This window comes from Mustelus asterias, chromosome 9 (genome assembly GCF_964213995.1).
Source record: "Mustelus asterias chromosome 9, sMusAst1.hap1.1, whole genome shotgun sequence".
In the NCBI taxonomy this organism is placed as follows: domain Eukaryota; kingdom Metazoa; phylum Chordata; class Chondrichthyes; order Carcharhiniformes; family Triakidae; genus Mustelus; species Mustelus asterias.
This window is the reverse complement of record NC_135809.1, coordinates 19,339,544-19,483,722: the sequence shown is the minus strand read 5'-3', so window position 1 is coordinate 19,483,722 and position 144,179 is coordinate 19,339,544. Positions and strand designations below refer to the sequence as shown.

Sequence of the window (144,179 nt, the reverse complement as noted above, 5' to 3'; positions counted from 1 at the left end):
CCAACGTGTATGTTGACTTTATTACATTAATGACTGAACTGTGTGAAGTCTGAGTTTGGTGTGTGCCAGGATTGCGCCTTTGTCATGACTAAATCACACCATTGTCATGTTCATGTAATTTACACATATGAAATACAGATATGCACTTTCGAAGTAAACTCATCAAAATCATCAAGACGATAGAATCCCCACAATGCAGAAGCAGGTCATTTGGCCCATTGAGTCCTCCCTGACTCTCTCCAAGACAGCATCTTACTCAGACCATATCCCCACAATCCCATATATTTACCCTATTAATCCCCCTAACCTACATATCCTGGGGCACTAAGAGGGAATTTAACATGGAAAATCAACCTACTTTGTAGTGTGGAAGGAGACCGGAGCACCCAGAGGAAACCCACCCAGACACGGGGAGAGTGTGCAGACTCCGCACAGAGAGTGACCCGAGGTTGGAATCGAGCGCGTGTCCCTGGCACTGTGAGGCAGCAGTGCTAATCACTGTGCTACCGTGCCACCCCATCTATCTCTGGCAGTTCTCAGGAAGGAACTGGAGGCAAATACATTGAGCGTGGAAGCCGCAGGTAATGCATGTTTGCAACTGCTCAGCTGGTTGTAGATCTTTTAAGAGGGTACAGATACCTGGCACCTCCTGGCATGACAACTCAGTCTGAGGAATCTTTGCTCTTCGAGAGGCCAAGGATGCTACACCTCTGTCAGTCAGCCTTGTGAAGTGAGTAGTACCTCTCATGAGATTACCTCCTCTCCTGTGCTCCTCCCTCCTGGGCACACATTGATCCCACCATAGCTTGCCATTGCTGTTGTGGATGGTCTTCTGCTTCTGATGTACTGTCAAACACATCCAATTTTCATCTTATCAGTTTGAACACTTCCAAATTTTAGGAAAGTCTGCACCCCCAACGCAAGAACTCTTTTCTAAATGTGCACCAGAGGAAACTGAGACACCAGCTATAATAAATGAACTTTTCTTCACACGGAGCACGCCAAATTTGGCATGTCCACTACGACTCTCACCAACTTTTACAGATGCACCATAGAAAGCATTCTTTCTGGTTGTATCACAGCTTGGTATGGCTCCTGCTCTGCCCAAGACCGCAAAAACTACAAAGAGTCACGAACAATGAAGCCCAGTCCATCATGCAAACCAGCTTCTCATCCATTGACATTGTCTACACATCCCGCTGCCTCGGACTTACAGCCGGCATAATCAAGGACCCCATGCACCCTGGACACCCTCGCTTCCACCTTCTTCCGTTGGGGAAAAGTCTGAGGTCTCGTACCAACCGACTCAAGAACGGCTTCTTCCCTGCTGCCATCAAACTTTTGGATGGACCTCCCTTGCATTAAGTTGATCTTTCTCTACACCCCAGCTATGACTGTAACATTACACTCTGCACCCTCTCCTTTCCTTCTCTATGAACGGTACGCTTTGTCTGTCTAGCACGTGAGAAACAATACTTTTCACTTTATTCTAATACATGTGACAATAATAAATCAAATCAAATCAAATCAAATGTATAAACACACTCCTGGACTATGGCTTGATTTTTTGTCCGGTTCACTCAAAATTATCCCAAGTCCCAGGAAACCGATACAGAAGATGTTAAATTTAAAGCTAAATGGAATTCAAATTGAGAAAACCTCATTAACATCTCATTGGAATATTAATTGCTGTTGTAAGTGCCTGCCCGCCTCCACTAATTAAAGCCCTGGCTTTGACAAGTAGGATACTCGCAGACAACCAAATATTCTTCTGTTTAAAACCCAAAACAAACTCAGTGGAGCCAGTTTAAAATCAGTGTCAAATTTAATTATTCAGGGTCATATGGACTCGAAACTCTGTTCCTCTCTCCACAGATGCTTCCAGACCTGCTGAGTTTTCCAAGCTTTTTCTATTTTTATTTCAACTATTTTAACTGTCCTCCACCATCACCACCTCACAATCGAAATATTCTTCAGAAATAAAATTCCCCCTCAAGGTTTTCAACAGATGCAAAACCTCATGATATTGTCTCTAAAAGGAATTATTTGGATGCCACAGATAAAGTTGCAGAACACCATGGCCGGAACTTTACAGCCCCACCCGCCACAGAAATTGGAGCAGGCGAGGGATGGACAACGGGAAAGTCCGCTGACCTTGGGCAGGATTTTACAGTTTTGGGACGAGCGAAGCCGTAAAATACCACCCCACATGCGATTAAAAATTATTTGTAATGAGGTCAAACAACAGAGATTTTATTTTTTAAGTTTAGCAACTAAATTAATCAGACAATCAGGATCTAACAGAAGGGCCTAGATTCTGTATTAGGATTGATGGTACAGCTGGCCATGCTTACAGTCATTATGGAGGAAAGCAGAGTGCAACATCCAGCAGTTAAATGTGGAGAGTTGCTGTCTGATTTTTCCCTGATGCTCCAAATGATGCACTCAACTAACAGATTTGTCATTGAAATCAATGTAAGGGGGTAAAGTACGTCACCCACTGGCTACCCATTAAACACGCCAGAAAAATCTAGGGCTGTTGCATCCCAATATAAGTGATTATTTAAGGGTGCGATAAATCTTAATTACTGCCAAACAGTCTCCCTGGCCCCGAATATTTCATTCTACAAGTGTGGAGTATCATTCCTTCAGAATTTAATTAGTGTTGGAAGACAGGGATTTGAAACTCTCTGAGAAGAAAAACTGCAATGCCAGTGAGGCAATAGTTTACCAAATAATCAGGTATGGGATTTAGTAAAGTTATGGGTTTTGCGGAGGTGCTACTGCAAGACTGTCTTTAAGGAACTGATTTGTACGCTCTGCAGTTGAAGAAACAGTGAGCTCCGAATGCAGTTTTTGGTGTCTCATGTATGTGTTGTGTGAGAAGTATCAAGTGAATGCTCAGAAATTCCAATTGATATATCTGACTATAAGGGGAGGTGATGGCTTAATGGTATTATCACCAGACTATTAATCCAGAAATGTTCTGGGGACCCGGGTTCGAATCCCGCCACGGCAGATGGTGAAATTTGAATTCAATTAAAAAGAATCTGGAATTAAGATGATCATGAAACCATTGTCAATTATTGGAAAAACCTATCTGGTTCACTAATGTCTTTTAGGGAAGGAAATCTGCTGTCCTTATCTGATCTGGCCTACATGTGACTCCTGAGCCATAGCAACGTGGTTGACTCACAACTGCCCTCGGGCAACCAGGGATGGGCAATAAATGCGTGACGGCTACGACTCTCACCAACTTTGTAGATGCACCATAGAAAGCATTCTTTCTGGTTGTACCACAGCCTGGTATGGCTCCTGCTCTGCCAAGACCGCAAGAAACTACAAAGATTGTGAATGAAGCCCAGTCCATCACGCAAATCAGCCTCTCATCCATTAACTCTGTCTACACTTCCCGCTGCCTCGGAAGAGCAGCCAGCATAACTAAGACCCTACGCACCCCGGGCATAGTCTCGTCCACCTTCTTGCATCGGGAAAAAGATACAAAAGTCTGAGGTCACGTACCAACCGGCTCAAGAACAGCTTCTTCCCTGCTGCCATCAGACTTTTGAATGGACTTATCTCTTTCTAAGTTGTTCTTTCTCTACACCCTAGCTATGACTGTAACACTACATTCTGCACTCTCTCTTTTCTTTCTCTGTGAACGGTATGATTGTTATGTTGTATTATTATGTTGTATTATATTGTATATTGCATGCAAGAAACAATACTTTTCACTGTATACTAATACATGTGACAATAATAAATCAAATCAAATTTCTCTGTTCATACACATCAAAAGATTCCCCTGCAGAGGCACTGAACTAAACTCTATCAGAAGTTGCCACTCAGAACTTCACAAAATGTTCTTGGGTAGCTGTAAATATCGTTTATTTACTGCTGACTCAAAAAACCCAAAAAGTAGTTAATCATCACCCTTGAAATGCGACAAGTTCTGTTATCTGAGAAATTAGATGCTTAGCTGGTTTAGTTAATTAAAATTCCTGTTAAAATTTATCTTATCATACGCTCTTGATATCTATGTCAAATTTCAGCAAATTCAAATATATTTAAAAATGCAAAGTCTTAATTACTGAATTCTAAAACTCTACAAAATCTCAGAGTACAAACTTAGAATGATAACATTGTGGCTCGATTGCTATTGGTTCAACTCTATCGTTAATGGTTACGATAAACATCTCTGATCCAAACTTGACCAGTACGTAATAAATAGCGAGGGTGATTTTAGTCAGTGCCCTCTGGTGGACTGGCAGAATCAAATGATATTGTGCAATCAAAAATAGTCATCCAAAAAGAAGTTACTTCAAATTTAGAATAAATTAATTTTCTTGAGAATATCTCATGCTTTAAAATTGAATTTTACATCTCGTCATTAAAATTAATGCACCTTGAAAAGACTCTCCCCTTTTTCTCAAGTTATTTTCTAATTTTCTCACCTCCTGTTCAATATATCATTTCCAAGTAGAGAGGCTGAGCATGCAAACAGTTTATGTTGACTGATCTTCTCATTTCCAATGGATAAATACAATTATATTCACTAGGAATTTAGCCACGTTTCAGCATTTTTTAAAAAGAGGTTTTCATAGAAATCATAGAAACCCTACAGAACAGAAAGAGGCCATTCGGCCCATCGAGTCTGCACCGACCACAATCCCACCCAGGTCCTACCCCCATATCCCTACATATTTACCCGCTAATCCCTCTAACCTATGCATCTCAGGACACTAAGGGCAATTTAATCATGGCCAATCAACCTAACCCGCACATCTTTGGAATGTGGGAGGAAACCAGAGCACCCGGAGGAAACCCACGCAAACACGAGGAGAATGTGCAAACTCCACACAGACAGTGACCTAAGCCGGGAATCGAACCCAGGTCCCTGGAGCTGTGAAGCAGCAGTGCTAACCACTGTGCTACCGTGCCTTCTTTTTGGCCAACAGCATTTCATAATAATCTCCATCAGCATGTGCCAGCATTTGTTGTCCATCCCTAATTGCCCTTGAACTAAGTGGCTTGCTAGGCAATTTCAGAGGCCAGTTAAGAGTCAATGACTTTGCTGTGGATCTGGAGTCACACGTAGGCCAGTTTAGGTAAAGACAGGGCGGCACCGTGGCACTATGGTTAGCACTGCTACCTCACAGCGCCAGGGACCCAGTTTCAATTGCAGACTTGGGTGACTGTGTTGAGTCTGCACATTCTCCCCATGTCTGCATGGGTTTCCTCCAGGTGCTCCGGTTTCCTCCCACAGTCTAAAGATGAGCAGATTAGGTGGATTGGCCAAGCTAAAATACTCCTTAGTATCCCAATATGTCTACGTTAGGCGGGGTTAGCAGGGTAAAGACGTGGGGTTACCAGGATAGGGCCTGAGTGGGATGCTCTGTCGGCGAGTCGGTGCAGACTCGCTGAGTCGAATGGCCTGCTTCTGCACTGCAGGGATTTTATGACAGCAGACTTCCTTCTCGACAGAACATGTAGTGAACCAGATGGATTTTTGAACAATCGACAATGGTTTCATGGTCATCACGAGACTCTTAATTCCAGATATTTATTGAATTCAAATTCCACCATCTGTTGTGGTGGGATTCAAACCCAGGTCCCCAGAATATGAATCCTGGGTCTTTGGATTACTAATCCATGATGACACCACCTCCCCATTTCAATATTACTTAAGTAAGGTTTCAAGGAAATTGGGAGTCCAGATAGTTTATATTACTGTCATGAATGTGTATTGTGAAATTACAGATTTTAGGGACAACTGTTTTAAATGTACAATTCTGTTTCCAAGCTTTTATGTTGAGTTTCATAGCATTTTTCAAAATAGAAGTATGGACCGATAATATGGCACCTTCCGATGTTTATTCAAAGCCTGTCAGACTCCTATCCGAAGAGCTGGCTGGGAAGAGTCATTAAAAATGAAAAGATTCCTCTAGGGCAGTGGTGTACTGTGAAATTTTAAGGTACATGAGCACTTAGAAAATGTGTTGGCCATATCATTCTAAATCTACTATTATGTTATTTTCCAATGCATTAATCATTTTGGTCCCCACATGTCAGTAAGACGATGCTTTTTAAGCTAAAAGTATTGGTACTAGTTGGCATTTTGTTTTGTACCATATGGTATTTAGCATAGCTAGAATTTCATTCTGCGACAGTTTGATTATTTAATTTGTTCCTATTGAAAATTTAACTTACAGAAGACTTTACTTGCTTCTGACTGGGGGATGGTATATGGACGGATCACTGCTTCTCTTGCTTTGCATTTACAACATACACCTGGGTGTACAGGGCACAATTTCAAAGTTTGAAGATGACGCAAGACTTGGAAGTATTGTGAACATGATGTGGAGTTGCCGGCATTGGACTGAGGTGGGCACAGTAAGAAGTCTCACAACACCAGGTTAAAGTCCAACAGGTTTATTTGGTAGCACGAGCTTTCAGAGCACTGCTCCTTCATCAGATGAGTGCAGAATTTGTTTCACAAACGGGGCATATATAGTCACAGATAGGGTTCCCTTCCTGACAGGGAACACTTCAGCAGTCACGGGCATTCAGCCTCTGATCTTTGGGTAAGCATTCTCCAAGGCGGCCTTCACGACACACGACAATGCAGAATCACCGAGCAGAAACTGATAACCAAAGTTCTACATGCATGAGGACAGCCTTAACCGGGATCCTGGGTTCAAGTCACACCATCTGTAACCCCCACGACTTACCTGGGTTTGCAAAATCTCGCTAACTGTCCTGGCTGGATACAATTCACACCTCCTTAATCTGTGCTTAACCCTCCCTCCACTCACATTGTCTGCACCTGTAAAGACTTGATTACCTGTTAGGACTCGCATTCCAACCATTATCTTGGAATTGAATTGTGTCTAAAAATGCCCTGTTTGTGAACCGAACTCTTCACTTACCTGAAGAAGGAGCAGTGCTCCAAAAGCTCGTGATAACAAATAAACCTGTTGGACTTCAATCTGGTGTTGTGAGTATTGTGAACTGTGAGGAGGATAGTGATAGACATCAAAAGTATATGGGCAGTGTTGGTGGAATTGGCAGAATGTGGCAGATGAAATTTAGATTCGCCCATTCCGACTCGCTAATTTTTTGGCGGGTTCGGTCAGGAGATGCACGTGTGCGCCGATTCACATACATTTCCAAGGCAGGCGCGTCTCCCACCTTCGGAAATCAGGCGCAGTTGGGACCACGCAGGAAACCGGTGGGAAGACCAGATAATTACTTTAAATCTAGTTTTAATGTTATTTGCATGTGATTATCGGGCCCGGGACTGAATTCCCCGGGCCTGGTAGCATTTTCCACCCCGTCAGTGCAAATTCACTCCGGCGGGGTTTAGAGTAGCTCCACACTTTTGGGGAACTAACAGGAGACCCCGCTGGAGTGAAGAGGGTGGCAATCGGGACTCCCCAGGGGGTCAGGCAATGGGGGGTGGTGCCCCCTAAGCATGGGCACCTGGGCAGTGCCAGCTTGTGCCCTCTGGCACTGCCCATGGGGCAAAGTTCCCAGACCCAGGGGGCACCTTGGCACTGCCCACTGGGCATGGGACAATGTCAAGGGGGCAGGGCCTAGAGGGGCTTAGGGGCTATCGGTGGGGGTGGGGAGTCCCACTGCCAGTCTGCCATTTGGATCTGGTTGGGACTGGAGGGAGGCCAGCAATCAGGATGGCCTGCCTCCCGTGGGGGGGGGGGGGGGGGGGTGGGGGGGACGGGGGGGCGGTGGGGGAGGAGGAGGGTGGGCTCTGCCTGGGTGGGGAGTGGGATGGGTCGTCACTGCTTGTGGGGGGAGGGCTGGAGATCGGGGCGCTCTGGGACGGGGGCGTGGGAGCTGGCCCACGAATGCTCGTGGGGGCCACGATCGGGCCGTGGGGGGGGATGGAGTGGCGACACGGCGAGGGTCCCCAACTGGCCAGTTGGAGCCATTGCGCTGGTGCAGAGTTCCGGAGCTATCAGTCTCAGGCATGAATAGGTCCCACCCGCCGAACTTTTAATGATATTCACAATTGTGACCTCTGCATTGCCCAGAGTGTGGAAGATTCGAGTCTGAAGTTGCACTTTAAAAACAATCATGATTCACACTATTTTTACCGCGAATTCAGCACTTCGAATTTTTTTGGGAGAACCGCCCCCTTAATGCAGAGAAGTGTGAAATGATACATTTTGGTCAGAAGAATTAGGAGAGGTGCTATAAAGTGAAGGGTACAATTTGAAAGGAAATGCAGGAGTAGGGGAACTTGCTCAGAACACATTGAAGGTAGAGAAAGCAGATAAGACATTATACCAAATCTGCGTTTTATACATAGGGGCACAGGGTACAAAGTAAAGTTTATTTATTTATTAGTCACAAGTAAGACTTACATTAACATTGCAATGAAATTCCCTTAGTCGCCACAATCCGGCATCTGTTCAGGTCAATGCACCTAACCAGCTTGTCTTTCACAATGTGGGAGGAAACCCTCACAGACACAGGGAAGACGTGCAGACTCCACACAAACAGTGACCCAAGCTGGGAATTGAACCCGGGTCTCTGGCACTGTGAGGCAGCAGTGCCAACCACTGTGCTGCCATGCCGCCCAAGTTATGAGCCTTCATAAAATGTTGTGAACCTCAAAGGGAAGTACGTAAAGGTTTTAGAAAGGGTATGGAAAAATTTGACGAGAACAGTTCCGAGGATCAGACACTTCGGAGGTGTGGATAGATTGACAAAGTGGGGGCTGCTCTCCTGGGAGAAGGGAAGTTTGAGTGGAGATTTCATTAGACATGTTCAAAATCATGAGGGTTCTGAACAACATAAATGGGGAGAAACTATTCCCAGTGACAGAAGGTCAAGAATGCTGAGGTGATTAACAAAAGAACCAGAGATGACATAAGGAAATCTTCAAATGCAACAAGTCGTTTGGATTTGGAATGCACTGTCTGAGTGTGTGGTGGAGACAGATTCACTTGCGGTTTTCAAAAGGGGACTAGATAATTAACTGAAGAGGAAAGATTTTACAGGGCAACAGGAAAAAGATCGAGGAGTGGGACTAGCTGCGTTGCTGTTGCAGGGAACCTACACAAAGACAATGCACTGAGTGGCTTCATTCTGTGCTGTAACCATACTATGATTGTATTATAGATGCATTCAAGGATGTTGAAAAACATGTGAGGAAGAAAAAAGCTTATGGTTACCTTGACAGATGATCAGGAAGAGTGGGAGGAGGCTTGTGTGGAACATAAACACCAACCTAGATGGGGTCAGAAAATGGCCTGTTTCTGTGCTGTAAATTTTATGTAAAGCTGCTAGCAAGAAGTACAAACAGTATGCTGTATCTCACATCCTCACGCCGTCACAGCCAAGTAATTAACATGAATCATTCTGTCTCCCCACCCAATCTCCAGCCCACACAATCTACCTCCCATTTACTCCCACACTCTCCCCCCGCACATCCTCTCTTCCCCCACATTCTCTCTCCCCTCCCCCACACTCTGCCTCCCTGCACAATCTCTCTCCCCGCACATTCACCCGCCCCACGCCACGCTCCCTCTCCAGGACTCCCTGACACTCTCTCTTCCTCACCCCCTCACACTATATGAGTCAATAATTGCATCACTTATAACTAAGCAATTTTCAGCAGTCGTTTTGTAATAAACTAATCTTTATCTCGTTTAAGACTAAAACTTGTGCAGGGTGTTTTTTAAGTTTAACTACTCATAAATTAAACGGGGGCAACATAGCCACACACAAATTCTTAGCTCACAGACCACTTTAAAGAAACATCTTTTACATGGCAGTGACAATATGAATAGATGGTACTTTTTTGCCCAGTTACTTCTTCTGTGATTGCTTTGATTTTATATTTGTTTCTTGGATATAGGTTGACTGAAAATCTTACATCTGATAATCGTCTTTGCTGATTTGACTTTAGTAGGTATAGTCCATGCAGGAGTTACTATATTACCAGTGTCTGAAATTTCTGTCAAATGTTCATAGGGAAAAGATCATCATTGTTTGATGATGTTTGCGAATGAACACATCGGGTGAAATTGGTGTTAAGTCATATTGAATTGTGAAATTTTCCTTTTAGTCAAATTTAATGGAAAACACAACAGTGGGTGCAAAATGGCCACTCATATGTGATCAACCCATTTCGTGTTACTCAAAGGCAAATTTCCCTCCTGCATTGACAACTGATAAAGCATAATTGTTACTTCATCAGACCAAGCTTAAAACCTTATTAACTCATGGAGCCATATAGCAACTGATTTGATTTGATTTGATTTATTATTGTCACATGCATTAGTATACAGGCAAAGTATTGTTTTTTGCAATGCTTCACAGACAAAGCATACCGTTCATAAAGAAGGAAATGAGAAAGTGCAAAATGTAGAGTTACAGTTATAGCTAGGATGTAGAGAAACATCACCTTAATATAAGGTCCATTTAAAAGTCTGATGGCAGCAAGGAAGAAACTGTTCTTGAGTTGGTTGGTACATGACCTCAGACTTTTGCATCCTTTTCCCGATCGAAGAAGGTGGAAGAGAGTATGCCCGGAGTGTGTGGGGTTCTTGATTATGCTGGCTGCTTTTCCGAGGCAGCGGGAAGAGTAGATGGAGTCAATGAGTGGGAGGCTGGTTTGCGCGATGGACTGGGCTTCGTTCATGATACTTTGTAGTTTCTTGTGGACTTGGACAGGGCAGGAACCAGACCAAGATGTGATACAACCAGAAAAAGTTCTTTCTCTGATGCATCTGTAAAAGTTGGTGAGTCGCAGCGGACATGCCAAATTTCGTTAGCCTCCTGTCGGAGAGGAATGCTTAGCTGGTTCAGTGCACATATACCTCCCAATTAGAGAGAAAGAGACTCCTTGATGGCTAAAACATTGAATCTAATTTTACCATCTCCTACTGAGAAATTCAAAAGGATTAATCAATTTTTGCAATCATTAATTCCTTAATTTGGCTACCTACTATATTTGTTAATGTTGAAATACCAGATGGCTATTGTTATGATCCCAATTGATTTTAACACTGGACAAGTAAGATCCCAGAGTGAAATCTGCCTTGAAAGCCCCTAATTTCTTTTTTTTTCAAACAGTCGAGCAAAGTTACTGAACACATTCACAAGAGTCTGCTGATGATTTTTAGTGCAAAGAATACAATATTTATCAAAGCAAGAAAAGTGAACTGTATTACATAGAAAATAGTTGCAGGGTTAGGCCATTTGGCCTCACCAGATAAATAGATTGGAAAGATCTTAGTGCAAACATAATAAGATGATTCAAATCTACACTATTTTTTTACCCCAGTGATATATTTACAGACACATAAACCAGTGAAGAATTGTTACCACCAGCTTGGCACAAGGGCTTCTCACTCGAAACCAGCATAGTTGGAAATGGTTTTCTTCTGGTCAATTTCTGAGCATTCACTTGATGCTTCTTACCCAACGCACATGTGAGACACCCAGAAACTGCACTATAACCTCACTGTTTCTTCAGCTGCAAAGCGTACAAATCAGTTCCTTGAAGACAGTCTTCCAGTAGCACCTCCACAAAACCCATAACTTTACTGAATCCCATACCTGATTATTTGGTTAACTACTGCCCCACTGGCATTGCAGTTTTTCTTCTCAGAGAATTTCAAATCCCTGTCTTCTCTCTCTGGCACAAACTCTGACCTCCCCCTCTCAACTCCTGTCTTTTCTGTGAAACTGAATCACCCTCACCAGACAACAGTAAAGCTTTTCTACTCTATGGATCCGATTTTACCATCGCGTTGTGTCGATTTTCGGGCCCAAAAACTTGGTAAAGTCGGCCGTGAGGTGAGTAGCGTGATCCGTGCCTGCCTCCATGTCGGTTCCTCCTTTGCCAAGGGCCAAAAATGGCCGTGATCAGGACCATGCCCAAAATGGGAGCCACGGCCATTTAAATGCATTTGCATGCATTTAAATTGACTTAATGGGCTGCACACCCAACTTTACCGCGCTTCCCCCTTTACCACCGCATTTGCCCATCCAGAATCGGTGCAAAACAGATATGCTCCATATAAGTCCGATTCGGGCACTCCATCAGTGAGGGTTAGTGAGGAGGTAAGTGCCGAGTGTCTGGCAGCTCTCTGCTTGAGATCGGTGGGGGTTGGGGGGGTGGGGTGGGGGTGGGGGGGGGTGGGGGGGGAAGGTGGGTCCGCTGCCACTCAGCCTGTGATCAGTGGGGGGGAAGGGGGGGTCCGCTGCCACTCAGCCTGTGACCAGTGGGGGAAAGTGGGGGGGGGGCTGTTGCCACTCTGCCTGAGATTGGTGGGGAGGAGGGGCCCTCAATCAGTCTGGATGGCAGAAGTGTGGGGGGGATAAGGGGGTCAGTAATGTTATGGGGGGGGTGGGGCAATGTCTGCGGTGGCCAGGGGGAGGCATTATCTGGCCCGGGAGCGATGTGGCAGGGGAGCGTTATTCTATCATTTTTTTTCTGTGCATGTGCAGTTGGAGGCGCCGATCGGAGCTGCAAGGTTTCGGCCGCATTAAGCCGAATGGCTTGTGCAGCGCGATTCGGACCCGCTGATATTTTTGCAGGCTGAGTGCGTATGTGGGCACCTGAGAACGGGTCTAAAAGTCGGATCTGAAACACTCCCAGTTTCAAGTCCACCCAGCACTTAGAATCAAAATGGTAAAATAGGGCCCTATGTTTTGTTTCTAGAATCACTGAACTGTAAACCACTTTTAACCCATCTCTTTTACTTTAGCAGGTTGTAAGACCTCATTAAAAATGTATATTATCCAGGCAAACCCAAATGACCCGACTATCCAGACTTCCAGTCACCAAGGTTCATACAGAAAATCGAATTGAAACTATTTTTATCTTTCTTAACACAAATATATATATAAAAATTCAAATTAAAATTATAAATTGTTCATAACACTGTCAGAAAGTTTAATTCAATTAGTTAAAGTTAGTATACACAAACTAGGGAACTCAAAAGAAACCTAAATTTGTTATTGAAGGGACTATGCTCCTTTGTTATTCATGAGTGTCGCTGGTTAGTTCAGCATTTATTTCCTTTTTCTCATTGCCCTTGAAAGGTGTTGCTGAGTTGCCTTCTTGAATTGCTGCAGTCCACATATTGTTGATACACACACAGTACTGTTATGAAGGAGGTTCCAAGATTTTGACCCAGTGACAGTGAAGGACATATAGTTCCAAGTAAGAATGATGGATGACTTGGAGGGGAACTTGCAGATGCTGTTGTTCCCATACATCTGCTGCCCTTGTCCTTTCAGGTGGTAGAGGGCACATGGGTTTAGAAGGTGCTGTCAAATAAACTTTAGTGAGTTGCTGCGTTGTATCTTGAAGATCTTACACACTGCAGCCACTGTGCATCGGTGGTGGAGAAGTGAATGTTTAAGTTGGTGGATAGGGGCCGGAATTCTCCCATCTCGCCTGCCACTGGAATTTTATTGGGTGAGGGGGGATCCATGTAAAGGACCATTAAAGTCGGGCAGGAACCTCTGGTTTTCAGGTGAATGCGGCCGGAGAATCCCGCCCAGGGTGCTTGTCAAGCGGGCTGCTTTGTCCTAAATGGTGTTGAGCTTCTTGAGTGTTGTTTGAGCTGCACTCATCCAGGCATTCCATCCTACTCTTGATTTGTGCTTTGTAGATGGTAGACAGGCTTTGGGGAGTCAGGACGTGAGTCATTTTCTGCAGGATTCCTAATCTCTGACCTGGCATTGTATTTATATAGCTGGTCCCATTCAGTTTTAGTCAATGGTAATGCCTAGGATTCTGATGGTCTGGAATTCAGCAATGGTAATGCCATTGAATATCAAAGGGAAATGGTTAGATTCTCTCTTTTGGAGATGGTCAGTGCCTGGCACTTGTGTGACACACATTTTATTTGCCACTTATCAGCCCAAACCTGAATATTGTCCAGGCCTTGCTGCATATATGAACATGGACTGCTTCACTGTTCATTCTTGTACCATTTTCAGTTCCTACCTGATCCATGACAATTGAAAAGAAAATTAAAATATTTAATGAGCCAATTCACAGCAAAAATGAGCCTTCAGGGTGTGAATCGTGGTATTAAACTGCAATGTCTCAAATTTGCAGTTAACATTTCATTGATTGGAAAGACTGCTTGTGAAAATGAGCAGAGGAACCTTTTGGAGATTGTTTCACCAAGAAGACTCTCCTCTGATTCAGAGGCCTCCTTTCATTGATGTTCCTGTCCACCACCCAGAGATGTAAAGTCAATGAAATGGATGGGAATTGTAGTCTCAGTTGAAGATATAACTATCAGTGAGGAGGAGAGAAGGATCAGAGGAAGAGGAGTAGGGTGGAAGGATGAGGGGGCACAAGGAGGCTGTGATTTTGCAGGAAGAGAGCAGGGCAGCACCAGACCTCGAGAGTCAGGAGAAACCCAGGGACCCTACTAATCCCCCTAACCTAAACATCTTGGGACACTAAGGGTCAACTTAGCACGGCCAATCAACCTAACCCGCACATCTTTGGACTGTGGGAAGACACAGGGGTGGCACGGTGGCACAATGATTAACACTGCTGCCTCACAGCACCAGGGACCTGGGTTCAATTCCGGCCTCGGGTCACTGTCTGTGTGGAGTTTGCACTTTCTCCCCGTGTCTGCGTGGGTTTCCTCCGGGTGCTTCCTCCCACCATCCGAAAAACATGCTGGCTAGGTTGACTGGCCATGTGAAATTGACCCTCGTGTCAGGGGGATTAGCAGGGTAAATAGGTGGCGTTACAGGAATAGGGCCTGGGTGGAATTGTGGTTGGTGCAGACTCAATGGGCCGAATGGCCTCCTTCTGCACTGTCCGGATTCTATGAAACCGGAGCACCCGCAGGAAACCTATACAGACACGGGGAGAATGTGCAAACTCCACACAGACAGAGAGTAAGTCAATTGAGAACTAATTCTGATTTCCAGTAACGACCTGACCAAGGGGCCAGTGCCATAGCAACAGAAATTACATAACAATACAATTCATTGAAACAATAAAATAGAAATTAGCAATGAAAGAGGATTGACAGTTTAGCCAGTGCAAGTATTTGTTAACAGAGCCTGAATCCTTCGGTGAAAGGCATACACCATAATAAAACTGGTTCACTCCTCTTTAGCTCCAGCTCATTCCAGTTACTGAAAGCCACAAACTGAAATGAATTACGATCAAAGACTGTGCTCACTCTTGGAGCGATCACTTTGATCAAGACACATGACCTCGGATTGTAGGAAGGGACAGTAAAATGCAACAAAGCTTTCAAATAGGCAAGTGTTCTCCCGAGCAAAGGTCGATAAATTAACAGAAGCCAGTGGAGTTGGTGTCCTGAGTGTAATGAGGGCCAGTTAGTCAGGAAGTGCAGGTCACAGTGATGGGTCTGAAATAGGGTGCCAGTCATAAATCCAACTGCACAAGTCTTCTCTCTATAAATCTACTAGATTGCCCATCTGATGAGTCACCCGACATTGTCCCATGCCAGGGGACCCTTTAAAATGTTGGCCATGACCTTGTTCCAGGTCACACGCTGTAGCTATTGAGACCAGATATCTGCTGCCCAATATTGCAAACAATCCACACTTAACAAAGAACAAAGAACAGTACAGCACAGGAAACAGGCCCTTCGGCCCTCCAAGCCTGTGCCAAAGATGAACAAGATGGGCGGCACGGTGGTTAGCACTGCTGCCTCACAGCGCCAGGGACCTGGGTTCAATTCCAGCCTCGGGTCACTGTGTGGGATTTGTACATTCTCCCCGTGTCCGCTCCGGTTTCCTCCCACACTCCAAAGATGTGCGGGGTAGCTTGATTGGCCACGCTAAATTGCCCCTTAGTATCCCAAGATGTGTAGGTTAGGGGGACTAGCAGGGTAAATACGTGGGGTTACGGGGATAGGGGCTGGGTGGGATTGTGGTCGGTGCAGACTCGATGGGCTGAATGGCCTCCTCCTGCATTGTAGGGATTCCATGGTTCTATGATTCCGCTCTCATCTTGAGGTTTGTGCTGAAAGAGACAATGAGAACTTTTGAGTTTTTTTCCTTTGCAAACTTCAGTCCGCCCCTTGAGGATAGCTGGATTGTAACAAGAAACTTCAGAGGACTAAGGAAAAACATATGGATTTATTAAGCTCCCCAGGGGCCTTCTGGTGTCGGAGAGAGGTACATTCATTAGAGACTTGATCGAAGCGTTTGTAAATAATACATCAATGCAGAGATGGTCTTCACAGGAACAGATCATTCGTGCACAGTGACACAAAACTGCATATCCTTGCGAGGAAACCAATAATACATTAACAGTGGACTGTTGGTGACACAGGGCGGAAAATGTAATCATGGGCGCCTTTTAAAAATAATAATAGGTTAAAAGGGGGGGTGGGGGGATTCTGCAAATGCTGCGTTTCTTTACAAAATTAGAAATGATGGAAGTTGAGAGATGCACTGGCAGCGTTAACAAGACATAGCATCACTGGGAAGAGCGTGTTAATCCCACACCTTGGAATCAAGTCAGGGGGATAGCGTTCTTTTGACGTCAAGGCAGACTGGAGATATTAAAGAAGTCAGCTCCTGCCTCCTTGTGTACAGAGAGCGAGCGAAAACCCCAGAGAGAAGTAAGACATTCTTGCTCCCAGCTTCGCCCCCTTTCCTTTAACTTTCATGGACTCTGTAGCAAAGTGAGGTTTGGCACAATGAGGATCCAAATGATGTGGTTGCTGCTGTTCCTCAGTTGCTATGCCGTGTGTTCAGGTAAGTGGAAACATTTAATTAAAAATAAAATATTATTACATTAGAAAGTGAGATGGGAAATCAGGACATTTGTGAGCGAATGGTAAGTTTGTAGCTCATTACACATCTCTAAACAAAACAAAAAACTAACCTGTTTTTTTTTACATTTAGAGTGGCAGAATTGTCATCCTCCTTTTTAACCTAAACGAATTTCAAAACATGAAGCATTTGGAATGTCTGCAGGATCAGATTTAACTTTAGAATTATTCCTGGATTGATTCCAGTTCTGAAGGCGAATCTGTTGACCCATGCAAAAACTTTTAAAAACAAGACAACTAATTTTTATGTGAAGTAATTTAGCTGCGCCAGAAAATTGGAACATGCTTCCTCTGGTCAGTTCCAGTCATTGAAGCGGCGCACCTGACGAGAGATCTATCAAGCTTGTACCAAAAACACAAAAAGTATCGTTTTAACGATTATTTTTCGATCGGTCAACTTTGGCCAGAAGCTCAAAAGTAACTGAAGTTTGATAAAGATTCCCTCTTCGACTCATGACGAGGGCATTTCATTTCTGATAGGCACCGAACGTCTCAAGATGACATTCCTGATTTTGAGTGGCGTTTATCTCTTTTGACTTTTGGCTTGCACGGACAATAAATTATCTGCAGTCCTGGAGTTTATTATTTTAAGCCCACACCATATTTTTCAATAATTGGGCTGGGAAAAGATGCAAGTGAGTTGAAACCGCAAGAATCCAAAGCTAGGAAGACTGTTAGATTTTTAAAAATAAGAACAGAACATGTGTATGGGTTAATGGAAAATTAGCTAATTGCCTACATGCTGTGCTGGCTTACCCGAGGGAAAGCTCATATTTTGCTAAGATACCAATTATTTATTAAATGATTAATCTTAATTTCCATGTATGAAATATGGGCTGCCAAACTATCTTGTACTGTAAATGTAAAGAAATACAAAACTGAATTTATTTAAATTACATTCAATCAGCATAACATAAAAAAGATGCACCCTTACATTCCGCAAGCTGGAGCCTACGTTGTGGAAAGCAAGTGAAGTCTCAACACAATCCATCTCAAATATTAGAAAAGCCTATATGATATGTGGATCACAATATGTTCGCTTGGCTCTGGACCTTAGACAGTCGAAATCTCAAAGTGGCAGAGAAACACAACGGTTAATAAAAGGTTGGATTGAAAGTGATTCTCAGATGCTATTTTTTTTCTGATCCTGTGGGTGAATTCTGTGAATTTAGTTTGGAACGGTTGTTTTTAGTTTCCACAGCTTACACTGAAACAATACCAACGAAAGGCGAACTCCTGGATCATCTTTATGCCTTACAGGTAGGAACCGCTATGATGCAACAAAAGATAGTGCAGAAGAGCTTCTTGCACTGAAGCAGATATGTATTATTAGTGTGCACAGTAAGAAGTTTAACAACACCAGGTTAAAGTCCAACAGGTTTATTTGGTAGCAAAAGCCACACAAGCTTTCGAGGCTCTGAGCCCCTTCTTCAGGTGAGTGGGAATTCTGTTCACAAACAGAACTTATAAGACACAGACTCAATTTACATGAATAATGGTTGGAATGCGAATACTTACAACTAATCCAGTCTTTAAGAAACAAAACAATGGGAGTGGAGAGAGCATCAAGACAGGCTAAAAAGATGTGTATTGTCTCCAGACAAGACAGCCAGTGAAACTCTGCAGGTCCACGCAACTGTGGGAGTTACAAATAGTGTGACATAAATTCTGATTCTAGGATCGCATGAGTCTTTATCATGCGATCCTAGAATCAGAATTTATGTCACACTATTTGTAACTCCCACAGTTGCGTGGACCTGCAGAGTTTCACTGGCTGTCTTGTCTGGAGACAATACACATCTTTTTAGCCTGTCTTGATGCTCTCTCCACTCCCATTGTTTTGTTTCTTAAAGACTGGATTAGTTGTAAGTATTCGCATTCCAACCATTATTCATGTAAATTGAGTCTGTGTCTTATAAGTTCTGTTTGTGAACAGAATTCCCACTCACCTGAAGAAGGGGCTCAGAGCCTCGAAAGCTTGTGTGGCTTTTGCTACCAAATAAACCTGTTGGACTTTAACCTGGTGTTGTTAAACTTCTTACTGTGTTTACCCCAGTCCAACGCCGGCATCTCCACATCATTATTAGTGTGCGACAGGTTAGATTTGAATATCGTCAGTATTTAAGAGAGATCAAGTCTCTTGGGCGAGACGGTGGCACAGTGGTTGGCACTGCTGCCTCACAGCGCAAGGGATCCGGGTTCGTATTCCAGCCTCGGGTGATTGCCTGTGTGGAGTTTGCACATTCTCCCCGTGTCTGCATGGGTTTCCTCCGGGTGTTCCATTCGGGTTAGGTTGATTGGCCATGCTAAATTGCCCCTCAGTGTCAGGGGATTGTCAGTGTACATACATGGGGTCACAAGGATAGGGCCTGGGTGGGAATGTTGTCATTGCAGACTCGATGGGCCAAATGGCCTCCATCTGCACTGTAGGGATTATATTCTAAGTCTCAGCTTTTCTGCAATTGTTCTCGTTCCCTAAGCTTCACCAAAGGCAGAATCATAGAGACATAATATAGCACAGATGGAAGCTATTTATTCCATCAGCTATGTGCTCGCTCTCTGAAAGAGTTATCAATTACTCCCACAACTTTACTCTTTCCTCATAATCCTGGATGGATTTTTTATTTCCTCTTTTCGGAGTAGGTCCAGTTATTCTTCATGAGTTAATATCGAATGCCTGTGTTTCCTTCACACTAGCAGATATTTCAGATCATAGCAATTTGCTGAGTAAATAAAAATCTCATCTCCCCCTGACGGCTTGTTAATTATTAAATCTATCAACTTTGGTTACCATCCCACCTACCAGTGAGAACAGTGTCTCTCTGCCTATCCTATCATTGGAAATTATGATTACATTAATATATTTGTGGTCATATCACGAAGAGGGATGAATTTAGTAAATGCATCTAGTTTGAAGTTTATTTATTAGTGTCACAAGCGGGCTTATATTAACACTGCAATGAAGTTACTGTGAAAACCCCCCACTCGCCACACTCTGGCACCTGTACTGAGGGAGAATTTAGCATGACCACTGCACCTAACCAGCACGTCTTTCAAACTGTGGGAGGAAACTGGAGCACCCAGAGGAAACCCATGGAGACACAGGGAGAACGTGCAGACTTCACACAGACAGTGACTCAAGCCGAGAATCGAACCTGGGTCCCTGGTGCTGTGGGGCAGCAGTGCTAACTATTGTGCCACTGTGTCCGCAGTAGATTTTTCAGTATACATTGATATGATTCATTTTGCTTGGTACATATTTCAATATCGAACTATATTGATGGATATTTATGACTTATTTACATAATGTCCTTGTGATATTATTAACTTAACAGTGATAATATATTGTCTTCAATCTTTTTCCACATTTGTACTTAAACATCAGTATCACATGGCCAAGTAACAAAATGTATGACATAAATGTCCCATTATTTTAATTAACTTATAAAATAATGAGGGACATAGATCAGCGATATTTTCCCAAAGGTAGGGGAGTCAATATATTTTCCCAAAGGTAGGGGAGTCTAAAACTAGAGGGCATAGGTTTAAGGTGAGACGAGAGAGATACAAAAGTGTCCAGAGGGCCAATTTTTTCACACAGAGGGTGGTGAGTGTCTGGAACAAGCTGCCATAGGTAGTAGTAGAGGCGGGTACAATTTTGTCTTTTAAAAAGCATTTAGACAGTTACATGGGTAAGATGGGTATAGAGGGATATGGGCCAAATGCGGGCAATTGGGACCAGCTTAGGGGTTTAAAAAAAAGGGCGGCATGGACAAGTTGGGCCGAAGGGCCTGTTTCCATGCTGTAAACCTCTATGACTCTATAACTTACAATCAAAACCATGGTCCCCGTGCAATAGTACTGTTATCTAAGATATATTCCCCTTTGGATGACAACAATGTAATTTTACAGGCTTCTAAAAGTGTCAACTTTAGTGGGGACCGACAGAACCCCCAGACAAATGTTGTAAATGGACACTTTAAGCTGATCTTTCTCTTCACCCCACCTGTAGCTGCAATACTATATTCTGCATTCTATCCTTTTCCTTTCCCCCTGTGTACTTCATGAACGGTATGTTTAGTCTGTATAGCGCACAAGAAACAATACTTTTCACTGTATTCCAGTACATATGACAATAAATCAAATCAAATTTATGTCTCCCCATTTGGGATTCTCTGACTGGAGATAAGGCAGGAACACTGTTAGAAACACCATGAACCATCAGGGACAAAATATTTAACAACCTCCATTTGATTGCCTGCTTTACTGTAAGTAAAGTAATCTGCGGTTGTTCACAATGGAAAGAAGCCTGCAAGCTAAAGGTGAGAATGGGGAAAGAAGGCTTAGGAGATCAATGAAACATTGCGTCGAAAATGTAGGTTTTAAGTCAACTTTTGAAGGGGCAGAGAGGTGTTTAGGAAGGAAAATCTCAACATCAGCAACGATGTTACAGGTTAGGTTGATTGGCCATGCTAAATTGTCCCTTAGTGTCAGGAGGATTGTGGGTAAAATGCTTGGGGTTGCGGGAATGGTGTCTGGGTGGGATTGTTGTTGGTGCAAGCTCGATGGGCTGAATGGCCTTCTCCTGCAGTGTAGGGATTCTATGAATCTATTCGATGATTATATGACTGAAAAACTCCCTAGCCGTTGAATATGGTGGAAAATGATGGCGGTGGTGAGGTCTGGCAGCATATGTTGTCAAGGCCGACTGTGTGAGACATAGGCCAAGAATCTCCGCTCCCATTTTCACCAGGTGTGTTCAGCCATGGAAGCAAAAAAAGTCTCAGGAGATGTCCAATTGTGTCTCAGTCTGATGGAAAAGTGTGATGAGATTGCCCCCTCCCCCACCAGTGACATGAATGTTGAAAACGTACATGCATTTCCATACATCAGCATATTATTCCACCCTGCCCCAATAAGAAAGTCCGTTCGGGATAGCTTGAGACAGACCAGCATGAATCACAACTGGTCACCCAAAGCATTCACCTGGTGAGCAGACCTCCCAGAGAAGCTCAGGTAAGTGCATCGCTCAGCACGGGAGAGATTCATGCCCCAACACTACTCAGGAGATGCCCAGGCAGTGTGGGGGGGGGGGTGCAGTTTGTGACTGTGGGTGGAGATCATAGAGTCATGGTGTTTTACAGCACAAGAAGAGGCCGTTCAGCCCATCATATCTACGCCAGCCTCAAGCACCTTTCTATTCTAATCCCATTTTCCACAACTTGGTCCATATCATGCACGCTATGGTGTTTCAGATGCTTATCTAAATGCTTCTTAAATGTTGTGAGGGTTCCCGCATCTACCACCTTTTCCGGCAGCAAGTTTCAGAATCCCCCCTCCCTCTGGGTGAAGAGGCTTTTTCTCAAACCTCCTATAAATCTCCTGATCCTTACCTTAAATTTATGTGCCCTGGTCATTAACACCTCTACTAAGGGGAAAAGTATCTTCCTATCTACCCTACCTATGTCCCTCATAATTTTGTACACCTGAACCAGGTCCCCTCTTAGCCTTCTTTGTTCTAAGGAAAAAAAAACCCAGCCTACCCAGCCTCACTTGGTAACTAAAACGCTCCAGCCCAGGCAACATTCTGGTGAATCTCTTCTGCATCTTGTTCAGTACAATCACGGCTTTCCTGTAGTGTGTGACCAAAACTACACACAATGCTCTAGCTGTGGCCTAATGAGCATTCTACACAGCTCCATCATAACCTCCCACTCTTGTATTCTATGCCTCGACTGATAAAGGCAAGGATCTCACATGCCTTTTTAACCACCTTATCTACCTGGTTGTACACTGGAGCAGCCTTTAAAAATGGGGCCTTCAAAATACAAAGGCCAGAACTCTTATCACCTCGCCCACCACGGAATTGGCATGGCGAGCGCCTGACAACAGAAATTTCCATTTACTTTGGGCGGAGACTTCTGGTCTCGTTCAAGCGCAGCCATAAAATCCCGCCCGAAGTTTTTGGTCAGCGTGACATGTTGAGATTCATTCCAAGCTTTTTTTCCCCTCTTGTATCCCAAACGATGTGGCAGAGAGTGCCGTCTTCCGTGGTGCTAATTTTCCTGCCCACTATTGACCTGATATTTGGGAAAATTCTGCCCTCAGAGTAGGATAGCATACAGGAAATTTAGAATTTATGGAGGGTGAAGAATATGAGCAAAATTAGAAATAAGGCTTTGAAAACTAAGGTAAGGATAGAAGCAAATAAAGTTGTAAGAAATAGAAAAGTTTTACTGATGGAGAGGACATGACAATTAATCCCAAGTTTGGATTGACCAGATTTCTTCCAAATGGCAAAATGTTTTTGAAGTAATAAAATCAATATTAAGTTTTTAAAAAAACATGCAGGCTGGGATTTAGTGCTAGCCCTGGATTGTTTTCTCTTGGGGAAGTACCAATGCAATTTTAATACCCTCAGGCACTTGACCGGTCAGCTATGAGCCTTCCACACAATCAAGCCCCAGTGGGGTGGAAATCCCGCCCTTGCCGATAGCACCACTGGGAGTGGTGGCTGCTGCTGGTAATGCTCCAAGGCCCAGCCTGAGGATTGCCACTGGCTCTCTGGACATGGGTGAGTGGATGGGTTAGGGGCCAAGAGGAAGCTGTTATTGGAGAAGGGGGAACATTGTGGGGTAAGGGAAGTGCGTGGTTTTCAGCAGCCCTTCCATTCTGAATTCTGGGTCCCTCAATCGGGCACTGAGTGTCTACAAATGGGAACCTCCCCTAAGACATAAGGCTGCAGGTAAACCCGATAGGCCCTAGATGCGTGGGAGAGCAGTGCGGGTTCCATTAAATCCCCGAGCTACTATTTTGTTCTGGTGGGCTCAGATTAATTGCTTCTCTGCGACTCATTAAGGGAGACTGTTTGGAATCCCACCATTAGTGGTTGTGATTCTGAGGTGGTCATCCAACCCTGATTGTCCCTATAAAGTGGCTACATTCGTGGCTGGGTGTCCCAGAGAGGGGCATGTGATGTCTACCAGCACCGCTGATGCCTTCCGTGCCCGGTGGGCACCGTGGGGACTGGGGTGCCCTACTGACCCTCATAATGATGTTTTGGTTTAATGTTTTAAGTTCTGTTTGTGATTTTGCTTTTTATTTAAGCCAGTGTCTCTTTAACAGGCTTTGATATGTCCCTCAGTTTATTTGATTTAGTTTAATTGGTTATTTGATTTATTCAAAAATAGGAATAGGCATGATTCCCGCATCTGGCTCTTCTCACTCCCAACTTAACTGGGAACTGTTTCCTGGCGACGGAAATCCAATATGAATACTCTTACCCAATTCCCCTAACACGCCTGTCATCATGCCCGCTCACCAAACTCCATTAAATTCCACCCATAGGTTTCAAAGGAAATAAAAGAATAATTCACTCAATTCTAAAAAAGTTCTGTGATGTTTTATATCACCATCTTGCTTGATAAATATTTCACACAAAATTAAGGATAAAAATAGAGTTATGTATACAAATGACTTAGAGGAGGGGGCTGAAGGGTGGATCAGTAAATTTGCTGATGACACCAAGATTGGTGGAGTAGTGGATGAGGTGGAGGGCTGTTGTCGACTGCAAAGAGACATAGATAGGATGCAAAGCTGGGCTGAAAAATGGCAGATGGAGTTTAACCCTGATAAATGTGAGGTGATTCATTTTGGTAGGACAAATTTAAATGTGGATTACAGGGTCAAAGGTAGGATTCTGAAGACTGTGGAGGAACAGAGAGATCTTGGGGTCCATATCCACAGATCTCTGAAGGTTGCCACTCAAGTGGATAGAGCTGTGTTAGTGTGTTAGCTTTTATTAACAGGGGGTTGGAGTTTAAGAGCCATGGGGTTATGCTGCAACTGTACAGGACCTTGGTGAGACCACATTTGGAATATTGTGTGCAGTTCTGGTCACCTCACTATAAGAAGGATGTGGAAGTGCTGGAAAGAGTGCAAAGGAGATTTACCAGAATGCTGCCTGGTTTGGAGGGTAGGTCTTATGAGGAAAGGTTGAGGGAGCTAGGGGTGTTCTCTCTGGAGCGGAGGAAGCTGAGGGGAGACTTAATAGAGGTTTATAAAATGATGAAGGGGATAGATAGAGTGAACGTTCAAAGATTATTTCCTCGGGTGGATGGAGCTATTACAAGGGGGCATAACTATAGGGTTCATGGTGGGAGATATAGGAAGGATGTCCGAGGTAGGTTCTTTACTCAGAGAGTGGTTGGGGTGTGGAATGGACTGCCTGCAGTGATAGTGGAGTCAGACACTTTAGGAACATTTAAGCGGTTATTGGATAGGCACATGGAGCACACCAGGATGATAGAGAATGGGATAGCTTGATCTTGGTTTCAGATAAAGCTCGGCACAACATCGTGGGCTGAAGGGCATGTTCTGTGCTGTACTGTTCTATGTTCTATATGTAAGTCTACAAGATCATGAGAGGCATAGACAGAGTGGATAGTCAAAAGCTTTTTTCCAGGGTGGAAGAGTCAATCACAAGGGGGCATAGGTTTAAGGTGTGAGGGGCAAGATTTAAAGGAAATGTACGAGGCAAGTTTTTTACACAGAGGGTGGTGGGTGCCTGGAACTCGCTGCCGGGGGAGATAGTGGAAGCGGATATGATAGTGACTTTTTAGGGCCATTTTGACAAATACATGAATAGGATGGGAATAGAGGGATATGGTCCCCAGAAGGTAGGGGGCTTTAGTTAAGTCGGGCAGCATGGTCAGTGCAGGCTTGGAGGGCCTCAGGGCCTGTTCCTGTGCTGTAAATTTCTTTGTTCTTTGTATACCTTCCATGTTGGTTCTTACTCGAGTATTGCAGAGTGGATTCCTGCAAAATTCTGGAACATTTTGCCAGTATTTTATAATAATAGTAGTTTTTTCACACTTTTCATTTTACTGCACATATTAGGCTGATCTTTCTCTATGCCCTAGCTATGACTCTAACACTACATTCTGCACCTTCTCCTTTCCTTCTCCCCTATGTCTTCTATCAACGGTATGCTTTGTCTGTACAGCGCAAAAAACAATACTTTTCACTATCCCAATACATGTCACAATAATAAATTAAATCAAAACATAATCCACAGTTTCATGTGAAATTAGTTTGCACTGTGATTTATTTACTTTCATCAAATCCATCGGGAAAAAGTTACAAAAGTCTGAGGTCACTTACCAACTGATTCAAGAACAGCTTCTTCCCAGCTGCCATCAGACTTTTGAATGGACCTACCTCGCACTAAGTTGATCTTTCTCTGTACCCTAGCTATGACTGTAACACTATATTCTGCACTCTCTCCTTTCCTTCTCTATGAATGGTATGTATAGCGTGGAAGAAATAATACTTTATACTGTATACCAATACATGTGATGATAATAAATCAAATCAAATCACAAGCTCCTAAAGAGCTACTTGAATAATCATCAAGTAAAACAAAGCATCCTGGAATAGGATTATCTTTATTGTAGGAATTCATATCGTTTGATCTGATTTGATTTGTTATTGTCACATGTATTGGGATACAGTGAAAAGTATTGTTTCTTGTGCGCTATACAGACAAAGCACATTGTTCATAGAGTACATAGGGGAGAAAGAAAGGAGAGGATGCAGAATATAGTGTTACAGTCATAGCTAGGGTGTAGATAAAGGTCAACTTAATATGAGGTAGGTCCATTCAAAGGTTTGATGGCAGCAGGGAAGAAGCTGTTCTTCAGTCGGTTGATATGTAAGGTTCATACAAGATTTTATTGGTAGTTTAGTGAACATTGCAGTTCGTGATAAAGTTTAAAGATTACAGTTTATTTATTAGTGTCACAAGTAGGCTTACATTAACACTTCAGTGAAGTTACTGTGAAAATCACCTAATCGCCACACTCCGACGCCTGTTCGGGTACACTGAGGGAGAATTTAGCATGGCCAATGCACCTAATCAGCACGTCTTTCAGATTGTGGGAGGAAACCGGAGCACCCGGAGGAAACCCACGCAGACACGAGGAGAACGTGCAGACTCCGCACAGATCGTGACCCTAGCTGGGAATTGAACTTGGCTGCCTGACGCTGTGGGGCAGCAGAAGTGTGAACCACTGCGCCACCATCACCAATCGTGAAACAGTTGCAGGTGTATGGTTTGTAGTTGACTGCACACCCGGGCTGTGCCTGGTTGATGGAGAGGCTTTGAGGGCTCAAAGGTGAGCAGATTATTGCAGAAAGTCCAGACTCTGGTCTGTTCTCCACCTTCTAAGCCCATCCATGAGCTTGAATTTAACATTTGAGTATTGGCTTTATTATCTGCAAACAGATTTTGCAGTCAGAGCGGTTGCAGTTCAAACAGTGGGACAGTAGCAATTGCTCAGTAGAATTGCGCAGAGTTCTGTTAGCTTTCAGCAGCAGCTGCCTGTTCATTTCCAAATAAATTGAAGAAAAGCGAGGCAATACATTCCATACTCCAGTAAAGTTTACTTTGAACAGGGTCAAAAAATCCGTGACTCTTCTATTGCACCATTAACTTAAGAGTAGCACTAAAAACCAGGCCAGGAAGAGAAATCCTGGAATAGGATTATCTTTATTGTAGGAATTCATATCGTTTGATCTGATTTGATTTGTTATTGTCACATGTATTGGGATACAGTGAAAAGTATTGTTTCTTGTGCGCTATACAGACAAAGCACATTGTTCATAGAGTACATAGGGGAGAAAGAAAGGAGAGGATGCAGAATATAGTGTTACAGTCATAGCTAGGGTGTAGATAAAGGTCAACTTAATATGAGGTACGTCCATTCAAAGGTTTGATGGCAGCAGGGAAGAAGCTGTTCTTCAGTCGGTTGATACGTGACCGCAGACCTTTGTATCTTTTCCCCGATGGAAGAAGGGGGAAGAGATTATGTCCGGGGTGCCTGGGGTCGTTGATTATGCTGGCTGTTTTTCCGATGCAGCGGGAAGTGGAGACAGAATCAATGGGTGGGAGGCTGGTTTGTGTGATGGACTGGGCTACGTTCACAACCCTTTGTAGTTTCGTGTGATCTTGGTCAGAGCAGGAGCCAAACCAAGCTGTGATACATCCCTCAGACTGCGACAAAAACCTGGACTTGAATTTGATGGGTTGTGATCTCCTCTCATTGGCAGGCTGCCTGTGGAATCCATGGAAGTTTGTTGTTAACTTGCTGGACTTCTTTATCAGTGTATGAAGTTTAGGTAGAGTAATGCTGGTTTTCTGCTGTGATGAGAAAGATTGCTGCGAATTAAGAAAGCCCATCAATTTTTGATAAGGAGGCAGCTCAAAAGAAGATGTTTGAAAGAGCAGCCATCCTGAGGGGCAGATGATGTGGGAGAGAGGTGGAGAGGGAAGGTCAATAATGGGAAGCTCTAAACTGATTCTCCAGAGCTATATCTGGAACTGTTACAGGTTGAACTGAGAGGCAGAATGCTGGAGACGGAGGCCAAGAACTCTCAAAGGAACCTAAATGGAAATGAAGATTGGTTAATCCTCTTATGGTTGCCAATTGGCAACTTAAGCTCTTTGCCCAGGTGTTAATGCTCAAAATTCTACTGCCATATTAGAATAGCTTGACAATAAAATGTCTCAACCTCAAATACCATGAGTAAATAATTGATTGATATAAGAACATTCCATGGTCAGTAAGTGTTTAGCTAGAATTAAAAATATACAGAATGATATTCCTTATCATATTCTATAATAAAGTCGTAGATAAAGAGCAGCTAAGTGAGGATTCTCTCAGAGGGTCATGAGAATCTGGAACTCTCTTTCTCCAAAGACAGTGGAAGAAGAGCGAGATAGATTCTTAATTAATGAGGGGGATGAAAGGTTACCAGGGATTGGCAAGAATGTGGGCTTGATCAGCCCTGATCCTATTGAATGGCAGCATAGTTAGAGGGGCTGAGTGGCCTATTCTTGATCCTAATTTGTATGTTTGGATGTTCATTGTTATGAGTTTAAGCTTTGAACCAATAGCTCCAGGAGGAAACTTAGCTGAAGGTGAATAGAAAACCGTGAAGTTGAATAAACCTGTGTTAGTAAAATTGCCATTTGACATTCATCCCCAGGTTTTAACTAAGCTGTGTGCAGTGATACAATCCTAATCACATATTTATGGAGAATTTTCAAAACATTTCCACGACCATTCCTTTCATCTCCAATTTTTTGCCTTCCTGCTTAGTGCATGTTGCAATATACCTTTAAGGGGTAGCAGCATGACATCACTGGAAAGGAAGTGTGTCATGTCATCAAGCCTTCGTTTCACTTTTGCTTCTGAGCAGAGCACACACAAACACAGTTCTGCTGCTGACGTCTTAGAGCTTACTATCCATGTATAACAGTTCCCATGTGCCTAGTCTAAATAAATGAACCCACAATCTGTTTACATGATCCCTTATGAGCGATTAGTGCTTATAGATTGTCGTCGACTTCAGGAAGCGTAAAGGAGAACATGCCCCTGTTTATATCAATGTAGAAAGGGTCAAGAGCTTAAGGTTTTTAGGTGTCCAGATCACCAACAACCTTCCTGGTCCCCCCCCCATGCCGACATTATAGTTAAGAAAGCCCACCAATGCCTCTACTTTCTCAGAAGACCAAGGAAATTTGACATGTCAGCTACGAGTCACCAACTTATACAGATACACCATAGAAAGCATTCTTTCTAGTTGTATCACAGCTTGGTATGGCTCCTGCTCTGCCCAAGACCGCAAGGAACTACAAAAGGTCGTGAATGTAGCCCAATCCATCATGCAAACCAGCCCCCCATCCATTGACCCTGTCTACACTTCCCGTTGCCTTGGCAAAGCAGCCAGCATAATTAAGGACCCCACGCACCCCGGGCATTCTCTCTTCCACCTTCTTCCTTTGGGAAATAGATACAAAAGTCTGAGGTCACGTACCAACCGACTCAAGAACAGCTTCTTCCCTGCTGCTGTCAGATTTTTGAATGGACTTACCTTGCATTAAGTTGATCTTTCTGTACACCCTAGCTATGACTGTAACATTACATTCTGCACTCTCTCGTTTCTTTCTCTATGAACGCTATGCTTTGTCTGTATAACGTGCACAAGAAATAATACTTTTCACTGTATGCTAATACATGTGACAATAATAAATCAAATCAAATCAATGTCAAAACACGACATTGTGCTTAGCAGTGGTCAAACAGTGTGGCGGCAAGATTAGGTTCAGGTACGACATTGTGAACAGCCTTAGATCGTACTGCATGGCAGGAGATGACACTTGACATTCTGGTCAGACTGTAATGGAGTCCAGCATCAGAAAGTGTTAAATCACAGCATGGTGACTGTACAGAAAAGCTCTTAAAACATAATGCCAGGATAGTGTGCAAATAAAGGGCTGGGAAGCACACCTTGTGATGAGATTGCAGCACTAAGCTTGCCCATAAGGCCATAAGATAAGGAACAGAAGTAGGCCATTTGGCCCATTGAGTCTGATCCACTATTCAGTGAGATCTTGGCTGAATCGATGTGATAATCCTCACTTCTACTTTCCCACCGTGTCCCCATAACCTTTGATTCTCTTACTGATTAAAAATCTATTTATCTCAGCCTTGACATACTTAACGACCCGGCCATCATGCTCTCTGCAGTAAATAATTCCACAGATTCCCTACCCTCTGAGTGAAAACATTTCTCTGCACCTCTATTTTAAATGGGTGACCCTGTAATCTGAGGTGATGCCCTCTGGTCCTCGACTCTCCCATAAGAAGAAACGTCCTCCCAGTATCAGGTCCATGAAACTGACTTCATTGTCATCATCAACTACTTTACTAAGAACCACATTATTCTACAATTACATCAAGCACAACTGTTGTGCAGACTCTAAGTGCTGTTTTCAGTTTATTTAGTGTGTTTATAGAGATCATTACGAATAAGGGACCACAATTTATTGAGAAGCCATTTCAAGATATGTGTGAGAAGTGAAATATTGATTACATTACTTCTCTTCCTTATTGACCTAGCTGAACGAGTGATTCACACAGTGAAATCCCTAATTCTGAAACATAGCCAGACTAAGCAAGATCTGCACATTGCAATGCTACATCTGAGAGTGACAGCTTTAAGTGCACCTATTCCATCACCGGCAGAGCTCATGTTTTGTTAGACCAGTGTATACCAACTCTTATCCATTCTACTCTCTCAGAAACTAGAGATCAACTTTTAAAACTACAGGAGAAGATAACCAATGTTTATGATGAAAATACAGCTAAAGAATTGCCGTATTTATAGTTGGGACAACAAGCCCACATCCAGGATTCCACAGAAGATACTTGACTATCAGCTAAGGTGACGAGAATTAGTTCAGAACCAAGTTCCTATGAAGTCGTTACACACAAATGTACAATGGTGAATCGTGACTGAGGGCAAATCAGATTTATTCCAGCTCCTTAACCATGGTAGAGTCCTTTTGCATCAAGAAGAAGATGTTGGATGCAATGAGGGGCAATATCCGAGAATGGCAATCTCACAGAGCAATTAAAGAACCCTCCAGACAAAGTTACCATTGCAAGATCTGGGCATACCAGCAGATTACTATTACACTTTAGAAACTCATAGATTAATCAGTTCTATACACTTATGTAATGATAACTAAACATGAAAGGGTAAATAGCCATTATTTGGAAGGGAGAAATATGCCTTTAAAAAGGGGCATGTTATAATATGCCTTTAACGGCCAGCAGCATGACATCACTGGAAGGGAAGTGTGTCAGGTAAGCCAGTCTTGGTTTCACTTTTGCTTCTGAGTAGAGCCTGCGTACACAGTTCTGCTGCTTATGTCTTCAAGCTTTCTACCCACGTATATCTGTTCACATGTGCCTAGTCTAAATAAATGAACCCACAACGTGTTTAAACAATCGCTTAGGAGTGATCGGTGCTTTTATCGTTAAAACAGCACTGCAGTGCTCATCTGTCTCCTTGTAATGTTCTGATACACTGCTGGAGTAAGTATCATATAATTCCTCGTTGTTGTTGACTAGATTTTGGACACCAACAAATGGCGCGTTTTTTGAAAATTGTTTTCCGTCGCCTTCCTCTTAGTACTGTTTCCTGAAAGTATGTCTGATTTGTGACTGTGATTTCCATATGTTTTGTAGTTGTTTCAGACACACCAAGACTACGGTGGCTATGAAGATTCAGAATATAAGAAGGAGAAACAAGGAAAAAGAAGATATCCTTATATTCTGAAAAGACAAGTGCGCATTGGAAAATCCCGTCGACCTTATATACTTAAACGGAATTCTGTCTTCTTCATGAATTAATATTTGATACAGGTATAAATTTTCAGGCAAACATGTGATCTTCACTGGTTACCCGGACGCATATTATTATCGTGAATAATTTCATTTCCTGTTTAACTGATTTGATACTTCCTCTCATTATTATTAAGAGCATGAAAGATCCACAAATCTAAAAGCACCTTATTTAATTGAGACCAGAATTTGTCAACGTTTCGAAAGATGATTTGTACGTTTTGATGAATCCTATTTGTCTTAAGGGAGGAGACAGAAACTTTGCTTGGCTGGGGGAGATTCTGTGTTTCAGCACCCCCCAGGGCGCATGTTGGATAATTGAGCTTTCCCAGCACGCAGTCTTTAACCTTTGGAATGAAAAATGTGTAAAAGAACAGGCTGTGGGTGTCCAATTTGTCAACATGCGCTCCCAGCATTGGGACCTCAGAAGCAGGACATTGCGGCTCTACGCCTTCCTTAAACTTGTGAAAGTGTAGTTGGCTTGAACTCGGTACATTTGATCGTGAGTAAACCTTGTGTAATTAAAGGTGTAAATCTCTTTTGATTAAAGGTCACATGTTTAAATTGAATATTGAAATTTTCTGCATGACATTCCTCTCAGTTCACATTTGCCATTCTTTATGATTAATATGTCTTGGATTTATGATTATTTTGTCATAGATTTGTTGTCATCAAATTGTACACAACAGATCCTCCTTTAACTGTGTCAGATGCATTGTCTGCAGATATTAATAAACTTCCATTAAAATGCTGTGTGCATTGAAAGTTCCTCATTTGTTTTGCAGTTGTTACAGATGTTTGTGTTCTGCAGATATCTTCTCAACGCTCAACTTGCACTTCCCAGAGTTTTTACCCTGAAAAATCTGCAATACATGTTGCTTATGTCGGTAGTGTAATATTATTTGCAGAATAGGTAGAGTGCAAGTCAAGCGCCTGAGGCTGGATAACATCACATCAAACTTGCTTGATCATAAACTACAGCCATTAGCAGATATTTCAGAAGAAAATGTTTTACATTCAGTAAAGTTTATTATATATAAAGCCCAGTCTGCAGGTACAACAGGTGATCAAGAAGGCAAATGGGATGTTGGCCTATATTGCGAGGGGGATAGAATATAAAAGCAGGGATGTCTTGATGCACCTGGACAGGGCATTGGTGAGGCCGCAGCTGGAATACTGTATGCAGTATTGGTCCCCTTATATGAGGAAGGATATATTGGCATTGGAGGGAGTGCAGAGAAGGTTCACCAGGTTGATACCGGAGATGAGGGGTTTGGATTATGAGGAGAGGCTGAGGAGATTGGGTTTGTACTCGTTGGAGTTTAGAAGGATGAGGGGGGATCTTATGGAGACTTATAAGATAATGCGGGGGCTGGATAGGGTGGAGGCGGAGAGATTCTTTCCACTTAGTAAGGAAGTTAAAACTAGAGGACACAGCCTCAAAATAAAGGGGGGTCGGTTTAAGACAGAGTTGAGGAGGAACTTCTTCTCCCAGAGGGTGGTGAATCTCTGGAATTCTCTGCCCACTGAGGTGGTGGATTCCTGATCGGTAAGGGAATTAAGGGTTATGGGGATCAGGCGGGTAAGTGGTACTGATCCACGTCAGATCAGCCATGATCTTATTGAATGGCGGGGCAGGCTCGAGAGGCTAGATGGCCTACTCCTGCTCCTATTTCTTATGTTCTTATGTTCTTATTTATTATTAGTCACAAGTAGGTTTACATTTACACCGCAATGAAGCTACTGTGAAAATCCCCCAGTCGCTGCATTCCGGCACCTGTTCTGGCACACTGAGGGAGAATTTAGCATGACCAATTCACCTAACTCGCGCATCTTTGGATTGTGGGAGGAAACCAGAGCACGCAGAGAAAACCCACGCTGACACGGACAAACTCCACACAGACAGTGACCCAAGCCAAGAACTGAACCTGGGTCCCTGGCACTGTAAGGCGGCCTCCAGGCCGATGAACATGCCGGTTTTGTGTTTTATTGCTGAAAGTTAAGAAGTTTGAATACATTTTCAGATTGCTACTTTCACTCATATGGTAACATAAATATTTATGGGGCGACAGGGTGGCTCAGTGCAGGCAACGGGAGAATGTGCAAACTGCACACAGTCATCCGAGGCCAGAATTGAACCTGGGTCCCTGGCGCTGTGAGGCAGCAGTGCTAACCACTATCCCACCGTGCCGCCCCAAATTATTAATTATTATTATTTTTAATAATTAAATTATTTTATTAATAAGTCATGGTTTGGAGTGTTTTGTGGCAACATTACATTAATTTAGAGTTCTGTATTAGGGCACTAGGAGTTTTTGTTTTGTAATAAAAACATTTGTGATTGAACCCCAAACCCAGTGCTTGTGTAAGGTTGCCCTTCATAAAATCCTAAAGGCAAGAGCTAATAGTCTAAGGAAACGAGAGCCTGCACCTCTTTCAAGGTGGTTCAATTTGTTTGACACTCAAACCATCTAAAGAGAGCCTGCAATGATTAAAGCCAGGATGTATTTTTCTTAAAGGGGAGATCCATTCTGTCTGGGATAACTGTTGTAATTTGGGAAGAGTTCTGACCTACAAGAGGAAAGACAATGGTACCACAGGGGAGAGAGCAGGGTCCAAGGTTACCTGGACTGGACATTGTAGCATAGGAGATCATAGAATCCCTACAGTGCAGAAGGAGGCCATTTGGCCCGTCGAGCCTGCACCAAAAACAATCCCTCCCAGGCCCTATCCCTGTAGCCCCATATATTTACTCTCCTAATCCCCCTGACACTAATGGACAATTTATCATGGTCAATCCACCTAACTCGCACATCTTTCTACTGTGGGAGGAAACCGGAGCACCCAGAGGAAACTCATGCTGTAGAGGAGGGATGTCTTCTGAGTACAGGGGGCCAGAGGCCCTCTAGAGAGATTGAAAAAGGAAATGGGATCAGGAAGCAGTTGCAGTCAATGTCAGAAGTTTAGCCCCAGGACCCCGATGCAATGCCACAAGGAGTTCAATACCTAACACAAATGGTCAAAGTCAGTGAATGCATCTTCAAATATCATATCCTACCAACTGAAGCACTCGCCTCAGACATTGCTCAATTCACCAAATGTCCATCACACACCTACCAAACGATCACGAGTCATGACTGCAACTCACTGCTTCACCTAACCCTCACAATGCAAGCCTCACAACCACATTTTACACATTAAGAGCTGTTCAGCCATGACTGCCATATCCTCCATACATGTTATGTTCCACAGTCACTGACAAGCGTCCATTTCTCTTGCTGATTAAGGTGGAGCACAGCTGCAGGCAGCAGCACACATCTGGTGGGAGTTAGATACTGGTTGCATGTCATTACTTGCAGAGAGGGGGTAAAACGGTGCTCACCATCATTGGAGTGGTCCTGACTGAAGCCATTGTAAGTGGTGGGGCTGAAACCATTGAAGATGATGGCATGTTCATACCATGTGCTCTTCTTCATATCCCACATCCTGCTTATCCCACAATCTCCTCCGATTTACAAGCATCAGTTGGTGTAAGTGCCTATCCCTCATTGCTCCCCAACTCCTGAACCTCTCTTCGCCACAGCCCTACCCTTGTGCCTTTGTCCTTTCAGTAATTCAAGAACTGCCATCTAGTCGGGCAGTGGTGGAAGAGTAAGAGGTGGCAGAGTGGGATGGCACTGATGAAGAAGGGATACTGAGTCTCAGATTTGCTGCTGCTGGCTCAGGTATTGATGCTATGTGTACAATAGAGGTGGGAGCCACATCTGGTGAGACACTGGATATGAGTGACCTGCAGCTATGAGAGAGACAATGTAGCTCATTGCAGGGTGAGATCACTCACAAGATCTGCTGCAGAGGAGTCAGCTGAGGACTTTGATGGGCTGATATACAGAAATGACTGATTGGAAAGTCTACTGAAATATTTGGTGCATTGGCAGCACTGCCAGACTGTTGTGGTCAATTTCAAGTGTATGACACTAACTGCTGGCAGGGGCGAAACCATGATTAGGCAGGGGATGGCTAGCCCATTACCCTGGGGGTGTGCTGACACCTGCGATCGTGGTTTCCCCAAGCTAGAGCAAAGGATCAGGGTAGCCGATGAGGTTAAACTGAGGCTTTACCTGATGCAATTTTTTAAAGCCACCTCTACCTTTTGGTTAACAGGGCGGCACAGTGACGCAATGGTTAGCACTGCTGTCTCACAGCGTCAGGGACCCGGGTTCGATTCCCGGCTTGGGTCACTGTCTGTGCGGAGTCTGCACATTCTCCCCGTGTCTGCGTGGGTTTCTCCGGGTGATCCGGTTTCCTCCCACGCACCAAAGATGTGCGGGTGAGGTGGATTGGCCATGCTAAATTGCCCCTTAGTGCCAGGGGGACTAGCTAGGGTAAATGTATGGTGATATGGGGATAGGGCCTGGGTGGGACTGTGGTCAGTGTAGATTCGATGGGCCGAATGGTCTCCTTCTGCACTGTAGGATTGTATGAACATGAAGCATTAGGTAAAATGCGGGGGTGGGGTGGGGGTGGCGGGATAGTGGTGTGTAATACCTCATCCTGTCAGCTTGGATCTTGTTTATCCTTTATGTGGGGACCATGATTGGACTTAATTTGAATTGATTTTTTTGATCAGAAATAAAGTACCAAAAGGTACCAATAAAAAAACCTTTGCAGTAACCATTAACTATGTGCCTATACCGAAGTAAGAGGACAAGTTAAAACAATTTTCCTCAATGAACTCCATTGTGTAATATTTTTAATTGATATGCTTTAGATAAAGGCAAACTTGAAAAAAAAGAGGACATGTGGCAGTGTGTCTGTGCATTCATAGCTGAAAAGGTTAATTCATGTATATAGATCATAGCATGTGTTTAATATCTCATCTGTTCCTCATTTTTATTTATGTATGTCATTAATCACCCCTTTTATGTTTCATTAACAAATATTGTAAAACTACTTGAAGTGAGGATGTATAACATTCTAGTTTGCAAACACTCCTATTATAATAAAGTCATAATTTATAATGGAAATTTGAAGGGTCTTTCATTGTTTAGTCCAGAAGGACTCTGGCACATCATTGAAAGCTGATTCCTTTGGTCGTGAAATGCTTAATCTCCCTCTGGGGACTGATAGACCCTTATAATTAAAATGTCAATTAGAGTTCAGTAATTGCAGACATTCTCAAGATGTTTCATTTGGTTGGAGGCCAGATCTGTAATCTAGCAGGGAACTTTCCGCATTTTCCTTTGCTTGTGAATCTATATCATTAATGATGAATCTGTGACTATCTATCTAAAGTACCACATGACTTCCATCCCATTAAAGTGCTGTAATAAACTCTTGTTAGCAGCAAACCCACAAATATCATTCCAGCATTTACTTATCCAAAACAAAAATCATTGCATTTTCAAACCTGTGCTGCAATTTCTCTCATCATGTCAGGAAAACGATGCATAAGGAGATCCTATGACTATGATTAATCCAGCATGGTAGCACAGGGATTAGCACTGCTGCCTCACAGCGCCAAGGACCCGGGTTCAATTCCCGACTTGGGTCATTGTCTGTGTGGAGCCTGCACGTTCACCCCATGTCTGCATGGGTTTCTTCCAGGTGCTCCGGTTTCCCCCCACAGTCTGAAAGAGCAGCTGCTTAGGTGCATTGGCCATATATTCATAGAATCCCACAGTGCAGAAGAAGACCATTCGGCCCATCGAGTCTGCACCGATCACAATCCCACCCAGGCCCTATCCCCATAACCCCATGCATTTACCCTAGTTAGTCCCCGACACTAAGGGGCAATTTATCATGGCCAAACCACACATCTTTGGACTGTGGAAGAAAACCAGAGCAGCTGGAGGAAACCCACGCAGATATGGGGAGACTGTGCAAACTCCACACAATGACCCAAGCTGGGAATCAAACGCTGGTTAAGTGTGCCGCCCAATGTTAAATTCTCCCTCAGTGTACCCGAACAGACGCCGGAGTGTGGTGACTTCATTGCAGTGTTAATGTAAACCTACTTGTGACACTAATAAATAAAAATGGTGTTCAGCAGTCAGAATTGGATATTTGCTGTTGTGTGGTAACTGCTGTATTTAATGAAAGTGTAATTAGGGCCCTCTGGGAAACATAAGTGGTTAAGAGCACTTTCTAGGATAAATTTTATTTTCTTCTGTAGAGTTAATATTTGTGTGGCATTCTGATCATTAAAATTATGTGAATAATTTCAGTGATAAAGTGTTGAAGTGAGAAAATCAGGAAACTAATATAAATACTGAGGAAAATTTGAGGTGAAAGGCTATAATGGGATCAATTGTTGATACACTCGTAATGTTTAGAGGATGAATGCCATTGTTTTAGATTAAAATGAATTCAGCCAGGCAAATAATCACTCAGATTTATTAAAGTGCAGGAGATTCTATGATTAAAATCAGCATGGGGTATTTTTAACAGACTTCAAATAAGGGCACTCAATTCCAAATGAGAAAGAAAATAACAGTTGTGGAAAGTATAAACTGAAGATTGACCTCCGAGAAAAATCTTAGACTTTTGAGAAATGAGCCAGTGGAGGACTGTTTATGGTCATGTCTGTAAATACTAATGAATGAGTCAACACAATGGTTCAGTCAACAAATGCGCATCATGCAGTGCCAATATGTCAAAATGACCAGAAGAGGTCCAATCCCTTATCTGTCACTGATATCAGCCAGGGAATCATAGAATCCCTGCAGTGCAGAAGGAGGCCATTCAGTCCATTGAGCCTATATCGAGAACAATCCCACCCAGGTCCTCCCCACCGTAACAGCATTTACTTATCCAAAACAAAAATCATTGCATTTTCAAACCTGTGCTGCAATTTCTCTAATCACATCAGGGAAGCGATGCATAAGGAGATCCTATAACTATGACTAATCCAGCATGGGAGCACAGGGATTAGCACTGCTGCCTCACAGTACCAAGGACCCGGGTTCAATTCCCGACTTGGGTCATTGTCTGTGCGGAGTCTGCACGTTCAGGAGGGGGTGGAGTGGCACTGCTGATCAGGGATAGTGTCACAGCTGTAGATAAGGTGTATGCTGTGGAGGGATTGTCTACAGAGTCTCTGTGGGTGGAAGTTCGGAGTGGGAAGGGGTCGATCACTTTGCTGGGAGTTTTCTATAGGCCGCCCAATAGTAACAGGGAGGTGGAGGAGCAGATAGGGAAGCAGATCCTGGAGAGATGCAGTAATCACAGTAAGAAGTTTAACAACACCAGGTTAAAGTCCAACAGGTTTATTTGGTAGCAAAAGCCACAGTAATAGCAGAGTTGTTGTGATGGGAGACTTTAATTTCCCAAACATAGATTGGAATATCCCGAGGGTAAGGGGATTGGATGGGGAGGAGTTCATTAGGTGTGTTCAGGAGGGTTTCCTGACACAGCACGTGGACAAGCCTACAAGAGGAGAGGCTGTACCTGATCTGATACTGACCAATGAACCTGGACAGGTGTCAGATCTCTCAGTGGGAGAGCATCTTGGGGATAGCGATCATAACTCTATCTCCTTTATGCTTGCATTTGAAAAAGAGAGGATCAGGCAAGCTAGGAAAGCGTTTATATGGAGTAAGGGGAAATATGAAGACATAAGGCAGCAAATTAGAAGAGTAAATTGGAAGGAGGTATTCTTGGGGAAATGTACTGAAGAGAGGTGGCAGTTTTTCAAGGAATGTCTGTCCAGAGTTCTACAGGACAACGTTCCGAGCAGACAGGGAGGAGTTGGTAGGTTAAAGGAACCGTGGTGCACGAAAGCTGTGCGGGACCTAGTCGAGAAGGAAAGGAAAGCATACAAAAGGTTCAGAGAACTTGGCAAAGATAGGGATCTAGATGAGTATACGGCTTGTAGGAAGGGACTAAAGAAGGAAATTAGGAGAGCCAGAAGGGGTCACGAGGAGGCCTTGGCAGGTAGGATTAAGGAAAACCCTAAGGCGTTCTATAAATATGTGAAGAGTAAAAGGATGAGACGTGAAGGAATAGGGCCTATAAAAGGTGAAGGCGGGAAAATCTGTACGGAACCAGTAGAAATGGCAGAGGTGCTTACTGAGTATTTTGCCTCGGTTTTCACAGAGGAGAAGGACCTGGGTGGATGTACTGCGGGCTTGCGGTGGACTGAAAAGATTGAGTATGTGGACTTTAACAAAGATGTTGTGCTGGAATCTTTGAATGGCATCAAGATAGATAAGTCGCCGGGTCCGGATGGGATGTACCCCAGGTTACTGTGGGAGGCGAGGGAAGAGATTGCAGAGCCTCTGGCGATGATCTTTGCGTCGTCAATGGAGACAGGAGAGGTGCCGGAGGATTGGAGGATTGCACATGTGGTTCCTATTATCAAGAAGGGGAATAGGGATAGCCCAGGAAATTATCGACCGGTGAATCTAACCTCAGTGGTTGGTAAGCTGATGGAGAAGATCCTGAGGGACAAGATTTATGAGCATTTAGAGAGGTTTAGTATGCTCAAGAATACTCAGCATGGCTTTGTCAAAGGCAGATCGTGCCTTACGAGCCTGGTGGAGTTCTTCGAAAATGTGACTAAACACATTGACGAAGTGAAAGCGGTAGATGTGGTTTATATGGATTTTAGCAAGGCGTTCGATAAGGTCCCCCTGCAAGGCTTCTAGAAAAAGTGAGAGGGCATGGGATCCAAGGGGCTGCTGCCCTGTGGATCCAGAACTGGCTTGTCCAAAGGAGGCAGAGAGTGGGTATAGATGGGTCTTTTTCTAAATGGAGGTCGGTCACCAGTGATGTGCCCCAGGGATCTGTTCTGGGACCCTTGCTGTTTGTCATTTTCATAAATGACTTGGATGAGGAAGTGGAGGGATGGGTTGGTAAGTTTGCCGACGACACGAAGGTTGGTGGGGTTGTGGATAGTCTGGAGGGATGTCAGAAGTTACAGAGGGACATAGATAGGATGCAAGACTGGGCGGAGAAGTGGCAGATGGACTTCAACCCAGGTAAATGCATAGTGGTCCATTTTGGCAGGTCAAATGGGATGAAGGAGTACAATATAAAGGGAAAGACTCTTAGTACTGTAGAGGATCAGAAGGACCTTGGGGTCCGGGTCCATAGGACTCTAAAATCGGCCCCGCAGGTGGAGGAAGTGGTTAAGAAGGCATATGGTGTGCTGGCCTTTATCAACCGAGGGATTGAGTTTAGGAATCCGGGGACAATGATGCAGCTATATAAGACCCTCGTCAGACCCCTCTTGGAGTACTGTGCTCAGTTCTGGTCGCCTCATTACAGGAAGGATGTGGAAAAGATTGAAAGGGTGCAGAGGAGATTTACAAGGATGTTGCCCGGATTGAGTGGCATGCCTTATGAGGATGGGCTGAGGGAGTTCGGTCTTTTCTCTTTGGAGAGACGTAGGATGAGAGGAGACCTAATAGAGGTATATAAGATGTTGAGAGGCATAGATTGGGTGGACACTCAGAGGCTTTTTCCCAGGGTGGAAATGGCTGCTACGAGAGGACACAGGTTTAAGGTGCTGGGAGGTAGGTACAGGGAAATGTTAGGGGGAAGTTTTTCACACAGTGGGTGGTGGGCGAGTGGAATCGAATGCCGTCAGTGGTGGTGGAGGCAAACTCAATAGGGTCTTTTAAGAGACTCCTGGATGAGTACATGAGACTTAATAGGATGGAGGGTTATAGGTAGGCCTAAAAGGTAGGGATATGTTCAGCACAACTTGTGGGGCTGAAGGGCCTATTTTGTGCTGTAGTTTTTCTATGTTCTATGTTTCTTGCCCTGCTAATCTCCCTGACACTAAGAGCAAATTTAGTATGGCTAATCAACCTAACCTGCACATTATTGGACTGTGGGAGGAAACTGGAGCACCTGGAGGAAATCACGCAGGGATGGGGAGAACGTGCAAACTCCACACAGTCAGTCACCTGAGGCTGGAATTGAACTGGCGTCCCTGGTGCTGTGAGGCAGTGGTGCTCATAACTGTTGCCACCATGCCACCCTTTTGAAGAGCAACTTAACCAGGCCCAACCATGTCCCACCTTATCCCCCGCCCTAACCCCGTAACCTCACGTATTTACCATAGCTAATCTGCTCATCTTTGGACCCACTCACCTGATGAAGGAGCAGCACTCCGAAACCTCATGACTCCAAATAAACCTGTTGGACTTTAACCTGGTGTTATGAGACACCTTTGGACTGTGGGAGGAAATCGGAGCACCTGGAGGAAACCCATGCAGACACGTGGAGAATGTGCAAACTCCACACAGTCACCGAAGGCCGGAATTGAACCCGGGTCCCTGATGCTGTGAGGCAGAACTGTGCCACCATAACACCATACACGAGTCATTATTGGAACTCAGCTATGACATTTCTAACCATAGAAGTGAATGTGGATTATCTTCCAAAACAGAGAAATCAAACCTTGTGAGCAATTTAAAGTGGTGATATGCAAGTCCAAGTAGCAACTTCTTAGGATCTTAACAATAATAAGGTTGTGTAACATGAAGATTGCTCTGCCAGCCAACAAAACGGATTTTGGATTTGTCCCTTCTGGTACACAAGGGAATCTGCAAAATAATTCAATGGCATTATTTGAAGAAGAGAAGTGTTCCCCCAGTGTTCTGGCTTACATTTATACCGCAGCCAACAGATCATCTAGTTAGTTATTTCAGTGTTGTCTATGGAACCTTGTTGCATCAAATTGGATGCGGCATTTCCAACATTCCAACAGAGGCTATGTTTTGAAAGCAGTTCATTGATCAGGAAGCAATTAGGAACGTCCTGAGAATGTGAAAAATGCTAAATTAATGAAAATCTTTCCTTTCTAAAAGGCATTTAAGAGAGTAAGAGCGAAATCAGCAGAAGATGTCTAAGAATGATCTGAGATGAGAAGCAATCTTTTTCTCTCAGAGGGTCATTAGCCTGTGAAATTCCCTTCCACGGAGAGCAGTGAAGGCCTGATCATTGAATATGTTCAAGGCTGAATGAGATAGATTTTTTTTTTCAACGAGGATTTGAGGACAATGGGGGACAGATGGAAAAGTGCACTTGAGGCCAAAATCAGATCAGCCATGAATGGCAGAGCATGCTGGAGAGGCTGAATGACCTACTCCTGCTCCTAACTCTTGTGTTCTGCTAAAGGATCCCAATTCAAACAGTGATTCCAAAGGGACTCTGGGAACCCGGGACCCTGGCGCTGTGAGTCATGATCGAATGGTGGAGCAGACTCAATGGGCCAAGTGGCCTAATTCTGTTCCTATATCTTATGAACTTATGAAAATTACATTAAAGGTCAAGGAGCAAAGTTCAGTTATCCTTGGATCACAATGCATGAATTGGAAGCATGAGGGCAAGAGACATGGATGGCACGGTGACACACTTAGCACTGCTGCCTCACAGCGCCAGGGACCCAGGTTCAATTCTGGCCTTGGGTCACTGTCTGTGTGGAATTTGTACATTCACCCCACGTCTGCGTGGGCTTCCTTTGCGTGCTCTGGTTTCCTCCCACAGTCCAAAGATGTGCGGGTTAGATGGATTGGCCATGTTAAATTGCCCCTTAGTGTCCCAAGATGCATAGATTAGATGGATTAGCCATGATAAACGTGCAGAGTTGCTGGGATAGGGTGGTGGAAAGAGCCTGGGGTAAGGTATTCTGTCAGAGAGTCAGTGCAGACTCAATGGGCTGAATGGCCTCCTTTTGTTCTGTAGGGATTCTGTGATTCTGTGATACATAGGGCAATTCTTAATTGTGTAATTTAAAGATATAAAGAGGCCCAAAGTTCATGAAAAAACTACTTCATCAAATCTTTCTTCTTCATCTACAAAACCCATAACTGAATGATAAGTCATGTCATTATGTATCCCAATACAAATCCTTGAACGCATATGTGTCTCTCCTGACTGTCTTCCTTCCCTAATAGCAAATGGTTTGCCATCAAGTTTTCTTGAAAATGCTATGATTGCTTTAGCATATCGCTTGGTAAAAGACTCAGTGCCAGGTCAAATATTTGTGATACTGAGTACCGTCTAAATTATTATTTGGTTGGCCGTTCAATAGGATTGTGTTTATATATTAATGGAAGAGCAAAGCATGCCAGAAAGACTTCAGTGGAATATTATTGCCATGTATGCCTGTAACAAGACTGGCTATTCAAGACTTGCTCCTGTCCAATGATTAACCTTGGCTTTGATAGCTTGGTATAATAGAGGGAGGGGATGGCCTGCTGGTATTATTGCTAGACCATTAATACAGAAACCCAGCCAATATTCTGGGGACCTGGGTTCGAATCTCGCCACGGCAGATGATGGAATTTGAATTCAATTTTAAAAATCTGGAATTAAGTATCAAATGTGGAGACTTTGGCGAGGGTACAGAAAAGATTTACCAGGATGTTGCCTGGTATGGAGGGCATTAGCTATTAGGAGAGGTTGGAGAAACTTGGTTTGTTCTCACTGGAGCAATGGAGGTTGAGGGGAGACCTGATAGAAGTCTACAAGATTATGAGAGGCATGGACAGAGTGGATAGTCAGAAGCTTTTTCCCAGGGTGGAAGAGTCAATTACTGGGGGGCATAGGTTTAAGGTATGAGGGGCAAGGTTTAAAGGAGATGTATGAGGCAGATTTTTTACACAGAGAGAAGTGGGTGCCTGGAACTTGTTGCCAGGGGAGGTAGTGGAAGCGGATACAGTAGTGTCTTTTAAGGGGCGTCTTGACAGGTACATGAATAGGATGGGAATAGAGGGTTATGGTCCTTGGAAAGGTAGGGGGTTTTAGTTAAGTCAGGCAGCATGGTCGGTGCAGGCTTGGAGGGCTGAAGGGCCTGTTCCTGTGCTGTAATTTTCTTTGTTCTTTGCTGACCATGAAACATTGTCGATTGTCGGAAAAACCTATCAGGTTCACTAATGTCCTTTAGGGCAGGAAATCTGCCGTCCTTACCTGATCTGACCTACATGTGACTCCAGAGCCACAGCAATGTGGTTGACTCTCAACTACCCTCTGAAATGGTCTAATGAGCCACTCAGTTCAAGGGCAACTAGGGAAGGGCAGTAAATGCTGGCCAGTCAGCAATGCCCATGTCCCACGAAAGAATTTTAAAAAACACATTTTTCTCACAGGTTTCTGTCGCACAGTTCCTTCACTTTCTCACAGGCCTTCCAGGGATTGGAGTCTTTTCCACTGGATGTTGGAAGTTTTGAGAGGTGAAAGTACTGTTTTGTGCCAGTTTCTGTAGCCTTCTTGTTGAGCACCCCCAGACCCAGCCTGTTACTGCTAGAAGTCAATTTATCTTTGACTTGATGAGCCATCTAACCTCAACGCCGCTCCCACTCGTTTGCTTCCGCTCTCCCTTTCGCTGCTGAACTGGTAACAGATGATTCCATTTGACACCAAACAGATCGGAAAATCAATGAGAAGGAAATATTTACGAAGTGTGATGGTTTAAATGTAGTTCATGCTGCATCTGTAAAAGTGTTTGTATCTCCGAAGGCAAAGTGTGTAATAATTTTCTGGATGCACTGTTTAATAAGGACAGGAGGCTTGTACACTGTGACAGCATATAATATTGTGGTGGTATATTCTACTGACATTTTTGAATATATTATTGAAAATACACGTATAAACTCTATATTATAACTTCCATTTAATTACATTAGTTAATCAAAAATAAAGCTGACAAAGCTTTTGTATAATTTTAGGGTTTTCTGAATAAAATGAATGTCTCGAACATAAGTGAAACTTAGAATAGTATGACACAGGAATAGGCCCTTTGGCCCATGATGTTGTGCCAAACATGGTGCCGAATTAAACTAATCCTTTCTGCATGCCCTTAATCCATATCCCTGTATTCGTTGCATATTCATGTGCTTATCTAAAAGCCCCTTGAATGTCCCTATCATACCTGCCTCCACCATCCCCCCTGGCAGCACGTTCCAGATATTTACCACTCTCTGCGTAAAAAACTTGCCCCTCACATCCCCTTTGAACTTTTCCCCTCTCACCTTAAGTGCATGCCCCCTAGTATTAGACATTTCAACTTTGGGAAAAAGATTCTGTCAACCCTATCTATGGGTGGCACGGCGGCACAGTGGTTCGCACTGCTGCCTCACAGCGTCAGGGATCTGGGTTCGATTCCTGGATTGGGTCACTGTCTGTGTGGAGTTTGCACATTCTCCCCGTGCCTGCACGGATTTCCTCTGGGTGCTTCGGTTTCCCCCCACAGTCCAAAGGATGTGCGGGTTAGGTTGATTGGCCATGTTAAATTGCCCCTTAGTGTCCCAGGATGCATAGGTTAGAGGGATTAGCGGGATAATTATGTGGGGTTACGGGGATAAGGCCTGGGTGGGATTGTTGTCGGTGCAGACTCGCTGGGCCAAATGGGCTCATTCTGCATTGGAGGGTTCCTATGATTCTATGCCTCTCAAAATTTTATAGACTTCTATCAGGTCTCCTATTATAGAGTAGATATCCATCTGTCTGCCCGTCCATCCATTTGTTCATCCATCCAATCAAATGTATACACCATGTAGACCCTTGTAAAATAAGTCATATGTGATATATATTTTTTATAAAACATTGTATAGGTTTATAATGGGTGTGTAGGAAATAGTGCAACCTTCTTTCAAAGCAAGTGCATATCAACGGTAGCGAAGGAGAGAAAATCTGGAGCCGCCACTATCCAAAACTCAACCATCTGCAGTATTCTGTCCTGTTTGCAGGAAAACCTTCTGGGCTCAGATTGATCTCAGCGGTCACCGACGTACCTACCGGAACCCGACCCAGATGATACCTATGGTTATCTTTGCCTAAGGATGAATAAGATGTAGAATAAAAAGTTCGAAAAACAATGATGTATATTTACTGTTATATCAGTGTCACATTTTCTATACGTGCCGCCACTGCTGTAAAAAAAATCAGTCAATTATAAATATCTATCCATTGTTATATTGTAGTAAACATCTTAATCAATACAATTCCTCAAATTACTTCATGGAAAAGAACTTTCTTTGACTTTTTTTCGCTCTGCCAACTGACGACAATATAAGCTCAGAGAAAGCCTTGTAACATAACCAGAATATTGAAAATAAAATCATGCATTTCACCATGAACGTATCAATAAGATGGCCTTTACAAACATACAAATGGCAGGAGGAGGCCACTTGGCCTCTCAAGTCTGCTCCGCTTTCATGCCTTTGTGTACCTACATCAATGCATAACTTGGAAGCCTCAACATCTTTCAAAAATTCAATTGCCACAGTGCATCTCTGGATAGATACATTGCTGAGCTGTCATTGTCTGATTCTTTTAGCCAAGATAGTGATGGGAAATTGTGATACTGACATGTGATGACTTAACAGTAAATATGCGCAATTATTTTGTTTTTAAAACTTTGTATAAGTATTCTAAATATACACTCTGTAAAATACTTTCTACAAAGTTTTTGCAAGATAAATACCATTCAGGACTTCTATTGAAAGGGTTAGATAGAGACCTACTTTTTAATAATTAATGGACATTCCTTTTATTCTGAAAACCTGAAAATTATGCAAGTCTTTTTAAATATAAGGGAACCTAGTTTTCTGACTGCATCAGAAGGGTAAGGAAATCATTGAAGCTGTTATCAGTAGGGATTTATATGTCATAAATTATCAACAGGAATTTATATGTCATATGGAGCTGCACAGTGGCACAGTGGTTAGCACCGCTGCCTCACAGCGCCAGGTTCGTGGGTTTGATTCCAGTCTCGGGTGACTGTCTGTATGGATTGTGCACATTCTCCCTGTGTCTGCGTGGGTTTCTTCTGGGTGCTCCGGTTTCCTCCAAAGATGTGCGGGTTAGGTTGATTGGCCATGCTAAATTGCCCCTTAGAGTCAGGAGGAATAGCAGGGTAAATACATGGAATTATGAGGATAGGGTGTGGGAGGGGGCCTGGGAAAGACACGCGGTCGGAGAGAAAAGGTGGAGTCTCGGTGGGCTGAATGGCCTCTTCTTGCATTGTAGGGATTCTATGATTCTCAGATGCCTTGGAATCTGCTCACCAATAAGTCAACAAACACATTGACAAAGGCTGGGAGCAGGGCCTGGCAATGGATAATGGCGCTACCTCCCTTTATGTCAGATCCACACCAGTTTTCCCATATCTCCTCCTGTGTCAGAAAATTTGCAGGAATGAGCTTTCCCTTCACCTGCTCAAGTGAAGCATCTTGAATCAAGAGCCACCTTGGAGCGTTGTGCATCATGTGTGAGAACATTTCACAGAAGCCCAGCTACTGACACCATCACTGGGATTGTATAGAGAAGAAGCAGGTTCTGTAACAGAGCACCACACAAATAAAGGTAGCACAGCAGGCAATGTGGTGGGTACTTACAGTGAAGTAATATGGTCTAACTGTTTAAAGTTTATTTATTAGTGTCACAAGTAGACTTATACTGCAATGAAGTTGCTATGAAAACCCTCTAGTCGCCACACTCCGGGGTCTGTTCGGGTACACTGAGGGAGAATTCAGCATGGCCAATGCACCCAAAGCAGCACATCTTTTAGACTGTGGGAGGAAACTGGAGCACCCAGAGGAAACCCATGCGGACGCGGGGAGAACGTGCAGACTCTGCACAGGCAGTGGCTGGGATTTTCCAGTCTGGCTCATCCCAAAACCAGAAAATCCCGCCCGAGGTCAATGGACCTTTTGATTGTCCGTCCCTTACTCGCTCCAATTCCTGTGGTGGTAAAATTCCACCCAGTGACCCAAGCCAGGGATCAAACCTGGGTCTCTGGCGCTGTGAGGCAGCAGTTCTAACCACTGTGCTACTGTGCCATCCTATATAGGGATCACCAGTTCATCCTCAATAACTGGACCAAAGGAAGACAGAGAAAATGCATCACCCATGAGGATGGGAACACACGGGCGCAGAGCACAATGGATTAGCAGTCCATCACCCTAACCTCTCGACCACACGGTCATGCTGGCAGATAATTGCAAGATCTCAACAAATGTTGGGGATTATAATTTGTTGCAAGTGATGATGCAGACTGCATGAGGTAATATATGTTAATATGCTGTCACTGTCACCGTGTCTCCCAAAGGATTGAGGGATGACAGGTGCAAGCTCCATTTTATTTTTAGTTCATTCGTGGGACATGGGCGTCGCTGGCTGGCCAGCATTTATTGCCCATCTCTAGTTGTTATTGACTGGAATGGCTTGCTCGACCATTTCAGAGGGTAGTTGAGCTGTGACTCTGGAGTCACATGTGGACCAGACCAGGTAAGGACAACAGATTTCCTTCCCGAAAGGACGTTAGTGAATCAGATGGGTTTTTCCAACAATCAGCAATGGTTTCATGGTCATCAGTAGATTCTTAATTACATATATTTCTATTGAATTCAAATTCCACCATCTGCCGCAGCAGGATTTGAACCCGGGTCCCCAGAACATTAGCTGAGTTTCTGGATTGATATTCTAGTGATAATACCACTTGGTTATCGCCTCACAGGCATCAACTGTTTGCAGCCTTGCCTCTGAGTTGCAAGGTTGTTGATTCAAGTTCCATTCCAGACACTTGAACACAACGTCTGGGCTGACATTCCAGTGTAGCTTATTGAAAGGGTGCTGCAGTGTCAGAAGTGCCACTGAGGAACATAGGAACATAGGAATTCGGAACAGAAGTAGGCAAATTCAGTGCTTCAAACCTGCCCCGCCATTCAATCAGATTATGGCTCATCTCTCCGTGGTCTCAAATCCACCTCCCCACGTGTTCCCCATATCCCTTTATCCTGTTTTTTAATTAGAAATATATCTATCTCCTTCTTGAAATCATTCAACGATTCAGACTCCACCGTGCTATGGGGCAGCGAGTTCCACAAATTCACCCCCCTCTGCGAGAAGTGGTTCCTCCTCATCTCAGGTTTAAATCTACCGCCTCTCAACGTATGCCTGTGACCTCTTGTTCTAGTTTGCCCCAGAAGAAGAAACATTTGGTCTACATTTATTCTATCAATCTCTTTTAAAATTTTATATACCTCGATCAGATCCCCTCTCATTCTTCTCAACTCCAGCGAGTATGAGCCCAAACTGTTTAATCTCTCCTCATACGTCAACCCTTTCATCTCCAGAATTTGGCAGAGTGAACTGAAGCCTGATCTGCTTTGAATGTTGATATTACGAGAATTGCACTATTTTGAAGAAGACCAGAGGAGTTTCTCTTAGTGTCCTGGCAAATATTTATCTCTCAATAACTATAACAAAATCAGAGTAACTGGATATTACTAATAATACTGGTAGGAAGGATATACCGGCACTGGAGGGGGTGCAGAGGAGATTCACTTGGTTGATTCTGGAGTTGGGAGTGTTGGCTTAAGAGGAGAGGCTGAGTAGACTGGGACTATACTCATTGGAATTCAGAAGAATGAGGGGAGATCTTATAGAAACATATGATACTGAAGGGAATAGATAAGATAGAAGGGAGACTGTTTCCACTGGCAGGTGAAACTAGAACTAGGGGGCATGGGCTCAAAATAAGGAGGAGCAAATTTAGGACTGAGTTGAGGAGGAACTTTTTCACCAAAGGGTTGTGAATCTGTGGAATTCCCTGCCCAGTGAAGCAGTTGAGGCTCCCTCATTGAATGTTTTTAAGGCAAGGATAGGTACATTTTTGAACAGTAAAGGAATTAAGGGTTATGGTGAGCGGGTGGGTAAGTGGAGCTGAGTCCAGGAAAAGATCAGTCATCATCTTATTGAATGGCGGAGCAGGCTTGAGGGGCCAGATGGCCTACTCCTGCCCCTAGTTCTTATGTCCTTATGTTCTTATGTTATGTTCTTATTTTCATACTGTTGTTTGTAGGAGGTTGGTGAGCACAAAATGGCTGCCATATTTCCTACATTACAACAGTGACTTACACTGCAAAACATACTTCATGGGCTCTAAAGTGCTGTGGGACGTCCTCAAGCTGTCAAAGACACTATGTTATGCTTTTTTCTTCTTCCATGTGGTATAACTCCATCACTGAATCAGCGGGTGCATGTCTGTGAGGACTGGATAATCCCTTGGTGGCCAATGTTTAACTGGCAGGTTAATATGGGAATAATTCCCTTGCAATGATGCTGAGCTTCTCTGGCGTGCCAAAGTTCTTCCTGGCTCTCACTAGCCTCCCTTTCCTTCAAGTACCATATGTTAACTGGGATTCTGCACAAATATGAATTATAGGAGCGAGAGACTGTAATATTCCATCTCTCCTTAAATTCCCCTGGACACATGCGACAGAATTTTAAGCTTAAATTTTGATGATGCCCCTTAGTGAGGGCGGGATTGTGATGAGGAATTACTCCGCATCCAGTTAATGTGGGGAAGTGACATGTAAACTTGATGCTGCCTGCCCATCGCAATGATGTTGGCCTGCAGCCCAGCAGGAAACATGTTGCTCGCTGACCTAAGTGCCTGCATGGCTAGCACGGCTTATAGCTAGGCTACACTTCTTAAAGGAGGTATGTCCCTCTTAAAGAGGGAGGGAAATTCAGGCTGCAATAGCAGAGGAATTGTTAGTTGAGGAAAGGACAAAGACCACTAATAGAACAACAGGCCAGAGGGAAGAATTCCATGTTGTGGCACTGATGGTCTTAGTCCAGGAAGTTGAGAGGAAAGGTGGGGTTTCTGCATCAAGCCAGGAGTCGCTCAAGTCAAATGAATGGAAGCAGGAGACCATGGAGCTGAACATCTGGAATCTTGTCCTGATGACTTGGCGACCCCAGTGTCAGAAAATGTTCAATGACCTCACACAAGTAGCCAAGGTCACAGTGAATGCATTTCCTAGTGACACCTCCTACTCCACTCCCCCCGCACCACCATCGTCACATGCAGCCCAATGCACCACATCCCCAACACACACCCATCAATAGTCAGGGCTCCTGCCTAATTTTCAGAGACTCCACCTCACCCTCACACATTGAGGAATGTTGCTGGTCACACGGCCACATCCCACATGCTTCCAGCTATCAGCTATGACAGACACATCACCCAAACACACATTGCAACCTATTTACCTCTCTCTTACAGAGAAAGGTCACACATAACAGGAGGCAGCGTAGCAAGGCAGTGAGGAACAAGCATGTGTACATCTCTTACACCCTTTGGAAAAGACAGTGACGTGACTGTAACATTCAGGGTCATCGAGAGCATTCAAGATGATGGTACATTTCAGGGTCATCAAGAACATTCATGATAATGGTACATTACTGCCTGTGACGTAACAAGGTTCCCACCCAGGAAGTTCAGGAACCTCATTTCAATACATTTACATATAACTAGTGGGTTTCCCCGCCACTTCATCCCCCCACATTTGGAATTGCCCCTCACTGGCATGTCGTTACGTTGGTGAAGTTTACCACTGCTTTTTAAAAACGGGAATCAGATGAAGGAAACTCAGCTGGGGCACACAGGTAACTATAGCCTCCGGGGGGACAGGACATGGCTGGGCAGTACTTTGGCACTGCTGTCAGTACTTCCTCTTGGCACTGCCCCCTGGCACATACAGGGGAGTGCCAGCAACAGTGCCCTGGAGGCAAGAGGCAGTACTGGAGCGGTGCAAAGGTGTCAGGTGCAGTGCCAGGGGAGTCCCTCTGGGGGGCTCCATTGGAAGTTCCCCTTATTGATCAGGGGGGGCGGTTTCCCATTTGCATATGAGGGTTCCTCTTGAGTGTGTGTGGGTGAGGGTTGATCTTGTGCATATGCGGGGGGGTGGGGGCAGTTTTCCATGTCCACTCGGGTGTCCACCATGATTGTGGGGGGAAGGGGGTCTCCCTGTGCATGTGACGGGTCTTCTTATGTTATCTATCGGTGATTGGGGTACCCTTTTGCGGGAGGGGGAGGGAGGGCTCCCTGTGTCCGTGATGCAGTAGTTCCCCATGCCTTTGGGAGGATTTACCCGTATCCATGGGGGCAGACCCCCTGGTACATGGGAAGGGGGGGTGGGAGGTCCTCGTGTCCATGGCGGGGGATGGTCCCCTCTGTCCATGGGGAAGGTGGGGTGGGAGGTCCTCCTGCCCATGGTGGGGGGTGGTCCCCCATATCCATGGGAAGGGTTGGGTGGGAGGTCCTCCTGTCCATGGCGGGGATGGTCCCCCAAGTCCATGGGGGAAGGGGTCTGCCTGCACAAGTGGCAAGCGCTCCTGTGCTGCCTATGGGAGACTGGGCTGCCCTTTTCAAAGGGCGCCCGGATCTGGGAGTTCCTGGCGACTGGTGTTTTCCGATCCCGCTGTGCCAGTGTGATGGTGTGGGCCGTGTCTCCAGACCTTTTCTGCACAATGTGTTGAACATCTGGAGTGAAAAGCCAGTTGTGCAGCTGGCAAGCTGCAGGCCGGTTTTCTCACCTCAGCCAGCACTCTGTGCAGAGAATGGAAAATTTCAAGCCACATCTGGAATAGCAGTTTTGTTTTCCATAATTATGAAAGGATACACCTGCCTTGGAGGCAGCATAGCGAAAGCTCACTTGATTGACTCCTGAAGTAAGAAGTTTGTCCTATGCTGAAAGCCTGAGTGAATTGGGTCAACACTCTACAGAGTTTGGAAGAATGAGGGTCATAGGCAATTCTGAAGGGACTTTAAAGGGTGCCCCCGTACCCATTGGGACAGTCCCGCACTTCCCTGGGGAGGGGGGTGGGGGGATGGGACTTGATTGGGACTTGGGGTGGCATGGTGGCACAGTGATTAGCACTGCTGCCTCACAGCGCCAGGGACCGAGGTTCAATTCTGGCCTTGGGTCACTTTCTGTGTGGAATTTGCACATTCTCCCTGTGTCATCGTGGGTTTCCTCTGGGCGCTCCGGTTTCCTCCGATAGTATAAAGATGTGTGGGTTAGGTGGATTGGCCATGCTAAATTGATCCTCATGTCAGGGGATTAGCAGGGTAAATATGTGGGGTTAAGGGGATAGGATCTGGGTGGGATTGTTGTTGGTGCAGACTTGATGGTCTGAATGGCCTCCTTCTTCATTGTGGGGATTCTATGATTCTATGGTAGCATTAAGAGCTTGTTCCCCCTCTCTGGTGTATCTGGAACATGGGGGCACAGACTCAAGATAAGGGGTTGATCATTTGAGCTTGAGATATCTTCACTCAGAGGGTTGTGAATTTTTAGAACCCTCCTGGAGGGTTATGGATGCTGCATGAATGAGTATATTCATGGAATCTGTGCAGTGGACAAGGAAGCCATTCGGCCTATCGAGCCTGCACTCAAAACAATTCCACCAAGACCCTACCCTGGTAACCCCATGTATTTACCCTGCTAATCCCCATGTCACTAAGGGGCAATTTAGCATGGCCAAACCACCTACCCTGCACATCTTTGGACTGTGGGAGAAAACTGGAGCACCCAGTGGAAGATCACGCAGACACGAGGAGAGCGTGGAGACTCCACACAGTCAACCAAAGCCAGAATTGAACCCGGATCCCTGGCGCTGTGAGGCAGCAGTGCTAACCACTGTGCCACCATGCTGATACCAATAGATTTTTGATGTCTCAGAATCAAAGGATATGGGGAGCGTGACAGCATATTGGAATTGAGCCATTGAATGGCTTGAAGGACCATAGGGTCTATTCCTGTTTGTTTTTCTTGAGTATGTATGTGACAATGTTCAAAGAATCGCTACCTCTATGTGAGTTTTCGCCTGGTGCTCCAGTTTCCTCCCACAGTCCAACGATGTGTAGGCTAGATGAATTGGCCATGGTAAATTTCCCCTCAGTTTGTCTGTGTGTGCATGTATGTGTGTGTGTGTGAGTGTGAATGTGTGCGTGCATGTATATGTGTGTATGTGTGAACGTGTGCATGCATGCATGTGTGTGTGTGTGAGTGTGAATGTGTGCATGCATGCATGTGTGTGTGTATGTGTGAATGTGTGTGTGTGTGTGGTAAAGCGGAGGTTGATCTCCCCTCTGAGAACTAACACCGAAACACCCAAAAAGGAGTACCTCGCCTTATAATCTGTAAAAAGTGTGTGTGAAGTGGTGTGACCTGCTCTTCAGCAATGTCGAGTGGTTAAATACAAAATAAATCCCTGACACTCACTCTAAAATCAACACGTAACAATTTATTTGTCTAACAGTGAACAAATTAACTAAACTAGCAACAAACCAAATAAATCCCTTCTATTAACTATTCCCAAATAAAACAAGATATGCTGTTCAAATAAATACAATTCCCACTCATTAACAAAATAGAATTTAGTCACTCTCTAAATTACAACCAGGTTTTGTGTCTTCTGGAATATTGTGGGCCTTCTCCGTTGATTCTTCTGCCTGGAACTTCTTTCTTTTTTGGTACCTTTGCTATAGAGATAGTGCTTTCTCTTAAGACATAAATGAAGCTGAGAGCCAGCGATTCTCTCCCTTGAGAGCTGAGAGCTGTTAGCTCTGGCTGGTGGCAGTTGCTCTCCTCACTTTGTTCCACTGTCCCCTTCTTTTGTACTCATGATGACATATCAATAGTTCCCACAATAGCATTGGTCCTAGGTTGTCAAAACCATCAGATATAAATTTAATAGGTTTTTGGTATCTAAGTTCCTGATTCAAATTTATTGGCTAAATTCAAAAGCCTGTTGTCTTGGTAAAGACTGCTGCTTGGCCTTTTGATATTAATGTTTCAGTTTGGGTTCTCTGTGTACTTGCATTTTAAATCTCTAAGCACAGACAAAGCACCACCTTTTAATGGGACCATGCAAAGCTTCCCGCCCCCTCCCCTGCATTCTACAATTCTCCAATTTTACAGACACCAAACTCCAACTTCCTACCTCCCAAACTCCTATTACTCTACCCAACTTCGCAACAGTGTGTATGTGTGTGAATGTGTGCGTGTGCATGTGTATGCGTGTGTGTGCGAGTATGTGTGCGAATATGTGTGAGTGTGTGTGTTTGTGTGAATGTGTGTGTGTGAATGTGTGTGTGCGTGAGTGTGTGAATGCGTGTGTGTGTGCATGCGTGTGTGAATGTGTGTGTGAATGCATGTGTGTGTATGTGTGTGTGTGTGTGTGAATGTGTGTGTGTGTGCGCATGTGTATGTGTGTGTGAACATGTGCGTGTGTTTGTGAATGTGTGTGTGTGTATGTTTGTGTGTGTGTGAATGTGAATGTGTGTGTGTGTGTGAATGTGTGTGAACCTGTGTGTTTGTGTGTGTGTGTGAGTGCGTGTGTGTGTGAATGTGTGCATGTGTGTGCGTGTGTGTGTGTGTAAATGTGTGTGTGTGCGCATGAGTGTGTGCATGTGTGAATGTGTGCCTGTGTGTGCGTGTGTGTGTGAATGCTTGCATGTGTGTGTGTGTGAATGTGTGTCTCAATGTATGTGCATGTGTGAATGTGTGTGTGTGTATGCGTGTGTATGTGTGTGTGAACGTGTGTGTGTTTGTGAATGTGTGTGTGTGCGAGTGTGTGAACGTGTGTGTGTGTGTGAATGTGTGTGTGTGTATGTTTGTGTGTCTGTGAATATGAATGTGTGAGTGTGTGAATGTGTGTGTGTGTGAATGTGAATGTGTGTGTGAGTGTGTGAATATGTGTGTGTGTGTGAATGTGTGTGTGTGTGAATGTGTGTGTGTGTGAATGTGAATGTGTGTGTGAGTGTGTGAATATGTGTGTGTGTGAATGTGTGTGTGTGTGAATGTGAATGTGTGTGTGAGTGTGTGAATATGTGTGTGTGTGTGAATGTGAATGTGTGTGTGAGTGTGTGAATATGTGTGTGTGTGTGAATGTGAATGTGTGTGTGAGTGTGTGAATATGTGTGTGAATGTGTGTGTGTGTGAATGTGTGTGTGAATGTGAATATGTGTGTGTGAGTGTGTGAATATGAATGTGTGTGTGAGTGTGTGAATGTGTGTGTGAATGTGAATATGTGTGTGTGAGTGTGTGAATATGAATGTGTGTGTGAGTGTGTGAATGTGTGTGTGAACCTGTGTGTTTGTGTGTGTGTGCGTGTGTATGTGTGTGCGCATGTGTGTGAATGTGTGTGTGTGTAAATGCGTGTGTGTGAATGTGTGTGTGCGAGTGTGAATGGGTGTGTGTGAGTGTGTGAATGTGTGTGTGTGAAGGTGTGTGAGTGTGAATGTGAATGTGTGTGAGTGTGAATGTGTGTGTATGTATGTGTGCGTGAATGTGTGTGTGTGAGTATGTAAATGGGTGTGTGTGTGAATGTGTGCATGCGTGTGTGTGTGTGAATGTGTGAGTGTGTGAACATGTGTGTCTGTGAATGTGTGTGTGTGTGTGAATATGTGTGTGTGTGTGTGAATGCGTTTGTGAACCTGTGTGTTTGTGTGTGAATGTGTGTGTGCGAATGTTTGTGTGCGAGTGTGTGAATGGGTATGTGTGAGTGTGTGAATGTGTGTGTGTAAATGTGTGTGTGTGTGTGAAGGTGTGTGTGTGTGTGAATGTGAATGTGTGTGTGAGTGTGAATGTGTGTGTATGAATGTGTGTGTTTGTGTGCATGTATGCATGTATGTGTGTGTGAACGTGTGTTTGTGAATGGGTGTGTGTGTGTGTGTGTGTGAGTGTGTGTGTGTGTGAGTGTATGTGTGGTTGAATGTGTGTGTGTGTTTGTGAATGTGTGTGTGTGTGTGAACGTGTGTGTGTGAATGTGTGTGTGTGAATGTATGTGTGTGTGCATGTGTGTGTAAATGTGTGTGTGTGAAGGTGTGTGTGTGTGTATGTGTGTGAATGTGAATGTGTGTGTATGTGTGTGTGCATGAATGTGTGTGAGTATGTAAATGGGTGTGTGTGTGAACGTGTGTGTGTGAATGTGTGTGTGTGTGAATGTGAATGTGTGCGTGTGTGAGTGTGAATGTGTGTGTGTGTGTGTGTGAGTGTGAATGTGTGTGTGTGTGAATGTGTGTGTGTGTGAATGTGAATGTGTGTGTGTGAGTGTGAATGTGTGTGTGAATGTGAATGTGTGTGTGTGTGAGTGTGAATGTGTGTGTGAATGTGAATGTGTGTGTGTGTGAGTGTGAATGTGTGTGTGTGAGTGTGAATGTGTGTGTGTGAGTGTGAATGTGTGTGTGTGAACATGTGTGTGTTTGTGAATGTGTGTGCGCGAGTGTGTGAACGTGTGTGTGAGAGCGTGTGTGTGTTTGTGAATGTGTGTGTGCGAGTGTGTGAACATGTGTGTGTGTCTGAATATGTGTATGTGTGAATATGTGTGTGTGTGAATGTGTGCGTGTGAATATGTCTGAACCTGTGTGTTTGTGTGTGAATGTGTGCGTGTATGTGTGTGAATGCGTGTGTGCGTGTATGTGTGTGAATGCGTGTGTGTGCGTGCCCTGTGATGGACTAATATCCCATCCTGGGTGTATCCTGCTTAGCGCCCAGTGTCTGTTGGGATAGGCTCCGACTCCCCGTGACCCTGAGTTGGAGTGAAGTGAAGGAGTGAAATGAAAGGTCAACACTTTGAACCAGTCTGGGAGTTGGACACAAAGGCAGGATTTTCCCGTCCCACCGCATTGAACGGAGATTTAGCTGGCTGTCAAATTCGCTGCAGAGGGTGTGTGGCATGAACGGGCTATAAGATCACCCCCAAAGTGCCTGAGGCTGAGCAAATAAACCACTGCAATGTGTGCAATGTTAAAGCCTTCCAGTCTTGAGCATGACATGGGCACAAATCTTTTTATACCAAAACTAACAAGGACCTTCCTTTTCATAATTTCCTAATATTGAAATATAAGATCAAAAGAATGCTTTTCTTTCTTTTGTAAATTTTTGCCATAATATTTCTGTCATTAAAGAAAATTTATAAAAGCATTGCAGACTTTTCTAAGTGTTATAAAATATGATTGTACATGAAAAATAATTTTTAGTATCAAAAATCATAAAACTCTCAGAACCGCGTCTGATATCCTGCAGTTTCTTATTTCTCAGGTTTCAGTAACTCTGACTATCGCTGACATTCCAAATACTTTGACTTGGAGCTGGCAAAGGATGAGCTGCAACATCAACAAGAAGCTAATGAGAGGCAGCCAAGTCTTCATGCGACTGTACGCAGTGGGCAGATGGTTAGGGTGTTGCAATGTTCAAAGGTATTACCGCTGTCATTTGCAAAACAAGAGAAGAATGCACCCGTCAGGAACCAACCACATGGGACCTCTGCTGCTGAAATCAATCTCGCTGCACTTGACAAGTGTCCGGAGGCAGGCAGCGAGTCACGGGGGCCGAACAAAGTAAGGGAAAAGGAATGCCACAGTAATGCAGTGCAACTTAATACATCCGCGAAACACGAGATAAAAACATGGCAGCTCTCTGCATGCTCCAGCAGATAGTTCGGAGAATAACACTGAACTTAGACTCCAATTGAACACGTTCGACAAATCTACATGTTAGGTACAAAGAGCTTATAGATTTAATCTTGGAAATCCGTGTTCCCAGACATTCCATCATGCAAGCTCCTTCCTGCCATGGACTGTGCTCTTGTGGGATACCTTGCTGCTTGACTGCCTTATGACTAATGATCATCTGAACAATAGCACAGCAGGCCTGGATATAAGAGCTGTTTGAGCATTCTATTTTTCTCTTTGACAAACATAAGGTCACCACAGCAATTTCAATTTGTTCCGTAGCTTTGTTTTACAGCCCTTGATGATCTCAGCGAACTTTCCAAATGATAATTAGGATGAAGTTTTTTTTTTAAACAAATTTTGTTTTTGCGTCTTGCATTTTGTGAATCTGGCTTTATTCGCTAAATCTCCACTAAATATCTTTGCAGATACCTTCAAGTGTTATTGTAACATGATTTAGGAGCAAGGACTGATTACAACCTTGAGCTCAAATCTACTGAGATGTTCAGACAGTCAATAACGAGGGCAGCACGGTGGCACAGTGGTTAGCACTGCTTCCTCACAGCTCTAGGGACCCGGGTTTGATTCCCGGCTTGGGTCACAGTGTGGAGTTTGCACATTCTCCCTGTGTTTGCGTGAGTTTCCTCCGGGTGTTCCAGTTTCCTCTCATCGGTCCAAGGATGCGTGGGTTAGGTTGATTGGCCATGCTGAATTGCCCCTTAGTGTCCTGGGATGTGTAGGTTAGAAGGATTAGTGGGTAAATGTATGGGGTTACGGGGATCGGGTCTGGGTGGGATTGTTGTTGGTGCAGACTCAATGGGCCAAATGGCCTCCTTCTGCACTGTAAAGGGATTCTATGATCATTTCAACAATCCATTTCATATTGAAAATGGAATGAGAAACAAAAAGGATAAAATAATGGAACATTTCACTGTTGGTATTTGTTGAATAGGTTTGTAGATAAAAATTTACACACCCTATGGATCGCTCCGGAGTGAAGCTGAGACAATTGGCAGGAGTGCGCGGACTATGGGTGGAGGAAGGACCAGCAGTAGGAGCCTGGGGGTGGAACTTTTCAACTGCACTCACCCAAAGACGAAAATCTCCACCTGAGGTTAAAAGACCTTTGCATGGCTCGCCACCCCCCACCCGCTATGATTCACATGACAGGCAGGCTGGGAAAATTCCGCCCAGGGAGTCCACAAGAGCAGTCGCACTTGTAGTCTAGTTTTACTAATCTTAGGGGAGGCAACATGGCACAGTGGTTAGCACGGCTGCCTCACAGCGCTGGGGACCCGGGTTCAATTCCGGCCTCGGGTCACTGTCTGTGCGGAGTTTGCACATTCTCCCCGTGTCTGCGTGGGTTTCCTCAGGGTGCTCTGGTTTTCTCCCACAATCCAAGGTTGTGTGGGTTCGGTTGATTGGCCATGCGAAATTGACCCTAGGGGCAGGTGATCAGCAGGGTAAATATGTGGGGTTACGGGGAATAGGGCCTGGGTGGGGTTGTAGTCGGTGCAGATCGATTGGGTTGAATGGCCTCCTTCTGCACTGTAGGGATTCTATGATTCTTACCTTGTTGTACATGTATATAAATACTCTGTTAGCAATAAAGTCCTTGTTGTTAAAGATGTGTCGAGTCGCCCTCTATTTATTACATCTAGTTACCATTCCCATTGAAACCAAGACCAAAAGAAGTGCCACTGTAGATTAAACAGTATATCTTGACTGAAATAAGTGTTCTCCAGAACTGCAGAAACAGCTCAAAACGTTAACTCTGTTTCTCTCTCCACATATGCTGCGAGACCTGCTGAGTTTATGCAGCATTTTCTATTAACCCTTGGTAATGATATTTCAATATTTGCACTCTTGGCAATTGTGGCAAGATTTTGAAAGCTTTATTTGCAAAGCCAGGGGAATGAAGGGTATAATTTTTACTTTATGGTCCAGACTTCACTGCCTGAATGCATGGCGGCAGCAATTTCCATGGTGCTGTCAGATGGGTATTGGATAAATACTTGAAGAGGGAAAAAGAAATCAGAGCTCTAATTTATGTGTAGGGGGGTCAGTTAATTGGATAGCTCTTCAAACACCTATCGCAGGCGTGGTGGGCTGAATGGGGTTCCTTCTGCTTTGTGTGATTCCATGTCCGGAATGTTACGGCTACTCACGCCAGCAGGATTTTCCCATCCCGCTGCGGTGAACGGAGGTTTGGCTGGGCGCCAAATTCTCCGACCTCGCCGCAGTGGGAGCGTGGAGCCGGTAAGATCGCGCCCTATGATTTCATTGAGCCACAGCTTCTTGTCTTAATTTCAGAATAGGCCCGTTAGTAATTACAATTGTATTCACAGCTTTGTACAACCGGTGAGTCAGAAAGTCATGGCAGTTTCTGTTGCGTGCTGCAGAGAGAGAGAGACACTGCACTGGGTTCTGTCAACCACTTCACATGTTAATTCGTAGACTAATATATTCTTTCTCTTGCTTGGTAAGTAAGAAGCTATGTGAGTAATCATTTGTGAAACAGCAGGCGGTTATATTTTGCTGTTGCAAACCATTTCAAAACAGAGATCTGAAAAAGAAAATGTACAGTTGAACATTTTTAAAGATCAAAACACTTCACAAGCGGATCACTGTACAAAGTGCAGAACAGTTGACATTTTCCTTACAAAAATTTCAGGATAAAATACATCCATGGCTATACAATAAATTATTGTGCCAGACAATACAAATCAAACTACAAATCTAGACAGACAAGTAGTATTTTGTTACAAAACATCATTAAAAAGCCTCTCGGGCTTAATTTCTGCCTCCCTCCATCTCCGCGCCCCCCTGATTTATTGGCACTAGCACTATTTGTTTGGTGCAGTTAAATGAGGGCTGCACCATGGTGCAGGTGTGTGATTTTTCATAGACATACATGAGAACATGTGACATGAGTTGCATTTTAAAGACAGAAAATGCTGGAAAAATCTCAGCAGGTCTGACAGCATCTGTGGGGAGAGAATTAAAGCCAACGTTTCGAGTCTAGATGACCCTTCGTCAGAGCTTCGTCAGCTCAGGGCGGCACGGTAGCACAGTGGTTAGCACTGCTGCCTCACAGCACCAGGGACCCGGGTTCGATTCCCGGCTCAGGTCACTCACTGTCTGTGTGGAGTTTGCACTTTCTCCCCATTTCTGTTTGGGTTTCCTCCGGGTGCTCCAGTTTCCTCCCACAGTCCAAAGACGTGCGGGTTAGGTTGATTGGCCATGCTAAATTGCCCTTTAGTGTCAGGGGGATTAGCAGGATAAATATGTGAGGTTATGGGAATAGGGTGGGATTGTTGTCGGTTCAGGCTCGATGGGCTGAATGGCCTCCTTCTGCGCTGTAGTGATTCTATTCTATGATGCTGTCAGATCTGCTGAGATTTTCCAGCATTTTCTGTTCTTCTTTCGGATTCCAGCATCCACAGTATTTTGCTTTTATTTTTGCATTTTAAAGATGCACATTTTAAAGATGGGTCTAGCCTGAGCAGATAGAAAGTGCCTGTTCCTCCTTGGGTGCAATTGTATGAAATATCTGTCTAAAAATGAATTTATATCAACATCGACATTTATATCTTTGTGAAGGCAAGAGGCCAACTGCAGAAATATTGATTGCATAAGAGAAGACGAGGTCCCATCTAAGCTCTACCATTTGCTGGGGCAGGAGGGGAAAATACTTGTAGCCTGTTGCTTTAGTATTATACTGCAACTACGCTGTGACAATACTGTGCCTTGAAGAAACATACTTCGATCATGTTCCTTTGCTGGAAGTTGTCGGCACTGTTTTGTCTGCAATCGGTGTCCTATATAGTTACTGAGGCAGTGTAAATGACCTCATGTTTATTTTTACTCCGGACTAATGCAGTTTGCTGGGGTTTTATGGTTCTTTGGGGGATTGCTGTTTGGGGTTTGTTTTGGGGATGATTGACAGGCCAGGTGATGGCTGGGCACAGCTTCTTTCCACAGAAGAGTCCAAGTTTTTACTTTTGGATTGGTTGCTGTTAGAAACTGATGGAAGAAGGCAATGTATCTCTCTCTCTCTTTCTCTCTCTGTCTCTCCGGAGGCTTTTTGTAAAGTTCCAAGACTGGGAAGCCTCAGAGATTTAATCCACCATTCAAAGGGTCAATTCACAGCAGGTGTTAAAACTCAGCATCACATGAGCATACTTGATTTTTGTGCCAAATCTAGAAAAGGATGTATATTTGTGGGATGTTGTTTGACTTGGAACACCATAGATAGCTAGCTGTTAAGATTTATACTGCATCATGTTCGATTCTTGTAATTGGTAAAAATTATGCTAATTATTTTTGTTATATTTTAACTGTATTCTTAAATAAACTTTGTTTTTATAAAAGCTTCCTGGTGGGTCACTTAAATCATACCTAGAGTGATACACCTCATGCTCACCTGTGCCAATGCAAATGTAAAACTTTAGGTTCCAGTCTATCTTTATAAAACTCCTTGGAGTTTCTGGCCTGGGTCTTAACAACATTGATTGACAATTTCCCAAATTTATGCTGCTGGCTAGCAGTAGAAAGGGAGGAGGAAATTCAGACCATATACTAAATAATAAATCTGCTATCAGCATGTGTAAAACTCCTTTGCACCAATAAACTTAGATTTGCGTTACTGCATCAGGGGCAAATTCAGGATCCAGTTTTGCAAACTCAAGACAGTTTGTTGTGATGGAATTTCTGATATTTGCCTTCACATTTGTAAACTTTAAATGGAATGGTCACACACAGACTCACATTCCTCATGACTTTGCACAATACTAAGGAATTAACATTGCTAAACAAATGCATAGTTTGGTTCATTCATATTGACACCAACAACTCTTAGAGAATCATTAAACAAATGCTTTCAACTAATTCCCATTACATTGAAATAACATTGGTGGCTTTTTGCATGCCCATTGTTTTGAATTGGAATCACTTTCAATGCAACATCCTCAGCATGGAGCAAGGAGTGCAAATTAGAGGTGCACGTTATAGGTGTACAAATAATGCTTTGTGTCTCAGACACATCCACTTGCAACATCAGGGTGTCATCCTCGCTGGCAACCAGGAAGAATCATACAGTCAATGTGCAAGTAAATGGGCCCATTCATACATGGCAGTACCCTAAGTTCTTGTAAGAATTTTTGAACCAAAATTGCATGGGTAGAAAGTAATAGGGCTTGGCACTTATCTTCAACGCCAATTGGCAGTAATCTCTTTATGAGATTGTTTTGTCTCAAAACAGGACTTAAAAATTTGATTTGTAAAACATAAATCTCCAATAAATAGTTTGTCCATTTATGATTTCACAGAAACATAGAATGGTTACAGCACAGAAGGAAGATATTTGGCCCACTGTACTGGCTCTCTATGCTGGTTCACTGCAAGAACAACCCATCTAGCCTCACTCTAACACCATTTCCCCAGAGCCTGGAAAATGTTTTCCCTTTAGATAATTATCCAATTCCATTTTTCAAAACCAGGATTGTATCTGCCACACGCCTCTTTTTATTTTTTATTTCTCTTGTTAATTTATTAGTGTCACAAGTAAGCCTACATTAACACTGCAATGAAGTTACTGTGACAATCCCCTGGTTGCCACACTCCGGCGCTTGTTCGGGTACACTGAGGGAGAATTTAGCATGGCCAATACAGCTAACCAGCAGGTCTTTCGGACTGTGGGAGGAAACCGGAGCATCCGGAGGAAACCCACTCTCAGACAATCCATTCCAGATTCGGACCTGTTTTTTTCATCTGACGTCAATGTTTGTTTATTCTTTCAAGAGATGTGGGTGTCGCTGACTAGGCCAACATTTATTGTCAATCCCTAATTGCCCTCGAGAAGGTGGTGGTGAGCTGCCTTCTTAAATCACTGCAGTCCATGTGTTGTCTGAGAGGGTGTTCTAGGATTTTCACCCAGCGGCAGTGAAGGAACGGTGATGTAGTTCCAAGTCAGGATGGTGTGTGCCCTTGAGGGGAGCTTGCCAGTGGTGGCGTTTCGATGCATCTGCTGCTCTTGTCTTTCTAGATGGTAGAGATCGTGGGTTTGGAAGGTCCCTTGGGGTGAGTTGCTGCAGTACATCTTGCAGATGGTACACACTGCTGCCACTGTGAGTCAGTGGTTGAGGGAGTGAATGTTTAAGGTAGTTGATGATGTGCCAAAGTGGGTTGCTTGGATGGTGTTGAGCACTTTGAGTGCAAAAGCTGCATACTTATCCAGACAAATGGAAAGTAATCCATCATGCTTCTGGCTTGCGCCATGTCAATGATGAATAGGCTTTCAGGGGTCAGGAAGTGAATTACTCACCACAATATTCCCAGCCTCCGATCTGTCCTTGTAACCACAGCATTTTAAGGCTAGCCTAGTTCAGTTTCTTGTTAATCGTAAACCTCAGGATGTTGAAAGTGGGGGATTCAGTGAAGGCAATGCCACAGAATGTCAAGAGATGATGATTAGATTCTCTCTCGTTGGAGATGGCCATTGCCTGGCACTTGTATGCCATGAATGTTACATGCCTATTTATCAGCCCAAGTCTGGATATGGTCCAGCACTTGCTGCATTTGGACATGGACTGCTTCAGTATCTAAAGAGTTATGAATGGTGCTGAACACTATTCGCACTGAATATCCCCACTTTTGACCTTATGATGTAGGGAAGGTCATTGAGGAAGCATCTGAAGATGGTTGAGCCCAGGACACTAACTGTAAAGTACTCCTGCAGTGATGTCCTGTAACTGAGCATGACCCAGGAGATGGGAGCACAATGTACAAAACAATAGAGCTCGGGGGTTCGGTGGGTTGTTGTAAATGCAGTTCTTGCTTTTTCCAGATTGAGTAGCCAGAGCTTCAGACCTGAAAGACTGGCTACAAATGAAAGTCGGATCTGTCAGGCCAGTTCAGAAAAATGAGTGGGGATCTCGTAGAAGTCTATAAAATTCTAACAGGACTAGATAGGGTAGATGCACGCAGCTGGAATACTGCGGTGAGGCCGCAGCTGGAATACTGTGTGCGGTATTGGTCCCCTTATTTGCGGAAGGATATATTGGCCTTGGAGGGAGTGCAGAGAAGGTTCACCAGGTTGATACCAGAGATGAGAGGTGATGATTATGAGGAGAGACTGAGCAGATTGGGTTTGTACTCATTGGAATTTAGAAGGCTGAGGGGGGATCTTATAGAGACATATAAGATAATGAAGGGGCTGGATAGGGTAGAGGTGGAGAGATTTTTTCCACTTAGAAAGGAAGCTAGAACTAGAGGGCACAGCCTCAAAATAAAGGGGGGTCAGTTTAGGACAGAGTTGAGGAGGAACTTCTTCTCTCAGAGGGTGGTGAATCTCTGGAATTCTCTGCCCACTGAAGTGGTGGAGACTACCTCGATGAATATGTTTAAATCACGGATAGATGGATTCCTGATCGGTAAGGGAATTAGGGGTTATAGGGATCAGGCGGGTAAGTGGAACTGATCCACTTCAGATCAGCCATGATCTTATTGAATGGCAGGGCAGGCTCGAGGGGCTAGATGGCCTACTCCTGCTCCTATTTCTTATGTTCTTATGTTCTTATGCACGAAGGATGTTCCTGATGGTGGGGGAGTCCAGAACCAGTCTGAGGATACAGGGTAGACCATTTAAGACAGAGATGAGGAGAAATTTCTTCACCCAGAGGCTGGTCAGCTTGTGGAATTCACTACCACAGAAAATATTTGAGGACAAAACATTGTATGTTTTCATGAAGTAGTTCGATATAGCACTTGAGGAGAAGGGGATCAAAGGATATGGGAGGAAGGCGGGATCAGGCTATTGAGTTGGATGATCAGCCATGATGATAATGAATGGCGGAGCAGGCTCGAAGGGCCGAATGGCCTCCTCCTGCTCCTATCTTCTGTTTCTGCGCTTCATTGCAGTTCCTATTTTTTTTTAAAAACAGCCCATCGGCAGCTCCGAAGCTGCCTGGAGCTTAGTAATAGCCTGAAATGATACCTTATCAAATGTTCAAAGCTGGCCCTGGCTGTGGGGAAGATTGATTACAGAGGTAAATAACTTCATTCCAGAGTAAATTCGGCAAGGATGTCAAACCAACATCCAATCTCTACTGGGTAAGTCAGAATAAAATCGGATCCTCCATCCCTCTTAGCTTGAAGTTTGTGGATTGCTAATAATGTGAGCACAAACAAAAAGCACAAGTGTTATGAATAATCCTGTCATATCTGAAATGGATTCCACACACACACACACAAGCAGCCTGTTCCCTTTTTGATAGGAACGTAATAGAAACATTACTCGAATGAATATTTTGTAATTTGCAGTTCAGATTTTCTACAGATAGTCTGAAATTATAACTAAAAAATGATGTGAAGAAACTGAAGGGAACCATCTGTTGATCTCACTAAATGCTATTGATCCACTCTGGGCAATTATAAGCACTATCCTGCTCAGATTATCGAGCCTGCCTTCAGCTAGCAGAGTTACAGCCCTGGACAAAAGATATCATGTTAAGATCAAGGCTTTGGGTGATGGTGAGGCCTTTGGTTGAAATGTAACACACAAAAAAATAACTTTCCATTTACATAGAATTTAAACCAGCCCTCACAATATCTCACAGTGCTTTATAACCAGTGAATTGCTTCTGAAGTGGTCCCTGTAGTTAGGTAGGCCAGCCATCAGCAGACAATTATAAATTGCATAAATCGGAAACTCAAAAAGAAATTTATTTACAGTAAGTGGGCATCGCTAGCTAGGCCCACATTTATTGCCCATCCTTAGTTACCCTTGAGCAGGTGGTGGTGAGTTGCCTTCTTGAACCGCTGGAACAACTTTGACTCCGGATTTCTCCTTGTCCTGTTCCATATACTAAAATCGCTGCTCCCTAAATGTGCCCTGACTGACACTTGACCTATTTGGCCTGTCTCATTCCCCAGAACCAGATCTCTTTCACTAGACTAGAAACATACTGATCTAGAAAACTTCCCTCTTTACCCTCTCTGTCCTTTTCACTATTACTATCCCAGTTTACAATTGGATACTTAAATGCTCTGTAGTTTTGTACGTCTCTCTGATTTCCTTGCAAGTTTGTTTCTCTCTATCGTTCCCACTATCAGTGGCCCATAGTATGTGATGGTGCCTCCAGTGTTTCTTAGCTCGGACTTAATAGAATTGTGATTTGAAAGTTAGCTATTCCGTTTAAGATAACCGGAATCTATCTGTACCAGAAATATTTTGAGGATTAAGCCCCACATTTACAATGGTTCTTGCTCAGAAATGTTTTGTGACTGTAATTTTAATTTGTCACGACATTTTTACTCCAGCAGGTTTTCCTTAAGGGATGACATAAGGGGGTGGCACAGTGGTTAGCACTGCTGTCTCACAGCGCCAGGCACCCGAGTTCGATTCCCGGCTTGGGTCACTGTCTATGTGGAGTTTGCATGTTCTCCCCGTGTCTGCGTGGGTTTCCTCCAGGCGCTCTGGTTTCCTCCCACAGTCCAAAGATGTGCAGGTTAGGTGGATTGGCCATGCTAAATTGCCCTTTGGTGTCAGGGGGACTAGCTAGGGTAAATGGGGATAGGGCCTGGGTGGGACTGTGGTCAGTGCAGACTTGATGGGCCAAATGGCCTCCTCCTGCACTATAGGATTCTATGACATGCAATGGAACACTGTTTGTCAAGTTTCTGGTCCCTTGGAATTATTTGGGTAATCAAATTGTTTGCATGAGGGAACAGAGGAAAGAAAATGTACAATATCTTTAATTTATGAAATTGGCTCGCAAGATACTTTGTGAATAAAGTATTATAATTCATTCGAGACACGAGGCTACTTAGAAGATGGTTCAGATCTGATATTCATTCTTCATATGACTGACATCCTGTTTTACATTGAAAGCAAAGCTCGAACAGTTGAAGAAAACAAACGTTTTGCTACACTGATGCAGTAAATGTGCTTGCTCTCTTTTAGAACTTGAATTATACCAAATGCTTTGCCAATATGTTTGTAAGTGTGTTCAGGGACAATTGAAGTAGTAGGACAAGTTGGTCGAAGAAAAAGATTTATAGGCCTGAATTTACAATGTGGGAGACAAGCATTTAACTGCCGACCAATTCATCTGAAATCCCTCCCTCTTTCTCCATTCACAGGGGCAGTCGACAATTTATTTTATTTGGGAAATCTCTCTGCTATCGTAGCTGAGAGAGAAAATCCAAAGGGACAGGTTAAATATTTGTACACTGGTATTCCACAATATAGGGTGGGGTTCTCTGGCTGAAGACTGGAAATTCCCACCTGAGCTCAACCAGACCTCCAAATGGGTCTGCCAAATTTTCTGTCTCGCCTGTTACGATTTCTGTGACGGGCAAGATGGGAGAATTTCGGCCATAATTTCAATGAATCTATTTGCTTAAGGTGAAACGCTCAGAACTATATTGGACCTGACGGAGTCTGATTACTTCAGATCATGAAAGTCATTTTCTACCCTCTTCCATTGATAATATTCCCGATCAGTTGTCCAAGTCTACTGCTAATTCCCTCCATATTAACTTTTTTTAGAATTTTTATTTCAGAACGTAAAAAGCAAAACATTGATTTTGATAACACGTGTGACAATTTTTCAGCAGCTGCCTGGATTTTGTTTTTAGGTTTACAAAACCTTTTGTATTGACTCCCGTGAGATAACATTGGATGGTCTAACTGGATAGCGGACTGGTCCAAATGCTGATACTTCTGATAATCAGCCACTCCTTCTGGTTTTCTGTTACCAGTATCCGAATGCAGTGAATGTCAAAATCAACCTTGTGACCAATATCCTTCAGCTCAATCCTTCCATGTTGAAACTCGCCTAGTTTGGTATAGCTAGAACATTGCTTTCCTTTTTTCGCTGCTTGCACATTTTGACCAACCTCTAATGCCCCGCGATGCAAAATATCATTCTGCCTATCGTCAGTCCCCGTCTGAATCTTCAGTTTGTCGATCTTAGCAGGCTTGTCGAGCACGATAACAAAGTAATCTCCAGCAGATGTAGATTTCCCCCAGAAGTACTCATCCACGTTGCTGTATGCCTTACTAGGGTCGTAGTGTTCAAACACATTCATGTTGGTGTAAAGGGTTGCGGGGGGATTGTCAGGAATGTCGAAGGAGTCTTCCTCAAAATCATCATCCTTGAGTTTATTTTCCGTCCCTCTGAATGAAGAGTAATATCCCATGTGTTGAAACAAAGAAGGCTTGAATCGTATGATATCCTTCTGGGCCAGCAGTCCTTGGAAATGAATTAGCAACCAGTCGCAAGGCATCTCCTGATAAAACATTAATAAAAATTGCGCCAGTCGTGGCAGGTCATGTGAATGGTAAAGCTTTCCAATATATCCCAACTTTGAAAACTCTAATGTCACCCAATAGGAGCCTTTTCTTGAGGTAATGACTTTTTTAATGGCAGATAGGAAGTTTTTAGAGCAGTGAATGTCATCTTCTAACATTACGTAGTAGTCCGACAAATTGGCACAGAAATTAAGTAGGAAAGCATAATCTACATTCTGTTTAGATCTAAATCTCACACGATCTTCCGGGTCATTGTAGTTTCTTTTGAGGCCATCTAAACTAGGGTAATACTCCTCTAGAGTATGGATAACCATCAATCGACCAGAAATGATGTGATGGGCAAATTTTCTGGAGACATCTTGGACAACACTTTCACACCATGAGAGGTCAAAGTCTGCTAAGTGTACAATAACTACAATTTCATTCAGCTCTTCGTAGCTGGATTGGTCAAAAATAGATTTAATTGTTTCTAGTAGGTAGTTACCTCTTTTTCTTTTCACTGATGACAGTCCTATTGTTAAATATTCTGCACAAAAACATTAGAAAGAGGTTATCACTAAACCACAGGTTATTTTAATTGTTTTAGACAAGGATATGTTTTGATGATTCAAATTACTTTTAGTAAAAACATGACGTATATAATAGAAACAAACTCACTTTTTCTAGGTATAGGGAAACCTGCAAGGTAACGGTAGGTGACATTTATTGCTCCTGAAAAGTTAGTTAGATCTTTGAACGAATGGACATATCTTTCTGAGTTAAGTTGATGTGAAGTTATTTCTCTTGCCAGTCTCCGTTCTCCTTCCTGAAGAGTAAGAAAAATAATTGTAATTTCAGAGCAAAAGATATGGCAAACATAAAGATTATCATATATTTTACACTATAATCAAAACCTCTATCTTATAGATCCTTTATTGTTTTCTCATAGAATTCCTACAGTGCAGAAAGAGGCCATTCCACCCATCGAGTCTGCACTGAACACAATCCTACCCAGGCCTTATTCCCCTAACCTCTCCTATTTACCCTGCTAATCCCCCTGACACTCGGGTTAATTTAGCATGGACAATCAACTTAACCCATACAGCACTGGACTGTGGGAGGAAACCAGAGCACCCGGAGGAAACCCACGCAGACATGGGGAGAATGTGCAAACTCCACACAGTTAGTGACCCGAGGCCGGAATTGAACCTGGTCCCCGGTGCTGTGAGGCAGCAGTGTTCTAAGTCAATTTTCTAAGGGCTGTCTTACTCAAAATATGCCCGCAATACTTGCAGAGTTTCTGTCAAATGCAACCCACCATCAAGTCTGAACACTTCATACCACTGCATTAACCTTGGATCTGGCATCAATTGGAATGATACAATTGTCAGAAAAGCATCCAAGGCCTGAACTGTCTTCTTGTTGGCAAGTTTGTAGCTGGAGGGCAAACCTGAGAAAGGAATCCACTGTTAATTCACTGGAAATATATCCTAGGATTCTTTGGGAGGCAAGGGATGAGATTGCAGAGCCTTTGGCTTTGATCTTTGGGTCCTCACTGTCCACGGGGATGGTGCCAGAGGACTGGAGAATGGCGAATGTTGTTCCTCTGTTTAAGAAAGGGAATAGAAATGACCCTGGTAATTATAGACCGGTTAGTCTTACTTCGGTGGTTGGTAAATTGATGGAAAAGGTCCTTAGGGATGGGATTTTCGACCATTTAGAAAGATGCGGATTAATCCGGGATAGTCAGCACGGATTCGTGAAGGGCAAGTCGTGCCTCACAAATTTGATTGAATTTTTTGAGGAGGTAACTAAGTGTGTTGTTGAAGGTAGGGCAGTTGATGTCATGTACATGGATTTTAGTAAGGCGTTTGATAAGGTCCCCCATGGTCGGTTTATGATGAAAGTGAGGAGGTGTGGGATAGAGGGAAAGTTGGCCGATTGGATAGGTAACTGGCTGTCTGATCGAAGACAGAGGGTGGTGGTGGATGGAAAATTTTCGGATTGGAGGCAGGTTGCTAGCAGAGTGCCACAGGGATCAGTGCTTGGTCCTCTGCTCTTTGTGATTTTTATTTATGACTTAGAGGAGGGGGCTGAAGGGTGGATCAGTAAATTTGCCGATGACACCAAGATTGGTGGAGTAGTGGATGAGGTGGAGGGCTGTTGTAGGCTGCAAAGAGACATAGATAGGATGCAAAGCTGGGCTGAAAAATGGCAAATGGAGTTTAACCCTGATAAATGTGAGGTGATTCATTTTGGTAGGACTAATTTAAATGTGGATTACAGGGTCAAAGGTAGGGTGGAGACTGTGGAGGAACAGAGAGATCTTGGGGTCCATATCCACAGATCTCTGAAGGTTGCCACTCAAGTGGATAGAGCTGTGTTAGTGTGTTAGCTTTTATTAACAGGGGGTTGGAGTTTAAGAGCCATGGGGTTATGCTACAACTGTACAGGACCTTGGTGAGACCACATTTGGAATATTGTGTGCAGTTCTGGTCACCTCACTATAAGAAGGATGTGGAAGCGCTGGAAAGAGTGCAGAGGAGATTTACCAGGATGCTGCCTGGTTTGGAGGGTAGGTCTCATGAGGAAAGGTTGAGGGAGCTAGGGCTGTTCTCTCTGGAGCGGAGGAGGCTGAGGGGAGACTTAATAGAGGTTTATAAAATGATGAAGAGGATAGATAGAGTGAACGTTCAAAGACTATTTCCTCGAGTGGATGGAGCTATTACAAGGGGGCATAACTATAGGGTTCGTGGTGGGAGATATAGGAAGGATATCAGAGGTAGCTTCTTTACGCAGAGAGTGGTTGGGGTGTGGAATGGACTGCCTGCAGTGATAGTGGAGTCAGACACTTTAGGAACATTTAAGCGGTTATTGGATAGGCACATGGAGCACACCAGGATGATAGGGAGTGGGATAGCTTGATCTTGGTTTCAGATAAAGCTCGGCACAACATCGTGGGCCGAAGGGCCTGTTCTGTGCTGTACTGTTCCATGTTCTATGTTCTTTTTCTATGAATTACCTCCCGTGGGGAGCACGGTGGTACAGTGGTCAGTGGTTAGAACTACTGCCTCACAGCACCAGAGACCCGGGTTCAATTCCCGGCTTGAGACACTGTCTGTGTGGAGTTTGCACATTCTCCTCATGGCTGCGTGGGTTTTCTCCGGGTGCTCCGATTTCCTCCCACAGTCCAATGATGTGCAGGTTAGGTGGATTGGCCATGCTTAAGTGTCCCAGGATCTGCAGGTTAGGGGGATTAGTGGGGTAAATATGTGGAGTTATGGGGATAGGCCCTGGGTAAGTGCTCCATTGGAGAGTCGGTGCAGACTCGATGGGCCAAATGGCCTCCTTCTGCACTGCAGGGATTCTATGATCTCCGATTCCAGCTGAATAAGATTAAGGTTATGTCCAACAGATTGTCCATGGATTTTCTTTAAAGATCCAGTTTGCATCAAAATGATCCATAAATTCTCCTTAAAATTATGCGGATCGTATTTGTGTCAAGATTAACATATGTTTCAAGAAACTGCAAAGGGTTGTGAACGAAGCCCAGTCCATCACGCATCCATTGACTCTGTCTACACTTCCCGCTGCCTCGGAAAAGCAGCCAGCATAATCAAGGACCCCACCCACCCCGGACATTCTCTCTTCCACCTTCTTCGGTCCAGAAAAAGATGCAAACGTCTGAGATCACGTACCAGCTGACTCAAGAACAGATTCTTCCCTGCTGCCATCAGACTTTTGAATGGACTGACCTTATATTAAGCTGATCTTTCTCTACATCCCAGCTACGACTGTAGCACTATATTCTGCACCCTCTCCTTTCCTTCTCTCCTATGTACTCTATGAACGGTATGCTTTGTCTGTATAGCACTCAAGAAAAAGTACTTTTCACTGTATCCTAATACATTTGACAATAATAAATCAAATTCAAATGAAGAAAAAGAAATATTTATGCTGTTGAACCAGCACAGTGGTTAAGGGCATTAAGGAATTAAAATAATTAATTTATATAGGAACATATTCATTCAAAACTGCTGCAATTAAGTGTTAAAAGTTGCCATCATCATTTGTATTTCTTACCATCATATATCTGTCCTCTTCCATGTACAGATTCAGGCAAAGTAGGCAAATTGCAAGGAGAGCCAGCACTGGAATAGTTGAGCGCTTCCGGAAACATCTCATCTTCTCTGCACATTTCCAATATAGTCTCATGATAAACCTAACTTTGAAGTTTCCTGTAAAAAGAAAAGAAAGGTTTTTAAAAACTTTTCCTGCACTACATTGCTCAACACACACACACACCACACACACACCACACACGGACGACACTGTTGCACAGTGGTCAGCACTGCTGCCTCACAGTGTCAGGGACCCCGGTTCGATTCCCGGCTTGGGTCACAGTCTGTGTGGAGTCTGCACGTTCTCCCCGTGTCTGCGTGGGTTTCCTCCGGGTGCTCCGGTTTCCTCCCACAGTCTGAAATGCATGCTGGTTAGGTGCATGGCCATTCTAAATTCTCCCTCAGTGTACCCGAACAGGCGCCGGAGTGTGGCGACGAGGGGATTTTCACAGTAACCTCATTGCAGGCGAATGTAAGCCTACTTGCGACACGGATAAATAAACTAAAAGAAACACACACACACACAATTTGCTACTCTTTGATACATTGCTTAATTTTTGACACATTGAAGTAACATTTGTGGAACAAATATTAGGGCCTCCACATCTGGTGTTAACACGGTGAATAAAATTTAATCTGCTAAGAAGTACAATGCAATTTCAACAACATATTCTGATTTTTCTCTTTTTAGCGCAATGTCACTTCTGGTCAGTTGCAGTTAACATTGCGATTTACAATTTAATTAATAAAATACCCGACAGAAAAAAACTTGATTTGAATTCTTTATTATTCCAAGGCCTTTGGACATCTTTTAGATTAAAGATGTGCGACCAATGAAAGGTACTGCTATTATCTCTTAAAGAAATATACCTGGATAGTCAAATTTGGGAAAAGTTGGCAACAAACGTCTTTGAGAAAAAGTGCCCAATTTCTTTCATATCGTTATTCTCTCTCCCTTACTGTTTTTGTCTCTTAAACCTATCCTAAATAGAAAATTCTGAGTTCCAAACCCCACACGGTAGAATTGCTTTTCCAGCACCCTGGATGCAGTTGAAATGGAGAATGAATCTGGGACCTGCACATTTTTTTGCTCATAACAACTCCTACTGTAAACAGATGGATCATAAAGATGAAAAGCTGCTTGTTGAAATTAAATGCAGAGATTTCTTTGTGTGTCTACCTGTCCTTCCTACGGAAGGAAGTCTCCAGTAACTCATCTGAAAGCATAACTGCACTGCCTCGAGATCATTTACAGGTTTCCTTCCAAATTCTTCATTTGGAGATAGAGTGACTCTTCAATCTTCATTGGAGTCAAAGGAAATAAAAATCAGGAGATGTACATCCGGCTGTTGATTCATCATCACCTGTTTTATACCATCCCACAAAGTCAAGGGGAGTGATGGAAGGAAGGGAATCATGAGGTGGTGATTACAAGAGGGGTTGCAGGTCAGAAACATGGGCAGGGTGATGGTCCTCAGTGTGCTCCCTCTTCCTGATGCTTGATCGGGCATTCATAGAATCTACAGTCTAGAAGGAGGCCATTTGGCCCATCGAATCTGCACTAACAATAATCCCACCCAGGTCCTATCCCAGTAACCCCCATATATTTACCTTCCTAATCTCCCTGACACTAAGGGGCAATTTAGCATGGCCAATCCATCTAACCAGCGCACCTTTGGACTGTGGGAGGAAACCGGAGCACCTGGAGGAAACACACGCAGACACGGAGAGAATGTGCAGTCTCTGCACGGATAGTCACCCGAGGCTGGAATTGAACCCGGGTCCCTGGCGCTGTGAGGCAGCAGTGCCACTGTGCCATCCCTTAGAATCCCTATTGTGCAGATGGAGGCCGTTTGGCCCATCGAGTCTGCACTGACAACAATCCCGCCCAGTCCATATCCCCATAACCCCATGCATTTACCCTAGCAAGTCCCCCTGGCACTAAGGGGCAATTTAGCAACCAATCCACCTAACCTGCACATTTTTGGACTATGGGAGGAAACCAGAGCACCTGGAGGAAACCCACACAGACGTGGGGAGAGCATGCAGACTCCGCACAGACAGTGACCCGAGCCGGGAATCGAACCACTGTGCTACCATGTCACCTTAGTTATAGTTAATAGTAAATAGTTTATGGGCAAATGCGCATTCAACATCATGCATTCACCACTGACAGCAAAATCAAGGATATTATTCAGAGTATATTTTAATTGTTGATATTCTGATTACAGTGTAGCAACATGAAATGCATATTACAATCTTGTAACTTATTAATGTTGTTGACAGTGCTATCAACTGGAACTTACCAGCAATAACCTGCTTACCAATGTTCAATTTAGATTCTGCCGTTCAGCTCCTGACCATGTTATAATCTTGGTCCAAACGTGGACAAAAGATCTGAATGAGAGTGAATGCCCTTTACAACAAAGCAACATTTAACTGAGAGTGGTATCAATGGACCATAGCACAATAAAGATCAACAGGAATACAGGTGAACCTGTCCACTAGTTGGAGTCAGAAGGAATACAGTTGCGTGGGTTTCCTTCAGGTGCTCCGGTTTCCTCCCGCAGTCTGAAAGACGTGCTGGTTAGATGCATCGACCATGCTAAATTGCCTAATGTCCAAAGGTGTGCAGGTTAGATGGATTGGCCATGGGAAATGTGTGGGGGTTACGGGGGAGAGACCTGGGTAAGATACTTGGCCAGAGAGCTGGTGCAGACTCAATGGGCTGAATGGCCTCTTCTGCACTGTAGGAATACTGATTCTCTAATGACCTGCACTTACCCGACAACTTTAATACTTGACATGACTCCCAACTGAGGAAAGAGTGACATTTACAGTGCTTACTTCGAAATCTTTTTTCCCTTCATTTGGAGAATTAGTTGATTTTTTAATAAACCAAAAATACATCAAAAACAAATTTCTGTCAAAATTTCTCGCAAAAAAAATTAAACTTCTTAAATATTTCCTGGTCGTACACTGAGAGTACTAAATATTATGGCTTGTTCCAGCTCTTTGCCATTTATACTGTTCTCCACCAGGTGGCAGCTGTGGTTCCACGACAACTTAGCATAGCTTTCAGAGAACCTAATTGTGCACGTAGTATTTGCACTTTGAAACAAATCTGTAGGAAGTACAGCTTGCGAATAACCATTTCAATGTAATAACTGCCTGGTTTGTCCAGTCTGTCAGTTCCGAGTTAGCTGTTCTCCACTGGAGTGGATGTGGTGTCCCAGTTGAAGTTGGGAAGGGCGGAGATCAGCCCGGTTTCCCTGTTTGTCACTCTTAGCAGCTAATCTGCAGCCCCCTTGCTGGCAGCATGAAGCATAGACGCGTAGATGGCAGGCGAAGTCAGGATTGAGCTTGTATATAGATAGCCCTTCAACAGTTGCGCAGCCTGCTGACACTCACGATCAAGGCCTAGACAAGAATAATGACCAGTTTAGCGAGGGACAAGCGGATAATCAGGCCCGTGGAACTATGCCTTCAGTGAGAGAGAGAGAAGATTGAAGAAAAGGAAAGTAAGAGTCTAAACAGAAGGTTTCATTTTAAGGCTGTGTCACATCTTAAGTGTTAACGCTGCTCTAGCAATCAGGGAATAACACTATGTAATTGATATTCGCTTACATCCTCCAAAGAATATTAAAGCATTCTTCTCCCCACTGATAATGAAACAAATAAAACACAGACACTGAAGAAGTCATTCCTCATTAATCATCAGTGCTGCTTTTGAAGATAACAATTGCATCTTTAAGCAGCTTTCTGCATCTATTGCTTTCCAGAGTACTCTGACTTTTTTTAAAATTTGATTTGATTTATTATTGTTTCTCTTGCAGGATACTTGCCTCAATCTGATCCCATCTCTAAAATACTTTGCCTTTTGGGTGCAGGATCTTATTCTGTACCTGTGAGCTCCTGAATTCTGCCAACTATCTTTCCTAGTGGTCACTCATTCTGTGTTTATATATTAATCTTTGCTCTAAGTTTATGGAATGATAGCTTCGTTCACTCAGTTTGTTCCCTATACCTCAGCAAATCTCTGTTTTCCTTCCCTGAGTCTCTGTCTCTGTCTAGCAAACGGCCGAAAATCGCTGCAACATGTTTTATAAGCATCACTGTGATCACTGGCCTTCTAGACAAGTCGTTTACAAAATGGAGTTTGCGGCGGCCATCACCACAGGCAATAGTTTGATTTGATTTATTATTGTCACATGCACTGGGATACAGTGAAAAGTTTCTGTTTCTGAATACTTCCTCAGAAAATGTACATCTGCATAACCTGGGTTATTACTTTGGTGGTTGATTTTTCATCTGTATTATTTAGCATTAATGGGGCCAGTGCCATGTGATCCTCAGTGATGCAGCTGACGCATCCTGAAACCAGGCGGCATGGTGGCACAATGGTTAGCACTGCTGCTTCACAGCGCCAGGGACCCGGGTTCAATTCCGGCCTCAGGGGACTACTTGTGTGGAGTTTGCACGTTCTCCCCGCGTCTGCGTGGGTTTCCTCCGGGTGCTCCGGTTTCCTCCCACAGTCCAAAGATGTGCAGGTTAGGTGGATTGACCATGTTAAATTTCCCCTTAGTGTCCTAAGATGTGTAAGTTCAGGGGATTAGTGGGGTAAATGCTTAGGGTTACAGGGATAAGGCCTGGGTAAGATGCTCTGTTGGAGAGTCGTTGCAGGCATGATGGGTTGAATGGCCTCCTTCTGTGCTATAGGGATTCTATGAAAGGGGCCTCCCACTGGGCATCCCAAGTGCCTTTCAGGGGATAGGCCCATTTCAATACACCAATCAGCACCCTAAAACTGATTGTCATTTTAAGGTTGTTTTTATGCTGAGAGAACTTTGACTCTTCCTATGGGTAATAGAGGAGGTAAAACCCAACAAAGCTAAGCTTGACATTAAAGTTTAATTATTTATTAGTCACAAGCAGGCTTACATTAACACTGCAATGAAGTTACTGTGAAAATTCCTGAGTCACCACACTGGCACCTGTTCGGGTACACTGAGGGAGAATTTAGCATGGCCAATGCACCTAACTAGCACATCTTTCGGACTTTGGGAGGAAACCAGAGCACCCGGAGGAATCCCACGTAGACACGGGAAGAACGTGCAGATTCCGCACAGACAGTGGCCCAAGCTGGGAATTGAACGCGGGTCCCTGGCGCTGTGAGGCAGCAGTGCTAACCACTGTGCCACCGTGCCATCCTTTTATTATTTTTTTTGTTATATCCAATCAAATCCAATCAAAGTCCAATTCAAAGTCTCAACCAGTGAGACATTACAGATCCAAGCTGACAAGACAGGCAAGCTGCTTCCTGTCTTGGGCTTAACCACCATGATCCGAGCTGATAGGAGCAGGCATTGCATCTTTGCATCTTAGCCAAAAGGCCTGGATGCCATTTTAAAAAATTGCTTCAAATGAAGCCTCAGTTTAACCTCATTGACTTCTATCAAGTGCAGGACAGCAAAATTACACTTGCTCTGAGCCAAAAGGCCTAGTTTCCTATAATCAGGAGCTTCCTGTGCTCCCTCTGAGCCAAGCAAAAAAATAATAATTTGGACCCTTGCCACAGGAAACACACGTCTTAGTCATTGTAACCCACCCTGTTGAACTTTCTGACAACCAGCATTGCCTGATGTTGGTCCGGCCTAATCCAATGTGCCTTGGGATGTTGACTAATTTGCTTCTCAGGGGTAATTAGGGATGGACAACAAACACTGGCCTGGCCAGCGATGTCCGCACCCAATGAAAGCATGAAAGAAAATGACCAATCTGTAGCTTGCCAGCCAGGCGATAATGAGCATGTGGTTCAAAGCCACTGCCATGCCTGTGCTACCCCAGTGGTGGTGTTTGGTGGGGGTGATGAGAGGGAAATGAGTGATATGAAGAACAAATGTTCTACTAATGGTTTGCCAAAGTACTAAAGTGCTGCCAATGCTGGCTGTTATATACCACAGGGACTAGTGCTTTAGAACATAGAACATAGAACTGTAAGCACAGGAACAGGCCCTTCAGCCCACACTGTTGTGCCAAACATGACACCAAATTTGTCCCTCTCCCTCTATTCCTACTGAGTGATATGATGCCAGGAGACGTGAGTTATACTGCCAGCATCTAGAAGAAACCGATCTCCGCGTGTGTGCTTATCCTGCCGTTCAACTGGCGGTTCTTCATGTGAGAGATCTGATGGGGGCCTCTGAGCCTCTGCAACTTTCAAAGATGCTCCCACGTCATCAATGGCACAAGTTGATTTCTGAGCTTGGAAGGTAGTTTATCTTTTTAAATAGAGTGAAAGCACTTCTTAAAAAGCCATTTATAGTGCACTGTCTTTTTTCGGAAGTGGGGAAGAACATTCATCATGTAAGATTCATCAACAAGCATTTATTCCTTGAGATTTTGCATTTTGTAACACTACAAAGGGATGAGAAAGATGTGACCTCAAAGAAATCAACTGCAGTCAATTAACAAAGTATTTTTCTCAGGTCACACTGTAAGGCCACACTTGGAATACTGTGTACAGTTCTGGTCACCCTATTATAGAAAGGATATTATTAAACTAGAAAGAGTGCAGAAAAGATTTACAAGGATGCTACCGGGACTTGATGGTTTGAGTTATAAGGAGAGGCTGGGTAGACTAGGACTTTTTTCTCTGGAGTGCAGGAGGCTGAGGGGTGACCTTATAGAGGTCCATAAAATAATGAGGGGCATAGATCAGGTAGGTAGTCAACATCTTTTCCCAAAGGTAGGGGACTCCAAAACTACACAGCATAGGTTTAAGGTGAGAGGGGAGAAATACAAAAGGGTCCAGAGGATGGTGAGTGTCTGGAATAAGCTGCCAGAGATAGTAGTAGAGGCGGGTACATTTTTATCATTTAAAAAGCATCCAGTTACATGGATAAGATGGGTATAGAGAGATATGGGCCAAACGCGGGCAATTGGGACCAGCCCAGTGGTTTAAAAAAAAAAGGACGGCATGGACATGTTGGGCCGAAGGGCCTGTTTCCATGCTGTAAACCTCTATGACTCTATGACTATGACTTTCAAATGGGGAAACACTGTGGATGAAAAATATATCATCCCGGGCATATCAGGAACCATACCAGCTGCTTTGTGAACTCAACGCAGGGATCTGCTCCTAGTGTGTCGATCACAAGCACTAACCTGACACATCAGTTATATGCTGCTGCGCTTTAGTGAGGTTTATGGATTCACTTGGACTCTTCAATCAGATCTCCACCTGTAATATTTACTGTCTATGTTACTTCACAATAATTAGTTGTTAATTGTCGCTTAATAGAATTCTGATTACATTGCAATCATTAATCCTGCCACGTAGACAGCATTAGATACAGAATTCAATACTCATCGGTAAAACACGCTGGAAATAAAATGCTTCAGACTGAAATAAATCTACCCTCATTTGCAAATATGTATTTACTAGATCACCAACCTATATCCATGCCTGATTTTAACCAGTGGGTGGGTTTTGAATGTGTTCAAATTTCACCCTCTGTTTCTGTTGCACTGAACTTTCTGTCACTCTCTCTCTCCATCCTAATCTCTCCTCCTGGTCTGCGACATCAGATCTCCCTGGGTTCTCTGCATCCCGATCTTTCTCAGCTCCCAAATCATTCTCTGAAGCCTGTGGGTGTGATCTTACCAGCCGCTCACACCACGCTCCCACTGCAGCGGGATCGGTGAATTTGGCAGCCAACCAAATCTCCGCTTACTGCGGCGGGATGGGAAAATCCCACCGGCGTGAATGGTGATAACATTCCAGTCTTTGTTTATGACCTTACTCTGTCTGTTGCACAATCTCTTGCAGGATACTTGCCTCAATATGATCCCATCTCTAAAATACTTTGCCTTTTTGGTGCAGGAGCTTATTCTATACCTGTGAACCCCTGAATTCTGCCATTCCTCAATTATCTGCCCTATTGGTAACTCATTCTGTGTTTATATATCAATCTTTGCTGAATGTTTATATAATGATAGCTTCGTTCACTCAATTTGTTCCCTTTCCATCAGCAAATCTCTGTTTTCCTTCCCTGAGTCTCTATCTATCATTGTAGCGAGTGATTCATGATCTACATAGCAATTGGCTTTAGGAGAAGATACTGAGGGACAGGATATATGCATATTTGGAAGAAAATGGACTAGTTAGTGACAGGCAGCATGGTTTTGTATGGGGAAGGTCATGTCTCACCAATTTCATTGAACTTTTTGAAGACCTGACAAAGATAATTGATGAGTGAAGGACTGTGGATGTAGTTTAGATGGACTTGAATAAGGTGCTTGACAAGGTCTCACACGGCAGACTGGTACAAAAATTGAAATCACATGGGATTCGGAGTGGGCTGGCTAGATGGATACAGAACTGTATTGGTTATAGAAGTGGAGAAGACAAAGTGTAGCAGGGGAAGGGTATTTTTCAGAATGGAGATCTGTAGCTCATGGTGTTCTGCAGGGATCAGTGCTTGGACCTCTGTTGTTTGTAGTATATATAAATCATAGAATCATAGAATTCCTACAGTACAGAAGGAGGCCATTTGGCCCATCGAGTCTGCACCGACCACAATCCCACCCAGGCCCAATTCCTGCAACCCCACATATTTACCCTGCTAGCCTCCCTGACAATGAGATCAATTTAGCATGGCCAATCCACCTAACCCGCACATCTTTGGGCTGTGGGAGGAAACTGGAGCACCCTGAGGAAACCCACGCAGATACGGAGAGAACGTGCAAACTCCACACAGACAGTGACCTGAGCCAGGAATCGAACCGAGGTCCCTGGCGCTGTGAGGCAGCAGTGCTAACCACTGTGCCACCGTGTTGCCCTGGAGGAAAACAGGTGGTCTGATTAGCAAGGTGACACAAAGATTGGTGGAGTTGCTGATAGTGCTGGTATCTTCTCGAAAAACTTCCCCACTACTGACGTCAAACTCACTGGCCTATAATTACCTGGATTATCCCTACTTCCTTTCTTGAATAAGGGAACAAAATTGGTTATTCTCCAGTTCTCTGGAACTTCGCCTGTGGTCAAAGAGGATGTGAAGATATCTGTTTGTTTAGGAACACCATGAATCGACTGGAAACAAACTGGAGTCTATTGTCTGTCATGGAATCCATCACCTTTCAACCTCTCTTTGGGTGGGAGGTGATGGTGTAGTGGTATTATCGCCAGACTGTTAATCCAGAAACTCAGCTAATGTTCTGGAAACCTGGATTCGAATCCCACCACAGCAGATGGTGGAATTTGAATTCAATAAAAAATATTGAAATTTAAAAAAAAAAATCATTTGTGGGACATGGGCATATTTGGAATTAAGAATCTATTGATGACCATGAAACCATTGTCAATTGTCGGAGAAACCCATCTGGTTCAATAATGTCCTTTAGGGAAGGAAATCTGCCGTCCTTACCTGGTCTGGCCTACATATGACTCTAAAGCCACAGCAATGTGGTTGATTCTTAACTGCCCTCTGAAATGGCCAAGCAAGCCACTCAGTTCAAGGGCAACTAGGGATTGGCAATAAATGCTAGCCAGCCAGCAATGCCCATGTCCCACAAATGATTTTTTTTTTAAATCACCTTTGACCTTGCCCTGATCACACTCAACTGTCACAACATTAGCCTTGTCCTGCCTTTGGTGACCTTTGATTCATCCCCATTACTCTTGACCTGCTACTATTGTGCTTCAAGCTTCCCTTTAGGCACAGTAGAACCATGCCCTGTTACCCTCGATTTGCTGTCCATTATTCTCAGCCCTTTGTCTATCATCCCTGACTTTCCCTCTGTTACCCTCGACTCTCAGGTCTCAAGCATTAGCCTTCCCGTTGTAATCCCTAATGACCCACAATCCTGCCTGAGCTAGTGTCTTACAAATCTGACCTTCTCTGTATAGTCCAACATCTTCCCTTCTGGAGGTACCACCTCCCAACTCCCTCCCTCCCTCCCTTCCTCAGCCATGCCTAGTTCCTCTTTGTATGACATCACCCAATCTCAATCATCAATGACCCCTCCGTCGTAGTTGAACAATTTATTTATTATTTATTCGTCACAAGTCGGCTTATATCAACACTGCAATGAAGTTACTGTGAAAATTCTCTAGTCGCCACACTCCGGCGCCTGTTCGGGTACACTGAGGGAGAATTTAGCATGGCCAATGCACCTAATCAGCACGTCTTTCAAACTGTGGAAGGAAACCAGAGCACCCGGAGGAAACCCACACAGACAAGGGGAGAATGTGCAGACTCCGCACAGACAGTGACCCAAGTCGGGAATCAAACCCGAGTCCTTGGCGCTATGAGGCAGCAGCGCTAACCACTGTGCCACCGTGCTGTCCACTGTGTCAACCACAAATGTAGAGGAAAAATCAGCTCCTCCTCACTGATTTAACCTGAGGGTCACCACACCCCAGGCAAAGGTTGAGAAGGTGGGGCCTTCGTGAATAACTTCAGCCGGGACGGGAATTGAACCCAAATGCTGGCGTTGCTCTGCATCAGGTACCAGTTGTCCATCCAACCCATTGCATGCCACATTGGAGCAGGTGTGAATCTGAAGGTACACCTTTTTCGATCACTGGTCACTTCATGGGAAAGCTTAATTCTGGCGAGGTTGCCTTTCATTGGAGCATGCATGAAGGAGCCCTCGGCTTTGCCTTTGAAAAGCTCATTCCGTGGTTAACCCAATGCCAACTTCATTCCCTAGTTTAACCCGTTGTCGGAAAGCTGACTTTTATCCTCACCCATACAGAGCTGACACCATACAGTGTCCCAGCCTGCCTCGATCCCCGCTCCAAGGACCTTCATAGTTTCTGCCCATTGTCTCCTATTTAATGGCGAGAGTCTGGTGGCAGGAAGCTTCTTTTTATTGCATGGTCAATTTAGCTCAATTGGCTGGACAGCTGGTACATGATGCGGAGCAAAGCCAACAGCGTGGGTTCAATTCCCGTCCCGGCTGAGGTTATTCACAAAGGCCCCACCTTCTCAACCTTATCCCTTTGCCTGAGGTGTGGTGATCCACAGGTTAAATCACCACCAGTCACTGCCTATGGTCATCTGGGACTATGGCAACTTTACCTCACCAACTTGAATATTCTCCCAGAAACATTCAGCTCAGAAAAAGGTAAAATACTGATAGTTATGACATTGCTCATTGAAGAATTCAATTACAGCTGAAAGAACCACACTAGGAAACTACAAGCCAACTGTGACATGGGCACTTATGTGTGGAGCGAAAGTCAACTCTACTTCAGTGTATAAATCTCAATTTATTGTCCACCTACACTTATTGACCGGAATCATCTGCTCCTCCAGGCAGCAAGGACGGATGCAGGCAGGTCTGAAAATTTGCTGGGTTGCCATCAGGGCCAATACCTGACCCCTGACCCCTTCCCGCCTCCACTGGAAGTAAATTCTGAGCAGGAAAACCCATGGCCGGCCTTCCTGCCCCGCTTCTCCTCAAGTCCCTTAAGTGGCCAAGTAAAGACCACTTGAGGGCCTCGGCTGCAATCTTCCCACCTTCCAGTGCACCTGCCGACATGCAGCCTGCAAGAATGTTCAAACTGTGTGGGCTGTATGCTAGCTGGACAAGGTGCTCCCTCCATCTTCAGTAGTCTGTGCATAAATCGAGAGTATGGAGGTGGGGGAGGTATGTGGCTGCTGACAACCACCCACCCATCCTTGCTGTCGACTCCATGAACCCCACTCCAAGATGCCACCCTCCCCCCACAAAAACAATTAGCTTGCTCTTAGGTCACTTCCTCCATGGTGATGGCAGGAGTTGCCAGCTTCTAATTGGCCGGGGCAGCTCTTGTTGGACGGGGCATCATTTTCCAGAGTCCTCAGTCTGGAGGTTGGTCCACTGCTGCCCACTTAGCCGGCTGGTGGGCAGAAGATATGAGTTGCCTTCCTCCTTCGAGTCAGTGCAGGTGTCTCACCGCTTTCCCAAGTACTGCGCAAGACACCCACTGAGAACGCAAGATCCTTGTGTTGGCTTGTGCTGGCTGAACATTTCTAGAGTCCTCAGTAGACATTTTAATTTGTTGCTCACCTTGATTCATCCATTTCGCTGCCACATTAAGTGCCCGACTTAAATTAATTGTACATCTACTAAAAAGTAAATTAAAATGAATAATGAGAAATATCAGTGAATATTCCACTATGATTATCACATCTCAACAGTATTGTTACAGCTCAACTGATCTGTTAATGCATGCAAGTGAAACCAAAGTCTCAGTAATTCGACGATTCCCTGATCAAGAACTTAATGCTGGTTTATTCTTTACAGATTTGTCTGACTACCTTTGAGAACAGCTCTCCGTATAGTTGAGCGTGCGTACGACTGAGATATGAGGATTCAGAGGGTTTTTCTAAACGCTTAAGCTTTGATCAAAGCCCTTGATGCCACCTGAAGTCCTTGATTAGTTTGCAATGAAGTGATGTTCTCCAGGGGATCTGCTATTCTAAATAAAATAATACTCGAAATTCAGTCACGCTTGATGATAGGGAGTGGGATAGCTTGATCTTGGTTTCAGATAAAGCTCGGCACAACATCGTGGGCCGAAGGGCCTGTTCTGTGCTGTACTGTTCTATGTACTGTTCTATGTTCTATGCTTGCCTGTATGAAAATAAAAGCTGCAGTTAGCGGCAGGACTGGCTGGTACTGTCACTTGGCATATGCTGCAGTGAGTAACGGTCACCTACACAATTAAAGGAAAATTGCTTTGTTGCCACTAGGTGTCAGCGATGATGGGATGTCTGAAGTATTGCTCTCGGTTAGACTATAACTGCAGTATGTAACAAATGAGATTGGACAGCAGAAGAATAAATTCCACAGGAATAAAAAGCTACAGTTCTGAGATTCGAGTGGCTTTCTAAAAGGGATAAGCACTGAGGGATGATGAGTTTGTCGTAAAACGAAACATATTATCAGTTGCAAAAGCCAGAAGGATGAGCGTTGCAGACCCAACTCCTTCGACGCTTCTTGTTTGCTCAATGTGTCCACATCGTTTGTGGCTTCATGGGAATACATTGCTGTCGAGATTCTTCCAGTCATCCAGTCTAACATGGGGAAGGAGAAGACTGAAATTGCTGGAAAAATGGTTTAAGAACTGTTCAGATTATTGCTCCAATGCTTGCTCTTCTGCCAAAGTGAAGGCAGATGAAGGAGAGAACTCCACAGAAATTCAGCTCCTGTGTATCTGCTATCATCTATTGCAAATGGGGGGGTTGGGGGGTGGGGGAGCGGAATGAACACATTTCTTAATCTTGGTAGAATTTCCACATTATTGGCAGGGAATTTCATAGAATCCATACAGTGCAGAAGGAGGCCATTTGGCCCTCGCACCTCCACTGACAACAATCCCACCAGGCCCTAACCTCGTAACTCTATGTATTTACCTTGCTAGTCCCCCTGAAGGCACGGTGGACAGCACGGTGGCACGGTGGTTAGCACTGCTGCCTCACAGTGCCAGGGATCCGAGTTCGATTCCCGCCTCGGATCACTGTCTGTGCAGAGTCTGCACGTTCTCCCCGTGTCTGCGTGGGTTTCCTCCGAGTGCTCCGGGTTCCTCCCACAGTCTGAAAGACGTGCTGGTTAGGTGCACTGGCCATGCAAAATTGTCACTCAGTGTTACCCGAACAGGCACCTGAGTGTGGCAACTAGGGGATTTTCAAAGTAACTTTATTGCAGTGTTAATGTAAGACACCCATACTCACTCACTCACACACACCGACACACACTCACACACATCCACACACCGACACACACACACACAAACACACTAATAAATAAACTTAAAAACTGACCCTAAGGGGCAATTTAGATTGGCCAATCAACCTAACTGCACACCTTTGGACTGTGGGAGGAAATCGGAGCACTCGGAGAAAACCCACGCAGACATGGGGAGAACGTGCAAACGCCACACAGACCGTGATCTGAGGCCGGAATTAAACGCGGGTCCCTGGCACTGAGGCAGCAGTGCTAACCACTTGGTCACAAAATTGGTTGATTTTACAGTCAGATAACAATATCCTGTTGACAATATGTATCGTCACCTCTAATAGTCGATGCAACACTCAAACTGCAAGTTCAGTAAGTCCAAGCAAACAAGGTCTACAGTGCAAGCTGCACTTGCGAAAGCTGGATGCAATGGTGGTCCTTGGTGCTTTCCAGCTGGCGGAGGTGTTCACAGACTTCCCCAACCTCTCTTTACAACAATCTGAGGTCCCTATCTGCTTCAAGAAGGTGACCATCATCCCAGTACCAAAGAAAATCCAAGCAGCGTGCCTTAATGACTATCGTCCGGTGGCTCTGACATCCATCATTATGAAGTGCTTCAAAAGGTTAGTCATGGCACGAATCAATTCCAGCCTCCCAGACAGCCTGGATGCACTACAGTTTGCCTACCGCCGCAACAGGTCCACAGCAGACGCCATCTCCCTGGCCCTGCACTCAACCCTGGAACACCTAGATAACAAAGACACCTATGTCAGACTCCTATTTATTGACTACAGCTCAGCCTTCAACACCATTATTCCCACAAAACTCATCTCCAAACTCAGTGGCCTGGGCCTCAACACCTCCCTCTGCGACTGGATCCTGAACTTCTTAGCCCACAGACCACAAACAGTAAGGAAAGGCAACAACAGCTCCTCCACAATCATCCTCAACACCGGTGCCCCACAAGGCTGTGTTCTCAGCCCCCGACTATACTCCTTATACACATATGACTGTGCGGCCAAATTCCCCTCCAATTCAATTTTCAAGTTTGCTGAAGATACCACCATAGTGGGTCGGATCTCAAACAATGACGAGACAGAGTACAGGAATGAGATAGAGAATCTGGTGAACTGGTGCGGCAACAATAATCTCTCCCTCAATGTCAGCAAAATGAAAGAGATTGTCATCGACTTCAGAAAGTGTAGAGGAGAACTTGCCCCTCTCTACATCAATGGGGACGAAGCAGAAAGGGTCGAGAGCTTCAGGACTTTAGGTGTCCGGATCACCAACAACCTGTCCTGGTCCCCCCATGCCGACACTGTAGTTAAGAAATCCCACCAACGTCTCTACTTTCTCAGAAGACTCAGGAAATTTGGCATGTCAGCTACGACTCTCACCAACTTTTACAGATTCACCATTGAAAGCATTCTTTCTGGTTTTATCACAGCTTGGTATGACTCCTGCTCTGCCCAAGATCGCAAGAAACTACAAAAGGTCGTGAGGTAGCCCAATCCATCACGCAAATCAGCCTCCCATCCATTGACTCTGTCTACACTTCCCGCTGCCTCAGCAAAGCAACCAGCATAATTAAGGACCCCACACACCCCGGACATTCTCTCCTCCACCTTAATCCTTCGGGAAAAAGACACAAAAGTCTGAGGTCATGTACCAACTGACGCAAGAACAACTTCTTCCCTGCTGCCATCAGACTTTTGAATGGATCTACCTTGCATTTAGTTGATCTTTCTCTGCACCCTAGCTATGACTGTAACACTACATTCTGCACCCTCTCCTCTCCTTCCCTATGAACGGTATGCTTTGTCTGTATAGCGCGCAAGAAACAATACTTTTCACTGTATACTAATACATGTGACAATAATAAATCAAATCAAATCAAATCAAAAGGCCTTTTAGAATCATAGAATCCCTATAGTGCAGATGGAGGCCATTCGGCCCACTGGGTCTACACTGACAACAATCCCACCCAGGCCCTGTTCCCGAAACCCCACATATTTACCCTGCTAATCCCCCGACACTCAGGGAGAATTTAGCATGGCCAATCAACCTAACCCGCACGTCCTTGGACGGTGGGAGGAAACCGGAGGAAACACACGCAGACAAGGGGAAGAATGTACAAACTCTGACCCGTACAGACAGTGACCCGAGGCCGGAATTGAACTGGCTCCCTGGCACTGTGAGGTGTGTTAAAGGTTGGGTTTCTGAAGCTTTATTTTTTTTAAAAAGCATGTTTCCTTTTTATGGTTTTGTGTTCCCTCTGCTGTATTTTTCTGAATGCGTTTGTTAGTTTTCCTCAGTTAGGCCTCCACTTTTGCAACTCTGGCTTTCCTTCCCAGGATAATAATTTTTTTCTTTAGTCTGCTGGTTCTGCTGTTGCATCCGACAGAGAGAGAGGGGGAATGTCCATTCCCTCGGGCACCTGAACAAGCTGCATAATTGAGATGTGGGACAGGAGAGCGTGGGATCCGGTGGCAGGGGAAGGGGGGTGGGGGCGGGGGGGGCATCAAATTCAGCACAGTTTTCCCCTCATCCGTCACTAGCCCAGGACACACTTGGACATGTCGGAAGATTCTCTGCCAGCTCCACTTCACAAAGGAGGACGGCTGCAGAGTTGTAGCATCTGCTGCGCAAGGAATTGTGGACAACATCTGGATCAGGCACAGCTGCTCCCTTAGAAATGACTGTTCCCGCAGCGTCGAGCTTTCATGCTGATGCTGTTGTAAGTCACCAAGGAGGCATTCGGCACATCAGGCAGTCTGCAGCACATGCATGTGCAAGAGAAATGACAGCTGCTATGTTGGTAAGGAAGCAGCATCTTCATCCCTTTTCCTTCTGTGGAAAGTAGACATCAGTTGAAGCGAATGCACGGCTTTCACTGGGTACAGGGTTCTTCAATTGCAAAGGGTTGCACTTGACGCAAATGCGCGTATCAGGGATCTTCCTATCAATCCCATAGGCCCTCTGAAGAGAAAGACTTTGCACTCAATTAATGATCAGGTAATGGCTGAGCAGTGAAACATCACCATACCCGACAGCAGCTCTGTGCGGCATGGTGGTACTGTGGTTAGCACTGCTGCCTCACAGCGCCAGGGACCCGCGTTCGATTCCCAGTTTGGGTTACTGTGTGGAGTCTGCATGTTCTCCCCTGCATGGGTTTCCTCTGGGTGCTCATTCTCCCATTGTCTGAAGGATGTGTTGGTTAGGTGTGTTGGCCATGCTAAATTCTCCCTCAGTGCACCCAAACAGGCACCGGAGTGTGGCCTTTAGGGGATTTTCACAGTAACTTTGTTGATTTGACTTGATATGATTTGATTTATTATTGTCACATGTATTAGCATACAGTGAAAAGTATTGTTTCTTGCGCGCTATACAGGCAGAGCAAACCGTTCATAGAGAAGGAAAGGAGAGAGTGTAGAACGTAGTGTTACAGTCATAGCTAGGGTATAGAGAAAGATCAACTTAATGAGTTTAAAACAGTTAGAATGGAGTTTGAGAAGCATAGAATGAGAGTAAAAGGTAGAATTAGAAGATATGCTGTGGACAGCTTGCAAGAAGTCGCCTCACTCCGACGCCATCTTGGTCTTCAAGCAGTTAATGTAAGTCTACTTGTGACGCTAATAGGTAAATTTAAACTTACTCAGTAACTAACCTTCATTTCTCTTATTTGAAATCAGTGGAGAAAGGAATATCCTTTCACTAAAGGTAACGGTTGCAAACTGGACAGCAGAGCAGCCACTCAGCTTCCACGCATCAGGACCTGTTTCTTTCCTCTATCTGCTCCTGCATCATTACTTCTGGTGTTCGCCCCATGAATCTGCCCCTGACCCCATTTTATTCAGCATCTACATGTTACCCCATGTGACCTCATCTGAAAGCATGGGGTTATTTTTCAAATGTATGCTGACGACACCCAGCTCTCCCTCACCACCACCACCGCTCCTTGTTGCTAAATGATCAGACTGCCCGTCTGATTGTTTGCAATCCCTGCTCTGAACTCTGTTCCATAGTTCCAAGGGCGTCACGGTGACTGAGTGGTTAGCACAGCTATCACAGCGCCAGGAACCTGGGTTCAATTCCGACTTACGTAACTGTCTGTGTGGAGTTTGCACATTCTCCCCGTGTCTGCATGAGTTTCCTCCGGGTGCTCCGGTTTCTTCCCACACTCCAAAGATGTGCGGGATAGGTTGACTGACCATGCTAAATTGCTCCTTAGTGTCAAGGGGATTAGCAGGGTAAATACGTGGGATATGGGGACTGGGCCTGGGTGGGATTGTGGTCGGTGCAGGCTCGATGGGCTGAATGGCTTCCTCCTGCACTGTAGTGATTCTATGATTCTACCGGCTCCATCCTTCTTCCTGGTAACGGTCTGAGATCAAGTCAGTTTCTTCGCCACCTTCATGCTGCAATTCACCCCGAGATGAGCTTCCAACTTTATACCCACACAGTCACTGAGGCCATCTATTTCCACCTCTGAAACATCACCCGCCTTTGCCCCTGTCTCAATTTATCTGCTGCTGAAGCCATCATTCATGCTTTCTATTCCTCAAGACTCGGCTATTCCAAAACACTCCTGCCCGGTCTCCTGTTCTCCACTCTCTGTAAACCTGAGTTCATCCAAAACTCTATTGCCCTTGTCTTAACTTTCAGCAAGTCTGGTTCACTGATTATCCCTGTGCTCACTGACCTGCATTGGCTCTCAGTCACTACAGAGTTCATTGGCTCCAGACAATGTCCCAGAAGGAAAAAGAAACGTTCCGACCAATATCCTTACTTCCCAGTTTTTACTGTTTTTTTCCTTCCGGCGTATAGTGGCTGAAAGGGCATTAAAGTGCCATAGCTTGGCAGAGAGAGCATGAACATAGAACATAGAACATAGAACATTACAGCGCAGAACAGGCCCTTCGGCCCACGATGTTGCACCGACCAGTTAAAAAAAAAACTGTGACCCTCCAACCTAAACCAATTTCTTTTCGTCCATGAACCTATCTACGGATCTCTTAAACGCCCCCAAACTAGGCGCATTTACTACTGATGCTGGCAGGGCATTCCAATCCCTCACCACCCTCTGGGTAAAGAACCTACCCCTGACATCGGTTCTATAACTACCCCCCCTCAATTTAAAGCCATGCCCCCTCGTGCTGGATTTCTCCATCAGAGGAAAAAGGCTATCACTATCCACCCTATCTAAACCTCTAATCATCTTATATGTTTCAATAAGATCCCCTCTTAGCCGCCGCCTTTCCAGCGAAAACAATCCCAAATCCCTCAGCCTCTCCTCATAGGATCTCCCCTCCATACCAGGCAACATCCTGGTAAACCTCCTCTGCACCCTTTCCAAAGCCTCCACATCCTTCCTGTAATGTGGGGACCAGAACTGCACACAGTACTCCAAGTGCGGCCGCACCAGAGTTGTGTACAGTTGCAACATAACGCTACGACTCCTAAATTCAATCCCCCTACCAATAAACGCCAAGACACCATATGCCTTCTTAACAACCTTATCTACTTGATTCCCAACTTTCAGGGATCTATGCACACATACACCTAGATCCCTCTGCTCCTCCACACTATTCAAAGTCCTCCCGTTAGCCCTATACTCAACACATCTGTTATTCCTACCAAAGTGAATTACCTCACACTTCTCCGCATTAAACTCCATCCGCCACCTCTCGGCCCAACTTTGCAACCTGTCTAAGTCTTCCTGCAAACTACGACACCCTTCCTCACTGTCTACCACACCACCGACTTTGGTGTCATCAGCAAATTTGCTAATCCACCCAACTATACCCTCATCCAGATCATTAATAAATATTACAAACAGCAGTGGCCCCAAAACAGATCCCTGAGGTACACCACTTGTAACCGCACTCCATGATGAATATTTACTATCAACCACCACCCTCTGTTTCCTATCCGCTAGCCAATTCCTGATCCAATTTCCTAGATCACCCCCAATCCCATACATCTGCATTTTCTGCAGAAGCCTACCATGGTGAACCTTATCAAACGCCTTACTAAAATCCATATATACCACGTCCACTGCCTTGCCCCCATCCACCTCCTTGGTCACTTTCTCAAAAAACTCAATAAGGTTAGTAAGGCACGACCTACCTGCCACAAAACCATGCTGACTATCACCTATCAATTCATTACTCTCCAAATAACTATAAATCCTATCCCTTATAATTTTTTCCAACATCTTGCCGACAACAGAAGTGAGACTCACCGGTCTATAATTCCCGGGGAAGTCTCTGTTCCCCTTCTTAAACAATGGGACAACATTCGCTAACCTCCAATCTTCTGGTACTATACCAGAGGCCAACGACGACCTGAAGATCAGAGCCAGAGGCGCTGCAATCACTTCTCTTGCCTCCCAGAGAATCCTTGGATAAATCCCATCCGGACCAGGGGATTTATCTATTTTCAGACCCTCCAGAATATCCTGCACATCCTCCTTATCAACTGTAATACTGTCTATTCTACTCCCTTGCAACCCAGTGTCCTCCTCAGCTATATTCATGTCCCCTTGCGTGAACACCGAAGAGAAATATTGGTTCAATGCTTCACCAATCTCCTCCGGTTCCACACATAACTTCCCTCTGCCATCTATAACTGGCCCTAAACTTGCCCTAACCAACCTTCTGTTCTTGACATACCTATAGAACGCCTTAGGATTCTCTTTAACCCTATCCGCCAAAGTCTTCTCATGTCCCCTTTTAGCCCTTCTAAGCTCGCTCTTCAACTCCCTCTTAGCCAATCTAAAGCTTTCTAGTGCACTACCCGAGTGCTCACGTCTCATCCGAACATAAGCCTCCTTTTTCTTTTTAACCAACAAAGAAACTTTTTTGGTGCACCACGGTTCCCTAGCCCTACCAATTCCTCCTTGCCTGACAGGGACATACCTATCACAGACTCGCAGTAGCTGCTCCTTGAAAAAACTCCACATGTCGGACGTTCCCAGTCCCTGTAATCTCCTAGTCCAACCTATGTTTCCTAATTCTCTCCTAATAGCCTCATAATTACCCTTCCCCCAGCTAAAACCACTGGCCCGAGGTTCATGCCTATCCCTTTCCATCACTAAGGTGAACGTAACCGAATTGTGGTCACTATCACTAAAATGCACACCAACTTCCAAGTCTAGCACCTGGTCTGGCTCATTTCCCAGCACCAGATCCAATATAGCCTCACCTCTAGTTGGCCTGTCTACATACTGAGTCAAAAAACCTTCCTGCACGCTTTGAACAAAAACTGACCCCTCTAACGAGCTAGAGCTATAACAATTCCAGTCAATATTAGTCAAGTTAAAATCCCCCATAACAATTGCCCTATTACTTTCACTCCTAAGCAGGATTGACTCCGCAATCCTTTCCTCAACCTCTCTAGAACTTTTAGGAGGTCTATAAAAGACTCCCAACAGGGTGACCTCTCCTCTCCTATTTCTAATCTCCGCCCATACTACCTCAACAGATAAGTCCTCATCAAACCTCCTCTCTGACACTGTGATACAATCTCTGACCAATAATGCTACCCCTCCCCCTCTTCTACCTCCTTCCCTACTTCGACTAAAACATTTGAACCCCGGGACCTGCAGCATCCATTCCTGCCCCTGCTCTATCCATGTCTCTGAAATAGCCACAACATCGAAGTCCCAGGTACTGATCCACGCTGCAAGTTCACCCACTTTATTGCGAATACTCCTGGCATTGAAGTATACACATTTCAAACCCTGCTCCACCCCACCTCTGCAATGCCGTGCATTGCAGTCCCCATCCATGCATCCCTCACTTTCATGAGGGGTCATAGTGGGTGAATGGAAGGGTTGAACATGGACCAGAGGCATGACGGACCATTAGGGGTGGATGGAAGGGCAGAATTTGGCATAGGAGGCATGAGAAGCCATAACAGATGTGTGGAAGGAGAGAGTTTGGCAGAGATAGCATGAGGAAGACCTCCTATACTTGCCTTTTGAAAGTTCCCTTCATGCAGACTAGGGTTAATGATTCCTCTGAGAGTCCTGAACTACGACTCTTTAAAAACGTGATCCGACTGACCCATGAAGATTGCAGGGGAGCCGAACGTGCCAGTCTCTGCTATGGAGTCGGCCAGATCAGGAATGTTGCGGCTTTTGACGAGAACCAGTCCCAACACCTTTGAAGGCAGTCTCGAAAATCAGACAACCCGGGAATGGGTTCAGAAATCCCGGAATCAGGGCCCACCGACCATTTTTATAGGGCTCCCAAGTCATCCCAACATAGTGAAGGTCCAGGCCTTAGTAACAAATGTAGGCCATTCAGCACCTCAAGCCTGTTCTACCATTCAGTCATGGCTGATCACTAACTCAAACTCACTTATCTGCTTTGGTTCAGTGGCCCTTTAATGCAATGCAACAAAAATTTATCAGTCTCAGTCATTTTCAGCTGAACTGCAACACATTCTTGGGTTCCAGATTCCCACTAATCTTTTGTGAGAAGAGGAAGTTCTAGAATTCACCGCTGAATGCCTAACTCTAACTCTAATATTATGACCCTTTGTTCCCCACCAGGGGAAATAGTATAAATTCAGCTACCCCCATCTAATTTCATTCTGAATTCTGACAAAGGGGTCTCGACCTGAAACCTTAGCATCCTTTCTCTCTACACAACTGCTGCCTGACCTGACCTGAATTGAATTGGTTTATTATTGTCACATGTATTGGATACAGTGAAAAGTATTGTTTCTTGCATGCTGTTACAGACAAAACATACCATTCATAGAGTAGATAGGGGAGAAGGAAAGGAGAAGGTGCAGAAGATATGGTTGCAGTTACAGAGAGGGTTTGATTTGATTTGATTTATTTGATTTGATTTATTATTGTCACATTTATCAACATACAGTGAAAAGTATTGTTTTTGCGTGCTATACAGACAAAAACATACTGTTCATAGAGAAGGAAATGAGAGAGTGTAGAATGTAGTGTTACAGTCATAGCAAGGGTGTAGAGAAAGATCAACTGAATGCAAGGTAAGTCCATTCAAAAGTCTGACAGCAGCAGGGAAGAAGCTATTCTTGAGTCGGTTGGTATGTGACCTCAGACTTTTGTATCTTTTTCCCGAAGGAAGAAGGTGGAAGAGAGAATGTCCCCAGGTGCATGGGGTCCTTAATTATGCTGGCTGCTTTGCCGAGGCAGCGGGAAGTGTAGATAGAGTCAATGGATGGGAGGCTGGTTTGTGTGATGGACTGGGCTATGTTCACAACCCTTTGTAGTTTCTTATGGTGGTGTACAGAGCAGGAGCCATACCTGTTCACGCTATGGTTCACCCTGTGGGGAAGAGAAAGATCAGCTTAATATGTGAAAGGACCATTCAAATGTCTGATGGCAGCAGGAAAGAAGCTGTTCTTGAGTCGGTCGGTACGTGTTTTCTGACTTCTGTGTCTTTTTCCCGACAGAAGAAGGTGGAAGAGAGAATGCCCAGGGAGTATGGGGTCCTTAATTATGCTGGCTGCTTTGCTGAGACAGCGGAAAGTGTAGACGGAGTAAATGGATGGGAGGCTGGTTTGTGTGATGGACTGGACTATGTTCACAACCCTTTGTAGTTTCTTGTGGTGTTGTCCAGAGCAGGAGCCATACCAAGCTGTGATACAACCAGAAAAAATGCTTTCTATGGTGCATCTGGTAAAAGTTGGTCAGAGTCGTAGCGGACATGCCAAATTTCCTTAGCCTTTTGCGAAAGTAGATGTATTTTTTTCCACCACTTAATGCTTTTATTCCAGATTTTCAGCATCCACAGTATTTTGCTTTTGGTCATTTTCTTTCACCTTGTCTTCAGTTTACTCTCAAGTAATGTGTCCAACTTAGTTTGAAATTAAATGGAGAGAAAATGCTTGAAGGCAAACAAGATATGTGCACTTATCTCATAATTACAGAGCTGGAACCTTCATTTGAATTTCAAAGCAATGGATGTCCACATAAAACTCTATAAAAGTTGAGATTTAAATCGAGACATAGGAACAGAAGAAAGGAGCAATTGGATCTTTGAGTCTTATTAATAAGGACATCTCCATATTGTTAGTTGTATTTTCCTGCATTTTTCAAAATCCTAAACATTATGTATTAGGTGGCACGGTGGCACAGTGGTTAGCACTGCTGCCACACGGCGTCAGGGACCTGGGTTTGATTCCTGACATGGGTCACTGTCTGTGTGGAGTCTACACGTTGGCCCCATGTCTGCGTGGGTTTCCTTCAGGTGCTCCGGTTTCCTCCCAGAGTCTGAAAGACGTGCTGGTTAGGTGCATTGGCCATGCTAAATTCTCCCTCAGTGTACCCCAACAGATGCCGGAGTGTGGTGACTAGGGAAATTTCACAGTAACCTCATTGCAATGTTAATGTAAGCCTACCTGTGACTAATAAATAAACTTTTAAACTTTAAAAACTCAGGTGAACTTGCATCTTCCTGAAGTGTGTCTTTTACATTCTTGCAAACTTTCGGATTTACGTTAGACTAGTTTGAGCTCAGATTCAAAGGGTGGAATTTTCCCAAAAAATTGGCCAGAATTTTCCGACTGTTTACAAGTGGGATTCTCTGGTCCCACTGTAGTGAACGGAGCTTTGGCTGAGTGCCTGAGTCTCCATCCTCGCATGCAGCGATGGTGGGGCATGAACGGTTGGAAAACTCCAGCCTAAGTGTAATTTTGGGTGAAAAGACTAGTATGATTTGCCTCAGGTTCCCCCTGCACCTGAGGGTCAGAAATTCCCGGGAGCAGGAAGAATCCAGCGTGGATTAGACAAAACATATTTGAATACTCATTTAAATATGTTAATCTGGTCCCCGTCCTCACTGGACAGGAGCCAGATTACATCTGGGCACGGTGGCTGGGAGAATCACAATGGAGGCTTGCGCTTGCGCTGAACACACTCGGCCCCTTGCCCAAGATTCTCCGACCCACATCATCCCAATGCGATCTGCGCCAGGCGTGACATAGCTGGAAAATTGCCCCCAAAGATTACAATTGGATGATTAATTGAGTGTGAAGGCAAAGAACAGCACAAACCATAGAACATAGAACAGTACAGCACAGAACAGGCCCTTCGGCCCACGATGTTATGCCGAGCATTACATGAAACCAAGATCAAGCTATCCCACTCCCTATCATCCTGGTGTGCTCCATGTGCCTATCCAATAACCGCTTAAATGTTCCTAAAGTGTCTGACTCCACTATCACTGCAGGCAGACTCCATGTGGGAAAACACTGTCAGGGTTAAGGGAAAACATGTGTATAAGTCTATAAATCATATGAACATACAAAGTTGATGGGCAGCAAAAGATCATCTGGTCTACTGAGCCTGCCTCACACCAGGATGACCAGACCATCATAGCTAAATGCATCTATTCTCCCCACCCTACGAGAATTGGATTTATGTAATGCGTTAATATTTCAGAATGTCCTAAAGCACTTTAAAGTTTATTTATTAGTGTCACAAGTAGGCTTACATTAACACTGCAATGAAGTTACTGTGAAAATCCCCTAGTTGCCACACTCTGGCGCCTGTTCAGGTACACTGAGAGAGAATTTAGCATGGCCGATGCACCTAACCAGTCTTTCAAACTGTCGGAGGAAACCGGAGCACCCAGAGGAAACCCACACAGATATGGGAAGAACATACAGACTCCACACAGACAGTGACCCAAGTCGGGAATGGAATCCGGGTCCCTGGCACTATGAAGCAGCAGTGCTAACCACTGTGCCACCATGCCACCCTCATCGCCACACTCCGGCACCTGAGGGCAAATTTAGCCTGGCAAATACACCTAACCAGCACGTCCTTTGGACTACAGCCCATAAAGTATTTTTGACATGTTATCACTCTTGTAACAGCTGCCAATTTGCACACAGAAAATTCCCACAAATAGCGATGTGACAACGTCCAGGTCATCTGTCTTTGTGATTAGACAACCCTCTTTCTTGCCTCTTTAGGACTTCATCTTTATCACTGCCTTCTTAAGAAAGGCACAGCAAGACGTCTCACAACACTAGGTTAAAGTCCAACAGATTTATTTGGTAGCACGAGCTTTCGGAGCACTGCTCCTTCATCATGAGTCACCTGATGAAGGAGCAGCGCTTGAAAACTCGTGATACCAAATAAACCTGTTGGACTTTAACCTGGTGATGTGAGGCTTCTTACTGTGCCCACCCCAGTCCAATGGTGGCATCTCCACATCATTCTTAAGAAAGGCTGACGAACCGACATGTCCAAAAAATAAAATCCTCAAGCGATGATTTGCTGACCTCACCGACAAACAGGAAATTTGACGGCAGGATTTTAAAATAATTTATTTAAATCACAGAGAACACTGGGTTTTGGGAGCACTCTTGGCAGATAAGGTTCCTTAATGAGAGCACCAAACCAGAAAGTCACCTTTTAACAGAGCTTAAAAAAATAGTAGCAATCTCTGCCAATTCGAATTGTGAGAGTGAATAGATCCTACAATAGGCTGGTATTAAATGTAATTTCCTGAGCTTCAAAGGCATTTATTAGTAGTCCTTTGGAAGTCTGTACAAACTCTTTTGCATGAAAAAAAAACCCAAAATATGATTAGCATTTATTTTTCTTTGTTCAGAGAATGAGCATGATTTTCTTTGATTTCGAAAGCTTTTATCTTCCAAGCCAGCATTACTTGGCATTCATTTCTGGTGGTGAATTTAAATTAAAACGTTGTAGTTTGAAAACTGCAAAGGAAAATTCAATCGGCAACGATAGGAGGAGTTAAGTGAACTGAGCTGCTAAATAATTCGGCAATTAATTCACATTGATTTTTCAGATCAAAAATGCCAGCATCTGAAAGAAGGGTTAGAATTCCACTTTCATAACTCATCATGGATCTGCTTGAATGGACATTTTGTGGAAAACAAATCCTTCTATTGTATTCTTCTGATTGTTTTTGAAAATGATTAATGATTTTTAAGTATAGTAACGTTGGAGATTCTATTGCAACCAGTGTGATTATTAAATAGAGGGTGGCACGATGACACAGTGGTTAGCACAGCTGCCTCACAGCGCCAGGGACCCGACTTCAATTCCGGCCTCGGGTCACCGTCTGTGTGGAGACTGCACATTCTCCCCGTGTCTGCATGGGTTTCCTCCGGGTGCTCCGGTTTCCTCCCACAGTCCAAATATGTGTGGGTTAGGCTGATTGGCCATGATAAATTGCACCTTAATGTCAGGGGGATTAGGAGGGTAAATATGTGGGGTTACAGGGATAGGACAGTTCCTGGGTGGGATTGTTGTTGGTGCAAACTCAATGGGCCAAATGGTTTCCTTCTGCACTGGAGGTTCAATTATTCTATGAGTGGGGGAATATTATTCATGCACCCAGACTGTGTGAAATGGGAGCATATATTTGTTCATTTTTATAAAAATATTGGGCGAAATTAATCATTGGCAGTAAAGCTTAACATAGAAACAGAAATTAGAAGCAGGAATAGGCCATTTGGCCCTTCACACCTGCTCCGCCATTGATTTTGATCATGGCTGACCATCAAATTCAAAATCCTGATCTCCCCTCCCCCCCATATCCCTTGATCACTTTAGCCCCAAGAGCTATATCTAATTTATCCTTGAAATCAGACAAGGTTTTGGCCTCAACTACTTTCTGTGGTAGTGAATTCAATATATTCACCACCCTCTGGGTGAAGAAATTTCTCCTCACCTCAGTTTTAAAAGGTTTACCCCCTTATCCTCAAACTATGACTCCTAGTTCTGAACTATCCCGCCATTGGGAACAATGTTTCTGAATCCACTCTGTCTAACTATATTAGAATGTTATACGTTTCTATGAGATGCCCTCTAACTCTTCTAAACTCCATTGAATATAACCCCTAACCGACTTAGTCTCACCCCATATGACAGACCTGTCATCCCAGGAATCAGCCTGGTAAACCTTCGCTGTACTCCCTCTATAGGAAGAACATCTTTCCTCAGATAAGGACAACAAAACTGCACACAATACTTGAGGTGTGGCCTCACCAACGCCCTAGACAATTGCAGTAAAACATCCCTATTGCTATTCTTAAATCCTCTTGCTATGAAGGCCAACATACCATTTGCCTCTTTTACTGCCTGCTATACCTGTGTGCTTACTTTCAGTGACTGATGCATGAGGACACCAAGGACTTGTTGAGTATCCACATCTCTCAATTTACACCCATTCAGGTAATAATTTGTCTTCCTATTATTGCTGCCAAAGTGGATAACCTTACATTTATCCACATTATATTGCATCTGCCATGTTGATGCCTACTCACAGCCTTTCAAAATCACGCTGAAGCATCTCTGCACCTTCCTCACAGCTCACCCTCCCTCCCAACTTTATATCATCTGCAAATCAGGAGATAATACATTCAGTTCCCTCTCCTAGATCACTAATATATAATGTGAACAGTTGGGGTCCTAGCACAGTTCCCTGCAGAACCCCAATAGTCATCGACTATCAATTAGAAAAAGACTCATTTATGCCAACTCTTTGCTTCCTATCTGCTAACCAGCTTTTTATCCATCTCAAGACGTTACCTGCAATCCCATGTGCTTTAACTCTACATAGTAGTCTGTTATGTGAGACCTTGTCAAAAGCCCTCTGAAAGCCTGAATAAACTACATCCACTGGTTCTCCACTCTGGCAATTCTAGTAGTTACATCCTCAGAAAATTCCAATAGTTTCACCAAGCATAATTTATCTTTTGTAAATCCATGCTGATTTTGTCTGATTATACCACAGCCTCCCAAATGCTGAGTTATGAAATCCTTGATGATAGACTCTGGCAACTTCCCCAGTACCGACGTTAGGCTCACTGGTATTTGGTTCCCTGTTTTCTCTCCACCTCCCTTTTTGAATAGCGGGCTTACATTAGCTACCCTCCAATCAGGAGGAACCAGTCCAGAGTCCAAAGAACTTTGGAAAATGACCAACAATGGATCTACTATTTCAAGGGCCATTTCCTTAAGTACTGTGGGATGAAGGTTATCAGGACCTGGAGATTTATTCACCTTCAATCCCATCAATTTCCCTAAAACCATTTCTCTACTAATGCTGATTTCCTTCAGCTCTTCACTAAAACATGTTTCTCTCAGCACTTCTGGTACATTATTCATGTCTTCCGTTGTGAAGACTGAAGTAAGATACAAATTTAATTGCTGGGCCAGTTCTTTATTCCCCATTATGAATTCTCCCGTCTCTGACTCTAAGGGGCCTACATTTGTTTTAGTCAATCTTTTTCTCTTTATATATGTGTAGAAACTTTTACAGTCAGTTTTTATGTTCCCCGCTAGTTTGCTTTCATATTCTAATTTTCCCTTCTTAATCAATCCTTTGGTTCTCCTTTGTTGAATTTTAAACTGCTCTCAATCCTCTGGCTTATTGCTTTTTCTTACCAATGTGTATGCTTCTTCCTTGAATCTGATAATATCTCTAATTTCGCTTGTAAGCCATGGTTTGGCCACAATTCCCCTACCACTCTTGCACCAAACAGGAATAAACAACTTCTGGAGTTCACCGATTCATTCTTTAAATGCCTGCCAATGCCTGTCCGCTGTCTTTCCTTTCAGTAATGTTTCCCAGTCCATCATGGCTAATTCATGCCTCATACCATCATAGTTACTTTTATTGAGATTCAGGACCCTGGTCTCAGAAACAACCACATCATTATCCACCTTGACAAAGAATTCTATCAAATTATGGTCACTCATACCCAAGGGATCTCTCACAACTAAATTGCCAACCAATCCTTTCTCATTGCATAACACCTTGTCCAAGATGGCCTGTTCCCTTGTTGGTTCCTCAATGTATTGCTCTGGAAAACCATCCCGTATACAGGCTAGAAATTCCTCCTCTATTGTAATGTGTCTAATTTGACTCTCCCAATCGATATGCAGATTAAAGTTGCCCTTAATCACAGATGTTCCTTTAACACAAGCATCTGTGATTTCCTGTCTAATGCTTTTACCAACATTACCACAACAGTTTGGTGGGCTGTACACCATCCCCACCAATGTTTTAGCCCTTTGTTGTTTCTTGATGGGGAATCAATAGTTGATTTTGCATCCTTCCTGATTTTCTTTGCTATTGATGCTATTATTGACCAGCTTGCCTCACCAGCAATCGTTGATGCTATGCCGATCCAATAGCACCTGGTTTGTGCGACCATCTAAGGCGAATGTCTACCCATCAAGGTTTTGCTGTTACATTTCGGCTTGCAATCTTTAATGTTTCTGGAACTACTTGGGCTTGATCCCAACACCTCCCATATGTTCCTGTAACTGAGCTCATTACTTACCTGACTTCATGTCGAGTTGCTGACTGTTGGCACAGAACCATTTACTAATTCTTCCCACACAGACCAGGGTAATGTTGGAATTCTAACTTAGTTTGCGATGAAATGTTGTGTATTTAAGGGAAACTGGTTCATTCATTATTCATGGAAAATTCAATTTGTCACAATCGGAAATTGGATTAAATACAACAAGGTTGCACCAGCTGTTTAATATAAAATTATTTTGTATTGAAATACGACAATAAAATATTCAATATTTAATTTAAGAACCTTAAGCTATTTGCGAACATATCCTTCTACATCATTGGTACTGAAAGAGCACACATCCTGAGAGCAATGTTCATCTTTGCTCCTCAGTCCTTTCTGTGAGTTAAAACAAACTTGATAATATATTGCACAGATAGCCAGTAGATTTATTGGCCAATAACATGCTCTTTGGCACTTCCAGCACTGCTGTTTGTCATAACCAACTCCTCATACAATGAGGCACTAAGGATTTCTGAATGAAGCAAGTACATATCGTAATGTGACCAAATGCACCTGGGGTGCTTCAGAACCGATGCATTTGCCATTTGTTGGACTCATTAAGGTCCCAGTTTTAATTTCAATCCGTGGATGTTGCCATAATATGTTAAGAGTGCCTGAGCACTCCTCGAGATAGTCAACAGCAATAACTTGCATTTAAGGAGCCCCTGCAATATGGAAAGGATCCTCAAGTGCTTCACAGAGATATAGTGGGGCTATTTTGAGCCCACGCTCTCTGTCCCAGGGAATGGCGGTGCATGCTCAACATCCGGAGAGACTCGGAAAATGTGATTTGCGGCTGCAAGTTTCCGAGTTCCGATCTTCCGGTCCCCTTGCCGACGGAGTGGCGTGACATATGCTGCGCGACCCCAGGAAGCTCATAATATATTAGCTTGTCATTATTGAGCACTCTCTCTGGGACTTCCCCCCACCCTCCCCCGCCCCCAGCGGGCACGACATCACACCAGCGCCATTTACAACAGCTCTACATAAGCGTGAACTTGGTGCCTTCACCTCCGAGGGGGCATTTAAAGGTGAACGCTGAGGCAGCCAGCACCCTCTGGGGTGTGCACTGCTCTGGGAGCACCGAAAAGGACGTGGGGGATACAGATAAGTGCAACCCGCGCCTAGGTTGGGGGTCCCAGAATTGCCATTTCGGGGAGAGGGATTGACAGGAGTCATTTGCAGGCCTTACCTTCCCTTCATGTCGGGGCGCCCCTCGCTTTAATGGGGTTGTGAAAGCTGCTGTGCAGGCTGCGCTTCCCATGTCCTCCTTCCTAGATCCCTGTCAATATCGCAACTGAGGGAGTGCCCTTCCTTCGTGGGGGCTGGTCAGAGGATGGGAGGGCTTGGAAACAAGAGGCTCAGCGCTGGGGGTGACTTACCCGGGTGGGGTCCCATGAGAGGTTGGGCTGTCAGTGCAGAGTAGGGGATTCAGGAATGGGCACTGTTGATGGTGTTTACAATCAACCAGGAGCTGTGCCATCAATTAGTCGATTGCGTAGCGTGTTCCCGGGGGGGCCACGAGATTTCAGACAAGTGCATGTTTTATTTTTGACTCCTGCATCAGCGGAAGTGTTTTATTCGCTGTCAGCCCTGACATCCTGGAAGCATTGATTCGTGCTTGGGCAGTGGTCTTCAAATGCTTCAGGTTGAAGAACCCCTTTTCAAATGGGTTAGGAATCACAAAGAGAGTTTAATAGTGATGTTGGCGAAACAATCATTTACTTCCCGGCTCAATGAAATGGATATGCCTGCTTTTCATTGCAGAGTTTACCTATTGGTATAACTTTTGACAAAGAAACTCGTAATTCTAAATAAGAGCCATTTTTTCTTATTTCTCACAGAGAAGTGGATGGAATTGTAAAATGTCGCTCCCCCAATATGCCCATAGAAATCCGACCTAATTAAAAACAGAATTTGATTTAGTCATCCCAGTAAAGCAGTGGCCTGCAGAGCGCTGGGTAGACTGGCTAAACGATGGTCCGAGATTAGTTTGACAGTTCAGTGCATCTCTTTGAGTGACAAAGCACCAATGCTGGTGTACAGGGGAGATTGTGGCATAGTGATACTGTACTAGCAAGCCAGGGGCCCAGGCTAATGCTCTGTTGATATGGGTTCAAATCCCACCATGGCAGCTCGTGGAATTTAAATTCAATTAATAAATAATAGGGGTGGCACAATGGTTAGCATTGCTGCCTCACAGCGCCAGGGACCTGGGTTCGATTCCCAGCTCAGGTCACTGTCTGTGTGGAATTTGCACGTTCTCCCTGTGTCTGTGTGGGTTTCCTCCAAGTGCTCTGCTTTCCTCCCACAGTCCAAAGATGTGCGGGCTGGGTGGATTGGCCATGCTAAATTGCCCCTTAGTGTCAAGGGGACTAGCGAGGGTAAATGCATGGGGTTTTGGGGATAGGGCCCGGGTGGGATTGTGGTCGGTGCAGACTCGATGGGCCGAATGACCTCCTTCTGCACTGTAGGATTCAATGAGTCCTATTTTCCCATTTTGATTCTAAGTGCTGGGCGGACTTGAAACTGGGAGTGTTTCAAGATCCGACTTTTAGAAACGTTCTCAGGCGCCCCCATACGCACTCTGCCTGAAAAAATATCAGCAATTCCGAATCATGCTGCAGAAGCCTGTGGGTGGGGCTTAACGCGCCCGAAACCCTGCAGCTCCGATCGGAACCTTCAACTGCGCATATGCAGAAAGAAAAGATAGAATGTGGCTTCCCTGCCACATCGCTCCCGGGCTGGATAATGCCTCCCTCTGGCCCCTACAGACATTGCCCCACCCTCACAACATTACTGACCCGCTTATCCCCTCACCCCCCCGCCACTCAGACCGATCGCAGACCTCTCTCCCCCCCCCCCCCCCCGATCTCAGGCAGAATGGCAGCGGACCCCTCTTCCCCCTCACTGATCACAAGCAGAGTGGCAGCGGACCCGCCTTCCCTCTCACTGATCACAGGCAGAGTGGCAGCGGACCCACCTTCCCTCTCACTGATCACAGGCAGAGTGGCAACAGACCCCCCTTCCCCCTCACTGATCACAGGCAGAGTGGCAGCGAACCCGCCTTCTCTCTCACTGATCACAGGCAGAGTGGCAGCAGACCCGCCTTCCCCCTCACTGATCACAGGCAGAGTGGCAGCAGACCCGCCTTCCCCCTCACTGATCACAGGCAGAGTGGCCCTCCACCACCACCGATCTCAAGCAGAGAGCTGTTGGACACTCGGCACTTACCTCCTCATTAGCTGGACCGCCCGAATCGGACTTTTATGGAGCATGTCTGTTTTGCGCCAAATCTGGATGGGCGATCGCGGTGGTAGAGTTGGAAGTGCTGGTAAATTTGGACGTGCAGCCCATTAAGTCAATTAAAATGCATGCAAATGCATTTAAATGGCCGTCACACCCGTTTCAGGCGTGGTCCCAATCGCTGCCATCTTCAGACCTTGGTAAAGGGAGAACCGGTGCAGAGGCGGGCACGAATCACGGTACTCGCCTCACGCCCGACTTTACCAAGTTTTCGCACCCATTTAATGGTAAAATCGGGCCCTATGATTCTATCTGAAATTGGAAGCTTCTGTCAATAACGGAGACCATGAAACTATCATCGATTGTCGTAAAAACCCATTTTGTTCACTAATATCCCATAGAGATATAGGGAAAGAAGTTACCCGGTCTGGCCTACATGTAACTCTCGACCCACAGTAATGTAGTTGACTCTCAACTGCACTCTGAAATGGCCTAGCAAGCCACATAGTTCAAAGGCAATTAGGGATGGTCAACAAATACCGGCCTTGCCAGCGACGCCCACATCCTATGAAAGAATAAATAAAAAACAAGAGGCTGCAGTTTCCGTCAGCATTGCCATGTCACTCCCATCAGGGCCTTCAATCAAGAAAGTTATATGTCTTAAGCAGATGGCTCTGAGTGGCTACATGGCGACAAGATGACATCCCTGGTCCACAGGGCTCTGGGCAATCGCTCATACTGCCCATCCATCCTCTTGCCCTGCTGAAGAAGCACTTTCATATTATTTTGCAGACGCTATGAAGCCTCCATGGATCCCCAGTGATTTGTGAACATCATTTCAAGAGTCACCATCCCTGTTTATGATTCCCCAGTTTGAGCAAAATAAGTTGTCATGCTGTATGCTTTTCACAAGAGAAAGCTGAGGGACAATTTGAATGTTTTTTTCATCACAAACATTTAGGCCTAAACTACTGCTGTAAGGATATGGAGACGGGATAGGAAAGGGGAGTTCAGATAGAAGCTCAACATTACCCACTCCTGCTCCTGACTTTTATGTTCCTATTGTAATCACCCTGATTATCTAAATAAAATCCATACAAAAAAAGATCATTTTTCAGTGTTAATATATTGTTTGTACTCCAGTGAATGGACTGAAGTGTGAATGTGGAACACTGCGTAATGAGTTCTCCCTATCACCATCACTTTTCCTGATAGTTTTCCATTAAGCTCTGAATGGAGGATTGAGCAGAATTATAATATTTGATGACCATTCATGTTCAACCATTATGGGTTTTTCCTCCCCGATAGATTATTGACTGATAACACTTCTTCTTGTACTTAGAAAGAATCGGCGCGGTGGTACAGTGGTTAGCACTGCTTTCTCACAGTGCTAGGGACCCGGGTTCAATTCCCAGCTTAGATCACTCTATGTGCAAAGTCTACACATTCTCCCTGTGTCTGCGTGGGTTTCCTCCGGATGCTCTGGTTTCCTCCCACAGTCCAAAGATGTGCTGGTTAGGTGGATTGGCCAGGGTAAATTCTCTGTCAGTGTACCCGAACAGGCGCCGGAGTGTGGCGACGAGGGAATTTTCACAGTAACTTCATTGCAATGTTAATGTAAGTCTACTTGCAACACTAATAAATAAACGTTAAAGAATCGTGACTTGGTTGTTGTTCCGAAAACTAAAGATTACGGATGACTCTGAACAAACACATCAGCCGAAATTCAAACTCGGGCCTGGATATTTCACTCTCGGTTGTGTCGGGTGGGTTCGGTGACAGGGGCCAGAATTGCAAAGTTGCGTTTTACGTTGACGTCGGTGCCAGGTGGGTATTCGGTAGTGCCCAGGTAGTGCCAGGGGCTGCCGGGTAGTGCTGGGGAGGAGTGCCAGGGGGTGATGTAGGGATGAACTTGTTTGCCCCGCCTCCACTGGGGCGGCCATAAAAAATGGTGGCCCAATCCTCACGCTTCTAAGTTGTTGGTGGGGTGGGCGAATCAGAGGCTGCCCTACCATCGATATATCGTGGAACCCGTGATGTGAACATTTTTTCCAAAGCGCCACATTCTGGCAGAGAAAGCCGCCATTGCCGTTCACGGCTTCAATGCCGCTTTTCCAGCCGGACATCGGCATTGCCGATCCCGGGGAATATCCCAGTCTCAGAGCAGAGCATGAAGAGAATTCTCAAGCAAAATAATCAAACATCGGAACATCGATGAGGGAACTCCTGCCCAAAGGATAATCAGAGAATTATTATCGCACAGAAGGAGAGAGAGAGTGGAGAGAGTGCAGAAAAGGATGTTGCCTGGTCTGGAGGGTATTAACTATGAGGAGAGATTGAATAAACTGGGATTGTTCTCCCTGGAAACACAGAGATTGAGGGGCGACCTGATAGAAGCTTATAAAATTATGAGGGGTATAGATAGGATGGACAGTTGGAAGCTTTTTCCCAGGGCAGAAATTACAATTATATGGGGACACAAGTTCAAGATAAGGAGGAAAGGTTCAAAGAACAAAGAACAAACAACAAAGAACATTACAGCACAGGAACAGGCCCTTCGGCCCTCCAAGCCTGCACCGACCATGCTGCCCGACTTAACTAAATCCCTCTACCCTTCTGGGGACCATATCCCTCTATTCCCATCCTATTCATGTACTTGTCAAGATGCCTCTTAAAAGTCACTACCGTATCCGCTTCCACTACCTCCCCCGGCAACGAGTTCCAGGAACCCACTACTCTCTGTGTAAAAAATCTGCCTCGTACATCTCCTTTAAACCTTGCCCCTCACACCTTAAACCTATGCCCCCTAGCTTAAGGCTCCGAAAGCTTGTGGCTTTTGCTACCAAATAACCCTGTTGGACTTTAACCTGGTGTTGTTAAACTTCTTACTGTGTTTACCCCAGTCCAACGCCGGCATCTCCACATCATATCTCCCCTGTAGCCAGTGAGGATACAAAGATTTCTCTCAAGGCCCCAGCAATTTCCTCCTTTGCCTGTCTCAGTATTCTGGGGTATGTCCCCTCAGGCCCTGGGGACTTGTCTACCTTAAAGTTTCTCAAGAACCCCAATACATCCCCCTTTTTGATCTCAACATGACTCAAACTATCTACACATCCTTTCCCAGACTCATCATCCACCAAGTCGTTCTCTTTGGTGAATACTGACGCAAAGGACTCATTTAATACCTCTCCCATTTCCCCTGGCTCCACGCATAGATTCCCTCCCTTGTCCTTGAGTGGGCCAACCCTCTCCCTGACTATCCTCTTGCTCTTTATATATGTATAAAAAGCCTTGGGATTTTCCGTAATCCTGCTGGCCAATGCTTTCTCATGACCACTTTTAGCCCTTCTTATTCCTTGCTTAAGTTTCTTTCTACTTTCCTTGCAATCCACATTTGCTTCGTGTGGTCCCAGCCTCCTAGCTTTGACAAATGCTTCCTTTTTCTCTTTGACTAGGCTCACAATATCTCTCGTTATCCAAGGTTCCCAAAACTTGCCACACTTATCCTTCATCCTTACAGGAATGTGCCGGTCCTGAATCCCTATCAACTTACACTTGAAAACCTCCTACATGCCAGATGTTGATTTTCCCTCAAACATCTGCCCCCAATTTACATTCTTCAGTTCCTGCCTAATATTGTTGTAATTAGCCTTCCTTCAATTTAGCAACTTAACTTGAGGACTACACTTATCTTTATCCATCAGTACCTCAAAGGTTACTGAACTGTGGTCACTGTTCCCGAACTGCTCCCCTATTGAAACATTGACCACCTGGCCGGGCTCATTCCCCAAAACCACGTCCAGTATGGCCCCTTCCCGAGTTGGACTATCTACATTCTGTTTCAGGAAGCCCTCCTGGATGCTCCTTACAACCTCTGCCAATTCCACGCCCCTAGCACTAAGTGAGTTCAATGGAGATATGCGGGGGAAGTTTTTTACACAGAGGGTGGTGGGGGCCTGGAATGCGCTGCCAAGTGAGGTGGTTGAGGCAGTTACCTTAGCCACATTTAAGACTTATCTTGATAGGCATATGAACAAATGAGGAATAGAGGGATATAAGTGATTGGTTAGATAGATAAATCTGATTGGCACAGGCTTGGAGGGCCAAAGGGCCTGTTCCTGTGCTGTACGGTTCTTGGTTCTTTGTTCTTTGAGGCCATTCAGCCCATTGGCTCTCTGATTCAGAGTTCACCCCATGCTATTCCCCTGCCTTCTTCCCATAACCCTTCACATTCTTCTTTTTCAGATAACTATCTAATTTCCTTTTGAATGCCTTGATTGAATCTGTCTGCATCACACTCTCTGGTACTTCATTCTGAATCTTAACCACTTACTGGATGAGGTTTCTTTTTCAATGATATCGCATTGCTTCTTACAGAATCGCAGAATTGTTAAATGTATTTTGCCCAGGTCAATGGAATACAAGGTCAAGTTCTGCTGAATGAGTCATTTCACCCCGACAGGCAGTTCAGAGAAAGCCAAAGAATGACCCCATCATCAAAGCACTCAGTTTTAAGATTAAAGACATTTTTTGCTTTTCAGCCTAAAAACCACAGGCATAAAAGATAGCCAGTGATCCAGGAAAGAGAGATCAAGAACACTATTTTGAACAAAACCATGACAGTAAGAGAAAGGGAGACAGGTACAAACCAGAAAAAAACAGCAAAAATTAGGATTGATTGCAGAAAGTTCTTAAGCCAAGGTAGATCCGTAAATCAAATGAACATCTGCTTGGAACAGTGGAGGCAAAAATCCTGGAGTTAGTTATTGTAATGTTATGGTTCAGCTCAGAAACTCTATGCCTAGATCATAAGTTTTGCATAGAATAGAATTCCTACAATGCAGAAGGAGGCTATTTGGCCCATCGAGTCGGCACTGACCACAATCCCACCCAGGCCCTATCCCCATAAACCCATGCATTTACCCTAGCTAGTCCTCCCCTGATGCTAAGGGGCAATTTAGCATGGTCAATCCACCTAACCTGCACATCTTTGGACTGTGGGAGGAAGCCAGAGGAAATCCACACAGACAGTTCTCCAGAGGAAAACGTGCAAACTCCACACAGACTGTGACCCAAGCCGGGAATCGAACCCAGGTCCCTGGTGCTGTGAGGCATCAGTGCTAACCACTGTACTACCGTGCCGCCCTTGGTTGGAACAGTGGAGGCAAAAACCCTGGAGTTAGTTATTGTAATAATTATGAGACTCTACAATAACTTGGCAGGAGAAAGTAATTGATTTATTTATTCGGAAAGAACTATTTATAAAGGAAGACAATGAAGACGTCCATACTCTTCAACTCCTGAGAGACAACTGCTGAGCTCAACCACTGATCTCCAACTACTGCCCTTTAACTGCTGCAACAGGAACTTGGACTCGCGCTCTTCCTCCGTGGAACGTAAGATTGGACTTGCGTTCAACTGCCAATCCGCGTTCTCGGCCCCACCGCCGCTCCGTGTTCCCAGACTTGTGCTATATGGGCACGTATCACGCTCTGCTGTGCTACAACATCTCTCTCCCCCTTTTAGGTTCTTTCCAATCCAATTCATGAACCGACAACCATTTACACGAATAGGTGATGAAACCATGTTTAAAATATGTTTGGGTAATACGTTATAGTCTTTCAAAATTTCAATCCATCAGGAGATGCCTGAATTCTCTGAGAATGTCTCAGCTCTCTGTCCAACTCTGCCTCAGTTGAAGCAGCAATGTCTTGAGTATAATGTTTTGCAGTTTCAGGGAGGTGTGCGAGTGCGGATGTGTGCTCCAGTTCCCATAGGAACAACAGGTGTGCCTCCCTCTTCAATAAACAGTCCCACTGAAATTGGCACTATTGAAGGAATGTTGATAGATGCTTCTAGATGATCCTTCTCTGTTTGTATCATATTAGTTTCTCTTTTTCTTACATGTTGGTCGACATGTTTCCTTATGAAATGAAATGCTTTGTCTCATGTGCATTTAGTCACACATAATAGGTAAATCACAGCGTATTATTGTGGTGAACCAACGTTGGTTCCCACTAGATAGTACTGAGCCAGGGTCTGGCCAGTACTACAAGTATGTATATATGTTGCTGTTGGGTTAGGGATGGGTTGTTCTACTTGTTGCTGTTGGGGTTAGGGTGGGGTTGTTACACCTTTGTATTGTAGTATTGTGGTACATCCCAGTCAGGCTCCGCCTCCTGGGAGAGGTATAAAGGTCCCTGCTCTGGCTGGGACCCCTCAGTCTGGGATCGTGTATATAATTGGTAGCTGCCTTGTTACAGCAAATAAAAGCCTTTATTTCCTGAGCATCAAGCCTCGTGTATGATAACGCGCATCAATTATATCAAAAGCAAAAACAGAAAATGCTGGAAAATTTCAGCAGGTCCAACAGCCTCTGTGGAGAGAGATTATAGCTAAGTTTTGAAGGGTCATCCAGATTCGAAACGTTGGCTCTCTCCTCTCTCCACAGATGCTGTCAGACCTGCTGAGATTTTCCAGCATTTTCGGTTTCTGTTTCAGATTGCAGCATCCGCACAGTATTTTACTGGGTTGGCAGCAAATGCAACTTAAATCCAACTAGAATTGCACATTCTTTTTTTAATGTTGCTTCATCTTCTTTTATTATGTATAATTTACCAAATGTAAGTACATTTTAATACAGAATAATTGAGTTTTCATCAATTATTTTCTTTAATAATGTGAGATCTGAACCTTTGGGGAGACAGACATTTTGTTGCAGTATATTCACTTTTTGACTGTTTCTCCTGCTGTAAACCGAATACAGGAAGGCACCAGGTCTGGACACATGAGAGAGAGAGAGAGAGGCGAGAGAGAGCAGTTAGAGAGAGAGATGGAGTAGAGAGAAATAGAGAGAGATAGACAGAGAGGAGATAGAGAGATGAGATAGAATGATGAGATAGAGTGATGAGATAGAGTGATGAGATAGAGTGATGAGATAGAAGAGATAGAGAGGAGATAGAGGAGATAGAGAGAGAGAAGCGATAGAGAGAAGAAAAGGATAGAGAGAGAAAGAGAAATAGAGAAAGAGGAGATAGAGAGATGAGATAGAGAGATGCGATAGAGGGGGATAGAGAGGCGAGAGAGAGAGAGAAGAGAGAGGAGGTAGAGAGAGATAGAGAAGAGAAAGAGAGATAGAGTAGATTGAGAGAGGAGATAGAAAAGAGACAGAGGAGATAGAGAGAGGAGAGTGAGAGGGAGGAGATAGAGAGAGGAGATAGAGAAGGATAAAGGGGAGAAAGAGAGAGAAGAGATAGAGAGAGGAGACAGAGAAATAGCGAGAGTAGATAGAGAGGGCTAGAGAAAGGCAAAGGAGAGAAAAGGGATAGAGGGGAGACAGAGAGAGGAGAGAGAGGAGATAGAGAGAGAGAGGAGATAGCGAGAGTAGAGATAGAGAGAGATAGAGAGGAGAAAGAGAGAGGGGAGATAGAGAGAGGAGAGAGATGGAGAAAGAGAAAGAGAAAGAGGAGATAGAGAGAGGAGATAGAGAGGAGATAGAGAGAGGAAATGGAGAGAGAGGAGGTAGAGAGTGCTAGAGAGAAGCGAAAGAGAGTGAAGAGATAGAGAGAGGAGATGGAGAGAGGAGAGAGAGAGGAGACAGAGAGAAGAGAGATAGAAAGAGATAGAGAGGAGAAAGAAAGAGATGAGATAAAGAGAGGAGGTAGTGAGAGGAGAGATAGAGAGGAGAAAGAGAGAAAGGGAGAAGAAATAGAGAGAGGAGATAGAGCGAGAGAGAGAGACAGAAAGAGGAGGTAGAGAGAGGAGAGAGACAGAGGAGATAGAGAGATGGAGCGGGGAGAGAGGCAAAGGGTCCATAGTAAGAGGAGGAACAGGGAGTGTATTGACTGGGGGAGAGACCCAAAGCTGTACTGATGGTATGAGGCATGGAGTCTGTCCAGAGAGCAGGAAGCACAGTGCGGTTTGAGTAATAAGAAGGGGCAACATTTTTAAAACATCGAAGAACTGCACACAACAATGAAAAAAATGAGAAAAGAAATGAGGCATGAGAAAAGGTAGCTGACTGAGATGTCATTCATCGAGACCCATTTTGTGAGCAATAATCTCAATATTTTGATTTCAATGTTTTCAATCTCTCTGCATCATTCTCGGTGAATGGGCTAATGGCCCAAAGGATAGAGGCATCCCTCCAGCTTGTCATTTTAATGTGCAGCAATGATTCTGCATGAGACTGACTCATCTCAAATGATCTCACACCAGGTTAACAGCTCTACATTCTGCTGGGTTTAAACTTGTGCCTGGGTGTACATAAATTCTTACAAACAAATCATGCGTGATGCTATAAAGCAGCATTGCATGATGTATACTGTAATTACAGGACAATCAGTATCATCGAGCTTGTGAACGTCAGTCATCCTGTGATACATTGGTGAGTGTATGTTAGCTAATTATTACTTCATCACCACTGCTTTTAAAGAGTGTCTATTGGCAAATAAATAACTCCCGAGATTTGGATCAAATGAACTGTCTGGTAACATTTGAAAGAGTGTGATTATTCTGAATATATTACAATTTATTACACGCAACAGACGCTTTTAAATCAAGAGTGCGCTGGGCAAAAAAGTTACAGTTAAAATCCAACAGCATATGAAATCAACTTGGAGGCAGGAAAGGAGGTGAAAGAACAAAGTGATAATTGGCGCAGCCTCGAACCCTTCCCAGCAGCACAGTGGCACAATGGTTAGCACTGCTGTCTCACAGTGCTAGGGACCTGGGTTTGATTCCCAGCTTGGGTCACTGTCTGTGTGGAGTCTGCACATTCTCCCCGTGTCTGCGTGGGTTTCCTCCGGGTGCTCCAGTTTCCTCCCACGGTCTGAAAGACGTGCCGGTTAGGTGCATTGACTGTGCTAAATTCTCCCTCAGTGTACCCGAACAGGCGCCGGAGTGTGGCGACTAGGGGATTTTTACAGTAATCTCATTGCAGTGTTAATGTAAGCCCACTTGTGACGAATAAATAAACTTTACTTTTGAGTATACCTTTACATACACACACTGTTTTTGCCCTTGTGGGTAATAGCGGAAAAGTGGTGGAAGGAATCTCAGGCTGGTTATCAGCCAATTGAACTGCGTTATGAATGCTCCTTCTGTGGCCAACAAGTCCTGGCTTTGGACTTGAACCCGGAGCTTCTGGTTCAAAGGGTGACTGTTGGTGTGGATCTGTACATTCTCCCCGTATGTGCGTGGGTTTCGTCCAGGTGCCCAGTTTCCTCCCACAGTCCAAAAGACGTGCTGGTTAGGTGCAATGGCCATGCTAAATTCTCCCTCAGTGTACCCGAACAGGTGCTGGAATGTGGTGGCTAGGAGATTTTCACAGTAACTTCATTGCGGTGTTAATGTAAGCCTACTCATGAAACAAATAAAATAAATAAAATAAAGGCAGGGTGCTACCAATGTGCCACAAGACCTGTATAGTTGGTAAAGTTGTGTCATTTGTGTACAAAGTGGCTGCAGAATCCCAATAGAACCCTAAAAACTCAGAAGGAGGCTATTCGGCCCATCAAGGTGAGTAGTCCATCTGTCAGACTAGGGCATGATGTGGAGATGCCGGCGTTGGACTGGGGTGGGCACAGTAAGAAGTCTCACAACACCAGTCCAACAGGTTTATTTGGAATCACAAGCTTTCAGAGCGCTGCCCCTTCATTAGGTGAGTTTCACAGCCTGGTGCTGTGAGACCTCTTACTGAGACTAGGGCACAACAGTGTACAAGGCTCCATCCATTACCTATAAGTTATAGTAACAAATGTGGACAAAGATTTAAGGTTAATAATGAGGTGCGATACCCAATGGTATTAATTACTAAGTACAGGGCACAACTATTCATATCACAGAGGGTTGTCTTTCATTATAGCAGAGGGAGTTAAGAGATCTAACGGAGATTCTCGAAGGTTTGATACCATGAATAGGTAAACAAAAAAATCCATGCATTATATATTAGCATAAATTTAAAGTTATTAGCAAAATTATGCAGTTGATGTTGGTAGTATTTTTTAGCTTGTTAAAGGATAGTATACCCTAGCAAAGCAGTGGAAATCATAAAAGCTTCTTAAAAAGAAGTTGATAAATATTTGAAAATGATGATTTTAGATAGCTCCATCAGAGAATCAGTAAAAACATGATGGACTAAATTCTTCTGTACTGTATAATTCAATGATTCAATGCAGTTTATTAGACAAGGTTCTGCTCCTTGACGAATGTCTTCTGTGAATAGAACTTGTCTTTGCTCCCATTGCAGATGGATGGAGTGCAGCACAGAGCCTGGGCGGCATTGTGGCACAGCGGTTAGCACTGCTGCCTCACAGTGCCAGGGACATGGATTCAAATCCGGCCTTGGGTGACTGTGTGGAGTTTGCATGTTCTGCATGTTTCCTCCGGGTGCTCCGGTTTCCTCCCCCATTCCAAAGATTGTGGGTTAGGTAGATTGGTCATGGCAAATTGCTCCTTAGTGTCCAAAAATGTGTAGGTGAATTAGCCATGGTAAATGAGCGGGGCTATGGGGATTGGGTGGGGTAGGCCTGGGTAAGATATTCTTTCGGAGAGTTGATGCAGACTCAATGGACTGAATGGCTTCCTTCTGTACAGTGGGGATTCAATGATTCTGTTGCCAGCAATTGTAAATTTTCATATTTCACAGAACCCCAAAAGTGCAGAAGGAGGCCATTCGGCCCACCAAGCCTGCACTGACCACAATCCCACCCAGCCCCTATTCCCGTAACCCCATACATTTACCTTGCTAATCCCCTGACACTAGGGTCAATTTAGCATCATTGCTAAATTTATATGTATCTTTGACTTATTCAAATATTTAAATTCTACTCTTGAACAAAACCAGGGGTACTTGGATGTGATTTGGATGTAATTCCATACTAACAAACTTACTGATCTTGGCACGTCCAGATCAAAACAGTTGTGCTGACCAGAAAATATATCCCAATCATCAACTGGGATTTTCCAGTTCCCCTCAGCGGGTTTTCCTACGTCGATTGTGGCCAGCCATTGGTTGCCAGATCCCACCAAAGTCTACAGGATGTTGCTCGTCCATCCCGTGACTGGGGGAACCACAAGGGGTCGACTACAGCAGGACTGAAAGATCCCGCTGCAGAGAGGGGCTGGAAAATCTCACCCATATACTCAGAGTGAAATTGTGCCCCAGGATAAATGATCATTACTAAACAAAACTGATCATGGTACTAGGTTGGGGTGGAGCTCCTACAGTGGAGATCTCAAATAAAATGAAGTAACCAATGGGATATTTCATCAATTCAGTTGCTGAGGGCCCGTGTGAGTGTTTGGCTCGTTAAACCTCCAAATCAGTAAGAAATATTTTTGATCTCTCACGGAGATAGAAACTTGGGTTTTATAGAACAATGTGGGTGGCATCAACATGATCACACTCACAGAAAGTCAATAATGATAAATCATTGCATAAAAATAATTTGTAAAGTGATTCTAATTCTGGCCCAGGTATAATCTTCAAGTATCCTGCAGTTAGCCTCAGGAATGAGTTTGGAATTTTCAGTTGGTTGCTTTATGCTAAACTCAGGTCACAGTTTTGCTTTAATGGCCTGAGGTAAGTGAATTAATTGGGGGAAAAATACTTTCAGGATTACTACCTACATGTTGCCTAATTAACTTATAGCCTTTCCTTTTAATAATATTGGTTGCATCTTTGCCACTGGTCATTTAAAAAAACTGGCCTTATTGTAAGTTTAACACATATTGATTAGTATCTTATGGAATTGGCAGGGATGCCAGTTGTTGTTGGAGAGACAGAAAGAGTTCCAAACTACCTCGGGAAGGTCTGCCACATCTTGTTCCATTCGAGCACTTGAGATGTCAGCAGCAAGTCTTACCCTGGGAGCAAGGACCCTCGCGGCAGAAGTCCAGGTGGCCAAGAGCCTTTTTTTTATTCATTCATGGAACATGGGCATCGCTGGCTGACCAGCATTTATTGCTCATCCCTGGTTGCCTGCGGACAATTGAGAGTCAACCACATTGCTGTGGCTCTGGAGTCACATGTAGGCCCCACCAGGTAAGGATGGCAGATTTCCTTCCCTCAAAGACATTAGTGAACTAAATAAGCTTTTCTGACAATCGACAATAGTTTCATGGTCATCAGTAGATTCTTAATTCCAGATATTTTTATTGAATTCAAATTTCATCATCTGCTGTGGTGGGATTCGAACCCGGGTCCCAGAACATTAGCTGAGTTTCTGGATTAATAGTCTAGAGATTATACCAATCGGCCATCGCCGGTCAATCAGAGTAGCGTCATCGGAAAGGCGGTGGCTGTAGCTGAGGCGACACACCCACCTGAGGCCTAAGATCATCACTGGATCCTAGGTTACAGGTGGGTAATGGTGGGAGACAGCATGTAGGGACCAGCAGCAAAGGAAGGGGCTGATCCCCAGTCGGCCCCTCTTCCTGGTGCCAGGCCCCTTGATCAACCACTGAGTGCCTTTGAATGAGAGAACCCCCGGAAGACAGCAAGCAATCCTGCACGGGTTTACTTGTCATTACTGCGAGGTGATTCATTTTGGTAGGACTAATTTAAATGTGGATTACAGGGTCAAAGGTAGGGTTCTGAAGACTGTGGAGGAACAGAGAGGTCTTGGGGTCCATATCCACAGATCTCTGAAGGTTGCCACTCAAGTGGATAGAGCTGTGAAGAAGGCCTATAGTGTGTTAGCTTTTATTAACAGGGGGTTGGAGTTTAAGAGCCGTGGGGTTATGCTGCAACTGTACAGGACCTTGGTGAGACCACATTTGGAATATTGTGTGCAGTTCTGGTCACCTCACTATAAGAAGGATGTGGAAGCGCTGGAAAGAGTGCAGAGGAGATTTACCAGGATGCTGCCTGGTTTGGAGGGTAGGTCTTATGAGGAAAGGTTGAGGGAGCTAGGGCTGTTCTCTCTGGAGCGGAGGAGGCTGAGGGGAGACTTAATAGAGGTTTATAAAATGATGAAGGGGATAGATAGAGTGAATGTTCAAAGACTATTTCCTCGGGTGGATGGAGGTATTACAAGGGGGCATAACTATAGGGTTCGTGGTGGGAGATACAGGAAGGATATCAGAGGTAGGTTCTTGACGCAGAGAGTGGTTGGGGTGTGAAATGGACTGCCTGCAGTGATAGTGGAGTCAGACACTTTAGGAACATTTATGCGGTTATTGGATAGGAACATGGAGCACACCAAGATGATAGGGAGTGGGATAGCTTGATCTTGGTTTCAGATAAAGCTCGGCACAACATCGTGGGCCTAAGGGCCTGTTCTGTGCTGTACTGTTCTATGTCATGCTCTCTGCATGAGCACCTCACCCTGCTGCAGGCTAATTACCAGCAGTATGAGGCCCTTAGATTGGGATTAATTGCCAATTTCGGGGACACAATTGGCTGCAGGGCAGGAAGTTCAATCGCAAGCCTTCCTGCCACAAGCATATTTGGGGTAGAGGTGCTGTCCCAACCCTTTGCCCTCCCACCTGATTAAGTGCCCCTCCCGTGCCACCAAATTTGCCACAGAGAACGGCACAAGATTCTGCCGATTACTTTATTTTGTCCAGGCGCAGAAAGATGTTTTATATTATGCCACATTGCAGAATAACAACATACATCAAACCAACTTTCTGTAAAATAGACAGAACATATTAATGCACATTTATCACCCTCATTGATCCATTTTTACAATGATAAATATGATCTCTGTGGCTTCCCAGAGTATGCAAGATGATGACTAGAATTTGTAACCAGTATAGTTGGTTTGTTGAAAACTTGATAAATGTCAAGTGATATTGAATACAACATAAACATGAATCTGTGATAAAAATTTCCAGTGGCCATTTTTCATCCAGATAGTAATTAATCGGGCAAGTATTAAAATAACCAAACAGTCAAATCACTGGTATTCCCAACAAGCCTTTCTCCCGCAGAATCTGTCCCCTGTGCTAAAATTTCAGATTGAGTTCAAAAACGTTGACTTATTTCCCAAGATTCTCCAAGAGTTTAGCGATTAACATAAACAGATAAAACACACCTTAAAAACTTCAACATTGCAGAATAATTGGACTTTTAGTTCAATATTATCTCACAATAAATCGTTGAATTTAAATTTTAACAGTGGCTCCTAATTGTTTAAACTTTGAACGTAAAGATTCCTTAAGATCTTTCAAATGTGTTGAGTTATAACCCTTATAAAATAAGACTTTATTGGGAAATGACTGACTCCCTGAGCCAGCTAGGTGGGCTCAGTTTTCATTTAATTTTAAGCTTAGGTTAAGTTTATTGATTAGTGGTCACAAGTAGGCTAATATTAACACTGCAATGAAGTTACTGTGAAAATCCCCGAGTCGCCACACTCTGGCAGCTGTTTGGGTACACTGAGGGAAAATTTAACATGGCCAATGCACCGAACCAGCACATCTTTCGGACTGTGGGAGGAAACCGGCGCACCCGGAGAAAACCCACGCAGATATGGGGAGAATGTGCAGACTGCGCACAGACAGTGATCCAAGCTGGGAGTCGAACCCGGGTCCCTGGCACTGTGAGGAAGCAGTGCTTACCAATGTGCGACATTGCTGCCCCAATGCACCAAGCATTGATTGCATGGTGAATTTACTGTGGCACGTTAGCAAGCAGCATAAAGGGAAATTTTGATGTTTTTGGGTCAGACATGACGTAAAAAAAAATTTAAATCTCAAAGCCAAACCCAACTCATTTCGATCACCACACTCAACGTGAGGGGGGCAGATAATTGTCTTCTCCCAGGATTTGAGCTGCTCATTTAAATATTCATGGAATCATAGGCTGGAATTTTACCGTCACGTCTTTCCACTTAGAAAGGAAACAAGAACTAGAGGACACAGCCTCAAAATAAGGGGGTGTCAGTTTAGAACAGAGTTGAGGAGGAACTTCTTCTCTCAGAGGGTAGTGAATCTCTGGAATTCTCTGCCCATTGAAGCAGTGGAGGCTACCTCATTAAATATGTTTAAGTCACAGGTAGATAGATTTCTGATCAATAAGGGAATTAAGGGTTATGGGGAACGGGCGGGTAAGTGGAACTAAACCACTATCAGATCAGCCATGATCTTATTGAATGGCGGGGCAGGCTCGAGGGGCTAGATGGCCTACTCCTGCTCCTATTTCTTATGTTCTTATTTTATGTCCCAGAATTTCGCAGAATGGAATTCTCCATTGGCCTTGGGCGGGATTTTACGAACCTCACCCAAACGAGGTCATAAAACTCTGGCCATAGAATCTATGGCAAGGAGACAGGCCCTTCAGCCCAAACTGGTCCACGCTGACCAAAAGCCCATCTAAACTAAGCCCATTTGCCTGCATTTGGCCCATATCCCTCTAAACCTTTCCTATCCATGTCCAAATGCTTTTTAAATGTTGTTAGTGTCCCTGCTTCAACCACTTCCTACGGCAGTTCATTCCACATACGTGCTACCCATTTGTGTAAAAATGTTGCTCCTCAGGTTCCCATTAATTCTTTCCCCTCTTAACTTAAACTCCAGTTCTCAATTCCTTAACTCTGGGGAAAAAGACTTTCAGATGTGGGACTTCAGATTTCAGACAAAGATTGGAACAAGGATGCATGTTTTGGATTTTGTCTTCATTTTAGTTTTAATTATGACTGGCCACAAATCAATATCTGCTGCAAGGAACTGAAAAGTGCCTTTTTTAGCGCTGCTGTGGTCCAAGCAGAGAAGCTACGCTACTCCCTCAGGAACCCACCTAGATCGGACCATAACCCAAAGATTGGATAACCCCTTATGATTGTGGTCTGTGGATTAAGAAGTTTAGGATCCAGTCGCAGAGGAAGGAACCGAAGCCCAGGCCACGGTGTTTGGAGATGAGTTTCAAAGGAATAATGGTGTTGAAGGCTGAGCTGTAGTCAATAAATAGGAGTCTGACATCGGTGTCTTGGTTATCTAGATGTTCCAGAGTTGGGTGCAGGGCCAGGGGGATGGCGTCTGCTGTGGACCTGTTGTGGCAGTAGGTGAACTGTAGTGGATCCGGGCAGTCCAGGAGGCTGGAATTGCTTCATGCCATGACTAGCCTTCCGAAGCACTTCATAATGATGGATGTCAGAGCCACCGGCCGATAGTCATTAAGACACGCTGCCTGGCTTTTCTTTGGTACTGGGAGTGGCAGAGTGGTTAGCACTGCTGCCTCACAGTGCAGGGACCCATGTTCGATTCCAGCCTTGGGTCACTGTCTGTGTGGAATTTGCACGTTCTCCCCGTGTCTGTGTGGGTTTCCTTCGGGTGCTCTGATTTCTTCCCACAGTCCAAAGATGTGCAGGTTAGGTGGATTGACCATGATAAATTGCCCCTTATTGTCCCAAGGTGTGTAGATTAGGGGGATTAGTGGGGTAAATACGTGGGGTTACGGGGATAGGGGCTGGGTCAAATACTCTGTGAGAGAGTCAGTGCAGACGTGATGGGCCAAATGGCCTCCTTCTGCACTGTAGGGATTCTGTAATTCTTGGGTCCATAACCTTGGCCATAGCCTTGAAAGTTATGGCATATCAAGTGTGTATCTGTGTACTTTTTAAAGGTTGTGAGGTTTCCCTCCTCCATCACCCTCCCAGACAACACTTTCCAGACTCTCCCCACCCTCTGGGTAAAAGGAATTTTCATCAAATTCCCTCTAAATCTCCTGCCCCCTCATCTTAAAATGATGCCCCCTTGTTGTTGACCCTTCAACTAAGAGAAGCTGCTTCCTATCCACATGCCTCATGATCTTACGCACCTCCATCAGGTCCCCGCTCAGCCTTCGCTGCTCTAAAGAGAACAACCCGAGCCTATCCAGCTTCTCTTCATAGCTCAGATTCTCCATCCCAGGCAACATCCTGGTGAATCTCCTGTGCACCTTTTTGATTTGATTTGATTTGATTTATCATTGCCACATGTATTAACATACACTGAAAAGTATTGTTTTTTGCACTCAATACAGAGAAAGCATACCATTCATAGAGAAGGAAAGGAGGGAGTGCAGAATGTAGTGTTACAGTCATAGCTAGGGTGCAGAGAAAGATCAACTTAATATAAGGTAGGACCATTCAAAAGTCTGATGGCAGCAGGGAAGAAGCTGCTCTTGAGTCAGTTGGGACATGACCTTCTCCAGTGCAATGACATCCTTCCTATAATGAAGTGACCAGAACTGCACACAGTACTCTAGCTGTGGCCTAACCAAAGTTTGGCACAGCTCCAATATAACCTCCCTGCTCTTATAACCTATGCCACGACTGATGAAGGCATGTGTCCCGTATGGCTTGTTAACAACCCTATTAACCAGTCCTGCCGTCTTCAGGGATTTGTGGACAAGCAGATCCCTCTGTCTGACAAATATTTCCGTTTTAGTATCTATCCAATTCCTTTTGGAAAGTTACTACAGATTCAACTCCTACCCTACATTCAGTTTGTGCATTACAGCTCATAATAACTCCATGTATAAAAAAAACTTCTCATCTGTCCTAAGGAGCATAACTCCAGCTTCTCTCGCTCTGTGGTTCCCTATCATTAGTATCCTTCTGATAAGAATCCCTACAGTGCAGGAGGAGGCCATTCGGCCCATCGAGTCTGCACCGACCACAATCCCACCCAGCCCCTATCCCCGTAGCCCCACGTATTTACCCTGCTAGTCCCCCTGATGCTAAGGAGCAATTTACCATGGTCAATCAATCTAACCTGCATATCTTTGGATTCGATAAATTTGCTATAGATGTTCAAAATCACGAAGGGGCTGGACAGAGTGGACAGGGAGAAAATGATCCTGCTCGTAAACAAGAACGAGAGGGCACAGATTTAAAGTGATTTGTAAAAGAAGCAAATGTGATGTGAGAAAAAAACTTTTTCACAGAAAGAGTGGTTCAGGTCTGGAATGCACTGCCTGGAAGTATGGTGGAGGTAGGTTCCATCGAGGCATTCAAGAGGGCATTCGATGATAACTTGAATAGATACAATATGTAGGGGTATTGGGAAAAAAGGGCAGGGGAATGGCTCATTTGGAGAGCCGATGCAGACCCTGATGGGCCGAATGGATTGGTCATGGTAAATTGCCCCTTTGTGTCCTGAGATGCGTAGGTTAGAGGAGATTAGCGGTGTAAATATTTGCGGTAACGGGGATAGGGCTTGGGATGCTCTGTCGGAGAGTTGGTGCAGGCTCGATGGGCTGAATGGCCTGCTTCTGCACTGTAGGGATTCTATGATTCTGTGAAAATGGGAGATAAAGAACTCATGAACGTGAAGAGAGCTGACTGAAGGGGTACAGCAGCATCCTGCCTGCGTTACTGGACCAATAATCCGGAGGCATAAATTCAATTCCCATCATAGCAACCAGGAAACTCAAATTCAGCTATTTAAAAACTATGAGAATTTAATTGCATTTGGAATTAAAACAAAAGAAATAGTGACCATGAAATGCCAGAGTGCCATAAAAGCCGGTTCACTATTAGGAAACGGAATTTGCTGAGCTTGCCCTGTCTGGCCTATATATATGTAACTTTCGAAGCACAGTAAAGTGATTGACTCCTAACTGCCCTCTGAAATGGCCTGGCAAGCCCTCAATTGTATTCAAGAAAGCAGCTCACCACCATCTTTTCAAGGGCTATTACAGATGGGCATTAACAGCTGGTTTTGACAGCAACATCCACACCCCCCTACATGAATGGGGGAAAAAAAAGCAATATCACCTCAGCTTGCAGCTTTATTCATTCCTCCTCGGGTGCTGCCAATTGGTGTACAATAGGTTAACTTTTACTTGGAAACACTTAGTACAAACAGCAGCACTTGCCTACATTTGTAGCCTGGCATTGTGACATCTCTGACAAATACTCTAAATTACTTGCTGACAGCATAGGGTGCAGTGGGAAGCTGATTATTAGTACAGTCAGGCTCCCTCCTGCCTTTGCCACACAGAAATTTACTTCAATAGTGTTGTGACGTTAAAAGAGGGGAAAGAAAGGCATTAATTCTACTTTGTACAAATGTTCTGCTATCAGCAGTGACATTGCAGTTTAAGTTACAGTTAAAACATGCCAATAACAATAGGCAGTGCAAGTCAGAATGTTCCTTTTGTGTGTGGTGTGTCTGGCCAGAATATGGTCATAAGATTGTGCAGACAATTTAAACACATCATATTTCCTACAATTCTTCACACAAATGACTTATTTTCTCTATTTATTTGCATCTTGTGGGGAATTTATCTCCTAGGATTCATTATCGTTTTGGTTAATCAAGTCTCAAATCATCTTCCTCCCAGAAAATGATTCTGTGCTCACTGCATTTCACACAGAATATAGATCTCACCACGTTCACCACAGACTTAATTAATTTCCAGCACGTACATTCACAAAAAATGGTGCATGTCTTTCTAACATTCTCCAATATTCTGCCTCCAAGTGGATACCCCCACTGGGTCAATTACCTGCCCTCGATCTTTTCATTGGGAACGGTTGACGGGGCATTGGCCATCTTAATTTTCCTGCCCCCCTCACCCATTCCAACCTCTCTCCTTCCAAACTTTCCGCCCTTCGCTCCCTCAGGTCCAACCCTGACATTGTCATCAAACATGCCGATAAAGGGGGTGCTGTCAGTCATCTGGCATACTGACCTTTACCTTGCAGAGAATGAGTGCCAACTCTCAGATACGTCCTCTTACCTCCCCCTGGACCATGACCACACCATTGAACATCAAGCCATTCTCCAACACCATCACCGACCTCATTTCCTCCGGATGCCTTCCCCCCACAACTTCCAATCTCATTGTCTCCCAACCTCGGACAGCCCGCTTCTACCTACTTCCCAAAATCCACAAAAAGGACTGTCCTGGTAGGCCCATTTTGTCAGCACGCTCCTGCCCCGCTGAACTTATTTCCTCTTACCTTGGCTCCATCCTCACTCCTCTGGTCCATTCCCTCCTCACCTACATCTGGGATTCCTCTGATGCCCTGCGTCATATTGACAGCTTCCAGTTCGCAGGCCCAAACCGCCTCCTATTCACCATGGATGTGCAATCTCTCTACACCTCCATCCCACACCAGGACGGCCTGAGAGCTCTTTGCTTCTTTCTTGAAAAGAGGCCTGAACAATTCCCATCCACCACCACTCTCCTCCGTCTGGCTGAACTCGTTCTATCTCTCAACAACTTCTCCTGAGCTTTGACAAAGGGTCATCTGGACTCGAAACGTCAGCTCTTTTCTCTCCTTACAGATGCTGCCAGACCTGCTGAGATTTTCCAGCATTTTCTCTTTTGGTGAATATTTTTCTTGCGGATTCCTGTTCAGTTTAATCCTTGCTGACTGTGGATGCGAGGATTTTTATGCCGTCTTTAAATTTAAAAAAAATTGTAGGCTGGATAGGAAATAGATGTGACTTAAGCAGCGCCATCAGTTGCGTGCCTCACGTGGCGTGGGGTACATATATTTTCCAAAGCATTCGCACTTAATATTTTATGAGCCCAATATTGGCCCTCGCCACCACAAAGAAACAAATTATTATTTTTCATTTAAGTAGACATTCAGTGCAAAGTAATTGATTGGGGCCACTCTTAGAAAGGGATGACATTTCGAGTATATGATTGCACCACGAAGTATTCTGTAACTCATCTTGTTATTTATTGCCTCATGAAAGGCTAGTGTTAGTAAGCAGCCAATCTACTCTTGACAGGCACACAAATTAAACCCAGTTTACAAGCAATTTGCATCTCATTAGATCCAAATCATAATACAACATTAAGAAAGTAATTTCATGAAGAATTATAAATTGGCTGCAGATGCATGTAGTTTTTTTTTTCTGGAGGATCTGGTAGAGTACAACACAAAAGGAACTCATTAGCATCTTGTCTTGGGGAGAGCTGCATCTGTATTAGCTGCACCTTGGTCTTTATTGAGTCACAAATCTGTTAAAGTTCAGCTGCATAAAGTCAATCCAAAATTTAATTAAAACAGGTCCTTTTCTCTCTCCCGGCATATAAATCTATTCTATTGATGTTTTACTAGTTTCGGTAGCAGAGAACCTGAAGACAATGGTAGTTAAGATTATGCATGTCTATAGCTGTAAAACCATGATGTGGAAGTTGCGGCAGTTCAATGGGCCAAACTATCTGCTGAGTTTTAAATTATAGCTTCAGATAAATCCATGCCTCTGTTACCTCCAGACCTGGACTATTCCAACTTTCCATTTTGAGCCCAGCTCACCCTAAATTGTGTTCCCTGTGACCTAACTTGCAACAGGTCCCATTTACCCAAGTGTTCGCTCACCTACATTGGCTCCAAGCTCACCAATGGCTCAATTTTAAAATTCTCAGCTTTGTTTTTTTCAAATTTCTCCATCTCGATGAACTCCTCCAGCCCTACAAACCGCTTCCCTCTGCCACCCCCAGGAACTCTGCTCCCCTCCAATTTTGAACTCTCCCACTTGCCCAGTTTTAATTCCTCTACCGAGGATGGCTATGATTTCAGCTGCCGAAACTCCAGAATAAACTTCCTAAATCTCTCCTTGGAGATGCTCCCTAATACCTCTTTACCCAAGCTTTTCATATGCACTGATATCACCTTTTGTGGCTTGGTGTTAAATTCTGTCACGGGCGGCAGGGTGGCACTGTGGTTAGCACTGTCACCGCATAGCACCAGGGACCCGGTTTCAATTCCAGCCTTGGGTGACTCTCTGTGTGGAGTTTGTACATTCTTCCCCGTGTCTGTGTGGGTTTCCTCCAGGTGCTCCGGTTTCCTCCCCCACTCCAAAAATGGGCAGGTTAGGTGGATTGGCCATGCTAAATTGCCCCTTAGTGTCAAGGGGACTAGCAAGTGGGGTTATACAAAGAACAAAGAAAATTACAGCACGGGAACAGGCCCTTCGGCCCTCTAAGCCTGCACTGACCATGCTGCCCGTATGAACTAAAACCCCCTACCCTTCTGGGGACCATATCCCTCTATTCCCATCCTATTCACCCCCCCTCCCCCCTCCACCCCCCCTCACCAGCAGCAAGTTCCAGGTGTCCACCACCCTCTGTGGAAAAAACTTGCCTCATACATCTCCTTTAAACCTTGCCCCTTGCGCCTTATGGGGATTGGGCCTGGGTGGGATGTGGTCGGTGCAGACTCAATGGGCCAAATGGCCTCCTTCTGCACTGTAGGGATTCCATGATTCTATGATAATGCTCCCATGAACCATCTTTGCGCTTTTAAAAAATTCATTCATGGGATGTGGGTATCACTGGGCGGGCCAGAATCTATTCATAGAATCATAGAAACCCTACAGTGCAGAAAGAGGCCATCTGGCCCATCGAGTCTGCACTGACCACAATCCCACCCAGGCCCTACCCCCATATATTTACCCACTAATCCCTCTAACCTACGTATCTCAGGACACTAAGGGGCAATTTTAGCATGGCCAATCAACCTAACCCACATATCTTTGGACTGTGGGAGGAAACCGGAGCAACCGGAGGAAACCCACGCAGACACGAGGAGAATGTGCAAACTCCACACAGACAGTGACCCAAGCCGGGAATCGAACCCAGGTCCCTGGAGCTGTGAAGCAGCAGTGCTAACCACTATGCTACTGTGCCGCCCATCCCAAATTGCCCATCCCAAATTGCCCTTCAACTGAAGGCTTAATGGGCCATTTAAGATTCAAACACATTGCGGTGGGACTGCAGTCACATTTGGCCAGACCAGGTAAGGATGGCAGATTTCCTTCCCTATAGGAATTAGGTGGATTTTTATAATGAAAAAAAAAAGTAACCTTTAAATCCAGGTTCTTATTGAATTTAAATTTCACCATCTTCCATGGTGGGATTCGAACTCTGGTCCCCAGAGCCTTCCCCTGGGTCTGTGGATTATAGAGTCATAGAGGTTTACAGCATGGAAACAGGCCCTCTGGTCCAACCTTTCCATGCCGCCCAGTTTTTACCACTAAGCTTGTCCCAATTGCCCGGATTTGGCCCATATTCCTCTATACCCATCTTACCCATATAACTGTCTAATGCTTTTTAAAAGCCAAAATTGTACATGCCTCTACTACTATCTCTGGCAGCTCGTTCCAGACACTCACCACACTCTGAATGAAAAAAGTGCCCCTCTGGACATTTTTGTATCTCTCCCCTCTCACCTTAAACCGAGACCTCGTGACTATTCCATCACCTCCTCACATATTAGTAGATCACAGTGTTGTACAAATGCAAGTTCTTGTTGAGCTAAAGGCAAGTCATATTTGCTGATTTAAGTACATAAAACTTCAAACATTTTTTTGCTGTGGTAATTTATGTTAACATTCTGCCTATTCTTCTTAATTAAAAAGCTCTACAAGAAAGATATTAAATATGACAGTCGACATCATTACCCATTTCTACAGCAGGATATTATATTTTGGATTATACATGAAAGCTAAAAGATTTTTTTCCCGTTTTACTCCTTTCCCTCTTGTGTAGAACAAGAAAAAATAATCCAAGAACAAAAGGAATCTAAACTAACCTCCTGGCCTGTTATGTTAATGGTTTGTTGCTAACCTGACATGGTGGCACAGTGGTTAGCACTGCTGCCTCACAGCAGTGGGTTCGATTCCCACTTGGGTCACTGTCTGTGTGGAGTTTGCACATTCTCCCTGTGTCTGCGTGGGTTTCCTCCAGGTGCTCTGGTTTCCGCCCACTGTCCAAAGATGTGCGGGTTAGCTGCATTGGCTATGCTAAATTCCCCCTTAGTGTCCCAGAAAGGATAGGTTAGAGGGATTAGCAGGGTAAATATGTGGGGTTATGGGGATAGGGCCTGGGTGGGATTGTTGTCGGAGCAGACTCGATGGGCCGAATGGCCTCCTTCTGCACTGTAGGGATTCTATGATTCCTAATTTCCAATTGCCAGCTGACTTCAGTTTAAAGACAAAGGAATAAGATTGGCTTTGCGGCACGGACACCTGAATGAACTGATATCTAGGCCAGAATTCTCCGGCCCTTCATGCTGGTGCAATTCTCTTGTTCCACCAACAATGGATTCCCGCCAGCGTTGGGTGGCATCAATGGGAATTCCTATTGACAGCAGCGGGACCAGAGAATCCTGCCGCTAGCAAACAACGCGCCACTTCTCACCAGCGGGAAACACACGGCTGGGCGGCCAGAGAATCTCCCGCGACATGTTTGAAATCATGAGCAATATCTGGAGAATTTCGCCCCTATGGACAAGGAAGATAGGCTTGTGATTTGAAGCAAGTTAGAAGCAAGTCAGAATGACTCCCTCACAAGGGGCCATTTGACCTCTCCTGCAAACTTTAAAATTTGCTCATCCTCTTTCCTTATGCACTTGCTTTGTTTTTTTTCGTAAATATTAGCTGATCAAGGATCCAGGGACAAAATACTTCAGCGTTTCAAGTGGACTCCCACTGGAATGGTGGCAAACTCTGACTTGGAGGCACTGGTGTGTCGAGTTTCCAAATGGTCTTCTTCATGAATGAGGGGCCTCTGTCCTTTTTAAAATGTTATTTATTAGTCACAAGTAGGCCTACATTAACACTGCAATGAAGCTACTGTGAAAATACCCTAGTCACCACAATCTGGCGCCTGTTCGGGTACACTAAGGGGCAATTTAGCGTGGCCAATGCACCCAGTCTGCACATGTTTGGACTGTGGGAGGAAACCAGAGCACCCGGAGGAAACCCATGCAGACACAGGGAGAATGTGCAAACTCCACACAGACAGTGACCCAAACTGGGAATCGAACCCGGGTGTGCCACCGTGCCGCCCTCTGTCCCTACACAGCTATTAATGTAAAAGGGATGGAATATAGAATGGGGCTGGGGCCTGATCATGAAAAAAAGAAAATCTTGCATTGATATAGCACCATTCACAATCAAAAGGACCTTTCAGCCAATTAAATTATTTTGAAACGTAGTCACTGCAATCACATGGTAGGCAATTTGTGCCTAGCAAGATTCTTCAAGCAGCAATGTGATTATGAATTGATAATCTGTTTTTAAATGCTGTTGGTTGAGGGATAAATATTAGCACGGAAATTGTGGAGAATTCCCTGCTCTTGGCGGTGAAATCATTTACATCTGTTCATCCGGCAGTTAGGATCTTCAGTTGCAAGCAATAACAGAACTAACTTCAGAAAATAAATCAAAGAAAACTATTTAATAAAGAAACTTCATTACACCAAGACTTGGGCCACACAAGCTTCCCATTCACTTTCCATTTATACCGAATCAGCTGGTCAGCTGACCCTCACATCATTTTGCCATTGGCTACATTGTCTACGGGGTCAGTTGATCAGCTGACCCTCTCAGCATGCTATCATTGGTTACATTGTGACAGATTCCAATGTTATCATTGCTTATATTGTAACAGTATCCACCTAAAAAGACTGATGATTGGTTAACTATTTACTCTGAAAAATGGCACCACTAGTGCAGCACTCCCTCAATACTGCACTGGTGTGTTGGCCTAGATTTTGTGTTTAATGTCTGGAGTGAAACTTGAACCCGCAACCTTCAGACTTGAAGGTGAAAGTGCTCCTAATTGGGACACAGTGATCACAGTTCAGAGTTCCCAAGCCATAAACTTACAGGAACTAAATTTGGAAGGCCTGTACACTGAGGGAGATCTCTTGAATTATGAGAGTAGATCTTAGCTGGATGGTACCGAAGATGAATGATTTCCATTCTTTTTGAGCCATTGTTCCTCCGTTCCTAGGGCACCCTGACACGTCCCAGTCCAGAAGCCAGAGTCTGGATATCCTAGTATCTGGGGTGTGGCTACTATAGCACGAGTTTCTGACATTCCCATACAAATTGGTGTCCCCTTCCTGACCCAACAAATCCCTACAAGGTCATCACTGGATGGCACCGGTGAGATAATCCTGTCTAATGTGCCTGAGGAATTTAGCAGCCAGGTCAGTTCCCATCATCAGTACCCTTTTGATAAATTAGGCAGAATTAGAGACATTCGTCGGAATTCTAAAGCCTTGCCTGCCATGGAATCTGAGCTGGCAAGAGGCAGACAATGGAAATGTCCATTGACCTGGGGTGGGAATTTCCGGCCTTGCTCGAGCGAGGTCATAAAATCCCGCTCAATGGGTAGGATTGTCCTTGCGCTCCCCCCGCCCCCCCACCCACACCTCCCGATGGTGTTTTGCGGCAGTGGAGGTGGCCCGCCATTGGCCAGCGACCTGATCTATTAATGGGGTTTCCTGTTCTATGCACCCCCTGCCGCAGGTTTCCCCGGAAACCTGCATCGGGGATTCACCGTCGGCTGGCCAAGAAGATCCCGCCAGTGGGAATGGTCAGGAAAGTCTGAACGTAGGGTGGGATTTTCCGGCCACGCTCACCCTAAGGTGGGAAAATCCTGCCTGAGGTCAACAGGCCTTTCCATGGTCTGTGTCCTGCCTGCTACAATTCCCGTGGCAGGTGGGATGGTAAAATTCCACCCATTGACTCCAATATTTACTGGCACAGAATTTCCAAGTGGGGAGATGAACTCTGGTTGGTTTCTCCCAACGCTGTGGAAATTTAACTCCATCATGTACATTTTCCTTTAAAAACAGGTCAGGGAGTCAGCCCAATTGACAAGCTTATTGACTCCCAGTCGAGCAGGGTATATTGCAAAGGAGACTGTAGCCCAGCGGCAGGTTGTATTCTTGCAAAGGTTCAATAAATTGATCCCAGGATTGTCCTGTGATGAGAGACTGAGTAAATTGAGCTTATGTTCTCTGGAGTTTAGAAGAATGAGCAGTGTTCTCATTGAAGCATAAAGGAGTTTAACACAGAGATAAAACACAGGGACACAGTCTCGTGATAAAGCCCACCAACGCCTCTACTTTCTCAGAATACTAAAGAAATTTGGCATGTCTGCTTCGACTTCACCAACTTTTACAGATGCACCACAGAAAGCATTCTTTCTGGTTGTATCACAGCTTGGTATGGCTCCTGCTCTGTCCATGACCGCAAGAAACTACAAAGTGTCATGAACGAAGCCCAGTCCATCACTCAAACCAGCCTACCACCCATTGACACTGTCTACACATCCTGCTGGCTCGGAAAAGCAACCAGCATAATTAAGGATCCCACGCACCTCGGACATTCTCTCTTCCATCTTCTTCCGTCAGAAAAAAAGATACGAAAGTCTGAGGACACATACCAACCGACTCAAGAACAGCTTCTCCCCTGCTGCCACCAGACTTTTGAATGGACCTACCTTGCACTAAGTTGATCTTTCTCTACACCTTAGCTATGGCTGTAACACTACATTCTGCACTCTCTCCTATCCTTCTCTATGTACGGTATACTTTGTCTGTATAGTGCACAAGAAACAATACTTTTCACTGTATACTAATACATGTGACAATAATAAATCAGATCAGATCAAATCAAATCAAATCAAAAAGGGCCAAATCAGTTTGAATTAAGATGAGGAGAAATAAATTCTCTGCCTCAGATACTCCATTGTTGAATATGTTTAATGTTGGGATAGACAGATTTTTAGCTTCTCAGGGAGTCACAGGATATGGGGAGAGGACGGGAAAGTAGAGTCAAAGCCCAAGCTCTGCCATGATCGTATTGAATGGTGGAGCAAGCTCAACCGGCCATATGGACGATGTTAAATCCAGTCACACCGAGCCTTCTCCCCAATAACCACTCCACAGTCAGGCATCAGGGAGCACAGCTCTTTATTATGTCTACTCGCTCCACACTCTAAATGTTGACTGTCCACACAGGGCGGTTCCAACCAGCTCACCCTGCATCCGAGGCCACTTGGCACCATGCCCCAACATCCATAATAGTCCATTCCTGCTCCTATTCCTTGAGTTACTGTGTGCTTGCGCCTCTGCCTGGCGGTCAGGAGGACCATGTTGGGTACAGTGTGGGTTGTAGGCTGGTGGAATGATTGGCTGAGAAAGATCAGGGCCAGGTCGATGATGGTGGGGAGAATGCGGTGACTGAGGGGGTTGGGCGTTCGGGAGAGACTCCTATGGAGTGAACCAAATCTGGTTGGGATGGAGGGATCAGAAGAAAGGGTTCCTCCCCCCTCCTGAGCTGCAAAGAGTGCTGGAAGAGCACTTGCCTCTTTCACACTCTGGTCTTTGTCTCTCTTTCGCTGTTGACCACCATTAAGCCTGAAACAAACAATAAAATCTTAGGTTTGCAGCTTCAGTAAAATAGTTAAATTGAGCAGCTCACCTCCTGGGAGCAGGTTAGTCGCCTGTCCCCCCATTTAGTCTCCGTCAGAACCAGAAGCAGATAGGTTCGAGGTGGAAAATCAGGATAGTGCGGATATTGGAGATCTGAAATAAAATCAGAAAATGCTGGATAAACTCACCAAGTCAGGCAGAATCTGTGTTCGATGTGCGTTGAGTTTGGGTTTGAGATTTTCAAAATCTTCAACATCCCATGAGACCCAACTCTACTGGGGTTTTGTGGATTTAAAATTAATCCCGTTATTAAAATTTGATGGTACATTTTCATGTAAAGCTGCTTCAAAAACATATCCTTTGCTTTGTTCTGTGTTTTACACTTCACCCATTCTTTGCAAACTGTCAATGCTAATAATATCAGCAAGACTTGATGGCATTACTAGGCAAAAGGAATGAAAATGCACAATTAGTGTTAAATTACCCACTGATTGAATAAACATTCAATAATCAACAGAAATGGATACAAAGAAGCTAAAAACGATGATGTGTTTTTTTTAGAAGGGTGGCATGGTGGCACAGTGGTTAGCACTGCTGCCTCACAGCGCCAAGGTCCCAGGTTCAATTCCGGCCTCGGGTGACATTCTGTGTGGAGTTTGCACAATCACCCCGTGTCCGCACGGGTTTCCTCCAGGTTCTCCGGTTTCCTCCCACACTCCAAAGATGTGCGGCTTAGGTGGATTGGCCATGGTTAATTGCCCCTTAGTGACAGGGGGATTAGCAGGGTAAATACGCCGGGTGATGGGGATAGGGCCTGGGTGGGATTGTTGTCGGTGCAGGTTCCATGGGCTGAATTACCTCCTTCTGCACTGTTGGGATTCTATGATTCTATGAGGGGGGATCTCATTGAAACTTACAGATTACTGAAAGGCCTGTATAGTATGAATGTAGGAAAGATGTTTCCTTTAGTAGGAGAGACGAGGATCCGAGGGCACAGCTTCAGAGTAAAGGGATGACTCTTTAGAACCGAGATGAGGAGGAATTTCTTCAGCCAGAGGGTGGTGAATCTGTGGAATCCATTGCCACAGAAGGCTGTGGAGGCCAGGTCATTAAGTGTACTTAAGTCAAAGATCGATAGATTCTTGATTGGTAAGGGGATCAAAGGTTATGGGATAAAGGCGGGAGAATGGGCTTGAGGAACATATCAGCCATGATTGAATGACAGGGCAGACCCGATGGGCCGAATGGCCTAATTCTCTCCTGTATCTTATGGTCTTATGTTAATCACAATGGTTTTCTAAAATTTTTGATTTTTAAAATGAATACGAATGACGAGGTCTTGCATTTTCTCCTAAACTTCTATTTTTTCTCCTCCTCAAAGCTCGTGTAAGCTATTTCCACTAATCAGTAAGTTGGTAAGCAATTGCATACATTTAATAGCATTAAGATAAAGAAAATCAGAACAGAATCCATAATAACAGTTAGGAAACCCTTTCAAAAATTCCAAAAAGAAAAGTGTGTGGGGAGAAAGGAAATGAGGCTAGTATACTGTCAATGGGCCGACTGACCACCTTCTGTTCTATAAAATGCAGTTTCCTTGTGACTGCCCCTAGGGGGCCATTTCCCAAGCAGAGGTTCCCTTCTGCATTGTGCCCAAGTTCTTATTCATCGTCCGGGGACAGCAAGTGTTTATAGACTATTCAACTGCAGGGCTTTCTCGGCTGAGTCCAAGTCTGTCCTCCCTCAACCTCTGAGCAACACAGTTTCCAGCAGGAGGCATCGACTAGTGAATAGGAGCGGGCTCCCTTCCTGATATTCTCCTTCTCAGCCAGCCAATGCTGAGCCAATTGTCGAACTCCTTCTGCTACCCTGGCAGAGCTCAGCTAATTTAGCATAGAATTGAAAGTAGGACCTGCTGCTTAGCCGAGCCCGATGACACAACAATCGTATCAACTGAGCCAGCACGAGGAACACAGGCTTCGAGCAGATATAGTCTACTTGGCAAGACTTAGCCTGACTGACAAGTATAGGCACAATAAATGGTCAAATAAAGCTAATTAGCTCTTGTCAACTCCCCTCACATTATCCAGTGAAGTTGGTTTACTAGTTGGATGTCTCTTGTGGTGCCTATTACTTGCCAAAGTGATTCACTAATGAAGCCCGAGGTGCTCACATCAGGAGACTTGCCAAGGTCTGTTTCAACATATGATCATGTTCCTTCACCTTTACTGAAATAAAAAACCCAACTCACAGCAATTTTGGCAGTAGAACTACAATCCTTTGCAGCCAACAGCAAAATATTACGCAATAGCAATTCTGTTTGTACCACAGTTTCGACCCCGCAACACCAAAGAGGAGGTCTAAGGTGGTTATTTTGGGGGCAATTTTAATGCTACCCATCTAGTGGAAACCAGGCTGGTGGATAGTTAATATCAGTCAGCCCCTCATCCGCCAATGCACCAATCCCACTATCTTCAATTCATAGAGTCATAGAATCCCTACAGTGCAGGAGGAGGCCATTTAGCCCATCGAGCCTGCACCGACAACAATCCTGGGCCCTATCCACATAACCCCATGTACTTACGCTGCTAATCCCTCTGACACTAAGGGGCAATTTAGCATGGCCAATCAACCTAACCCACACAACTTTGGACTGTGGGAGGAGACCGGAGCATCCGGAGGAAACTCACGCAGACACGGGGGGGGATGTGTAAACTTCACAAAGACAGTGACCCGAGACCAGAATTGAACCCAGGTCCCTGGCGCTGTGAGGCAGCAGTGCCAACCACTGTGCCACCGTGCTGCCCTTTTGTAATTGTCATCTTCTCTCACGAGCAAGAGCATTGGCGCGCAGCTGCCATGACCTTTCTTTAAATATGCAGATCAGAGTCCGGTGAGGTCATCAATGTAATTTTAACTATGGCCTGAGTGAGGGGGGCCATTGTGGCTTTCTTGCCAGATCAGGACAGTGGAAAGAGAATTCAGGAAGGCAGTGTTTTATCCTTGTGGGAACCAATGGCTATTTGGATTGAACCTGTAGTATAAAAATTGGAATACAGTCAACCCTTTCATGGGCATTTCTATTTTGAGTTCCCGATGGTGGGGGAGTCCAGAACTAGGGAGTCATGTCTTGAGGATAAGCGAAAAGCCTTTTAGGATTGAGCTGAGGAGAAATTTTTTCACCCAGAGAGTGATGAATCTGTGGAATTCACTGCCACAGAACGTAGTTGAGGCCAAAATGTTGTGTGATTTCAGGAAGAAATTAGATATAGCTCTTGGGGCTAAAGGGATCAAGGGATATGGGGGTTTATCCCCCATAGTGTCAAGGGGATAAGCACTCACTGGGGGGAATTTAACCATTTTGAGTCCAAGTTCCGGATCTGGGTGTCAAATAGATCCGCGCCTGGAATCCTCTTTCCAGCGCGCCCATACGCGTTTTGCCGGCTCCGGCCTGATCCATGCTGTGGGCGGGGCTTAGCGCTGGCGGACCGATCGGAGCTCTGAACTGCGCATGCGCAGTTCGAAAAAAATCTGACAGCGCGCCCGGGCGCGAAAAAAAAAGCAGAGAGAGCGGCTCTCTGACATTCATCCTCTGGTCAGGGGTGGTGGGTGAGAGGAGAGGGGGTGTACCAGTGATGGTGCCAGGAGGGATCGGCCGCAGATAGGCAGCGGAACCTCCCCGACCAGAGGATGAGATGTCACACCCCCTCTCCTGCCCCTCCAGGGGATGATCGGTCACACCCCCTCTCCTCCCACCCCCCCCTCAGGGGATGATCGGTCACACCCCCCCTCCCCTCCCACCACCCCCCCCCCCCCACCCACCCCACCCGAGGATGAGATGTCACACCACCTCCCCCCCCACCTCCCCCACCCCCCCCCAGGGGATGAGACGTCACACCCCCTCTCCCTCCCCCCCCCCCCCCCCCCCCAGGGGATGAGACGTCACACCCCCTCTCCTCCTCCCACCCCCCTCCCGCCCCGACCAGAGGATGACCTGGGTCAGAGAGCCGTTGCAGTCTCTGACCCCGTTCTTCGGAGGCTGCAGCGGCGACTTCAGACTTTTATTTTGCAGGTCGGTAACAGCGCGGACGCGGATCGGGCCAGAAGACGGTAAAGTGGGATTTGGCGGTAGAGTTGGGCACGCAGTTCATTAAGTCGATTGAAATGCATGCAAATGCATTTAAATCGTCGCGCTGCCCGATTCAGGCGCGCACCGGACCCGCGCCCGAATCGGGTGTCGGTAAAGCCGCGATCTGCTCGGAATTGGGTGCAGATCGCGGTATCGGCCCAACTTTACCGCGATTTCGTGCCCAAAAATGGGCACGACGTTTTGGTAAAATCAGGCCCATTATAGCATCTTTCACGTCCTTGGACATATGATACTGTGCCATTAAGAAATGTATTTTTATCATGTTTGTATATTTATCATGTTTCTTGTAAGAGGTATGTTTAAAATTCAGCTGTTTTACATGGTGCGGATTTGTCTACACCAGGTAATTCACAGACTGAGAATGCAGGCTCATGACTGATTTTAGCTAGGGATGTGTTTATTTTGTAATCTAAGTCGTGCATTTTTGTTTATTTTGATGTTTCTCCTGGGGTTTCTGAGTAGAGTTGATTGATAGAGGCAGGGTCATGTGAATGGGTGATGATCAAAATGAAATGCCAGAGCAGGCTCAAAGGGCTGAATGGCCTACTCCTACATCTATTTTCCAAGTTTCTATGAGTGGTCTCGCAGGCTTTTAATGGTAATGCCAGGGTGTTCCTTACACCTTTAAAAGCTCTTTTGTAACTGCAGCAGACACTCCTCCCTATTTTTATAGGCTACAGCTTTAAAGCCAAGAGTTTTCACCACTCTCAACAGAAAGAAGCATGCTTTCTACATGTCAACTTGGTCAGTTTTCAAAATTTGAGGTGGTTGCCAATTGCAATCTGTGTGAAGTATCACAGCAGCTGAAACTAACTACCTGAAACTACTATGATCTCATTGAGCAAATCAACTCATCCCCACGGATTTCAAATCTAATCATTGTCCGACGCAAAAAAAAGCAAACTCAGACTGTGGTTTGACCTTAAGGTGGTCAACAAAACAATAAATCCAGAAAAGTAACCACTTTACACAACCCAAGCACTGCTGATATCATTTTATGACTCCACAGTCCTCACTGAAACCAAGCCAGAAAGAATGAGACTGCAGACATTCTGAAGTATCGTAATAAAATTTACATGTATGTCAACTCTACATTTCTTTGAGGCAAAAAAAAAACAATTCTAGGTCCTGAACATCCTCAGCTTCACCGATGGCTTTCCCTCCATCATGAAGTCAGAGATGGGGATGCTTTGTCTTGATTGCACAATGTTCAGTCATTACTCCTCAGATATTGAAACAGCCCATGTCTGCATGTAGCAAGAGCATCCCCCCCACCCCACCCTCCACCCCACTACGATTCCCGTGGTGTGGAATGGGTAAATTCCCCCCTCAGTGTCACGCTAATAGGTGGCATTGTCATTGCTGAGTACTCCACTATCAACATTCTGGGGGCTTGCCATTGACCAGAAAGATAACTTGGCAGCCATGTATAAACTGTGACGACAAGAGCAGTTCGGAGGGAGGGTATTCTTTGGCGAATAACTCACTTTCTGATTCCCAAAGTCTGTCCACAAGTCAGGAGCGTGATAGAATACTCTCCACTTACCTCAATGAGTGTAGATCCAACAAAACTCAAGAAACTTGACATAATTAAGGACAAGGCAAGCCACTTGATTGGCATCCATCCACCAACTTAAGCATTCACTCCTTCCACCACTGGAACATAGTGGCAACAGTGTGTTCCATCTACAAGATGCACTGCAGCCACTCACCAAGGCACTCAACTCAACAGCACATAAGAACATAAGAACTAGGAGCAGGAGTAGGCCATCTGGCCCCTCGAGCCTACTCCGCCGTTCAATAAGATCATGGTTGATCTTTTCGTGGACTCAGCTCCACTTACCCACCCGCTCACCATAACCCTTAATTCCTTTACTGTTCAAAAATGTATCTATCCTTGTCTTAAAAACATTCAAAGAGGTCGCCTCAACTGCTTCACTGGGAAGGGAATTCCACAGATTCACAACTCCCTTGAAAGATGGAGGATGAGGGGACACTTAATAGAGGTGTATAAAATTGTGAAAGGCATAGATAGGGTGAATGGTGGGAAGCTTTTCCCCAGGTCGGTGGTGACGTTCACGAGGGGTCATAGGTTCAAGGTGAAGGGGGGGAGGTTTAACACAGATATCAGAAGGACATATTTTACACAGAGGGTGGTGGGGGCCTGGAATGCGCTGCCAGGCAAGGTGGTGGAGGCGGACACACTGGGAACGTTTAAGACTTATCTAGATCGCCATATGAACGGAGTGAGAATGGAGGGATACAAAAGAATGGTCTAGTTTGGACCAGGGAGCGGCACGGGCTTGGAGGGCCGAAGGGCCTGTTCCTGTGCTGCATTGTTCTTTGTTCCTTTGGGTGAAGAAGTTCCTCCTCAACTCAGTCCTAAATCTGCTCCCCTTTATTTTGAGGCCATGCCCCCTAGTTCTAGTTTCACCCGCCAGTGGAAACAACTTCCCTGCTTCTATCTTATCTATTCCCTTCATAATCTTATATGTTTCTATAAGATCTCCCCTCATTCTTCTGAATTCCAATGAGTATAGCCCCAGTCTACTCAATCTCTCCTCATAAGCCAACCCTCTCAAGCACCTTCCAAACCTGTACCTCTGTCATCTAGGATGTCAAGGGCAAGATACATGGGACCGTGTACATGCACACCGTGCACATGGGAACATTTAACACAATTGATTTCTGGTTAAAAATAAAACTATCACTTGGTTTTAGGATTGAGATGACTTTGAAAACAATTTGAGTTTCATTTTCACATTTTATGATGCCAATTGAATGACTCAAACTGAGTTGCAACCTTGGATCTCATGCCTATGGCAGCTATTACATTTTGAAAGCAAACGTTACTGTAATTGGAATAAATGACCTATGTGAGGATATTATTGCCTCAGGCCCCAGGTTTGACACATTTGGGTTAGTTCAGACCAAATCAAATGCACTCACCTTTCTATCAATTCAAATAACCAGCCTTCTAAAGACGGTCCTTTCTTACATTCTAAACCTGTGTCAAGGAAATCGATTCTGAAAATTGAAATGAGGTTCTGTTGTTAAATTTTGCTGTACCTGCAGGAAACTAGTGCTTTGATGTTCGCTGGCTGCTCCATCTCCTGCCCCACAACCACGATCTCTTCCTGTCACATTGTCACGATCAGGGTCTTAGTATTTTGCATGCTGATTGTGCCTTGCATATACATGGATTTGATTCCTTCATGATGGTGACCTGTCCACATTAATGACATTTTCTAATGCTATTTGGGCAGCAGGTGGCACGGTGGTTAGCACTGCTGCCTCACAGTGCCAGGGATCCGGGTTCAATTCGGGCCTGGGTGACTGTGTGGAGTTTGCACATTCTCCATATGTCTGCGTGGGTTTCCACCAGATGCTCCAGTTTCCTCCCACAGTCCAAAGATGTGCAGGCTCGATGGATTGGCCATTGGCACATAGTGGCAACAGTGTGTTCCATCTACAAGATGCACTGCAGCCACTCACCAAGGCACTCAACTCAACAGCACATGCTGAAGGCAGAACTTTCCCATCCCGCCCGCACCGGAAAAGTAGCGGACGGGGGCGGACCATGCAAAGGTCCATTGACCTCGGGTGGGATTTTCTGGTCTTTGAACGAGTGTGGCTGGAACATCCCGCCCTCAGTATCCCAAGATGTGTCGGTTAGGGGAATGAGCAAGGTAAACTCATGGGTTTACGGGGTTGGGGTCTGGGTGGGATGCTCTGTCGGAAAGTCTGTGCAGAATCAATGGGACAAATGACCTGTTTTATCACTGTAGGGATTCGATTTTATTCTAT

The 144,179-nt window shown here is 44.6% G+C and overlaps 1 protein-coding gene across 1 annotated transcript; it reads right to left on the bottom strand.

Annotated features, from left to right (window-relative positions):
• Positions 1–70,040: 70,040 nt before the first annotated feature.
• Positions 70,041–136,330, bottom strand: mgat4c (mgat4 family member C). The gene is made up of 4 exons (XM_078221101.1): positions 136,272–136,330; positions 74,731–74,885; positions 71,326–71,473; positions 70,041–71,194 (listed from the first exon to the last, which is right to left on the bottom strand). The coding sequence occupies exons 1-4, from the start codon at positions 136,303–136,305 to the stop codon at positions 70,041–70,043; spliced, it is 1,491 nt and encodes a 496-aa protein (XP_078077227.1). The 5' UTR covers positions 136,306–136,330.
• Between the last annotated feature and the right edge of the window lie 7,849 nt (positions 136,331–144,179).

What these genes read in the sequence shown, in the direction of transcription:
- mgat4c (XM_078221101.1), bottom strand. Translation starts at nt 136,305, where the DNA reads ATGGGGGGACAGGCGACTAACCTGCTCCCAGGAG. An exon ending in AAGAGGACAGATATATGATG is followed by an intron (nt 71,474 to 74,730) that starts GTAAGAAATACA and finishes CTTACTCTTCAG; the next exon opens with GAAGGAGAACGGAGACTGGC. An exon ending in TTTCCCTATACCTAGAAAAA is followed by an intron (nt 71,195 to 71,325) that starts GTGAGTTTGTTT and finishes GTTTTTGTGCAG; the next exon opens with AATATTTAACAATAGGACTG.